The 121,068-nt window shown below is 43.8% G+C and overlaps 2 protein-coding genes and 1 non-coding gene across 9 annotated transcripts in view; all 3 read left to right on the forward strand.

The window, feature by feature from the left end:
- Positions 1–29,570: 29,570 nt before the first annotated feature.
- RP2 (RP2 activator of ARL3 GTPase) lies at positions 29,571–83,316 on the forward strand. The gene is made up of 5 exons (XM_039216793.1): positions 29,571–29,865; positions 51,198–51,863; positions 57,239–57,353; positions 81,107–81,192; positions 83,114–83,316. Exons 1-5 carry the CDS (start codon positions 29,764–29,766, stop codon positions 83,195–83,197), a joined length of 1,053 nt encoding a protein of 350 aa, XP_039072724.1. The 5' UTR covers positions 29,571–29,763; the 3' UTR covers positions 83,198–83,316.
- A 1,753-nt stretch (positions 83,317–85,069) lies between these two features.
- On the forward strand, positions 85,070–85,171 carry LOC120219893. The gene has a single exon (XR_005525418.1). It is a non-coding gene; the product is annotated as a small nucleolar RNA U13 (small nucleolar RNA).
- Positions 85,172–115,172: 30,001 nt separating this feature from the next.
- The window catches only part of LOC120219876 (regucalcin), a 175,570-nt gene continuing 169,674 nt past the window's right edge, over positions 115,173–121,068 (forward strand). For 2 of the 7 annotated variants that reach the window (XM_039216771.1, XM_039216767.1), the window contains exons 1-2: positions 115,522–115,631; positions 118,063–118,120. The gene's annotated coding sequence lies outside the window, so the exon portion shown is untranslated. Of the gene's footprint in view, positions 115,192–115,521; positions 115,632–118,062; positions 118,121–121,068 lie in introns of those variants that run through there. The other 5 variants (XM_039216763.1, XM_039216764.1, XM_039216770.1 and 2 more) reach the window with 4 other exon arrangements.

Raw genomic sequence — 121,068 nt, forward strand, 5'->3', positions numbered from 1 at the left:
GAGGGTGTTATGCTGAGTGAAATAAGGCAGGCAGAGAAGGACAGCTACCATATGCTTTCACTCATATGTGAAACAGGAGAAACTTAACAGAGGACCATGGGGGAGGGGAAAGGGAAAAATGGTTAAGGAGAGGGAGGGAGGCAAACCATGAGAGACTCTTGAATGCTGAGAGCAAACTGAGGGCTGATAGGGGTGGGGGGGAGGGGAAGGGGGATGATGGGCATGGGGGAGGGCACTTGTGGGGATGAGCACTGGGTGTTATATGCAAACCAACTTGATAATGAACTATAAAAGAAAAAAATGCCATCATAGCTCTGATACTTCCAGGTGGAGGGGCCACACATTGTCAGGTAAGCTTGCTCTTGTTGCAGAAGGGAATGGTTGAATGTTTCCATTGACAGGGGTCGCTGCTACCTGAGGAAAACATCTGCTAGCAGGCTGAGTCAGTGGGAAATATCTCAGGAAATACTGTCAGATCCGAACACAATGGAAACGATTATTAATTAAATTTGATATCACCAAAAATCCAATCCCTGGTCCAATGATTTACCAGTGATTTTGAGCCCTTCTTATGTACTGTGCTTTAGCATACAGGGTTTCTTGGAATGTTCACAAGAATCCTATGAAACCTGTTGCATCCTATCCCGTCTGTACCATCGTCATCATTGTCGCTGTCATCCTTTCACACGATAGGAAAGTGAAGTTCGAGAACACTTAACTTGCTTCTGGTCACAAGGCTCCTGGGATTCAAACTCTGGCTGTGGGACCTCAGAGCTCAAGCCCTTAAACACAGTGCTATTTTGCCTTCTGAGGTCCCTACATTTACTTATAAAACTTATAAAATACTCACATACTTATATAATACTTATATACTTATAAAAGAATGTGGGGCGCCTGGGTAGCTCAGTCGGTTGAGCGTCCGACTTCGGCTCAGGTCATGATCTCATGGTTTGTGGGTTCAAGCCCTGCATGGGGCTCTGTGCTGACAGCTCAGAGCCTGGAGCCTGCTTCGGATTCTGTGTCTCCCTCTCTCTTTGCCCCTCCCTTGCTTGTGCATTGTGCATGCTCTCTCTCTGTCTCTCAAAAATAAAGAAACATTAAAAGAATAAATTAAAAAAAAACTGTAAGAACTCTTTAAAAGTCCGCTACAATAAAATGTCTTCATGTGCACCTCACTCTGGAAGAAGCACATGCGGTGACACGGTTGGTTGCCTACCCAGCGTCCGTCCATCATCCAGCTTCTGGAATTGTGTTTAGGTATCTGCCTGTTGCTATTCAACCCATGTAATTTGGGCAAAGGTGATTCGACTGGAAGGGTGGGTCCCGAGAAGCCGTGGCCAGTTGCGCAGCCCCCTTTGCCCTTTGCAGGGCTGCAAAGTCCCAGGCTTTAATCCATCAATCTGGAATTTTCCCTGGGAGCTGGTAGTGCTCCAGAGGGGACATGACCCAAACTGGCCCCAGACGTGTCCATGTGTCAAATAGAGGGCATTTGTTCCTTGGTTTGATTAAAGATAACTCTCTCTCTCTTTCTCTCTCTCAGTCCCTACCTATCTATCTCACTCTCTCTGTCCCTGTCTATCTTACCCATGTGCGCGTGCACACACACACACACACACACACACACAAACACAGCTGTCATAATGAGATTGCCCATTGCATCCACCATCCCAAGAAAGAGCTGAAAAGCTGGACATACCCGACCATCCCAACAAAAAGTTTTGCAAACACTTCCACAGAAAGAAAGTTGCGACGTGAGACAAGACCAAAGTCACGTGCACTTCTCTTCCCCTTGCCCTCGGACCACGCCAATCCTGCTTGGCCCCAGCGGTTACCTGATATTGAAGTGTTCTCCGATGCACGAGAGCTGAATAAAGCCTTTACCCTCTATTTGACAGTGTCTTTGTTTCTCTGCGACACTATCCAATTGTCGCACCATAATGTATTAGACTCCATTCAGTATTTCACAGAAGGCGCAGGTGGGGACGGTCCGCCCAGCTGCCAGAGTGAAGGGAGAATTTTGTTATTTTATCACCGACGAGGTTTACAATCGATGATGCCTGATAATGAGAGAGAGCTGGTCGATTCAGTCAATCTTATTATTGTTTTATAACAATGAACCCGCGAGGTGAGCCATTCCCAAGCATCACACCTCCCTTGGTACTCCACTAAGTCCATCTTTTTTCTTCTTTAAAAAAATTTTAAAATGTTTATTTATTTTTGAGAAACAGAGAGATACAGAACATGAGCAGGATAGGACCAGAGAGAGAGGGAGACACAGAATCTAAAGCAGGCTCCAGGCTCTGAGCTGTCAGCACAGAGCCCGACGCGGGGCTCGAACCCACAAACCGTGAGATCATGACCTGAGCCGAAGTCAGACGCTCAACCGACTGAGCCACCCAGGCGCCCCTTGCTAATTTCACTCTTATCGCTTTATGTTTTAATATCTTATGGTTCTGGTCCCATTTCATTGCTCTCCTTTGTTTTTTGGCTTTGTTTTTGTCTTTTCGGATTTTTCTGGTTGCTTTTTTCCATATGAATGTCAGGATCAGCTTGTTTAATTCCAACCCTCAACGTCTTTATTTATAGTTTTTCTTCTCAGGGTTTTCTCTTTAGCTGATAATTGAGACATGTGGCTTCTGCTTTTAAGTCTAATTTTTAATCAAGTTTAATTAGAATATTTGAAGCTTATATTCTTTCATTTGACGTTACAGTCTTTCCTCTGCCAAGTTTGGGGGCAATTCCTCAATCATTGTATTTATTATAATTTAAAACTTTTACATTTTAGTTGTCCTTTGAATAGGTGATAAATTCCCCAGGTACAAAATTCAAAAGGAACAAAAGGATTTCTAGTGAAAAGTCTCCTTCTCCCTCCTGTTTTCCAGACACTCAGTTCTTTTCCCATGAAGCAACCTAACTTACCAGTGTTTTTCAGAGATTTTTTTTCGCATACGAGCAAACATGTGGATATACTTTCTTTATTCTCTTTATATGAATGGTAGCACACTTCTACACCATGCCTTTCCCACCTACCAATAGCTTTAGAAAATCACTCCAAATTAGTTCATAAAAAGCTTACTCCCCATTCCCATGGCTACATAGTATTTCACTGAATAAAGGTACCATGAAGTACCACTATCGCTGCCCATTCAAGTTCTTTAAAGATCTATTGTTTAAAGATCTTCCTTTAAAGAGCAAGCAGGGGAGGGACAGAGAGAGAGGGAGAGAGAGAGATTCCCAAGCAGGCTCTAAGCGGTCAGCCCAGAGCCCGATGTGGGCTCAATCGTCAGATCAAGGGTCAGATGCATAACCGACTGAGCCACTCAGGCGCCCCTCATTTGTGTAGAATTCTAAATATTACAAGACAATCTTAGTGAAGTGTTAGAACGCGGATTGGCGGTCGCTTGGGAATGGGAGATGGATAAAGGGGGACATGATGCCTGCTGAAATTCACTGAATGGTATACTTTAGGCAAGTATAGTTTATTGTAAATGACACCGCAGTGAAGCTGCGCTTAACAGACCTATTGCTACTATGAGTAATGCTGTAATAAAGGACCTATATAACTGTGTCCATCCTATTGCCACCTGTTTTCTCGATTACTCACTATGATCTCACAGTATTGAATTGTTCTTTTGGAACGAATGATCTGGGTGCAAAATCCGGAAACGACGCTCGTTTTTTTATTTAGTTGTCCATTTGGTTTTTGTCTGTCTCCCTCACCTCACTCCCTGCCCCGAGGAGAGGACATGACCCTTGTCTGTTTCATTCACGACCTTATCCTCGGAGCACTGAATGGCTTCTAGCACAAAGCAGGCGTTCAATAAAATATCTCTTGAAAGAAAGAGCTTTACAGTGTGTATTTTCAGGCTTCGCTCCTAGGGATTCTCTCTTTTAAATTTTTTTTTTTTAGTGTTTATTTTTGAGAGAGAGAGACAGAGACAGAGACAGAATGCAAGAAGGGGAGGGGCAGAGAGAGAGGGAGACACAGAATCCGAAGCAGGCTCCAGGCTCCAAGCTGTCCGCACAGAGCCCAACGTGGGGCTCGAACTTGCAAGCTGTGAGATCATGACCTGAGCCGAAGTCAGACACTTAACCGACTAAATCCAGGTGCCCCTAGGGATTCTGACTCCATATGTCTGCGATACGTTCTGGGAATCTATATTTTCAATAAACCCTTCTAGGCAATTCTGGTCGTCAATCAGGTGGAGGACGATGCTTTAATTCTGGCCACCCAACTTGTCACCCAGGTCACTGGGGGACCCTTCTTCCCCCTTCCTGTGAGCAGCACCCCTACTTGAAACATTGCGGTGCTATGTTAGATTGCTTTCCAAGATGGCCCCAGCAATCCCTTCCATCCTGAATGCCTTTTTTCAATGCGGTCATTCAGCTCCTCCTGTCAAGAGGTGGAACTCACTTCTCTGCCCTTGAATCGTGTCGGGTTTTGTAACCGGCTTTGACCACTACAATGGGAAACACATGATGCTGTGAGAGTTCGTGGCCTAGGCCTTAAGAGGTCTTGCAGTCTCCAGTTTTGCTCTTTTCGAAGTGGCGTGGTCGAGAACAGAGGCATCCAGCCACAGCCTGCACCAAGTTCCCCGACACAGGAGTGAGTGAGGCCATCTGGGATCTCTTCGCCTCCATGGGGCCATCTCAGCTGATACCACGCAGAGAGGAGGCCAGCTGCCTTTGCTAAGCCTTGCCCAAATTCCTAACCAACAGAATCATAAGCAATTAAGTGGTCTTTGTATTAAGCCCCTAAATTTTGGAGTGGATTGCTATAGGTACCAATACCTAAAACACACGTTATTAAACTGATTTCCCAACAAAGTCCTAAATCCTTAAAGGGCTTGAAAGGCCATCTCTCTAGACTCACCACCTGCTAACACTCCCCAGTCCAGCAAAGCTCACCGAAGCCCCTAGGCTTCAGATGCTGTTTCACTGTGCTCTTGACTTTGGAGTAGGTTAGCCCTAGGGTTATACAAATTGTCGGACTTTGGTTAAGTGACCAAAACTCTCTTGGTTTTAGTATTCTCTTTGAAACAAGAACAGCAATAGCACTTGCCTCATAAGGCACATGGCTGGTATGAATTCATCAAGCATTTAAAACAGCACCTACCACATAGCGCACAATAAATACTAGTAGTAGTAGAAAACTAATAATGATAATAATAATTACATTGTCTTGTGGTTGTCTGTTTATGTTTTCCCTATAGACTGTAAACACTGTGAGAGCAGTAGAGGCCATACTTTGTCCATTATTGTGCCCCCACTGTCAATGAATAAATTGTTGGATACATGAATGAATAAGTAAATGGATGAGTGAATGAATGAATGAATCAGCAGGAGAATAAATCAACAAACTTGTTTGTGATATGATCTAAATGAACAGAACTGCTAAACATATATGGATTGGTGTTCCTTAGGAACAGAACTTCAGGTGTTAATGAACCCTACAGTGGTAATCACTTTGCAATATACATGTGTATCAAATCCACATCTTATACACCTTACACTTTCTTTTTAATTTTTTTAATGTTTATTTATTTTTGAGAGAGAGACAGAGCGTGAATGGGAGAGGAGCAGAGAGAGAGGGAGACACAAAATCTAAAGCAGGCTCCAGGCCCTGAGCTGTCAGCATAGAGCCCGATGCGGGGCTCCAAATGACGGACCCTGAGATTATGACCCGAGCCAAAGGCGGACGCTTAACGGACTGAGCCACCCAGGCGCCCCTTATACACCTTAAACTCTAACAATATGTCAATTACATCTCAATAAAGCTGGAAAAAAGAAAAGAAAAAAAGAACAGTGCTCCACGCATTCATTAGCTCCACTTATTATGAAAATGTAATGAAGTTGTCTCAATATCCTGATTAGAGAGAATCATGGAGCGTATTGAACCTGATTCTTTGATTATGGGGGTCTTTTGTTTGTTTTGACTTTTTTCTTCCAATATGAATGCTATCGTTGGGATCTCAGCTAATTGTTTTTTTGAAAGGGCCACATAAATCTCTTCCTTTTGTTATTTCTAAGGGCGTTGTCTTCAACGTGTATCATGTATTTGTTCATAACAAATTGTACTGTTGTGACTGCAAGGGAAGCGCTTCAGTGGGGGTTTTTTGTTTGTTTTTCTGCCAAGCAAAGACAACTTTCTGTTACCGTTTCCAGTTAAGCTTCTGCATGGCTCTTCATTTCTGTTTTTGACAACAGACATGAACAACCGCCGGTCGTCAAGGAGACAGGCTCATTACTGCAGTCTGAGAGCTGAAAACATTCGGATGTGTCACATTATTAATTAATCCGCCACATTATTTTTCCATCTTCTCTTCATACACAGTCCCTCGCTACCCCGGTTATTAACAAGGAGTATAATTTATCCCTCAGAGGCCCTCAGAGTGACATAATTATATTTTTAAAAACAGAGCCACAACACAAGGCAGGAAAACATCATGTATTTTATAACACCAGAGCCTACTTCTAAAGTTCAATAATCAGGTGTTTTATGAAAATTTAACGGTGACTTACAATATATTATATAACAGGAAACCAAGCGGGTGAGATGGAAATTATCGAGTTTGGGTGTTTTATTTTTGTTTGTCTGTTTGTTTTGCAGAAAGAATCTTAACTTTCTCCGCCCTGTACTCATTTTCCACTTCCTTTCCTGCCAATCCCTCTGTCATACACTCCAGTGTGGCTTTTGTCCCTTCTTCTGTCCTGAAACTATTCTTGTCTAAGTCTTCGGTGGCCTCCATGGAACCAAATCCCATGGTCATCTCGTTCTACCTGAAAGACTTTCTTCCTTTGGCCTCTGGATTCTTCTCCCACCTTGCTTGCTATTCGTTATTAGTCTCTTCTGAATTTTTAAATTCTGGAATAATTTAGAATTCACAAGTAGTTACAAAAATACTATAGAGGGTCCTGCGTACCCTTCATCCAGCTTTCTCTAAAGATAGCTTCTGAAAGGGGCGCCTGTGTGGCTCAGTCGGTTAAGCCTCCGACTTTGGCTCAGGTCATGCTCTCGAGGTTCGTGGGCTCTGTGCTGACAGCTCAGAGCCTGGAGCCTGCTTGAGATTCTGTGTCTCCCTCTCTCTCTCTACCCCTCCTCCGCTCGTGTTTGTTCTCTTTCTCTCTATCTCTCTCAAATAAATAAAAAACTCAAAGAAAATTTTAAAGAGTATGATATACATGGGATCTTTTGAGACTGACTTATTCTCACTCAGCATAGTACCCTTGTGACATGAGGGGAAAAAAACCAATTCAAGTCGTTGGGTATATCTAGAGCACATTCCTTCTTCTGGCTGAGTAGTATTCCTTGAATGGATGTACCAGAGTTTATTTGCCAATCAAAGGACATTTGGCTCCTTTAGAGTTCTTGGCCATTACAAATAAAGCTTCTGTGAACATGACCTATTGGTAATGCATTGTTTCCCTCTGGCTGCTCTCAAAACTGTTCTGCCTTTGGTTTTCAGAAATTTGACTTATGATGTGTCTGATTGCGGATTTCTTTGGGTTGATCCTGTTAAGATTTGCTCAACTTCTTGATTTCTTAGGTTTATGACGTTTATTAAATGTTGTCATTGCCCTACAGGTCCCTGAGGCTCTGTTCATTATTTTTCAATCTATTTTCTCTCTCTTGTTCACTCATGGTCTCGGTCTCTCTTCTTGCTCTGCTCAGGGCTTCATAATTTAACATATCCTTTCCGTTAGCTTCCTTCTCTCTGTGATCTTCCTTCTAATCTCTAGGTTGGGGAGGGGGAAAGGGTGTGGCCTTATTTGTGATGTTCACCTGGAAATGAGCACGATGTATAAGCAAAATGTTTCTGTCCTGCTGAGCCATGCTTTTCCTGGGCCTTCAGCAAGAGAGAGTGGACTTTCTTTTGGGTTTTTTTTTGTTTTGTTTTTTTTTTTTGAGAGAGAGAGAGTGCATGCAAGTCGGGGAGGGGCAGAGGGAGAAGGAGAGAGAGAATCTCCAGGAGGCTCTACAACCAGACTCGGGGCTCCATCTCATGACTCTGAGATCATGACTTGAGCTGAAATCATGCTTAGCTGACGGAGCCTGCCAGGTGCCCCTCTTTGGGATTCTTTTTGTCTGTGCCCATTGACATGTCTGGACTGTGGGCCTCTGCAGTGCCCAGGCCATGATATATAACAGATCAAAACACACAGGAGACTCACCACTGGGTTATTCATTAAATTCTGAGGTTCCCAATCAGTTTGCCTTTCCTCCATCTTCCAGAGTCTTCTGACCGTTGTTTTATCAACACTGTCCGGGATTTTCTTTTTCTTTTTTTTTTTCTTTTGTAATGACTGGGTTGACTAAGGTGGACAGTGCTTACTCCATCCATTATCAGCTTTTTTAACGTTTATTTATTTTTGAGAGAGAGCGAGTGAGAGAGCATGAGTGGGGGAGGGGCAGAAAAAGAGAGGGAGACACAGAATCTGAAGCGGGCTCCAGGCTCCGAGCTGTCAGCACAGAGCCTGACGCAGGGCTTTAACTCTCGAACCGTGAGATCATGACCCAACCTGTAGTTGGATGCTTAACTGACTGAGCCACCCAGGCGCCCCTCTTTCTCTCTAGCTTAATTCAATTCATCAGTACATCTTGTTGGCTCCACCTTCAAAATAAAACCAAAAACCTGCTCATGTCCATGGCTACCTTCCTGGTCCAAGCCAATATCTCTCACCTGGGGTATCAGAATAGCCTTCTGGGGCACCTGATTGGCTCAGTCGGTTGAGTGTCCGACTTTGGCTCAGGTCATGATCTCACGGTTAATGGGTTCGAGCCCTGCGTCAGGCTCTGTGCTGACAGCTCGGAGCCTGGAGCCTGCTTCGGATTCTGTGCCTCCCTCTCTGCCCCTCCCCTGCTTGTGCTCTGTCTCTCTTTCTGCCTCTCAAAAATAAATAAACATTAAGAAAAATTAAAAATAGCCTTCTAGCTGGCTGCCCTGCTTCCATTCTTGCCTTCCCTACATTCCATTCTTCACTCTAAAGTAACTCTTCTTAAGCATAAATCCGATCATGTCTCAACTCTGCTCCAGACTTCCGGAGTCAAACTCGGAGCCCGTGTTGTGTCCCTACCTGGTCTTGTCCCGCCTCCCTCCTTGCCTAGATTTTCTGCCAACCTCCTTCCTGCTCACTGTGCTCACCTGCACCGCCTCTGTGCTGATCTTAGAACATTCCAAACATTTTCTGCCCTTTAGCGCCAGCATGCGCCGCTGCTCTCCCTGGGATGCGCTTGCTCCAGGAAGCCAAATGGTCTGGTCCCTCATCTACCCTCAGGTTTCTGCTTAAATATTTCCTTATGAGAGGGGCCCTCCCCGACGACTCTTTCTAACATAGTACCCCTGTCTCTCCCCCATCTCTTTATCCTGAGCTAGCCTTCTCCTGGTCCCGGCTATCCATTGTTATGTAACAAACCACCCCCAAAACTTAGCGGCTTAACATAACAACCGTTTTATTTACTCAGAGTTTTGTGGGATGGAAAGCTGGGCATTTTGGAGCCTCAGCTGGGATGGATGTAATGGCCGGGGGAGCTGACCTCCTGTGTATAGGACCTCACTTCTTGCTGCTATCTCAGTTCCTCATTTCTCCTTCATGATGGACTCACGGAGAGGTGGCCTCGGGGGTGGCTGAACTTCTTACAAGGGGGCCGGCTTTTACCTTAGACGAAGTGAAAATCACCAGGCTTTTCCTTTTGGGGGGCTTAATGTTTATTTTTGAGAGAGACAGAGCTCAAGTGCGGGAGGAGCAGAGAGAGAGGGAGACACAGAATCCAAAGGAGGCTGCAGGCTCTGGGCTGTCAGCACAGAGCCCGATGCAAGGATCACGGTCGTGATCTCGGACCGTGAGATCACGATCTGAGCTGAAGTTGGACGCTCAACCGACTGAGCCACCCAGGGACCCCAGCCAGGCTTTTCAAAAGGTAGACTCAGTATTAAAATGGCATCGCTTGTGCAACACACTCATGCTCAAGGAAAGAAACAAAGCCAGCCCTGGTAGAAGGAGGGAGAAATTAGACCCCACCACGTGGTGGGAAGAGCCGGTGCAGGGAGGGAAGGAGCTGATGATGACAAGGACGATCTTCGAAGATCATTTGCCACAGCACTTATCCTCCCGCGACATAATTCATATTTGTTTACAGTATTAGTATGAGGGCTCCATGAGAGCAAGAGGTTGTCTGTTTCACTTGCTAATATGTCTCGAGGGCTTAGAACAGTACCCGGCGTATAGTAGACACTCAATAATTATTTTGTTAATAAATTCTGTCCGAGAGCTGAAGCGTGATGACTCCTGACTCCAAATAAAAGCTGAATTACTCTCCCTATAATCATCAAGCGCTTTTGACACCTGGTTGGACATCGTAGTACATGCCTTTAATTCTTAACTAGCAACACGGAAGAGGGTCGACGGGTTTTACCTGTGGTGAAAATAGATGTCTTGGAAGAACAGAGGTGGAGTCCCCGGAGGCCCGTGGACCTGGAAAGAGGTGCTCCGCTGGTCCATGCCAAAGCCTTAGGATAGTACATGGTCGTTATGTAAGCCTCCTCTTCAACACAGTCACAGGCAGAGCCGATGAGAACTTTTCCTAGTGCAGCAGATAAGCCAGTTAGAGTCCCTACTCATTCTTAACCTTTCAAGAGGTTTCCAATTTTTTGGAATTTCTTTCAATGTTATTTTTCTTTCAATGTTTATTTATTTTTGAGACAGAGACAGAGACAGAGAGAAGGGGAGGGGCAGAGAGAGAAGGAGACACGGAATCCGAAGCAGGCTCCAGGCTCTGAGCTGTCAGCACAGAGCCCGATGCGGGGCTTGAACTCATGAACCATGAGATCGTGACCTGAGCCAAAGTTGGATGCTTAAATGACTGAGCCACCCAGGCACTGCCCCCGCTTTTTTTCCCCAAAAATTCTAAGATACTTAAAGTCAAGGAAAAAAGATATATAAGATATTTGAGCGACAGTAGGCAAACAGTAACTGAGCCACTCAGTTAATCAATTGTCAGGTGCATGGGATTTTCATGCAGGTGGATCCCACCTACATCTTCCACTCAAGAGGTAGCCCTTATACACGCACTATTAGGCTCTATGATGACCCACTAGCCACATATATTTAGACTGAAGGTCAGGGACTCATCTGACCCAAAAGCAACAAAGCAGTAGTCAGGCCAGCAATCGAGAATCTTGTCAACCAAGAGATTACCTGGGTCCTATTCCACTCTGAGGAGTCTAACTGGGAAATATCAAAATAATTGGACAGTAGGTGGCCCCGATGAGAGAACAGAAACTATGAATAAAGTAAGCTATGTGGGGATTTCCTGCAGCAGTTAAAAATAATGTGATGCGGGGCGCCTGGGTGGCCCAGTCAGTCAAGCATCCGACTTTGGATGCTTCAGGTCATGATCTCATAGTTCGTGAGTTCGAGTCCCACATCAGGCTCTGTACTGACAGCTCAGAGCCTGGAGCCTGCTTAGGATTCTGCATCTCTCTCTCTCTATGTCCCTCCCCTGCTCATGCTTTGTCTGTCTGTCTGTCTGTCTCTCTCTCTCTCAAAAGTAAATAAACTTTATTTTTTAATGTTTTTTTTATTTATTTATTTCTGAGAGAGAGAAAGACAGCATGAGCAGGGGAGGGTCAGAGAGAGAAGGAGACACAGAATCCGAAGCAGGCTCCAGGCTCTGAGCTAGCTGTCAGCACAGAGCCTGACACGGGGCTCAAACCCACAAACTGTGAGATCATGACCTGAGTCGAAGTCGGACACTCAAACGACTGAGCCACCCAGGCGCCCCTGGAATTTAATCATCTTATATGGACATCTTTTCATTGCATTATTTAAGAAACAATTTTTTTTTAAGTTTATTTAAAACTGACGGCTACCTCAAAGCCTGGAGCCTGCTTCACATTCTGTCTCTCCCTCTCTCTCTCTCTCTGCCCCTCCCCTGCTCACGCTCTCGCGTTCTCTCTCTCTCTCTCTCAGAAATAAATGTAAAAAAACATTAAAAAAATGTTTTAAAGATGATTAAGTTCTGGGGATCTCACGTATGGCATGGTGACTATAGTTAACAATACAGTATTATACAGTTGACACTTGCTATGAAAGCGGAGCTTTAATGGTCTCGGCGTAACAACAAAATGGTAAGTCATTATGTTAGGTGAGGGATATGTTAACTAACCGTATTGCGGTAACATTTTGCAATACACGCACACATCTAGTCATAAACTTACACAATGTTAATGTGTCAAATATATCTCAATAAAGCTGGAAAAATAGAAACTCCATGTACTGGAAAGACATCGATTGGGGAGGCAAACTGGCAGTCAGATAGAAATGAGCAGACTTACGGAAAGTAGCTTAAACCTAACAGAGTGGAGCACTTATGAAAGGCCATAAGCTCGCGCCGTGCCTCCTGCTGTCTTAGATTCCTTCCACCCTGAGCCCCGAAAGAAGTCTGAGCCTCATGCTTCAAGACTGTGTTTGGAAATGAGGGGCGCCTGGGTAGCTCAGTGGCTTAAGGGTCCGACTCTTGATTTCAGCTCAGGTCGTGATCTCACGGTTCGTGGGATCGAGCCCCGCATCTGGCTCTGCGCTGATGGTGAGGAGCCTGCTTGGGATTCTCTCTCTCCCTCTCTCTCTGCCCCTACCCGACTCGTGCTCTCTTTCTCTCTCTCAAAATACATAAATACACAAACTTAAAAAAGTTTTTTTCAAAAAGACCGTGCTTGAGAGGAGCTTTTCCTGCATTCATAAACACTGCTTGAAGGAACTTTGTGAATTATAACTGCAATATCTAAACCGGTGATTTCTTCTGCTTATTTTCAAAACGTGCTAAGCACCAGAAGAGCAGAGAAAAAGCATATCCTCTTGGGACAGTTCCCAAGAGTAAGAAAAGGAAGGGCAAGTCAAATTGTGTCCCTTAAACCTCCAGCCAACCAAGAGAAATCGGCATGAAAATGAAGTTGCGATGATTTTGAAGAGAGGCGATTGTATTTCCTTGACTCGGTTCTTCCCTTCTACTGCCCCTGGGGGTGACGATACCCCAACAGTGCTACAAAGAAAGGAAATACACTCCCTTCCAAGATTTTACGAGGGTTTTCCTGGACGCCACAGGACAGGACTCTGGCTACGGTCATAACAGCATGCGTGGAATACCGATTCACAGAACGGCTGGTTCTGGACCGGGCTACACTGCTGACTTGGCTTCTCTTCCCTCAGGGAGGCTGGGATGGGTGTGGCTATTAGTCGGTAAGGAACCCAAGTCTTCTGGGTCCCGCCACTCTGAATACTAACCTATTCTGCCTTTTGTTGCCGTTCAGAATCAATCTACCGAGATTCAGAAGTTCAAGCTCACTTTCAGACCTTGGCATCGACATCTGAGCAGGATGAAATTCTCCGCTTTCGGTCTGGCAGGGAACGCTGCAATCGTACGAAAGAGAAATCACTAATTGGTCAATATACACCGGGAATCTAGGATTCTCTAAACTTGCAAAGGCAGAGGTGGGGGTAAGATGGTCCTGTTGAAGAGTATAGACACACACACGCACGCGCGCACACACACACACACATACACACACATGCACGTACACACACCTCATAACCACTGTGAGAGAAAAGCACCTTTGGGGTAACTCAAGTTGAGGCAGTCGCCACATGCCTCCGATTGCCTCCTTCCACTTCTGAGATTCGGGACAGGAAGGCAGGAAGCTGGACAAAAGGAAGCTTCTGAGGCAACACAACCATGGGCTGCCCAGTTCCAGTGCCTTCTCCCCACTTCTCCCCACACTGCCCCTCGGGATCGCATGCCCTCTGCTTGTTCTCATCATCCATTCTCTTCCCCTGGGCGTTAGTAGGCTCAGGCTACCATAAAAGAATACCACAGACTGGGTGGCTTACACAACAGAAATGTATTTGCTCACAGTTCTGGGGGCTGGTGGTCCAAGATCGGGGTGTTGGGTTTCTTCTGAGGCCTCCTTCCCAGACTTGCAAATTGCTGCCTTCTCGCTTTGCCCTCACATCGTCTTTCCTCTGTGTAGGAGGATGTCTGTGTCCTAATCTCTTCTCCCTCCTTTGTTTTTTTTAACATTTATTTATTTATTTATTTCAAGAGCGGGAGGGAGAGAGAGAGAGAGAGAGAGAGTGTGTGTGTGTGTGTGTGTGTGAGTAGGGGAGGGGCAGAGAGCAAGGGAGACAGAGAGAGAATCCCAAGTAGGCTCCTCCCTGTTAGCACAGAGGGCGATGCGGGGCTCGAACTCACAAACCGTGAGATCATGACTTGAGGCGAAATCAAGAGCCAGATGCTTAACCGACGGAGCCACCCAGGCACCCCCCCCCCCATTGTGGGCACTGGTCGTATTGGACTATAGTGCTTATGTGACCTCGTTTTACTTAATTACCTCTCTAAAGGCCTTATCTCCAAACATAGTCACATTCTGAGGTCCTAGAGGTGAGGACTTCAGCACGTGTTTTAGGAGGACATAAGTCAGCCCAGAACACCTTGCAAGAATGCTTATTTTATGCAAAAGAATGTCAGGAACCTCCTCTGACCCACTTCTTGCCTCAAGATCAGCAACTCCCAAACATATGTCGATCTTGGAGCAAGTCACAGAAGCTGCCCATTCCAGTGAGGCAAGGATGTGAGGGATCATTTTGTGGTTTGTCAAAGTTAGGACCCTCTTAATATTCCTTGGTGTGTGGTTCAAATTCAGTCTTGGATTCCTGAGGCAGATGGTTATGGAAGCTTGTTTCTCGGGCCCTGGGTGACTCCAATTAAGACTAACTTGTGCGAAAGGCCACCAATGATCCCAGGAAGGAACTCCTTGGGAAGAAAGGAGAAATTAGGATGAAACCCAAGCCCAGGGGCACCTCGGTGCCTCAGTTGGTTAAGCGTCCAACTTTTGATATCGGCTCAGATCATGATCTCACTGTTGTGAAATCGAGCCCCACATTGGATTCTGAGCTCAGCATGGAGCTGCTTCCGATTCTCTCTCCCTCTCTCTCTGACTCCTCCCCCACTCGCTGACTCGATCTCTCTCTCTCTCTTTTTTAATGTTTATTTATTTTTGAGAAAGAGAGAAACAGAACATGAGCAGGGGAGAAGCAGAGAGAAAGAGAGAGACACAGAATCGGAAGCAGGCTCCAGGCTCTGAGCTGTCAGCACAGAGCCCAACATAGTGCTCAAACTCATGAACCGTGAGACCATGACCTGAGCTGAAGTGAGATGCTTAACTGTCTGAGCCACCCAGGTGCCCCCCTCTCTCTCTCTCTTTCAAAATAAATAAATAAACTTTAAAAAAGATGTGATTTTTGACATAATTTGGTGAGGCAGGTTATACTTATAATATATACCCATTCTTATTTGGAACATACAAATAATAAAATAATAATTACTACATCCCCACCGTCCATAGGCAGTTAATATTTTAATATGGTTCCTTGCACATTTTTTAATGCCTATTTTACTTTTTCATTAATTTTTTTCATATCACTATGCAAGTTGTGTTCCATTTTTCACATCGTATATGAATGTTTTCCCACATACACTTTCAAAAATTTTGCCAACTTAATTCTAAATACTTGCATTATATAGGTATGTCCTGATTTCCCATAATCACAAGTTAATGAGTATTTTGTGAATCCATTTTTAATTATTGTTAAAAAAAATATCCAATAGGAATGCCTATTGGATAGGGTGACTCAATCAATTGAGCATCTGACACTTGATTTCGGCTCAGGCTATGATCCCCAGGGTCATGGGATTGAGTCCCACCTTGGGCTCCACACTGAACACAGAGCCTGCTTAAGATTCTCTCTCCTCTCCCTCCACCTCTCTCCCCCACTCTCTCTCTCTCAAATTAAAAAAAAAAATTTAACCACAATAAAACTTTTTGTTCATATATCTTTATCCCCATTTCTGGCTATTTCTTCACATCAGATTCCCATCAGTGAAGTTACTGGATCAAAGGAAAAAGACATTTTTTTTTTAATTGAGAGAGCAAGCGAGAGCGCGAGCAGGGGAGGGGTAGAGGGAGGGAGAAAGAGAGACTCTTAACGTAGGCTCAGTCTCACAACTGCGAGACCATGACCTGAGCCGAAATCAAGAGTCCAACGCTTGACCAACTGAGCCATCCAGGCATCCTGGAAAAAGACAATTTTTTAAGGATACAACTGTATCCTCCTTTTTCCCTTTTTAAAAAATATTTTATTTCTTTTTGAGAGAGAGAAAGAGAAAGCACAAATGAGGGAGGGGAACAGAGGTTAAGAAACAGCTTCTGTGCTGAGGGCAATGCGGGGCTGGAACTCACAAACCATGAGATCGTGACCTGAGCCGAACTCGGGCACTCAACTGACTGAGCCACTCAGGCGCCCTGGAATAGACGTTTCTAAAGCTTTTTTTTAATATATATATTAACAATTTGCTTTCCAGAAAGGTAATACTTAATTTGGTTTTGCTTAATTTCCATATTTTCATTACTAGTGAGATAGGAATATTTTAAATATTTAATGGTTCTCTGCACTTTTGTGATGGTGAATTGTTTATTCATGTGCTTTGCCCATTTATTTGCTCTTCATTTTAATCAAATACCACGTATATGAAAATATTAAAGGAATGTGAGTAGGGTTAAGTTTTGGGAAAGAAAATGAAGGAGCTGTGATTTGGGAGCTGGAAGACATACTCAGATCTGCCCCAGGTAAACCTTTTCCACATTCTCTCTTCCCCCAAAGCCGCAGCCTTTGTCTCTGGCTGGTAAGCAGGTGAAGCTATGTGTCAGGCACAAAGCAAAACCAGAGCTGACCGATTCTGTCGGTCAAGAAATAACAAGCCCTTTTCATTTTCATTTTTTTAATATTTATCCATTTTTGAGAGAGAATGTGAGCCGGGGAGGCACAGAGAGAGGTGGGGACAGAGGATCCAAAGTGGGCTCCATGCTGACAGCGGTGAGCCGGTCGCGGGGCTCGAACTCAAGAACCGCGAGATCGCGACCTGAGCTAAAGTCGGAAGCTCAACTGACCACGCCCCCCAGGTACCGCTAACAAGCCTTTTTTAGATTCAGTTACTTACTCACGAAGACGGTGTAAGGAAGTGGGTAGTCAAAGGTGCTGGCTCCCCTCTCCGTGGCCAGGGAGCCGGCAGCACTGAAACAAAAGAGCCCGAGTGGCTGCAACACAAGTGCTTTTATAGCCTGCAGCTCTGCCCGAAGGGGACAAGGCAGAAAATCTCCTACCTATCACACCCAGGATATGATAAGGCAGGTCCTTTCTCATGGTTGAATGATATTCCTGTGTGTGTGTGTGTGTGTGTGTGTGTGTGTGTGTGTGTGTACCATATCTTCTTTATCCATTCATTCATTGATGGGCGCTTGGGTTATTTCCACAACATGGACGGGCCTGGAGGACATTATGCTAAGTGAGATAAATCAGACGGGGAAAGACAGATACTGTACAGTCTCGCTTATATGTGGATTCTAAAAAAAAACAAACTCTTAAAAACAAAAAGTAGGGGCGCCTGGGTGGCTTAGTCGGTTAAGTGTCCGACTTTCGCTTAGGTCATGATCTCGCGGTTCGTGGGTTCGAGCCCCGCGTCGGCCTCTGTGCTGACTGCCGGCTCAGAGCCTGGAGCCTGTTTCAATCTGGGACTCCCTCTCTCTCTGACCCTCCTCTGCTCACGCTGTCTCTCTCTCTCTCCTAGAAATAAATAAAAAAAAAAAAATTTAAAAAAATTTAAAAAATTAGAAAAAAAAAAAAGTAAAATGGTGGGTACCAGAGGATGGGGGGGAGATGGGGGAAGGGATAGGAGACGTGTAGTTTAAAGGTACACACTTAGCTTGTAAAAAAAAAAAAAAGGAGAAGAATTAAAGCTTGTTAAAAATAAATAAAGGTACAAATCTGCAGGGCGCCTGTGTGACTCAGTCAGTTAAGGGCCCAACTATTGATTTTGGCTCAGGTCATGATCGCAGGGTTATGGGATCGAGTTCTGAGTCGGGCTCTGTGCTGGGCATGGAGCCTGCTTGAAATTCTCTCTCTCTCTCTCTCTCTCTCTCTCTCCCCATCTGCCCCTTCCCAACTTGCTCACATGCACATGTGCTCTCTCTCTCAGTAAATAAATAAAGGTACCGACTTGCAATGAGTAGGAAATAAGTCGTAGGGATCTAATGCACAGAATAGTGAATATTCACAATATTATAATTATCAAATTGACTAAGAAACTAGAATTAAACTATTCCAACCACTAAAAAGAAATCTTAATTGTGCTACTTGACAGAGGTGCTAATTATTGCTACAATGGCAATCATATTACAATACACAAATCAATCAAATTAACACTGTGTACATCTTAAATTTACACGATGTTATATGTCAAATATATTTCCCATGGGGGAAAAAAAAAGCTGTTGTATGAGAGTCTCCCAGGCTGATATCTCCTAGGGGAGGAGGGGCAGGGAGGTGAGTGGCAAGATGGCTTCCAAGCAGCTTCTCACAAGCCTCTTATGCGCTCATGTTCCAGAAGGATCAGAGGCATCAAGCCAAAACTTAGATCCAGAGGGATACAAGCCTTGTCTATGTAACCTATGCGGATATGTGCAAGGTTACCAGGGTACCATACAGTATGCAGATAAAGGGTCTTGGAATTCTAGACCTTTGTACAACTTGCAGAGTTAAGGGAAAACTTCACAAGTTTTATTTAATTAATTAATTTATTTATTTTACAAATAGTTTATTCTCAAGTTGGTTTCCATATAACACCCAGTGCTCATCCGCACAAGTGCCCTCCTCCATGCCCATCTCCCCCCTCCCCCCCACACCCATGAGTCCTCAGTTTGTTCTCAGCATTCAAGAGTCTCTCATGGTTTGCCTCTCTCCCTTTCCCCCACCATTTCCGCCCTTCTTCTCCCCCATGGTCCTCAGTTAAGTTCCTCCTAACCCTCCTGTATGTGCAAACATATGGTATCTGTCCTTCTCTGCCTGACTTATTTCGCTCAGCATAACACCCTCAAGGTCCATCCATGTTGCTACACATGGCCAGATTTCATTCTTTCTCATTGCCATGATCAAGAAGATGTGTTTTATCTAAACTTCACTAGTTTTAAATAAGCCGCTGGTCTTCACTACACACAAGATCAATGAAAAATTTGCACCTACAGCAATTATTCTGTTGCCAGAGAGATCCTAACTGTTGTGGGTCAGCACCCATTTGAGCCTCCTGAGCACTATACCCTCCTCAGATCTTCCTGTGGCTTTGAGAGCGAGTGCGTGGGGTCACGGTCACAAGTACCCTCTCATCTCTACTGGCCTCACAAAGGCCTCTGACTTCTCAGTAATACTCCTGGGGCTTGGTGTGCGCTGAGGATGTTAGGACTTATCCTCAAGGAGGAGGGGACACATAAACCCCTAATGTGCTAAGAGAAATATGTTTCGCTGCAAATAGAATAAAACAGGACTTCAGAACTTGAGAGTGTAATCCCACGACTACTATTGATAACTGTACCAAACCTCTCATACAGAGGAGAGATGTTGCGTCTTGATCGCAAGCCTGAACAAAATCAGATCATCATTCCACATGGTCCCAGAAGGGAAACTCTCACAATCAGCCTGGGGCCACCATAATAAACTGCCACAGACTGGGCAGTGAGGGGCTTAGACAACAGAAATGTATTGTCTCTAACTGACTGGGTGGCTCAGTCAGTTAGGTGGCCGACTTCAGCTCAAGTCAGGATCTTGTGGTTCGTGGGTTCGAGCCCCGCATTGGGCTCTGTGCTGACAGCTAGCTCAGAGCCTGGAGCCTGCTTCAGATTCAGTGTCTCCCTCTCTCTCTCTCTCTGGCCCTCCCCCACGCATGCTCTGTTTCTGTCTCAATAATAAATAAACATAAAAAAAGGAAGTGTATTGTCTCACAGTACCAGTACCTGAGGCTGGAAGTCTCAGATCAAGGTATTGGCAGGGATTGGTGACTTCTGAGGGCTGTGAGGGAAGGATCTGTCCAGCCCTCTGTTTTTGGCTGGTTGGTGGCTGTGTCCTCCCTGTGTTTCTTCACATTGCTTCCCCTCTATGAGTGTCTGTGTCCAAGTTCCCGTTCTTCTGAGGACAGTAGCCATATTGAATTAGGGCTCACCCTACTAACCTCGTGTTAGCTCGATTACCTCTGTAAAGGCTCTACCTCCACATTAGGATCCCATTCTGAGGTACTAGAGGTTAAGACTTCAACATACGAGTTTTCAGGAGACACAATTCAACCCATACATGACGCAACCTAAGATTTTCCTGACTTTTCTGCCACCAGTTTTGCTCGCTTTGGCTAATTTGGTCCAAGTACACCTTGGACCAAGAGGTTAGAAAAACAGCTCATGAGGAAACATTCTTTTGCAACCCTACAACCCAGAGAAGAGTTAACCAACAAGGCTTCAAATTCCAGACCAAAATTCTTGAGGGACACACTCATACCAATCTTCAAATCTTGTGATTTAGCTGTTGAGTCCTGGAAAATAGCAGCAATCACACTGCCCTGGAGTAATGCTAAGAGAAATGAGATACAACGTGGAAATAAGCAAGATGATTTCGTGGCCTTTAAACACCATTCTGGAGCACTGTCCTAGGAGCCTGACTAAGGTTCAGCTGACTGTCTAAGGCAATGTGGTTTATTTGGCATCTGGTGTGCTGCTGATTAGTACTCAGATATTTGAGAAGTCTGCGAAGTTAGAAGTCAACTTACAGAAAACTGGTAAAGTGTGATGATTTTCCTTTCTGCTCGGCTGAAAAGATCCTGAAGCTTATGTGTCTTTTTCTTTTTTTAAGTTTATTTATTTACTTTGAGAGACAGAGTGAGCAAGCGGAGGGGGGCAGAGAGAGGGGGGGAGAGAGAGAGAGAATGCCAAGCAGGCTCCGTGCCGTCAGCGTGGAACCTGATGTGGGGCTTGAACTCATGAACCGTGAGATCATGACCTGAGCCAAAACCAAGTGTCAGATGCTTAACCGACTGAGCCACCCAGGGGCCCTTATGTGTCTTTTTCTGCTTAGGACATTAACCAGATTTGTATCCATGGTAGCAATGTTATTTCAATAGTTCTTTTTCTTCCCTAACTATATAAAGCCCTACTTCCCATATCTTCTTTCAACCAGCTGGTTGACCTTTTGGTTTCCTCATTAATGATTTAAATAAATATTGGACACTGGGTCACTGCTGGTCGGTATAGGAATTATGTTTTTAAGAATGTGAAAGTTACACTTTGTTAGTACCCTCTTCAAGCAAGAGTTTTCTCATCAACTAGGAGGCGATGGGTAAGTCCCTATAAAATTGAATGTTACCATTGTTAAAATAAAAGGCTGGACAAGTGTCGTAGGTATTGAATTTATTTCCGCTCGAAAGAAAGAACAATACAGGTTCGATAACAGCTTACACGGTCTCAACAGGAAGTCTAAGTATCAGTCTTATGAACAGTTTGAGAAAAGAAAAACTTGTAGTCACTCCAACTTAGAATTGAAATGCCAGGCCTGCATATAAATGTCAAGATCCTAATTCATCTTTCTCATTGGGAAATTTTTAAGGGTTTGACCAAATCGGTACCTCTGGGCGTCTGAACGTCTGGTTATGCAGTTGTCTCTGCAGACAGTTAACAGAGCAGTATAGTTTGCATTAGGAATTGCTCTTTGCTTGTCTGACTCCAGTAGCTGATTTTTTTTTAAGTTTATTTATTTATTTGAGAGAGACGGAGACAGCGTGAATAGGGGAGGGACAGAGAGAGAGGGAGAGAGAGAACCCCAAGCAACATCCGCGCTGGCAGCTCAGAGCCCGATGCTGGGGCTCGAACTCACAAAACCAAGAGATCATGACCTGAGCCGAAACCAAGAGTCCAACACTCAGCTGACTGAGCCACCCAGGTGCCCCTCTAGCAGCTGATTTTCGATTGGCTTTCATCAGCCTGTGCCAGGTGACTTCTGTTCCCATTGACATTTTTCAGAAGTTGTTGACAGATCTAACAACATTGCCAGTAGAATATGGTCTTCTGAGTCCTTTGTATACTGTGCTGCCATATATATTCTGAAGCCAACGAGTATATGAAAGCTATATTGTATGTGCAAATTTAGATTCTTTTTTTAATGTTTTTATTTATTTCTGATAGAGAGAGAGAGAGAGAGAGAGAAACAGCGTGAGCAGGGAAAGGTCAGAGAGAGAGGGAGATACAGAATCCGAAGCAGGCTCCAGGCTCTGAGCCATCAGCACAGAGCCCGACGTGGGGCTCGAACCCATGAAGCATGAGATCATGACCTGAGCAGAAGTCGGATGCTTAACTGACTGAGCCACCCAGGGGCCCCAGATTCGGACTCACCTGAAAATAATATCCCTAATACCAGGGAGCTCACAGTATAGCTAATGATACTTAAGCTGTAGGGCCTTCAGTTGTATGGGTCCTGTACATAGCCTAGAAGGGACCTTAGCAATTTGCTCTTCATAATTTTGTATTATTTTTCTTAAAAAGGACCTCACCCAATGTGAATTGGTGCAGCCACTTTGGAAAACAGTATGGAGGTTCCTCAAAAAATTAAAAATTGAACTACCATGCGATCCAGCAATTGCCCTTCTGAGTATTTATCTGAAGACAATGAAAACATTAACTTGAAAAGATATATGCACCCCCTTGTTCATTGCAGCGCTATGTACAATAGCCAACACACGGAAGCAACCTAAGGGTTCTCAGTGGATGAATGGAAAAAGAAGATGTGGTGTACACACGTGCGCACACATGCACACACGCACAAACACACACACTGGACTACTACTCAGCCATCAAAAAGAATGAAATGTTGACCTTTGTGACAATATTGGACGGATCTTGAGGGCATTATGCTAAGTGAACTAAGGCAGATAGAGAAAGACAAATACCACATGATCTCACTTATATGTGGAATCTAAACGAACAAGCAAAAAAACAAAAATCAAACTCATAGATACAAAGAATAGATTGATGGTTGCCAGAGGTGGGGGAGGAGGTTGGGGGTGGGCAAAATGGGTGAAGGTGGTCTAAAGGTACACACTTCCGGTTATAAAATAAGTAAGCTCTGGGGGATGTAATGTACACCATGGTGACTACAGTTAGCAATACCGTGTCGCATATTTGAAAGTTGCTAAGGAAGTAGATCTTAAAAGTCCTTATCGCCAGAATTAAACAACTCTGTAACTAAATAGGGCAAGATTTCCTAGATTTACTGTGATGATCGTTTCCGAATATACTCACATATTGAATCACTACATTGTATGCTTGAAACTAATATAATGCTATAGGCCAGTTATGTCTCAATTTTAAAAAGGACCCAACCCCAATTCTATAAACTTCAAACATTACTAATCCTGAATTTCTCCCTGTCATAGAGTGAATAGTTGTTTATTAGACGCCATCCTTAGCACCACGAGAATTAGTGAATACGTGAAACAGTGTCCCAGAGATGATTTCCTGCCTGGTTCATTTTCTTTTTACATTTATTTATTTTTGAGAGGCAGAGAGAAACAGAGCACAAGTGGGGAAGGGGCAGAGAGAGAATGAGACACAGAATCCGAAGCAGGCTCCAGGCTCTGAGCCGTCAGCACAAAGCCCGTTGTGGGGCTCGAACTCACGACCTGTGAGATCATGACCTGAGCCAAAGTTGGATGCCCAGCCGAGTGAGCCACCCAGGGGCCCCTGGTTCACTTTCTTACCCTGGTCGTAGAAAGTACCATGCAGCTGGGTGTTGGTGGTAGGGAAGTGAGGAGGTGGGCATCATATTAAACCAACAGAGCGGCTCTTAGGGAAGATTTTGTCCAGAATGAACCCCGACTTCTCTCTACTTTTGTCAGAACTAGAAGAGGAAGAGGAGGGGGAGGAGGAGGAGGAAGAGGAGGAGGGAAGAAATCCTGCCTAGCTGTCGGCCATCTATGTGATAACCATTTTCTTGTGTAAGATTTAGGAAATGTTTTCAAATATCCTGTCACTAAAACTTTCATCTTGTGGCATCGGTTATTTTGCCCAAATCTTTCTTTGTCACTATTTTGGAATTGTTTTTATACTATACAAATGTTGAAGAGTAGCAATGATGTGGGTTGAGATCTTCTAGATGTCAGATTAAGACTTTTTTTTTTTTACTCCAAGAGTAGAGAAAACCAGAAAATATGATCTCTCATTTACCTCGTGTGAAAGGGGAAGTCGATCTCTTTTGTTAATAAAATCGCAAGGATAAAAACAAACTATAAGAACTTACGCACTCTGATTGGCTCTGTGGATTTGGGGGGGTGTTAATTGAATTATTATTTTTACTTTTATTTATTTATTTAAAGAATATAATTTATTGTGGGGGGGAGGGGGAGATGGACATGAAGGAGGGCACTTTGGGGATGAGCACTGAGTGTTATGTAGAAACTAATTTGACAATAAACTATTTGTAAAAAAAAAAAAAAAAAAAGGATTAGAGGGATAAAGATTGGGAAAAGGAAGCCTTAGATTCCTTGTAAAGTTCTTGTGCGCTTTAAAACTTCACCAGCATTGGGGCACCCGGGTGGCTCAGTTGGTTAAGCGTCGACTCTTGATTTCAGCTCAGGTCATGATCTCACGGTTCGTGGGTTCCAGCCCCATGTCGGGCTCTGCGCTGATGTTACGGAACCTGCTTGGGATTTTCTTTCTCTCTGCCCCTCCCCCGTTCATGTGTGCACATGTGCTCTCCCTCTCTCTCTTTCAAAATAAATAAATAAACTTTTAATTAAAAAAAAAGTAAAAAAAAAAAAATAAAGAATATAATTTATTGTCAAATTGACTTCCATACAACACCCAGTGCTCAGCCCCACAAGTGCCCTCCTCCATGCCCATCACCCGCCTTCCCCTCTCCCACCTCCCATCCCCCCTCGGTTTGTTCTCTGTATTTAAGAGTCTTCTTGGGGCGCCTGGGTGGCTTAGTCGGTTGGGCGTCCGACTTTCGCTTAGGTCATGATCTCGCGGTTCGTGGGTTCGAGCCCCGCGTCGGGCTCTGTGCTGACTGCCAGCTCGGAGCCTGGAGCCTGTTTCAGAGTCTGTAACTCCCTCTCTCTCTGACCCTCCCCTGCTCATGCTGTCTCTCTCTCTCTCTCTCTCCTAGAAAAAAAAAAAAAAGAGTCTTCTTGTGGTTTGCCTCCCTCCCTCTCTGTAACTATTTTTCTGTGGGTTTAGTTTTGTCCTAGCTTGTCCCTTTCCTGAAAAGTATGGAAATAAATATTTAGAAGATGGAAATTCTACTAGAAAAAAATTTTTTTTAGTCCAGAAGCGATTTTTAAAAATAGTTTCCATTGGAACTGCTTTGCTTGTAAAAAAGTTACTGTAATTATTTTTATTTTATGCTGCTAAATCCATTTACTTCTGAGATGTCTTTCTAGATTCTTCCATCCGCCCCACCCTAATATGAGTTAGAAGTCTGTTTCCCCTGCTATTCCTCTTCTGTACTAACTTCCAAATATTTTTTTTTTTTGGCTTACGGTAAGAATTTTAGCGACGACAGTGAATAAGATATGCTAAGAGCAGTCAGAAAAGCGTAGTGTTTGTCACCTGATTAAACACTACTTTTGATGCTTTTTTAAATAGTTTATTTACTTTTGAGACAGAGAGAGACAGAATATGAGCGTGGGAGGGGCAGAGAGAGAGAGAGGGAAACACAGAATCCGAAACAGGCTCCAGGCTCGGAGCTGCCAGCACAGACCCAATGCGGGGCTCGAACCCACGAACCAGGCTGACCTGAGCCAAAGTCGGACGCTGAATCAACTGAGCCACCCAGGTGCCCCGTGATGCTTTTAAAAATAATTAGACTTGGGTCGCCTGGGTGGCTTAGTTGGTTCAGCGTCCGACTTCGGCTCAGGTCATGATCTCACAGTCTGTGGGTTTGAGACCCGCTTCGGGCTCTGTGCTGACAGCTCAGAGCCTGGAGCCTGCTTTGGATTCTGTGTCTCCCTCTCTGCCCCTCCCCTACTCACGCTCTGTCTTATTGTCTCTCAAAAATGAATAAACGCTAAAAATTTTTTTAAAATGTCCCCCATTCAGCCCTGCTTAAATCCCAGATCTGTGTCCAAAATAAATAATTGTTTTTTAAGCCATTAAGTGTCAGGTAATTTGTTACACAGCAATAAATAATGGAAGCCCGCCTCCTTTCCCTTCTCCTTCATTTGTGAAGTGTTTCCTTAGGTGAGTGCAGAGTAAGCAAGCATGTGTCAGGTCAACTCAAGAGTAGGGACTTTTCAGGGCACCTGGGTGGCTCAGTCCGCTAAGCATCTTAACTCTTTGATTTCGGCTCCAATCATGATCTCATTGTTCATGAGTTCGAGCCCCGCGTGGGTCTCTGTGCTGACAGTGCAGAGCCCACTTGAGATTTTCAGTGTCCCTCTCTCTCTATCCCTCCCCCATTTGCTCTCTATCTCTCTCTCAAAATAAATAAATGAACATTAAAAAATGGAAAAAATAGAATAGGGATTTTTTTTTCCAGCTGCTGTTGCTGCAGTCATTAACTTATTCATGCTACGGAGATATACCTCTTCAGGTCTGTCTTCTGAGAAGCCACTATGTCACTTCTGTGGTCTGACACACGGGGAACCCATACTCTCTCTGGAGCCTGTGGCTAGGTACAAAACCACAACCCAACTTTAAACAAAACTTTTTTTTTAATGTTTATTTATTTTTGAGAAAGAAAGAGTGAGAGAGAGTGTGTGAACAGGGGAGGGGCAGATTGAGAGAGGGGGAGAGAGAGAGAGAGAGAGAGAGAGAGAGAGAGAATCGGAAGCAGGCTCCAGGCTCCCAGCTGTCAACACAGAGCCCAACTCAAGGCTCAAACTCACAAACCATGAGATCATGACCTGAGCTGAAGTCGGATGCTTAACCTACTTAGCCACCTTGGCCCCCTGGGATGAGATTTTAAAATTAAAAAAAATAATTTTTAGAGAGAAAGCGGGAGAGGGACAGAGGGAGAGAGACTCTTTTTTTTTTTTTAAGATTTATTTATTTCTGAGAGACAGAGCATGAGCATAAGCAGGGAAGGGGCAGAGAGAGAGAGGGAGACACAGAATCTGAAGCAGGCTCCAGGCTCTGAGCTAGCTGTCGGCACAGAACCTGACGCGGGGCTCGAACCCACGAACCGTGGGTTCAGATCATGAACTGAGCTGAAATTGGACGCTCAACTGATTGAGCCACCCAGGCGCCCCAGAGGGAGAGAGACTCTTAAGCAGGCTCCACGTTCAGCCCAGAGCCCAATGTGGGGCTCAATCCCATGACCCTGAGATCACGACCTGAACTGAAATCAAGAGTTGGATGCTCAACCAACTGAGTCACCCAGGCATCCCAGTGGGATGGAATTTAACAGAAAGGGGACTTTATCTTCCCTTTTGCTTCGGGTCCCTGAAAAGATCACTGTTGGATATAGATTTTTTTTTTTTAGGTTTGAGTTTCTTGTTAATGAATACTGCAAAACTGTGAGAGTTTTAGGGATCGTTTCTCTAAAATTAGTTTTGCTGGGCACCTTGGTGTCTCAGTCAGTTAAGCATCCAACTCCAGCCCAGGTCATGATCTCACAGTGCATAAGTCTGAGCCCCCACCATTGGGATCTGCACTGACAGTAAACAGCCTGCTTGGGATTCTCTCTCTCTCTCTCTCTCTCTCTCTGTCTCTCCCCGCCTTGTACTCTCTCTTTTTCAAAATAAATAAATAAATAAATAAATAAAAACGAAATGAGTTTTGTTGTTTGTTCATTAAGAAGAACAGCATCACTGTGGGACAGAGCTTGCATAGGCATCAGATGGCCTAAATAGATACTTCTTTATTTCAGATCAATCAGAAAGGAACACGTTCAGGGTCAGAGGGAGCACTGGACGGCACAGGCTCTGGGTTTTTCCAGTCCCTGCTCAACCATTCTCATCGTGGCCCCAGATTACTCCCTTCCCCTCTGTGTACCTCTGCTTCCTCCACTGTACTACATGGTGGTCGCAATTTTGACATTCTATGACCATAAAATATCTGGGGGTCTTATCCAAAACACCCTCACACAGACCTTTCATCTCAGTCTGAAGGAGAAGAAGTATGTGCTCGATAAAGACTCTCTTGCCTAAGATCTGGAACTTAAATGTGCAGTAATTTCTAATACTTGAGCACATGAACTTTTCTTCCTGATTGTGCAATAAAAGGCAGGAAGTGAAAAAGGGAACATTCTGAATGCTCAGGTTAAGTCAGAGACCCAGTTAGGATATATATTCTAGATTTAAGTAAGTGTGGAAAAGTAAAAAGACAACCAAATTTGAACCTGATCTACATTTGATATCCTACCAAGATGTCAAAATACCGTGGTCAGAGAATTAAAACAGCCTTTTTCTATTACATAAGCAATACATGTGTATTGTAGTAAATTTGGTCCAAGGGTAACAAATGTTAATATTCAGTGTGTGTCTGTGTATACATGTATTTAATACCTTCAGACAAGCCCTATACCATTTGCTCAGAGCTGTTTACATGGCAATCCTTATGTCCTTCCCTAGGCTATAAATTCCAGAGGAGAACCCCTTTACCATAACATTCTAGCTCTCCCTCATCAAACACACACTTCAGTCACTTTCTTCCATAAGGAATATAGAAAAGGTTATAAATGCTTCCTTCACTAGCATGCATTCATTCATGCATTCATTTGGCAAACGTCTTATTGAGCACCTAGCATGGAGCTGAGCCAGGTCTAGGGAATTCAAAGATACATGCTCTTTGAGATGGCTTTTGGTCTCAGGAAATTCACATTTCTTTGTGTGTGTGTGTGTGTGTGTGTGTGTTTATTTTTGAGAGAGACAAAGTGCAAGCAGGAGAGGGGCAGAAGAGAGAGGGAGACACAGAATCCTTAGTAGGCTCTAGGCCCTGAGCTGTCAGCACAGGGTCCCACGCGGGGCTTGAACTCACAAACGGTGAGATCATGACTTGCGCCGAGGTCGGCGCTCAACCGACTGAGCCGCCCAGGCGCCCCAAGAAATTCACATTTCTAAGAGAGAATACACAAACAATTAATTTACTGCGTCCTCGTGCAACTTTAGAGTGATATGTATAAAGTATTAAGTATTCAGAAAGTATTAAGTATTCAGAAAGCACAGAAGAGAGGGCGAAGGGGGGTGTGGCTGGGGGAAGCTTCCGGAGGGGGCGATGCTGGCCAGAAGGTGTGGCGCGGGGGTGATGAGGGGAAAATTACGAGTTTCAGGGCCCCTTCCTGTGTCAGCCGCAATTCCTGCTCCCTCGCCACTTGCATCATAAAACTGAAGCTTAATGTTCAACTAGGGATCCCTCCCGCGCCTAGAACTTGGAAACTGAGAACCAAGGGCAGAAAGACTGAGGAGCCAGCACTCCCAGCGGCGAGAGCGCCCCAGGGAGTCCTCGCGGGGGCGGGGCCGGGCTGGGGGCGGGGTCGGCCGTGCGTGCGCCCGAGCCGGCAGGGCCCGCCACTGGGGGCCGGCGCAGGAGCCGGGCGCGGATTGGCTGGGTGCGTCCGTCGACCTCTCTTCATAGGCCGCGCAGGGCCGCTCGCGGGGCTTTGATTGGCTCACCGGGCGCCGAGTGGTCATTGGCTGCCATGGGTCGTCTGGGCGACTGAGAGGAAAAAGGGAAGGGGTGTTGGGCCTGGCGGGCTAACCCGGACTGTGGACAGCTGGCGGTTCCGCGGGGCGGTGTCCGGAGAGCTACGGGGCCCGGGAGCGCGGGGTCCACGCCACACCCCCCGGGAGGCGCCCGAACCAGCGGGCCGGCGAGGAGGAGCGGCCGGCGACACCCGCAAGCCGGGACCATGGGCTGCTTCTTCTCGAAGAGGCGGAAGACTGAGAAGGAGTCGGAGCCCGAGGGCGAGGAGGAGCGGCCGAAGCAGTACAGCTGGGACCAGCGCGAGAAGGTAACCGAAGTCCCAAAGTCATTGGTCTCAGCAGTCCCGAGCCGCCCCGCCGGGGTCCCTCGCGGCCCGGGAGGGGCGGAGGGGGGCCGACCCAGTGGCTGCGGCTCGCGCGCGCACGCGTTCTCGGTCTCACGCGAGTAGCTCAAGTCGGGAGGGGGGGAATGACTTTGGGGGGGGAGCGGTCAAATCCAGCGCGGCGGCGGACCGTGAAAGCGCTGCAAGGCGCCCTCGAGCTCATTGTCGGGGTCCCGGGTTGGGGGGGGGGCTTTCCCTCCGGTCCGAAGGTGGACTCTGGGGAAGGAAGGAGAGCCATGAATGCCGCGAATCGCAGATCTGCTCATTTCACCCGCTGCGCGGAGCGGGGTTTTGTCCAGTCGTCGAGTTACACGTGGGACCGAGTCTCCTCTCTTTCGCCGCTCACGTTCGTTCGGGGGCCTGGTCCCTTTGTGTCTGCCCCGCGGGTAAAGCTCTCTAGTGCCTAGTGGTATATTCTACTGCTGAATTGCCTCGGTTACCAAGCGGACTGTTAAGTTTGCTTTCCCTCCTCCCCCTTCCAGTTCCCCGAAAGGAATAATGAAAAGCGGACCAGTCTTGGAATGGGTGTTAAGACTGTAGGGTGAAAATAACCAGGCAGGATTCTAACTATTGTTTTCAATGAATGAAAACGCCCTTCTTTTTACTTCTGTCTATAAGCCAGAAACGAGAAAGCTTTGAAATGTCCACCGGTGTTGCACAAAACACAACTTAGTCATAAATTTCATCATGTTTCCTCTTTCTACATAGTTCTGCATTTGTGCTTAGTAAAATACTTTGATAGACTTCTCAATTATTTTTCTTGTCCAGAAGAAGATTTTTTAATAAGCGTTATGAACTTAACTCCTTGCTTAATGCCACTTAGGTTTGCCCGTGAATACTTGAAAGTTTGGCATTCGTGTTATGATTTCATAGAACTTCCCGCGTGATTTTCAGCCGCCAGAATAATTTCTTCATGTAAACTCCGTTTTCCAGTTGTGAGCCTTCAGAAACTGGAAGCTTTTTGCAGAATTTTGAGCCGTAGCTTTCTCCTGTTTCTCAGATCCTTCTTGGGTTGCATGGTGTATTTATCAATTCTCTTATCGGTACTTGATAGCATAATTTTATTGCCTAGGAGTGGAAAGTACTGTGATATCATACAAGAATATTGCACCTGTCATTTATTTTTTTAAATATTTTATTTATTTTTGAGAGAGAGATAGAGACAGCATGAGCAGGGGAGGATCAGAGAGAGAGGGAGGCACAGAATCTGAAACAGGCTCCAGGCTCTGAGCTGGCAGTCAGCACAGAGCCCGACGCGGGGCTCGAACCTACGAACCGCGAGATCATGACCTGAGCCGAAGTCGGACGCTCAACCGACTGAGCCACCCAGGCGCCCCTGCACCTGTCATTTAAAGTTATTTGGTGGACAGTTTTTAAAAGATTCATCTCCTGAGTCTTACTATCTCTAACAATGTTCTTTAACCTTAAACTGCCATAGAGAAGCTGGTGTATTTGATTTTTATTTAAGCTTTTTGTTCTGAAATCATAGGCTAAAACTAAAGTCCTTTTATTTTTTTATTTAGAGTGGTCTTGATTGCCCTTTTGACTCCTTCATTACTTCATAATAGATTGTCTTACAGTTAACCTTTATTTTATTTTTTTTAAATGTCACTTTTACCTAACTTCATTTTTTTTAAATTTATTTCTAGAGAGAGAGACACAGCGTGAGAAGGGGAGGGTCAGAGAGAGAGGGAGTCACAGACTGAAACAGGCTTCAAGCTCTGAGCCGGCAGCCAGCACAGAGCCCGACGCGGGGCTCGAACCCATGAACCCCGAGATCATGACCTAAGCGAAAGTCGGACGCTCAACTGACTAAGCCACCCAGGCGCCCCATACAGTTAACCTTATTAACATAATGTTCAGGTTCATTAGAATCTCATATGCTAATTATTCTCCTTTCAGATACGTGGACGTGTTCTGTGATTTTTTTTTCTTTTTCTTTTTGGTGAAGTAAATGCATCGAAAAATACAGCAGTGGACCCCCAACACCTAAGCTTTCTGCCCTATAGGAGCATGTAATAAACTTTCTATTGTAGACACTGTTTTGAGCTTACAGGGAACATTTTGGGACAACAGTACTAGGTACTGTATTTGTAGAGGTGTAAGACATATTACCAGATATGTAAAATAAGTTCATGCTTCTGGGCATGTGCATGATAAATGTTAAAATCCTGATCGAGTCACCTAATCAGAATTTTCTAAGAAAATGCGCATTATGTTAGAAAACCAATCCAGTTTTAAAATCTTTTAGGGGGAGCGCCTGGATGACTCAGTCCATTAAGCTTCTGACTCTTGGTTTCAGCTCAGGGCATGATCTCATGGTTTGTGGGTTCGAGCCCCGTATCAGGCTCTGCGCTGATAGCACAGAGCCTGCTTGGGATTCTCTCTGCCCCTTCCCTCCTCGCTCGCTCACACACACACACTCTCTCTCTCTCTCTCTCTCAGAATAAATAAATAAACATTAAAAAATCTGTTGGACTTGGACGCCTGAGTGGCTCAGTTGTTTGACCGTGACCATCCAGCTTCGGCTTAGGTCATGACCTCACCTTCAAGCCCGGTGTCCGGTTCTCTGCTGTCAGGAGGAGCCCACTTCAGATTCCCCTCTCTCTCTGCCCCTGCTCATGCGCTCGCTCTCTCTATCTCTCGCTCTTGCTCGCTCTCTCTCTCGCTCTCTCTCAAAAATAAACATTAACAAAATCTGTTGGGCTTTTAGAGAAAGAGAATTACCAACTTTGAGATAATGGAGGTACATTTCCCAACATTACTTTTTTCTTTTTGAGATTTTTTTTTTCTTTTGGAATTATTAGACGTTCACTCTAGGGAGCCTCATTTATGGTAGCCTCCTAAAATTTACATGATTTTAAAGATTTTTTTTTTCTAGTTCCTTATCTCTCATGAGGCCAGTTCGGGCTAGTGTACAAGTGTTCTGGATTTGTCCAGTGATACTTTTACTGAGTTTAGCATGGTCTCCCTTGCTCCTCGAAGACTTTAGTTGTACCTTATAAGGAACAGGATGCAAATCGTCCCAGAAAACATAAATAAGATATCTTTTTAAAGTTACATCAGACAGGAGTGCCTGGGTGGCTCAGGCGGTTGAGCGCCCGACTTCGGCTCAGGTCATGATCTCCCCACTCGTGGGTTCGAGCCCCGCATCAGGCTCTGTGCTGACAGCTCAGAGCCTGGAGCCTGCTTTGGATTCTGTGTCTCCCTCTCCCCCACTCGTGCTCTGTCTCTGTTTCGCAATAATAAATAAATGTTAAAAAAATTTTTTAAAAAGTTACATCAGACAATTACCATTCAACTTTAGATGTAAAAACAAAATGCATTGCCTGAAAAATTTCCTTGCAACTTGGAAAAGTGATGTTTAAATTTTTCCTTAGGTTGTGTAATAAGAGTATTGTTAAATTGAGAGGCTCCCTCTGGGTTTTGGGTTTTGAGTTGTGTAATTGGGTCAGTCTTCGGGGACTGAAGCTGGGAGAAATTGTCTCAATTAGAATGTTTGGAGACTAGGTGTTGTCATGGCAACCGATATACTGTAATCAACAGTGTATGAAGCTTATTATCTATTGCTGCTAACTTTGAAAAAGTAAAAAAGTTACTGTACAATTACTACATTGGCATGAGAAATATTTTCGGATTGCGAGATCCATTTTTGAAATCATTTGGAAAGAAATGCTTTTACCCTTGTTACCTGTATGCCGCCTCTCAGGCAAATTATTCAATATATTATATAAATAAACACTCAAGCACCAAGGAAGACTCAAAATTCTAAGAATTATCCCTGCTCTCAATGAGCCGGCTGGCTTTATTGAGTTAAAATAGGAAATGATTTAAGTACAAACAAAGAAAAGAGGAGTGGTACAGAAAAGAAGTTTTCATTTTCTGGTTATTCATACCAATACTCTCCCTAGATAATAGAAATGAGGATTAGCCCTCTAAACAATGCTGGCCTAAGTATGAAATTTGTGAATTTGAGGATGGGCAGCACATCTTGTATCCATTACATTTGTCTCATATTCAGTAGAAATAAAACTAAACCAAAACCTCCTACCAGAGTTTCAAGTAACTGCATTTTATTTGGTGTCTGTTTCGTGACTTATGCAATAAAGCAGTCAATTTGTGCATTTCAAGTACCTTGGCTATAAAATGGGACAGTGATAAAGAATTCTTTGCTATTTAACAAGGTAAAGCCCCGGCCTGAGGGTTTAGACAACAGTGGTCACCTCTGAGGATAGATATTGGGGGGGTGGGGAATAGAACCGATCTTATTATAAAGCTGATCATAATTCCTGGGGTTGTTCTCAGCGGAAGAAATGGCTTCGTGAGGAACTGATGTCCATATTAATCCAAAGATTGAGACAGTGGATGGCCACCTACTAGAAAGAAGCGTCTGCATTGGGGAGGAGACTAGGTGCTGTTTTTAGCGTTTTAAGTATGCACAAGTGCATATTCTAGGTATCCATTGCTGTACACCAAAACCACTCTAAAACTTAATGGCTTAGAATAATGGCAAGTACTGACTTTGTTCACGGCTCTGCAGTGTGCGCAGCGCTTAGCAAGGTTGGCTCTGCCCTCTGTGTGGCATCACACGCAGCAGCTTGACTGAAGTCAGAGCATCTGCTTGGAGTATACAGCTTTACTAAAAGCTGGCCGGCAGGTTGGTCTGGCTTTCGGCCAGGAGCTCCGCTGGGGCTGAGGGCCAGGGGCCCCGTCCTGTCTGTCCTGTTGGCTGGGCTTCCTCACAGCATGGGGGCTGCATTCTAAGGGCGAGTGTCCTAAGAGAGGCCGGCAGAGCTGCATGACTTTTTCTTTTCTTTTTTGGTTTTTTGAATCTGTTCTCCCTATTTTTTTTTAATTTGTATTTTCTTTTTTTATATATATATATATATATATTTTTATTTATTTCTAGGAGAGAGAGAGAGAGAGACAGCGTGAGCAGGGGAGGGTCAGAGAGAGAGGGAGTCACAGACTGAAACAGGCTCCAGGCTCTGAGCTGGCAGTCAGCACAGAGCCCGACGCGGGGCTCGAACCCACGAACCGCGAGATCATGACCTAAGCGACAGTCGGACGCTTAACCGACTAAGCCACCCAGGCGCCCCTGTATTTTCTTTTTTTAAAAAAATATGATTTATTGTCAAGTTGGCTAACATACAGTGTATCCTGCTCTTGGTTTCGGGGGTAGATTCCCACAATTCATCGCTTACGTACAACACCCAGCGCTCATCCTAACAGGTGCCCTCCTCCGTGCCCATCACCCACTGTCCCCTCTCCCCCGCATCAACCCTCAGTCTGTTCTCTGTATTTAAGAATCTCTTATGGTTTGCCTCCCTCTCTGTCTGAGACTATTTTTCCCCTTCCTTTCCCCCTGCATGGCTTTTTCTAACTAGCCTCTTAAGTGAGGTAGCATTACTTCTGCCACATTCTGTTGGTCATGGTAGTCACAAATGCCTACCCATGTTCAAGGGGAGGGGACCTCTTGATGGGAGAAGGGTTAAAGAATTTGTCTACATGCTTTCAATCTTTTTTTTTAATGTTTGTTTATTTTTGAGAGAAAGAGAATGCGCCCATGAGCAGGGGAGGGGCAGAAAGAGAGAGAGACAAGATCCAAGTGAGCTCTACCTTCACAGCAGAGAGCTGGATTTGGGGCTCAAACTCATGAACTGGGAGATCGTGACCTGAGCCATGGTCAGATGCTTAACCAATTGAACCACCCAGGCGCCCCTCCATGTTATAAATCTTTTACGTAAAGCTGCTGTTAGTGCTTTTAAGCGATAACTAGCTTTTTGTTTATTCATTTTAAAAATAGTTTTATCACTAATCAGGAAAATGCAAATTAAAATCACAGTGAGATATCACCTTACACCTGTCAGAATGGCTAAAATAAAAAACTCAAGAAACAACAAGTGTTGGCGAGGATGTGGAGAAAGGGAAGCCCTCTTGCACTTTTGGTGGGAATGCAAGCTGGTGTGGAATACAGGATGCAGGTTCCTCAAAAAAATAAAAAATAGAACTACCCTACGACCCGGTAAGCACACTACTGGGTAGTTACCCAAAGTATACGAAAACACTAATTTGAAGAGATGTATGTACCCCTGTGTTTACTGCAGCATTATTTACGAAAGCCAAATTAGAGAAGCAGCCCAAGTGTCCATCAGTAGATAAATAGACAAAGAAGACATGGTGTACCTATATATTAGCATATTATTCAGCCATAAAAAGAATGAAATCTTGCCATTTGCAACAACATGGATGGAGCTAGAAAGTAATCACGCTAAGCGAAATAAGCCAGTCAAAGAAAGATGAATACCGTACGATTTCACCCATATGTGGAGTTTAAGAAACAAAATGAATGAACAAAGGAAGAAAAGAGAGAGAGACCAAACCAAAAAACAGACTCTTAACTATAAAGAACAAACCCATGGTTATCAGAGGGGAGGTGAGTTGGGGGATAGATGAAGTAGGTAAAGGGGAACAGGCGTATACTTACATCTGACTTTGGCTCAGGTCACGCTCATGGTTAGGGAGTTCGAGCCCTGCATCGGGCTTTGTGCTGACCGCTCTGAGCCTGGAGCCTGCTTTGGATTCTGTGTCTCCCTCTCTGCCCCTTCCCTGCCCATGCTCTGTCTCTGTGTCTCTCTCTCAAAAACAAATAAACATTAAACAGAATTTTAAAAAGAGTACACATCTTTATAAGCACTGAGTAATACACAGAAGTGCTGAATCACTATACTGTACACCTGAAATTAATATAACGCTGTATGTTAACTACACTGGAATTAAAATTAAAAAAAAGAAAAAATGTGTTTAGTCCTAAAAAGGACTAGAAATAAATGTCTAAATTTTCTAAAGTTTTTATAATAAGCCCACCTTATTTTGGGGGGGGGAGGGGGAGAGCGAGCGAGCGTGTGTGAGAGAGCACCCGTGGGAGAGGGGCAGAGAGAAAGGGCGAGAGAGAATCCTAAGCAGCTTCCACACGCAGCGTAAGCCCTACATAGGGCTCAATCACAAGACTGTGATTGTGACCTGAGCCAAGATTAAGAATTGGTCGCTTAGCCGACTGAGCCACACAGCTGCCCCAGGCACACCTTATTTTTATAATCATATATATATGCAGTATATATAAATAGGAATATTAATAAAAATGTGATCTCTAGGAAAAATATATAATTAGCGGGTACCTTAAAAGACTACACTCTAGATTTCTACTTAACTATTATTTGATTATAATTCTATTCAAATCTGTGCAAACATAAAACCAGGCATAAATCCCTTATGATTGCACTGTCCTCAATTGATTAAAGAAAAAGAAAAATTTCAAGCACATATAAATATAAAGCTAATAACATTTTAAAAACCTTAATATTAAAATATGGGTTTATTGAGCTAGAATTCATCTACCATACAACTTACTCATTTGAATTGTACAGTTCAATAATTAAAAAAATTTTTTTTTTTATATTTGTTTATTTTTGAGGGACAGAGAGAGACAGAGTACGAGCAGGGGAGGGACAGAGAGAGAGGGAGACCCAGAATCCAGAGCAGGGTCCAGGCTCTGAGCTATCAGCACAAACCCCGACGCGGAGCTCGAACTCACGAACTGCGAGGTCATGACCTGAGCTGAAGTCAGACACTTAACCGACTGCGCCACCCAGGTGCCCCCAGTTCAATAGTTTTAATAACTTCACAGGGTTATGGTACCATCGCTATGATCTAATTTTAGAACACGTTTATCTCCCGCAAAAGATACCCATCCTTGTTAGTAGTAATTCCCACTTCTTCCTCCCCGCCCCCTGCCCTGGGAAACTACATTTTTACTCTATAGATTTGCCTATTTTGCACATTTCATATCAAAAGAATCATGCAGTATTTGGTCTTTTGTTATTGGCTTCTTGCACTTAGCATGTTTTTGAGATTCATCCGTCTTGTAGCAGGTACTGGTACTTTATTCTTTTTTGTTGGTGAATAATATTCCCCAGAATAGATATTTACTTATAAATTTTATTTGTCCAGTTTATCCATTCATCAGCTGATGGACATTTTGGTTGTTTTCACTTTTTGACCATTACACATAATGCTGCCGTGAATATTCATGTACAAGTTTTGATGTGGACATAAATTTTTATTTCTCTTGGGGTCATACCTAGGAGTGGAATTCCTGGGTCATATAGTAACTCTGTGTTTAACTTTTTGAAGATCTGCCAAGCTTTTTAAAAGTGTGTACACCATTTTATACTTCTACCGGGAGTATATGAGGGTTCTAATTTCTTCACTCACATAAAGTTTTGATAAAGAGGAAAAACACAGATGAAAAATGTATGGGACTGGGTTTTTAATTTGCATTCTACACAACAGTATACCTCCTTGGTAAAGGCATTTAGCTTTTCCAGCTCTCAATTTTGTAAGATCCTTTCCAGTTCTTTAATCCTTTGAGCATCTCAGGAGAGGAGAGGTAAGCATTGTTAGAAGCATCAGGCAGTCTGAGTAAACAAAGGCAACGTGATAGGCTGTAACATTAGATTAAGATTAGCTTAGGTGATATGTGAAATTCTTTTCTTCTTTTTTAAATTTTTTAAATTTTTCACTTATTTTGAGAGAGAACGCGTGAGAGCATCAACGGGCGAGGGGCAGAGAGAGAGAGAGGGAGAGAGAGAAACCCAAACCGGCTCTGCACTGTTAGCACAGAGCCTGATGCAGGGCTTGATCTCACGACTGTGAGATCATGACCTGAGCCGAAATCAAGAGTCAGACACTCAACCAACTGAGCCATCCAGGTGCCCCTTCTTTTTTTTCCTTAAAGTTTTTATTTATTTATTTGATAATCTCTTTACCCTGTGTGGGACTCAAACTTGTGACCCCAAGATCAAGAGTCACACGCTCTTCCGACTGAGCCAGCCAAGCACCCCGGAAAATCCTTTCAATTCCAAAATTTCATAATTCGATCTTGTGGTTATATGTTTATCAACATGGTGAGCTAATGTAACCATAACGCGCCACCTTTTGTCTTCATTGTATTTAAGATCAAGGTTCTGGTATTTATTATTTTTATAATTACGTGGCCCTGCCATTTTCATTTAGGAAATAACCTTTCAGCTGTATAGCTATGTAGTCCTGAAACTGATTTAACAATGTTTAAATTTTAAGTAATTTTAGTTTAGTTGAAGTGTAATTTACATACAGCAAAATTTTCCCCTTTTAAAGTGTACAGTTCTGAGTTTCAGCAAATGAATACAGTCACGTAGCTGATTACCACAATGGAGATATAGAACAGTTCTGTCAACCCCCCAAATTTCCTCGTGCTCCTTTGTGGTCAGCTCTGCCCCAGCCTCTGATTGGCTTTTTTATCCCTATAGTTTGGTCTTTTTGAGAATGTCATATAAATAGAATCCTACAGTAACCTTTTGAGTCTGCCTTCTTTCACTTAGCATGATCCATTTAAAATTCATCCACGTTATTGCATGTATCAGGAGTTCCTTTTTATTGTTGAGTAGGATTCCATTATAGGGGTGTACTGTGATTGTTTATCCGATATTCCCTAGTCGAGGAACATTTAAGTTGTTTTCAGTTTGGGTAATTATGAATAAAGCTATCGTAAACATTTGGAGACAGGGTTTTGAGTGAACGTAATTTTTCATTTCCTTTGGGTGAATATTTAGGAGTGGGATTACTGACTCATATGGAAATTGTATATTAAAACTTTATAAGAAACTGCCCAACTATTTTCCAAAGTGGCTATGCCAGTTCTCACTCTTACCAGCAACGTAGGAGAGATCCAGTTGCTGTGTCACCAGCCCATGTTATGTTCAGTTTTTCTTTTTTTAATCTAATTGTAGCCATTCTAATAGGCACATAGTAGTATTTCATTGTGGTTTAATTTGCATATCCCTGATGACTAAGGACGTTGAGCCTTTTTCCATGTCCTTGTTTGCCATCCATGTATTTTCTTTGCTGAAGTGTTTATTAAAATCTTTTGCCCGTTCTTAAAAATGTGTGTTTATTTATTTATTTAGAGGCAGCAAGCACGAGTGGGGGAGGGGCAGAGAGAGAGGAGACGGAGAATGCCAACTAGTCTCCTGGCTGTCAGCACGGAGCCCAACTAGGGGCTCTGTCTCACGAACCGTGAGATCATGGCCTGAGCCGAAATCAGAAGTCAGACGACCAACTGACTGAGCCACTCAGGTGCCCCTTTGACCCATTTTTTACAGGATTATTTTCTTAATTGTGTTTCAAGACTTTTTAAAATATATATATTACATATTAATTTATATATTATATATTAATAATATATATTATATATTAATTTATGTTATATATTAATTTATATATTATATATAATATATATATAACCTGAATACAAGTCCCTTGTCATCTGGTGTGTTTTACAGATTTTTTCTGCAGTTAACGATTTGTCTTCTCTTTTTAAATTTTTAAAAATTTTTTTAATGTTTTTTATTTATTTCTGAGAGAGAGAGAGAGAGAGAGCGCATGAGCAGGGGAGGGTCAGAGAGAGAGGGAGACACAGAATCTGAAACAGGCTCCAGGCTCTGAGCTAGCTGTCAGCACAGAGTCCGACGCGGAGCCTGAACCCACAAACCGTGAGATCATGACCTGAGCAGAAGTCAGATGCTTAACCGACCGAGCCACCCAGGAGCCCCAACGATTTGTCTTCTCTTAACGGTGTCTTTTGAAGAACAGAAATGTTCTACTTTGATAAAAGTCCAATTTTTAATTTTTTCTTTTATGGATTGTGTTTTCAGTTTCACACCTAGAAAATGTTTGCCTCACCAAGATTACAAAGATTTTTTTCCCTCTGTTTTATTATAGAAGTTGTAGAGGTTTTTTTTGGTTTTATACTTAGGTTCCATGATCTGTTTTGAGTTGCTTTATATGGTGCAGGATAAGGGAATTCCTTTCTTTATTTTACATTTAGATTTCCAATTGTTCTGGCACCATTTGTTGAAAAGGCTATCCTTTCTCTATCGAATTGCCTTTGCACCTTTGTCAATGTATACACAAGTCTATTTTTGAACTCTCTATTCTGTTCCATTGGTTTATGTGCCTAGTAAACATTGGTCTCTGTTTGAATATGGTTAAATATGAAGAAGCAGCCAAGAGAATGTTCTTAGGAGCCAGATTGCCTGGGTCTCAGACTCAGCACAAGCACTTACTAACTGTGTGAATTTGGGCAAGTTATTTGGCCTCTCGGTGCCTAAATTTTCTCATCTGTAAAAGAGATAATAGCACACAACCCTTAGAGGGGTTTTTATGAGTATTGAGTGAATGATTATAAAGCACTGGGCGTGGTGTCTTATACCTGTATATAGCTTCTTATACTCCTGAGCATTATTTTGGACATCTGTGCAGATCGGCTTTCCATTAAAATTAACAAGGTCCGGGGAGCCTGGATGGCGGAGTTGGTTGAACCACTGACTCGGTGTTGGCTCAGGTTCATGGGTTGGAGCCCCGCGTCAGACTCTGCATCGACAGCAGGGGGCCCTCTTGGGATTCTCTTTCCTTCTCTCTGCCCCTCCCCTGCCTCATGCTCACTCACTTGCATGCTCTCTCTCTAAATAAATAAACAAATAAAAATTAAACTAACACATTGCATTATTTCATCCCACATTATCATTATTTAGGTTTAACTGTGGAGATTAATTTTAACGGAAAATTTCATTGCTGCTCAGTAAATAAAGTAAGATGTTCACTGTTGTTTTCTGTTGGGAAAATAATGCTTAACTTAGTGTAGTAGCTGTATCAGGTGAAGTAGTTTCTTTGATTTCAAAAGTATATCCACTACCTTTTATGGATTGTAGTAAGAAACACAGCTCAAACTAAATTCACTTCATAAGTGGCTCTTGTGACGAGGTAGCCTGAAATATGATGTTTCCATGTTTGTTACTTTGGGCACTTTATTTGAGAACCAGTAACTTGCAGAATTACTGTGGTACTAAGCTTCAGGTTATTTATGATTACTTTTTGTTTTGAAGAACTTTCAAAACAAAGGTTTGTTGAGAAAGTATCCTAAGTTTCTCCTTCGTGGACCATATTGACAATCTGAATAATTTTATCCTGTAGAACTCTTCAGCTAGAGGATCTTTAGCTGGAGGCTTCGTTTCTCCCCATAACTATGAGAACTGGGGTATCCAGATAAAGTCCTTAGACAAATAGCAAATTACATTAACTGCTCAGCTGTGACGTTTATCATGGACTGAATATTCTGTGCGCCTCCAAGATGCATATGTTGAAGCCCTGACTCCCAGTGTGGCCGTGTTTGGAGATGGGGCTTCAAAGGAAGTAAGTAAAGGTTAACCGGGATCATAAAGGTAGGGCCCTCATCTGATCTTATAAGGGTCCTTATAAGAGAGCTTGCCGCGCACTCACCCGGGAAGGCCATGTGAGGATATAGTGAGAAGGCGGACGCTGTCTGCAAGCCAGGGGGAGAGGGCTCACCAGGAACCAGCCAACTGCGATGGCACCTTAATCTTGGACTTAGCTGCCAGAACCGTGAGACATAAGTCCCTGTTGTTTAAGCCACCTGGTCTGCTACTTCGTGATGGCAGCCAGCCTCAGTCTGCTCAAGCTGCTGACAAAATAGCGTCGGCTAGGTAGCTTTAAACAAGAGGGATTTATGTCATAGATCGTTCTGGAGACGGGGAGGTCCAAGATCAAGGTGCCAGCAGCTCAAGTGTCTGGTGTCAAAGGTAAATATTGCCGGACATTAGTTAAAAGCATCGAAAGCACATTTTATTCAGTGACTGCTGCCAGTAGGGGACAGAGTCGAGCTCCTTTCTGACTTGTGCAGTGGTGAGTTCAGCGTTTTTATCAAGAAAATGAGGAAGCAGGGAGAGCAGGGGCCGCGTAGACTCAGAGAAGTGAAAACTGCCAAGTTGGTCAGTGTGGATGTGATTAGACCAGCTGCGTCCATGAACTCAAAGCTCTCGGTTTGGGTTCTGTCCTCCCACAGAGACTGTCAGACAGGCCCCAGCCTTCCTGGTAATTACACTGCAAAGGAGTGGCTCGCAGGTCCTTGAGAAAGAGAAAGAGATTTCTGCGTTTTTAAGACTGACATATTCACAATGGCAAGTTCTTTGTAGTACATGCCGTAAGCAAGGGAGGTCAGGAGGGGCGCCTGGGTGGCTTAGTCGGTTAAGCGTCCGACTTTCGCTTAGGTCATGATCTTGCGGTTCGTGGGTTCGAGCCCCGCGTCGGCTCTGTGCTGACTGCCAGCTCGGAGCCTGGAGCCTATTTCAGAGTCTGTATCTCCCTCTCTCTCTGACCCTCCCCTGCTCACGCTGTCTCTCTCTCTCTCTCTCCTAGAAATAAATAAAAATATTAAAATAATTAAAATAAATAAAATTAAAAAAAAAAAAAAGGAAGGGAGGTCAGGGGCCCATTATCAGGTATTGGCTAGAACAAACAGTAAATTTCCCTGGCAGGAAGGTTTTCCAGGCAGGAATTATAATGGAAGGTGGGGGGGGCTAAGGGTCCTTCTAGAGCATTGGCTTTGTGCTGCTAGAAGCCACGCTCGAGCTTCTCTTCCTACCGGGATCGGGCCTGAGCGGTAGCGTTCCGGGAGCTCCCCAGTTCTCACTGGTGCAGGCCTGTGTCCTGGCTCCTGCCCAGTCACCCCTTTGCTGTGCACTCGGGCCTTGCCTCCAGTATGTCCACAAGGAGAGAGCGCGAGGGAGGGAAGATCTTCTCCTTCCCCTTCTTCCTTCTCTCTTTCCTTCTGAGAGCACTAATCCGTCATGCTGCCCTCACGACCTCTTCTAAACCTAAAGGGCCCAACTCCAAATACCATCACACCGGGGGTTAGGGCTTCAACACATGGATTTTGAGAGAGTATTCAGTCCGTAGGGCTTCCTGCGCAGCTCGATCGTATCAAAGTCCAGAGTGGATGTGATTTGTGCATTTGCAGCAAGTCTTAACTACAGCTACAACTACTGAGACCGTACTAATTAGATTATAATTAATGTCGTTGAAATTTCTCCATTAAATACCGTGCATCCTTAGGGGCACATGGACCCCAGTGTTCACAGCAGCACCCTCAACAATAGCCAAATCATGGAAAGAGCCTAAGTGTCCATCAACTGACGAACAATCAAGAAGATGTGGTTTATCTATACGATGGAATACTACATGGCAATGAGAAAGAATGAAATCTGGCCATGTGTAGCAACGTGGATGGAACTTGAGGGTGTTATGCTCAGTGAAATAAGTCAGGCAGGGAAGGACAGATACCATATGTTTTCACTCATATGTGGAACAGGAGAAACTTAATGGAGGACCATGGGGGAGGGGAAGGGGGACAAATAGTTAAGGAGAGGGAGGGAGGCAAACCATAAGAGACTCTTAAATACTGAGAACAAACTGAGGGTGGATAGGGGAGAGGGGAAGGGGGTGATGGGCATGGAGGAGGGCTCTTGTGGGGATGAGCACTGGGTGTTATGTGGAAACCAACTTGACAATAAGCTATAAAAAAAATACTGTGCATCTTACGTATCATTTGCATCCAAAAAAATTAGCTAAATTCCTTTAAGTCATAGGTATTAACTGTTTTATTTCATTTTTATCCAAACACTGGTTTGTTACCTACTTAATTCTTAGATAAACGTGCTTGCAAATGTTTGAACTTGTTATCTATAACTGAGGCAAAGATAATTTGGCCAGAACCTTGAACCCCAAGTTAATTCCCCAGGAAAATACACAGAGTGTCACATCAAAGTTCTAAGGAGTTTCTGGTATAGTGAGATAAACCATACACAAACTGATAAACTGAAGCTTGAAGATTCTACTTGCCCATTGAGTTTGAGGCCTTGGTAGAGCCAGGCCAACTCCTGAGTTCCTTTTCCCTATTCATGACTTTCTTGTTCTTCTCACTGCCCCCCCCCCCCCTGTGGGAGGTGGGTCGGTGCCAAGGTGACAGGCTGAAGAAGACCAGAGAATGTTTTTTACCCTCCTTAAAGCCTAACGCAGAACTGGCTGAAACCACTCTTGCATCTTCCTTTTCTTCCACTTTGAGGCCTGGACCAGATCCACGTCCCAGTAGCCTGCTCCGTAACCACGTTCCCGTCCCCACAAGTGGCAGGTCGCCTCACCTTCCTTCTACCCCAGGGGTGGGAGGGAAGAGAAAGGAAAAAGGAGAAACCCAGGACTGCTATTAGCAGTGCCTCTGCCTGGCTTTGTGTATAATTATCTTCCTACTCAGAAGCTGGCCAACTTGAACAGTGACCTGACTGAATGTCCCTCAGAACGTCTTTTTTGTTCTTGATCCTTATCAGAGCCTCTCTTCTTTGGGGATGGGGTGGAGAATGGGGGTGTGGAGAAGTGTATGATTATCAAACTTAGTTACCCTTCACGTTTGTTTATTAGAGAGGAACCTAGGGACTGGCTGCCTCAGGTTACACTCCGAGGTAACCATGATTAAGTAGTGACAATGGATGCATCAGGGAAGTGTGGAGTACCTTTGTGGTGCCAGGCGCTGTTCGGGGTACCGGGGAAAACCACGGCAAGCAAGACAGATAAGCCCTTCTCTCATGGAGCTTATGTCGTAATGGAGGACGAGCAGAATACAGCTAATAAATATAATTCATATATAGTGCTTTTAAAGAAGGGTAAAGAGGTAGTATTGGAGGTGGTGTTTCAGTTTTAAACAGATTGGTTGTGGGATTCCAGCCCAAAGATCATTGTACAGGAAGGGACATAGACTGGTATTTAATGTAATGTAGATACTCCAAAAAGGGAAAGTAGGCTTCCGGTTGAGGAAAGTGGAAGGCTTCACAGAAAGGTCCCATAGGAGATCAATAAGAATTAAGTAGGAGCGCCTGTGTGGCTCAGTCGGTTAAGCATCTGACTTTGGTTCAGGTCATGATCTCACAGTTTGTGAGTTCAAGCCCCGCGTCGGGCTCTGTGCTGACAGCCTGGAGCCTGCTTCTGCTTCTGTGTCTCCCTCTCTCTCTCTCCCCTGCTCCACTGCTCACGCTCTGTCTCTCTCTCTGTCTCTCTCTCTCAAAAATAAACAAACATTAAAACAGTTTTTAAGTAAGAATTAGGAGTCAAATGTAAGTTGTTATCACATAGTAATGACTTACATTCTATTGACCCATTTTCACACAACTCGGGATAAATCCTACTTGGTTGTGGTGCTTCCTCTTTCTATGAGGTTGATTTAATTTGCAGGGTTTGTTTTTCCCCCCATCTATAGGCATGAGTGAAATGAACCCACTTTCTTCTTTTGCTGTGTCTTTGTTTTTTCTTATTAGGCTCTTGCTGGGCAGGCCAGTAGCACGAGTTAGGACTATCCCTTTGTTTTCTATTGCCTTTAAGGTTTGTATAAACCTGGGATAAATGAAATCAGAATCTGCTTATAAAACCATCAAGGGCCTGGTGTTTTCTTTGTGGGAATACTTAGCCCACTGCTTCTGTTTGTGTAGCAATAATAGCATTTTACTTAAGCCCTTAACTTCTTCTGGAGTCAGTTGTGATAAATTATTTTTCAAGAGATTTGTTCATTTCATAGACAAACTCTGATAAAGCTTGTTGGTATATAGTTGTTGATGCTATTCTCTCTTTAACTTCTACTTTATTTAGGAAGATTTCCTCCTTTTCACTCATACTGTTTGTGTTTTGTTCTTCTTTCCTTAATCATTCTTTCCAGAAGTTTGCCTGGTTTTTTTTTTTGTTTTTTGTTTTTTTTACTTTTTTTATCCCCGCAGCCCCAGAAAAACCTAGTTTTGGCTTTGCTGATGTTTCCTATTACATATTTAATACCTAAATCATTAACCTCTGCTATTATTTTTATCTTTTATCTCTTACTTTCTGTAGGTTTATTGTGTATTGTCTAATTTCTTAAGATGAACATTTAACTTCTTAATTTTGAGTGGTTTTTATTATAGCTATTTAAGGTTATAGCTTTCTGTCAAAGCACCATATTTTGCTACATCCCAAATGTAGTATGTTAACATTTAATTCTAAGTATTTTTAGATTTGATTATGATTTCTTCTATTTTTTAATGTTTTATTTATTTCTGAGAGAGAGAGACAGCATGATCAGGGGAGGGTCAGAGAGAGAGGGAGATACAGAATCTGAAACAGGCTCCAGGCTCTGAGCTGGCTGTCAGCACAGAGAGAGACAGCATGAGCAGGGAAGGGTCAGAGAGAGAGGGAGACACAGAATGTGAAGCAGGCTCCAGGCTCTGAGCTAGCTGTCAGCACAGAGCCCAACGCGGGGCTCAAACCCACAAACCTTGAGATCATGACCTGAGCCGAAGTCAGACGCTCAACCAACTGAGCCACCCAGGTGCCCCTGTTATTAACTTTTTAAAAGTTTATTTATTTATTTTGAGAGAGAGAGAGAGAGAGCAGGGGAGAGACAGGGGGGAGAGAGAGAATCCCAAGCAGGCTCCTCCCTGTAAGTGCTGAGCCCAGTGTGGGGCTTGAACCCAGGACTGTGAGATCATGACCTGAATTGAAGTCAAGAGTCAGATTCTCAACCAACTAAGCCACTCAGGCGCTCCTTGTTATTAACTTTTAACTTAATTCCATGTTGGTCCCATGTCATAGTCTGTAAGTTATCAATTATTTAAAATTAGGCTTTTTGATATAGTACATGATTTATTTAAAAAGCTCTCATATGTCCATAAGAAAACTGTGAGTGTACTATACTTACTGGATGTAGAACTCGGGCTTCTTCTCATGGTATGGTTCAGATCTTATATATTATTGTTGATTTAATTTTTTTGGTCTGCTTGACCAATCAGTAGTTGAGAGAAGCAGCATTATTGAGGAGGGCACTTGTTGGGATGAGCACTGGGTGTTGTGTGTAAGCAATGAATCATGGGAATCAACTCCCGGAGCCAAGAGCACACTGTATACACTGTATGTTAGCTAACTTGACAATAAGTTATACTTTAAAAAATAATAATAAATAAAGCCAGGAAACTGAAGGAAAAAAAAGAAGACCCTCCTTAGAAATTAATCTGCCAGTTATGAGGGTTTAGAGAAGTCCTGGACAACTGTCATAGTTAGTCCCTACCTACTTTTTTAATTATTTATTTTGAGAGAGAGAGAGCGAGCAAGCGCACGCGCATGTATGCAAGAGCCAGGGAGGGGCAGAGAGAGAGAGAGGGAGAGGGAGGATCCCAAGCAGGCTCCACACTGTCAGCGCAGAGCCTGACGCGGGGTTCAAACCCATAAACTGTGAGATCACGACCTGAGCCAAAATCAAGAGACAGCTTAACTGACTGAGCCACCCAGGCGCCCTCTCCCCCACGTATTTTTTCCCAGCTCTTCAGCAACACAGGGTTTCTGCCCTGCCCTGGATTTACTCCAGGGAAGTCTGAACCAGAGATCTGAGCCCCAGCAAGCGTGGCAGAAACACTGTTGTCTCAAGATTTAGGACGGGTTTGGGGCGCCTGGGTGGCTCAGCTATTTGAGCATCCGACTTCAGCTCAGGTCATGATCTCACAGTTCGTGAGTTCGAGCCCCGCATTGGGCTCTGTGCTGACAGCTCGGAGCCTGGAGCCTGCTTCGGAGTCTGTGGCTCCCTCTCTCTCTGCCCCTCCCCTGCTCACGGTCTGTCTCCCTGTCTCTCAAAAATAAACATTAAAAAAAATTTTTTTAGGTTAAGAAAAAAAAAAAAATATTTCGGAGGGGGAGAAGCAAGAGCAGAAACCCCGGAGGCTCCTTTGCTGCTTCACCCTCCCACACTGCACCACAGGGATTTCTCATAGTTTCCCCTCTTCTTGGTGTTTTCCTTACTCGGTCCCTTTAGGGTTGATCTTGGGCAATAGGGAGCCAGCTGCTATGCTGATTGAGTTTCTTGCTAGAGACCAAACTGGGATATGGCACCTTTACATACGTGCATCACCTGTAAAATCCTCGAAACAGAATTACTCGAACACTTCTTTCTGCATTAAACCTGTGCCGCCTCCTGCTGCCAACATCCAGGCACATAAACCAGAGCAGTGTTCTTTCAAACCTTTAGGCGGGATAATAAGAAATATTCGGGGCTTACCACAAAATTAGGGTAAATATTATTCGTGAAGCTTTCATTTCTTCGGTATGTGTACATGCACAAATACTCGCAAGTATGTGTGCTGGGCTGTGCTGAAGAATCTACGAACGTGGATTATAGTCAGAAAAGTCGAAACCCACTGACTAGAGAACTAGGAATCATTTTGGACCCGTCCTTCTGCCTCACCTCCTACAGCCATTGAATTACCAAATCCGCCGATTCTGCTTCCTCAACAGTTCTCAAATTTATCCCATCTCCCTCTTCCCTCCTAACCACTGCTCTACTTCAAGCCCTTTCTGGATGATGGCAATAATCTTCAGATCCATGCGCCACCCCCTTACTCTGATCGGAGTCCTCTTCCGGAAATGTACATTACATTTGACTTACGTGACTCCTCCCGCGGCACCCTGTTGCCCACGGATAACCTCCGAGCTCTATAACACGGCCCCTGCCTACCTCTCTAGCTTCATCTGCTCGCGTTCCAGTATCACCGATAAACGCCAGACCGCTTTTGGTTTTCCTCACGGTCTCTAACGGGTTTTATTGTGTTCATTCTTTCACTTTCGCCTGGTGCGGGAAGCGAGGTGCCTTCACTCCCACCCCTTTTGCGTGGTGAACTCCAGCTCGCGCACTCTCACTTTGTATGTGAGGTCTTACACCCCTGCCTCCCCCACCCCTGGAGCCCCTCCTCTATGTTTCCAGAATATTCTAGGCATCGTGCATTGCACAGCCAAGTTGTTTTTAAATCATCTGTTTAAGTTAGTGTTTACTTTTTATGGGAAGTTAACTAACATCATACTCATGTCAGTGCCTAAAAGAATATCTAGCTCCTATTGGGTGTTCGGACGTTGGCTGAATGACTGAAGATCTGGAAAGTTCAAGCACCTTTTCCAAGATCATATTGCTTATAGGTGACAAAATTAAGACTGGGAAACAAAGGGCCTCTTTTATTGTCTCGTGCTACCGACCAGGACTCCTAGTACATAATGTAAAACTGAAGAAGCACATTTATTGTGCAATACCAAATAGGTCACTTGAAGCCCGTTTGGTAACAATTGAGATGATTAAATTATCCTTTGTGACTAATCCAAATTTTACCTACTGTCAGGGGATCTATTTCTGGTTACGTGAATAGTTTGACGTGAAATCTAATATTTGCAAAGAGGTGAAACAGTGCAAGTAGACTCAAAAGTAACTTGGAAAAAATCAAAGTGGCCTTTTTGTAACTCTATTTTGAGCAGTCGGTTAGCATTTTTTAAATACATTATGACGGATTCCAGGCATTCTGTTCATTTAAAACGTGACGTGAGCTTTAGTTTAGAATATGTAAAGATGGGAACGGTGGCATTTGAAGAATTACACCGTAGGAACAGGTCAAGGTACGTTTGAATCACATTTGCAGACACAGATTATGACATAGAATGATTCTTGTGCCTTCGGTTCTTCCAGCTTCTGTAGCAGATTGCAGAAATCAGTCAGGGCTTAGAAACTGAGACTCATCCATCAGTTTATTGAAGGATAGAGAAATAGATTTCAATCTGGTGTATTTCCAATTTCCGAAGTTTTTAAAGAAGCAGAAGTTGTTTCAGACTCCCACTTGAGGAATTTAAGAAGCAAAACAAATGAACACAGAAAAAAAAAAAGAGAGAGACCTACAAAAAACCAGACTCTTAAATATAAGGAACAGAGCTGGAAGCTGCCAGAGGGGAGGTGGGTGGGGGGAAGGGTGAAGCAGATAAAGGAGACTAAGAGTACACTTATCTTGATGTGATGTATAGAATTGTTGAATCATATTGTACACCTGAAACCAATACGACACTGTGTGTTAATTATACTTGAGTTAAAGAAATAAAACCAAACAAGTGAAGCATCAGAAAAAGGGTCAGAGCTGAACTATTCCTTAGGAACATCCAAAGTGCTGTGTGTATGAGAATTTCGCCAATCGTTTCCAAAAAGTATCGTTACAGTTGGTATGTTGAAACAGGATCCAGTGTCCACACACATTGTTTGGCTGACATGTCCTTGAATCTTTCTTTATCACGGTCTCCTCTCCCTTCCTCCCCCCCATTCCTTTTATCGGAAAAAATAATTTGTGTTCTTCATTTTCTTACTGCGTTGCAAAGTCAGGGAGAGCAGGAGCTTAAGATATTAGCACTAACAATTGTGCCTGGCACCCAGCAGACACTTGACTGTTATTTGCCCGATGCTGTTGCTAATACTTAAGGCCTGTGTCTTGTCCCGGCAGGTTGATCCAAAAGACTACATGTTCAGCGGACTGAAGGACGAAACCGTAGGGCGCTTACCCGGCCAAGTGGCGGGACAGCAGTTCCTCATTCAGGACTGTGAGAACTGTAACATCTATATTTTTGATCACTCCGCCACCATCACTATCGACGACTGTACTAACTGCGTGATTTTCTTGGGACCTGTGAAAGGCAGCGTGTTCTTCCGGAATTGCAGAGACTGCAGATGCACACTAGCATGCCAGCAGTTCCGTGTGAGGGACTGCCGGAAGCTGGAGGTCTTTCTGTGCTGCGCCACTCAGCCCATCATTGAGTCTTCCACGAACATCAGGTTCGGCTGCTTCCAGTGGTACTACCCCGAGTTAGCCTTGCAGTTCAAAGATGCGGGGCTGAGCATCTTCAACAACACCTGGAGCAGCGTTCACGACTTCACACCTGTGGCAGGAGAGCTCAACTGGAGCCTTCTTCCCGAAGATGCCGTAGTTCAAGACCATGTCCCTCTACCTACCGCTGAAGAGCTCAGAGCCGTCCGCATTTCCACAGAAGCCAACAGAAGTATCGTTCCGGTATCTCGGGGTCAGAGGCCGAAGAGCAGTGATGAATCCTGCTTAGTGGTGTTATTTGCTGGTGATTATACAATCGCAAATGCCAGAAAACTGATTGATGAGGTAAGGAGAGACAGAAGAGAAACAGACACACACGCAGAAACACATCACTTTCCGGAGAACTTCTTTCCAGATTGGCTAGTAGAAATGCAGGCAGTCCTTGGGGCACCCGAGTGGCCCGCCAGGTAAGTTGGGTGTCCCACTTCGGCTCAGGTCACGATCTCGCGGTTCGTGAGTTCGAGCCCCACGTTGGGCTCACCGCTGTCAGTGCAGAGCCCGCTTCGGACCCTCTGTCTCCCTCTCTGTGCCCCGCCCCCACTTGCTGTCTCTCAAAAATCGATAAAACATTTAAAAAAAAGAGAAATACAGGCAGTTCTTAATTTATAGAACTCTGTCCCCCCCCAAAGATTTATCTGGGCCTCAAAATAACTTTCCCAAAGAAACTTTTAAAAGCATAATTCAATTCAGTAAGCATTTATTAAGCACTTATTATGTGAAGAGTTACTCTGCTACCATAGTCCATTGATTATAGGATGCACATCCGTTTTCCACGGTTTTGCTTGTCTGGAATGCATCTTGCAGCCAACGGCAACTCTAAGCTGACAAAACCCGGTACTTGCCAGAGACGGAGATGCATGGGGGAAATTCTCTGCCCGCGGAGAGCTTCCGTCCTTCATACTCCGTGGCTGCCGTGGGGCTTACAGAGGCGGTGCTGCGGCCTAAAGCAGGGCCTCGTGCATCAGGAATTTGGGGAGGGTGGGAAAGACATTTCGGAGTACAGCTTTTGGCTCTTGCCGTGACTGTGACGTCACGTCACTTGCCTTTTCCTTGTCGCTGTGTGAAGGGGCAGCTGGTGTGGGCTCAGGAGCAGGAACTTGGTGAATCCGGGGCTAGAGAAGAGTTCTGAGGGCAGCGGCTCCCGCTTGCAGGGTACCTGGGGACGGCGAGACTAGGGGCCCCCGGAGGCAGCAGTGTCTGTGCTGGCCGGTGCGCCAGTGGGCAGGCCACAGACAGCTGTATTAATTATCCTTTAATCAGATGTCTGTCAGAGGGAGTCTTCGCATTTAAAAATCAAACTTCCAGAAATGAAGCAGCGAGTAGAAAACTTACCAAGCCTCTTTTCGAATGCATTTCTTAAAATACTTATTTCTGAAAGAATGCAAGTTGGGGAGGAGCACAGAGAGGGAGACAGGGAGTCCAAAGCGGGGTCTGCACTGTCAGGCTGACAGCAGTGAGCCTGATGCGGGGCTTGAACCCACGAACTGTGAGAACATGATCTGAGCCGAAGTCAGACGCTCAGCCACTTGAACCATCCAGGCACCCCATGGATTTTTTTAGATATTGTAACAGTTCTGTCGAAAGGAAGATTATAGGGGGGAAAACCCACTAACGATGACCTCTTCTCTGTAGCTACGCATCCTATAGTGTAGAAAACCCATGTCTGAAGTCTAGTTTTCAAAACAACAGGAGCCAAAGTACACATTTAAGACTGTGGTATTTTCTTTTTTGTTCATGCCAATCTGATAAAAAACATGCTGCAAATCTGGTAAGATGTAGAAAAGTACATCTGGCCTTCGAGCTATCTAATCACGTATGTTAATCCAACATCTGAGAAGTCAGTATTTGCTTTTTTTAAAAAAAAATCTACATACAGTTTTCAGAAGATGTCATTCTTCAGGTTAAACTCCTTTTTGGTGGGTAAGAAGGAGTGGACGTAAAGAATATATAGCACTTTTATTTAAACAAAGCCAATCGGGGGCACCTGGGTGGCTCAGTCCGTTAAGCTTCCAACTTCGGTTTAGGCCATGATCTCACAGTTTGTGAGTTCAAGCCCCATGTCGGGCTCTGTGCTGACAGCTAGCTCAGAGCCTGGAGCCTGCTTCAGATTCTGTATCTCCCTCTCTCTCTGACCCTCCCCTGCTCACGCTCTCTCTCTCCCAGAAATAAATAAAAAACATTAAAAAAAATTTAAAAACCCATCACAACACTCTTTCTTCATGAGTCATCAGATGTTCTTCACCTTTTTACTTTTGGTATCTGATGTGCAAAATGAGTGTTGTGTGCACTTGAAAACAACGCGACCAGGAAGAATGATGTTCTTCAGATGCCCTTCTGGAATACAAGAGAGTTTAAAACAAAACAAAAAAAAAAATGCAACAACAGCAATAATAATAGCTAAGTCTTAGGTCGTGTTTACCATATGCCAGGCTTTGTTATAAGGGCTAAAATGAAATAACTCATTAAATTTAGAATAACCTATGAAATAGGTGCCGTTCATTCCCCTTTTACAGATAAGGAAAATGAGCCACAGAGAGGGTAAGTAACTGGCAAAAGGTCACTCATCTGGTAAACGGCAGAGCCATGATTTAAATTCTGGCAGCCTCGCCTGGTGGACCACAGTCTCAGCCCTCAAGCCTGATGCTACTCTGCTGGCTCAGTGGTCAAGGAAGGTTGATGAGCGCCTGGTGGAGCAGGAATGGGGGGAAAGAGCCAGGGGGTCAAGGCAGATACCAGCTTTCGGCTCAGAAGGAAAATCCCAGGGACTTCTGGATTAGACTTATCCTCTATAATTCTGAAAGCACAGAATTAAGGAACGAAAAGAACAAAGCAAAGAAAACACGAAGTGCATGTGAAGTCGGTATCAAAACACGCAAAAAGATCACCAATTTACATGTTAGGAGATTGTGTATTTAATTAATTAATTTTAATGTTTACTTATTTTTGAAGGAGAGAGAGAGAGACAGTGCGTGAGCAGGGGAGGGGCAGAGAGAGAGGGAGACACAGACTCCAAAGCAGGCTCCAGGCTCTGAGCTGTCAGCACAGAGCCCGACGTGGGGCTCGAACCCCCAAGCAGCGAGATCATGACCCGAGCTGAAGTCGGACACTTAACCGACTGAGCTGCCCAGGCGTCCCGAGAGATTAAAAAAAAAAAGAAGCAGCAGCTCGAGTTCCCAGGAAAATATGTGTAGGAGGTACTTAATTCTGAGATGGAGAAAAACAAACAAAGCAACTTGAGTCTTCCTCGTACCATAACCCAGAGGCCTAAAGACAGCCTCAACTGGACCCATGATTGCTAGCTCTGGTTTTGTTCAACCCTAGGACTATCACAGGATTCTATTTCACATTGTTTTTTATAAATTAAATGTATCCTAAGAGTTTTTTAATCTAGGAAGTCCAGAAAAGCTGGATAAAGTAGAAAGCACATTCCCGAGGAAATCAAGAGAAGTTACCGGGTCTTAATTTTCTCACCTAAAAAGTCAGATTTCTTGCTTCCTCTTAGCTACATCACAGATACGCACAGGATAAACTAGAGTAAAAGTGGTGTGAATTGTTCGGAAGTAACGCATTCCTTAATTTTAAGTTGGGTAGTTCACCAGTTTTCCAGCCTTGAAAAGTGGAAGAGTTTCCACGAGAAAGGAATCTCCAGATATCTGCAGTGAGATACCAAAATAGATCAAGTTTCAAACTCCATTATTTGTTTTAGGTCACAGTATTTTGAGTTAATCATCTTGTGTCGGTTTATGTGTCTGACTACAAAATGAGAGGTAGTGAGCTGTCTGGAAAATTAGAAACAGATGTAGGATTATTCCTGTTATTTTAAGTAACTTTGCAGTCATCACCTGGCAGTGATGTCCAGGCACTTTTCTGCTCCTTTTTTATGTATGTTTCTTTTTTCTGAGGCAGCATTAAGGGCTCTGAAATAGGATTGGAGTTTGAACCCAATTTGATGGAATAGTACGGAATAATGTAGCCATGGGATGAAATAGTATCAGCCATTAAAACTGATTTTATAGTGGAATCACTGGGAAGTATTAGTCAAGTAAGCGAAGATTTGTAGAATGTCCTATAAGTATCTGCATTTCTTTTTTTTTTAGAGATCTAAGTCTGGAAAGTTATATCTACTAAAATGTTAACCATGGTGGTTATTCTTAGGAAGTAGATTAAGAGCAGGACTTTCTTCTTTTTTTTTTTTTTTTACAGTTATGTGGGTTTTGCAATGAACAGGTGTTATTTCTGTAATGGGGGGAAAACGAAAACGGGGGAGATAAAAGAAAGTGTACCTTCCTGTATGGCAAGTATCTTTGAGTGATAGCACCTTGGTTCATATCTGTTTCTGTTTATTTTTCAAGTGTTCTGTATTGAGCATACATGCTATGTTTGTTTTTTAATTTTTTAATGTTTTTAATTTATTTTTGAGAGAGACACACACAGAGTGCGAGTGGGGACGGAGCAGAGAGAGAGGGAGACACAGAATCCGAAGCAGGCTCCAGGCCCCGAGCCGTCAGCACAGATCCCAACGCGGGGCTCGAACTCACAAACTGCACGCTCATGACCTGGGCCGAAGTTGGTCACTTAACCAACTGAGCCACCCAGGTGCCCCCTACATGCTGCTTTTATACTTAAAATTCCAATAGGCTTTGCTAAAAAAAATTAAGTGGTTGAATTCTGTGCATTTTTAAAAACTACTTTCATAGTTATTTTAAAAATTAATGTGTACTCATTGCACAGTCTTGTAGAAATAAAGAAGAGTAGAAAGAAGCTTAAAAATCATCCATACTATAACTTGCATAGTCTTTTTAGGAATAATCTTTATTTTGTCTATAATCAGATTAACTGGGTTCGAATCACAGTTCTGTTACTTTATAGTTGTGTGACCTTGGATAGATTTCTTTGCCACTCCATGCCTTAGTTTCCTCACCCGTAGAATGAGGTTCCTAATAGCACCTACCGCATGAGAGGATTAAATGTGTTATACATATAAAGTGCATAAAATCGCCTGGCATGCAGTAAGTGCTCCATAAATGTAGTCAATCGTTATTGTGCTATACTATATACGTTTGTATCATGCTTTTCAAAATCGTTAGATAAGCTCTTCCCCATTTTATTGTACGTTATATTTAATGAACTATGCTATTTCATCCTGTGACGAGTGCATCCTAGTTTACCTACTTAACCATGCTCATTGGACATTTGTGCGTATCACCAAACTAATTACACACTACACACTAATTCTTTTTTTTTTTTTTTTATTTCTAGGAGAGAGAGAGAGACAGCGTTAGCAGGGGAGGGTCAGAGAGAGAGGGAGACACAGACTCTGAAACAGGCTCCAGGCTCTGAGCTGGCAGTCAGCACAGAGCCCGACGCGGGGCCTGAACCCACGAACTGCGAGATCATGACCTAAGCGAAAGTCGGATGCTCAACCGACTAAGCCACCTAGGCGCCCCACTACACACTAATTCTTAACCAGAAGCACCCATCTGGAAAAATCCTGCGTATATGAAAACTTGTTAGAGCAAATGCCCTGAATCAGAGTGATGATTCAAACAGACATCAGCATGCTGTGTCACATTTTATATTGTAAAATGCTAGAATCAGAAAATATTGTCTTAATCTCAGAAGTTCATTTTAAAATCTAAATGAAATTTTATCTTCCACAGATGGTTGGTAAAGGATTCTTCCTAGTTCAAACAAAGGAAGTGTCAATGAAAGCTGAAGATGCTCAGAGAGTTTTTGGGGACAAAGCACCGGACTTCCTTCCTCTGCTGAGTAAAGGTACCTTCTGGATGATTGGTGTACATGTGTGGTCATCTTCTTGACACGTGATTAGAACTATTCTTGCCTTTAGCACTTCTCTTACATTGCCTTCTCTTTCTTGTTTATGTTTTTTTTTCCTATTACTATTCAAAAATGTCAAAATTTTGGGGCACCTAGGTGGCTCAGTCAGTTAAGCATCCGACTTCGGCTCAGGTCATGATTTTGAGGTTCATGAGCTCAAGCCCTGCATCAGGCTCTGTGCTGACAGCTCCGAGCCTGGAGCCTGCTTCAAATTCTGTGTCTCCTTCTCTCTCTCTGCCCTTCCCCCACTAACACACTCTGTCTCTGTCTCTGTCTCTCTCTCACAGATAAACAAACATTTTTAAAAATGTCAAAATCTCAGATCATTCAAAAATCCCTGTATAACTAACTAGAAATTAGGCATTAGGTTTTTCCCCCATTCTGTCATGTTAGTACTTGAATGTCACACTTCATTATTATAGTTTCTTTTTCTTTTTTCAAAATTTTTAATGTTTATTTATTTTTGAGAGAGAGAGAGAGAGAGACAGAGCATGAGCAGGGGAGGGGCAGAGACAGAGAGAACAAGACACAGAATCCGAAGCAGGCTCCAGGCTCCTAGATTTCAGTATAGAGCCTGACACAGGGCTCTAACTCGGGAACAGCCAGTTCATGACCTAGGCTAAAGGCGGACTCGTAACCAACTTAGCCACCCAGAGGCCCCTATTTTGTTATTTCTGATTAGTATTTTATTGTGTTATCGTGCTACAGTGAGTGACTGTTTTGTTTTCCCTGTCCAGAGCTACAAAGCACTTTATAAGAATTCTTTCTGCCTTCAGTGTGCTTTGACCCTACTGAAGGAAATAAGAAACATATAAATAAAACGGTATACCATTTTATGTATTTAATATGGTGGATTAACTTTCCATGCATGATTAGAATTGTTTTCCCCAGTGGACAAATGCCCCCCAATAAATTTCAGATACTGGAAACATGTCTGCCAACGGAGGACCTGAATTCGTGTGCCCTCCTGAAGGGTTATTACCTGACTGTGTCTATTTGAAGGTATACCGATTCTAAAGGACAGAGTTCTCTTTAACTGTCAGAGCAGGGAACATTGTTTGCTTGAGGTTCATCAGGCTTTTTCTTGACTGGCCGGAGCAAATACATGTAGGAATATGCAGTGCTGATGGAATATACCCCAAAAAGAGAGCATGTCTGCATTTACATGCTTTTTATATATACATCGTAATAACCGTGAAACCTATATGAAAGTGTTGGAGGATTGTTGGGAGAATGTTAATAACTAAGCTGGGTATGACTCAGCCATTCATACAGTACTTCATATACCTTTTTTTTATTTATTTTTTTTAATTTTTTATTTATTTCTAGGAGAGAGAGGGAGACAGCGTGAGCAGGGGAGGGTCAGAGAGAGAGGGAGACACAGACTCCGAAACAGGCTCCAGGCTCTGAGCTGGCAGTCAGCACAGAGCCCGATGCGGGGCTTGAACCCACGAACCGCGAGATCATGACCTAAGCGAAAGTCGGACGCTTAACCGACTAAGCCACCCAGGCGCCCCATACTTCATATACCTTTGTGGGTATTGTAGCAGTATGAAGGACTTGCTCCGACCCAGTGCTGGAATCTGCTTTAGAATCTATATCAGAAATTACAGCCTGGCTCTTTTTTTTTTTTTTGAGTATAATTAACATACAGTGTTATATTAGTTTCAAGTGTACAACATAATAATTCAGCAATTCAGCAATTCTGTATATTTCTCAGTGCTTATCAAGATAAGTGTACTCTTAATCTCCTTTATTTCACTCCTCTTCCCACCCACCTCCCTTCTGGCTGCCACCAGTTTTCTGTATTTAACAGTCCATCTTTTTTTTTTGGGGGGGGGGTCTTTTTTTTTCTCTTTGCTTGTTTTGTTCTTAAATGCCACATAGGAGTAAAATCATATGGTAGTTGTCTTTCTCTGGCTGACGTATTCCACTTAGTATCATACCCTTTAGGTCCATCCATGTCACAAATGGTAAGATTTCATTCTTTCTGATGGCTGAGAGATATTCTTTTGGGTATACATACCACATCTTTATCCATTCATCTGTGGATGGACACGGCTTGCTTTCATATCTTAGCTATTGTAAATAATGCTACAATATGCATAGGGGTGCATACATCTTTTCAAATCAGTATTTTCACTATGGTATTCTTTTTTACTTATTTCGCTTAGCATTATACTCTTTGGCTCCATCCATGTCATTGCAAATGGCAAGATTTCATTCTTCTTATGGTTGAATAATATTCCATTTTATATGTGTATATATACGTGTATGTATACGTATACAGACACACACACACACGCCACATCTTCTTTATTCATGCCTCTATTGATGGACACTTGGGCTGCTTCCATAATTTGGCTATTATAAATAATGCTGCTATAAACATAGAAGTATGTGTATCCCTTTGAATTACAGGGTTTTGTATTTTTCAGGTGAATACCTGGTATTGCAATTACTGGATCATAGGGTAGGTTCTATTTTTAACTTTTTGAGGAACCTCCATATGGTTTTCCACAGTGGCTGCTCCAGTTGGCTTTCCCACTACCAGTGCACGAGGGTTCGTTTTCCTCACATCCTCACCAACATTTGTTCTTTCTTGTGTTTTCGAGTTTAGTCATTCTGACAGATATAAGGTGATATCTTGTTGTGGTTTTAATTTGCATTTTCCTGATGATTAGTGATACTGAGCATCTTTTCATGTGGCTGTTGGCCATCTGTATATCTTCTTTGGAAAAATGTCCTTTCAGGTCCTCTGCCCGTTTTTAATTGGATTATTTCGCTTTTTGGTGTTGAGTTGCCTGGGAGCTTTATATATTTTGGATATTAGCCCCTTATCAGATATGCATCTGCAAATATCTTCTCCCATTCAGTAGGCTGCCTTTTTATTTTGTTGCTTTTGTTTTTCTTGCCCGAAGAAACACACCTAGAAAGATGTTTCTATGGCCGATGTCAAAGAAGTGACTGCCTATGTCTTCTACTAGTTTTATGGTTTCAGGTCTCACATTTAGGTCTTTAGTCCATTTTGAGTTTATTTTTCTGTATGGTGTAAGAAAGTGGTCCAGTTTCATTCTTTTGCACATAGCTGACCAATTTTCCCAACACTATTTGTTGAAGAGACCGTCTTTTCTCCATTGTATATACTTGCTTCCTTTGTCATAGATTGACTATATAAGCATGGGTTTATTTCTGGACTCTATTCTGTTCCATTGATCTACGTGTCTATTTTTGTGCCAGTACCATACTGTTTTGATTATCTATAGCTCTGTAGTATATCTTGAAATCTGAGATTGAGATACCCCAGTTTTATTCACCTTTTTCTTTCTTTTTTTTTTTAAGTTTTATTTATTTAAGTGATTTATACACCTCATGTGGGGCTTGAACTAAAACGACCCGAGATCAGGACTCCCATGCTTCTCTGACTGAGCCAGCCAGGTGCCCCTCTTCTTCTTTTACAGGATTGCTTTGGCCATTTGAGGTCTTTTGTGGTTTCATACAAATTTTAAGATTAATCTAGTTCTGTGGAAAATGTTGTTAGTATTTTGATAGGGATTGCATTAAATCTGTAGATTTCATTGAGTACTATGGACATTCTAACAATATGATATTGGTTCTTCCAATTCAGGAGCATGGCATATTTTTCCATTCCTTTGTTTCAACTTCAATTTCTTTACACAGTGTTTTATAGCTTTCAGAGTACCGATGTTCTCGCTCCTTTGGTGTAACTGTTTTGACATGGGAACATTCTGATGGAATCTTGAAAATAAGCCTTTAAACTCTCAGCGGGTTTCAGAAATTGAATCAACAGGGGCACCTGGGTGGCTTAGTCAGCTGAGCATCTGACTTTGGCTTCGGTCATGATCTCATGGTTCAGGAGTTTGAGCCCCACATCGGGCTTGCTGCTGTCAGTGCAGAGCCTGCTTCGGATAATCTGTCTCCTCTCTCTGCCCCTCCCCTGCTCATGCTCACTCACTCCCTGTCAAAAAAATAAATAAACATTTAAAAAAGAAAATGAATCAACAATAATTGTAATGGACATCCTAAAATGTGAGATTAGGGATGAAGTGAGTATATGGGCAGGTCTACGTTAATGATTTATGTGCTCATGCAGTGTTCGTGGAGTGATTTCATAGAAACGCTCCAACCCTGAATATATTATTTGTGCATAAGTAACACAGCATTCCACATGGAAGGAATAAAAGTAGAACTAAGCAAAAGAACGAAGACCAATGGGCAGGTGTTACAGGAATTGCAGCAAATGAACATCACACAAATAGCTTTTTAAAACCAGAGGTACCCGTAGGAAGTACTCACAGACTAACGAGGTCATGCCGGGTCCCAGGAGCCAACTCACATCCCCTTCCACTGGCCAAACTGGGTATACTTTGGGCATCACAAAGACTAATGAACGGAATTGATTTAACAACAGAAATCCATGCATCCATAGTGATAATAAAAAAGGGAGGAGGAGAGAATAAAAGGAAACTTCTTCTGCCCTTTACAGAATACTGTGAGCTTGGGGCGCCCGGGTGGCTTAGTCAGTTGAGCGTCCGACTTTCGCTTAGGTCATGATCTCGCGGTTCGTGGGTTCGAGCCCCGCGTCGGGCTCTGTGCTGACTGCCAGCTCAGAGCCTGGAGCCTGTTTCAGTCTGTGACTCCCTCTCTCTCTGACCCTCCCCTGCTCACGCTGTCTCTCTCTCTCTCTGTCTCCTAGAAATAAATAAAACGTTAAAAAAAAAAACAGAATACTGTGAGCTAATAAATGTAGAAGGAATGATAGACTTTAGAAATCACCATCCTCCAACCCCCAAGGTAGTAATTAATTCAGACAAAGGTGATCAGTGGATGCTAAAACTGTTGGGGTAAAAGTTGCTAAGAAATAGGATATTTCTGCATTCTCATTCAAAGGGGAGATGTACCATTACAGCCGAGATTTGGTGATCACTGCCATCTAACGTAGCCTCACTGAGGCCAGGGCGGCCTGACATTGTGCTTCTCCCGATGCGACTCAATAAGAAGTACACGGCATCACCTGTGATGAGCTCGTCCCAAAAATAACTTGAATCTAATCAAGACTCAGCTGCTAGTTTATCAGAAAGAAAGGAAATCTAGGGACGTGTTAAATGACACTATGAGGAAATGATTTACATCTTAAAAAGAAGAGATTCTACAGGATGACTGGTCAGCACTCCTCAGACAATGTCCTGAAAAACAAAAATGATGGGGGACCATTGGGAATTTAAAGAAACAACAACTAAATACAATGAATGAAACCTAATTGGAACTTAGATTGGGATAGGGTGAACCGTAAAGCTGTAAAGACAGCTTGGGGGAGGGGTGCCTGGGTGGCTTAGTCGGTTAAGTGTCCGACTCTCGACTTTCGCTTAGGTCATGATCTCGCGGTTCGTGGGTTCAAGCCCCGAGTCGGGCTCTGTGCTGACTGCCAGCTCGGAGCCTGGAGCCTGTTTCAGAGTGCGTCTCCCTCTCTCTCTGACCCTCCCCTGCTCACACTGTCTCTCTCTCTCTCTCCTAGAAATAAATAAAAAAAAAAACATTAAAAAAAAGACAGCTTGGGGAAAACTCAGAAGTTTGGAGATAATATTATGGAATTGCTGTTCATATCCTTAGGTATGCTAATGGTATTGTGGTCATGGAGGACATTCGTGCTGAAGGGTCACGACGTCCTCTACTCTCAAATGGCTGCAAAACAAAAAATAAAGTCTGTGTAGCGTGCGAGAAAGCAAATGGGGCCAAACGTTAACATTTGATGGGTGTTAACATTGGAAGAGCAAATGGATGCTTTATATTATTCTTTCAGTTTTTTATATTGTTTGGAATTTTCCAAACTAAGATATTGGGGGAGAATTTTTAGCTGCCCGATATTGCATTGACTGGTGCGGAACAGTGAGCAGGCTGTCAGTGACACTATTCCAGCAGAACGTGGGTGGATTGGCTCCTTATCTAAATTTTTTTTTTTTTATGTTTTATTTATTTCTAGGAGAGAGAGAGAGAGACAGCATGAGCAGGGGAGGGTCAGAGAGAGAGGGAGTCACAGACTGAAACAGGCTCCAGGCTCTGAGCTGGCAGTCAGCACAGAGCCCGACGCGCGGCTCGAACCCACGAACCGCGAGATCATGACCTAAGCGAAAGTCGGACGCTTAACAGACTAAGCCACCCAGGCGCCCCGATTGGCTCCTTATCTAAAAGTGGCCGTCGGTCACCCTGAGGAGGGTTTCTCAACCTCCACATTACTGACGTTTTAGGGCAGATAACTGGCTGGGGGGAGGGGGCCCTGTGTGTATTATATGTATGATGTTTAGCAGTGCCCCTCTTCTGAACCAAGGGTGAACTTTTTTTTTCTGAAAATTCACTTTTATTTCAAATATCTTGCACCTCAGAGTCTCTAAATTTTCCTTTTCAGCTAAAGCAGTCACAGTTACTTTCTCTTTTGTTAATGCTTATTTATTTATTTTGAGAGAGACAGTGAGCAAGCAAGCGGAGGAGGGGCAGGCAGAGAGAGAGAGAGAGAGAGAGAGAGAGAGAGAGAGAGAATCCCAAGCAGGGTCCGCACTGTCAGCGCAGAGCCCCAACATGGGTCTCAAACACATGAACCATGAGATCATGACCTGAGCCAAAATCAAGAGTTGGATGCTTAACTGAGTGAGCCACCCAGGTGCCCCACAATTATTTACTTTCAATCAATAAAGCTTTTTGACTGCTTAATGATAGAAATCATTGTGTTTTCCATCTTGAAGATCTTCTAAACCTGACGAATCCTCAGACCTTCTAAGGCACTTTTAAAAACATAAGAAAGACTGATTCAAAAACTTCTGAGATACGCTCTTAGAATCTGCATTTTAAAAAGTTACCCAGATGGCTCTAATGACTAGTCAGACCTGGGTTCCTGTTTTAGAGGGTCATTCATTCATTCATTTATTCAATAAACACAGATGAAGTCTAAGTCCGAGGATAGAGGGACTTGCAGGCCATTGTAGAGACTGTGCTTCTAGTCTGAGGTAAGAAAGTACTAGATGTGTTTTTGAAGTATAGTTCACATATAACGTATTAGTTTCAGGTGTACAACAATGATTCGGTATTTGTGTATATTGTGAAAATATCATCGCAGTAAGTCTAGTTAACATCTGTCACCATAGGAAGTTCCAGAATCTTTCTTCTCATAACAAGGACTTTGATGGTCTACTCTCTTAGCAACTTTCCAGTATGCAATACAGTATTATTAACTCTAGTCACCATGCTGTGCATTATATCCCCATGACTTACGGATTTTATAAATGGAAGTTTGTGCCTTTTGATCCCCTTCACCCATTTTGCCCTTCCCTTACCCTACATCTCCCTGGCAACCACCACTCTGTTCTCTGCATCTGTAAGTTCAGGGCTTTTTGTTATTGTTTTTTTCAGTTTCCATATATCCATGAGATCGTAGGGCGTTTGTCTTTCTCTTATTTCACGTGGCATCATGCTCTCAAGGTCCATCCATGTTGTTGCAAATGGCAAGGTTTCCTTTTTTATGATTGAGTAATATTCCATTGTGTGTATGTGTGTGTGTCTGTGTCTGTGTGTCTGTGTGTGTAAATATGCCACATTTTATCTCTCCATTCATGGACACGAATGGTTATTTCCCTATCTTGGCTATTGTAAATAATGCTGCAGTGGTCATGAGAGCGCTTGTATCTTTTCAGGTCAGCATTCCCATTCTCTTCAGGTAAATACCCAGAAGTAGAATTGCTGAATCACATGGTAGTTCTAGTTTTAATTTTTGGAAGAACCCTCCATAGTGTTTTACATAGTGGATGCACCAATTCGCATTCCCATCAAGAATGTCCAAGGGTTCCCTTTCCCCCACATCCTCACTAACATTTGTTGTTTCTCTTTGATGATAGCCGTTCAAACAGGTGTGAGATGATAAATCTCATCACGGTTTTGGTGTTCATTTTCCTAATAATGATGAGTGATGTGGAGCACCTTTTCATGTACTTGTTAGCCATCTGGAGGCCTTCTGTGGAAAAATGTCTACTCAAATCCTCTGCCCATTTTTTAATGATTGTTTTTTTTTCCTATAGAGTTATATGAGTTCTTTATATACTTTGAATATTAACTCCATATCAGATATTAGATTTACAAATATGTTCTCCCATTCAGTTTTTTAAAGTAAGCTCTAGGCCCAACATGGGGCTTGATCTCACAACCCTGAGATCAAGACTTGAATGCTCTAAAAAAAAAAAAAAAAAAAAAAAGACTTGAATGCTCTACCAGCTAAGCCACCAAGTGCCCCTCAGGTGTTTTAATAAACTTTTTATATTGGAATAATTTAGTTTTACCGAAAAATTGCAAAGGCAGTACAGAGAGCTTCTGTATACCCTTTATCCAGCCAGCGTCCCCTAATGTTAGCAAAACCCTGGTAGCTTTATCAAAACTAAGTAATTTACATTGGTAAAATACTGTTAACTTAAACTGTAGTCTTCATTCAGATTTTACCAGTTTTTCCGATCATGTCCTTTTTCTGTTCCAGAATCCAATCTAAGATCCCACGTTGCATTTAGTTGGCAGGCCTCCTTAGTTTCCTCTAATCTGTGACAGTTCCTTTTAGTCTTCTTTGTTTTTCATGACCTTGAAGCACTGGTAAGTTGTTTTATAGAATGTCCCTCAATTTGGGTTTGTCTGATGTTTCCTCTGGTTAGATTGAGGTTTGGGGGGAAGAGGTGAAGTGCCCTTCTCAACACGTCACATCGGGGGTACAGGATATCAATGTGACTTATCCCTGGGGGGTTGGCTGACCTTAGTGACTTGGTTCAGGCGGTATCTGCCAGGTTTCTCAAACACGGTAAAGTTCCTGCTTTGTCCTTTTCATACTTTGTTCTTTGGAAAGTTGAGTCGCTAAGACCAGTTTACACTTAAGGTGAGAATACCACTCCTGGAGTGGTAGTATCTACCTACATTATTTGGAATTCTTCTGTAAGAAATATTTATCCCTTCTCCCCCATTCGTTTATTCATTTATTTCTGTCACTAAGGACACATGAATATTTATTTTATTCTTTGGGTTATAATCCAGTACTATCAAATTGTTCCAGTTTTAGCCATTGAAAGTTCTTTTAGGTTGGTTCCTCTGTCCTTTTGACATGCCTGCTTGCTTGCTTGCTTGCTTTCTTCTTCTTCTTCTTTTTTTTTTTTTTCATTATTATGCTGGATGAGACTTCCACTATCATGTTGTATTAAATAGGGAAGGGAGGACATTCTTGCTCTGTTACTGATCTCAGAGTGAAAGTGTTCAGTGTCACCATTAATAATCATGTTGGTTATCGGGGCGCCTGCGTAGCTCAGTCAGTTGAGCGTCCAACTTTGGCTCAGGTCACGTTCCCATGGTTCATGGCTCAAGCCCCATGTCGGGCTCTGTGCTGACAGCTCAGAGCCTGCAGCCTGCTTACAATTCTGTGTCTCCCTCTCTCTCTCTGCCCCTTCCCTGCTCATGCTGTCTCTCTCTCTTTCTCTCCCTCTCTCTCTCTCTCAAAAATACATAAAATTTTTAACAAAAGAATGATGTTGGCTATAGGTTTCTCATATATTCCTTTTATTAGGCTAAGGGAGTTTCATTCTATCCCCAGTTTCTTGAATTTTTGTCAGGCATGGACGTTGAATTTAATTGAATGTTTTTTTCTGTATTTATTGAGATAATACGGTTTTTTATTATTTAGTCATTTAACCTGGTGAATGACTTTTGTTGATTTTGAATGTTGAGCCAGCCTTGTATTCCTGAGATGAACTCCCTTGATCATGATAGACTGTCTCTTTAATACACTGCCAAATTCAATTTGCTAAATTTTATTGAAGATATTTCCATCTTTGTTCATGAGAGACATTGGTCTGTAGTTTTCTTGTAATACCTTTGTCTAACTTTGATATTAGGGTAATGCTTGCCTCATAAAATCAGTTGGGATATGTCCCTTCTCTTCTATGATTTTGAATAAATTTTGGAGAATTGGTATCATTTCTTCTTTACATGTGTGATAGAATTCACCAGTGAAGCTATCTGGGCCTGGAGACTTGGGGAGAAAGAGTTTTAGAAAGTTTAATTTACTTACTGAATCATTTACTTATTAATTTACTTATAGGGCACTTAAAACTATATTTTTCTTTTTGAATGAATTTTGATAGTTTTTGTCTTTCAGGGAACTGTTTCATTTCAGAAATCTAAGTTATCAAATTTATGGACATAGAGTTGTCTTCTTCTTTGTTTTTCTCTCATAATTTATTATCAAGTTGGTTTCCATATAACACCCAGTGCTCATCCCCACAAGTGCCCTCCTCCATGCCCATCTCCCCCCTTCCCCTCCCCCCCACCCCCATCAGCCCTCAGTTTGTTCTCAGTATTTAAGAGTCTCTCATGGTTTGTCTCCCTCCCTCTCCCCCACTATTTTTCTCCTTCCCCTCCCCCATGGCCCTCTGTTAAGTTCCTCCTAATCCTCCTATAAGTGAAAACACATGGTATCTGTCCTCCTCTGCCTGACTTACTTCGCTCAGCATAACACCCTCAAGTTCCATCCATGTTGCTACACATGGCCAGGTTTCATTCTTTCTCATTGCCATGATTCCATCATATAGACGAACCACATCTTCTTGATCCATTTGTCCGTTGATGGACACTTAGGCTCTTTACATGATTTGGCTATTGTTGAGAGTGCTGCTCTGAACATTGGGGTGCATGTGCCCCTTTGCATCAGCACTCCTGTATCCCTTGGGTAAATTCCTAGCAGTGCTACTGCTGGGTCATAGGGGAGTTCTATTATTAATTTTTTGACAAATCGCCACACTGTTTTCCAGAGGGGCTGCACCAGTTTACATTCCCACCAGCAGTGCAAGAGGGTGCCCATTTCTCCACATCCTCGCCAGCATCTAGAGTTCTCTGACTTGCTCATTTTAGCCACTCTGACTGGCGTGAGGTGGTATCTCAGCGTGGTTTTGATTTGTATTTCCCTGATGAGGAGGGACGTTGAGCATCGTTTCATGTGTCTGTTGGCCATCTGGATGTCCTCTTTGGAGAAGTGTCTGTTCATATCTTCTGCCCATTTCTTCACTGGGTTGTTTGTTTTTCGGGTGTGGATATGGTGAGTTCCTTACAGATTTTGGATACTAGCCCTTTATCTGATATGTTATTTGAACCTATCTTTTCCCATTATGTCAGTTGCCTTTTAGTTTTATTGATTGTTTCCTTTGCTGTGCAAAAGCTTTTAGTCTTGATGAGGTCCCAATAGTTCGATTTTGCTCTTGATTCCCTTGCCTTTGGGGATGTGTCAAGTAAGAAATTGCTGCGGTGGAGGTCAAGAAGGTTGTTTCCTGCTTTCTCCTCTAGGGTTTTGATGGTTTCCTGTCTCACATTCAGGTCCTTTATCCATTTTGAGTTTATTTTTGTGTATGGTGTGAGAAAGTGATCTAGTTTCATTCTTCTGCATGTTGCTGTCCAGTTCTCCCAGCACCATCTGTTAAAGAGGGTGTCTTTTTTCCATTGGATACTCTTTCCCGCTTTGTCAAGGATCAGTTGGCCGTACATTTGTGGGTCCAATTCTGAGTTCTCTATTCTATTCCATTGGTCTATGTATCTGTTTTTGTACCAATACCATACTGTCTTGATGATGACAGTTTTGTAGTAGAGGCTAAAGTCTGGGATGGTGATGCCTCCTGTTTTGGTTTTCTTCTTCAATATTACTTTGGCTATTCGGGGTCTTTTGTGGTTCCATACAAATTTTAGGATAGTTTGTTCTAGCTTTGAGAAGAAGGCTGGTGCAGTTTTGATTGGGATTGCATTGAATGTGTAGATTGCTTTGGGTAGTAATGACATTTTAACAGTATTCTTCCGATCCATGAGCATGGAATGTTTTTCCATTTCTTTGTGTCTTCTTCAATTTCCTTCATAAGTTTTCTATAGTTTTCATCATACAGATCTCCTATATTTTTGGTTAGGTTTATTCCTAGGTATTTTATGGGTTTTTTTTGTGGAATTGTGAATGGGATCAGTTTCTTGATATCTCTTTCTGTTGCTTCATTATTGGTGTATAAAAACACAACCGATTTCTGCACGTTGATTTTGAACCCTGCAACTTTGCTGAATTCATGAATCAGTTCTAGTAGGGTTCTGGTGGAGTCTGTTGGGTTTTCTATGTAGAGTATCATGTCATCTGTGAAATTTTGACTTCCTCTTTGCCAAGTCTGATGCCTTTGATTTCCTTTTGTTGTCTAATTGCTGATGCTAGGGCTTCTAGCACTGTGGTAAACAACAGTGGTGAGAGTGGACATCCCTGTCATGTTCCTGATCTCAGGGGGAAAGCGCTCAGATTTTCCCCATTGAGGATGAGATTAGCTGTGAGCTTCTCATAAATGGCTTTTATGATGTTTAAGTAAGTTCCTTCTATCCTGACTTTCTCAAGGGTCTTTATTAAGAAGGGGTGCTCGGGGCACCTGGGCGGCTCAGTCAGTCGAGCATCTGACTTCAGCTCAGGTCATGATCTCGTGGTTCATGGGTTCGAGCCCCACATCAGGCTCTGTGCTGACAGCTAGCTCAGAGCCTGGAGCCTGTTTCAGATTCTGTGTCTTCCTCTCTCTCTGACCCTCCCCTGCTCATGCTGTGTCTCTCTCAGAAATAAATAAAACATCAAAAAAAAAAAAAAAGGATGCTGTATTTTGTCAAATGCTTTTTCTGCATCTATCGACGGGATCATATGGTTTTTATCTTTTCTTTTGTTAATGTGATGTATCACATTGATTGATTTGCGAATGTTGAACCAGCCCTGTAACCCAGGAATGAATCCTGCTTGGTCTTGGTGGATAATTCTTTTTATGTGCTGTTGCATTCGATTTGCAAGTATCTTGTTGAGGATTTTTGCATCCGTATTCATCAAGGATATTGGCCTGTAGTTCTCTTTTTTTACTGGGTCTCTGGCTTGGGAATCAAAGTGATGCTGGCTTCATAGAATGAATCCGGAAGTTTTCTTTCGGTTTCTATTTTTGGAATAGCTTGAGAAGAATGGTTATTAACTCTGATTTAAATGTCTGGTAGAATTCCCCAGGGAAGCCATCTGGCCCAGGGCTCTTATTTGTTGGGAGATTTTGGATAACTGATTCAATTTCTTCACTAGTTATGGGTCTGTTCGGATTTTCTTTTTCTTCCCATGTGAATTTTGGTAGTGCATGTGTGTTTAGGAATTTGTCCATTTTTTCTAAGTTGTCCAGTTTGTTGGCATATAATTTTTCATAGTATTCCCTGATAATTGCTTGTGTTTCTGAGGGATTGGTTGTAATAAATCCATTTGCATTCGTGATTTTCTCTATTTGGGTGCTCTCTCTTTTCTTTTGGAGAAGCCTGGCTAGGTTTATCAATTTTGTTTATTTTTTCAAAAAACCAACTCTTGATTTCATTGATCTGTTCAACTGTTTGGTTTTTTTTTTTGGGGGGGGGGATTCCATATTGTTTATTTCTGCCCTGATTTTTATCATTTCTCTTCTCCTACTGGGTTTGGGGTGCTTTTGTTGCTGTCCCTCTAGTTCCTTTAGGTGTGCTATTAGATTTTGTATTTGTGCTTTTTCTAATTTCTTGAAATAGGCCTGGAGTGCAATATACTTTCCTCTTAGGACTGCCTTTGCTGCACCCCATAGAGTTTGGATTGTTGTATTTTTATTTTCATTTGTTTTCATATATTTTTTAATTTCTTCTCTAACTGCCTGATTGGCCCATTCGTCCTTTAGTAGGGTGTTCTTTAACCTCCATGTTTTTGGAGGTTTTCCAGACTTCTTCCTGTGATTGATTTTGAGTTTCATAGCATTGTGATCTGAAAGTATGCATGGTATGATCTCAATTCTTTTATATTTATTGAAGGCTGCTTTATGTCCCAGTATGTGATCTATCTTGGAGAATGTGCCATGCGCACTTGAGAAGAAAGTGAATTCCATGGCCTCAGGATGTAGAGTTCTAAATATATCTGTGAAATCCGTCTGGTCCAATGTGTCATTTAAGTCCATTGTTTCTTTAGTGATTTTCTGTCTAGTTGATCTATCTTAGTATTTCTTTATTCTTATTAGCATCTGTGGGATTAGTAGTGATGTCCCACTTTTATTCCTGCTATTGGTAATTTGAGTCCTCTCTCAGATAAAGATTTTATCATTATATTGATAATTTCAAAGAAACAGTTCTTTCATTGATTTTTTTTTCTATTGCTCTTCTCTTATCAATTCTATTGCTCTCTGCTCCATTAAGTATTCCTTCCTTCCTTCTCTTCTTTTACATTTGATTTGCTCTTCGTTCTCTAGTTTCCTAAGGTTTAAGCTTTAGATTATTGATTTTAGATAATTTCTTCTTTTTAATACAGTTGATTCTCATTATTCACATAGTTGTGTTAAGTCACTGTGCACACTGAGTACTGCTTCTAGGAGAAATATGGGTTTAAGTTCCTACAGATCTCTGGTCACAACATTTTTGTCAGTCAACCCATACGTATTCTTGTCATTTGTTTGTTTCTGTCCAAAGACATCTTAGTATATATTATTGATTCATTTACATTGAACCAACAGCACTATATAACTCTTACTTAACTGAAGCTAATCCAACAAGTAATTTCTCTGAAAGGCACATCACAGCCTTCCTAAGCTTAGGGACATTAGACAGCACTTTCACACTATGTCCGGGGACCATTTTAAACAGGAAGATCACCAACAAAACCCACAAAACATGGGGTGCCTAGGTAGTTCAGTTGGTTAAGCGTCCACTCTTGATTTCAGCTCAGGTCATGATCTCGTGGTTCATGGAATGGAGCCCTGCATTGGGCTCTGCACTGACAGTATGGAGCCTGCTTGGGATTCTCTCTCCCCCTCTCCCTCTGCTCCTCCCCCACTCGCATGCTCTCTCTCTCTCTCTCTCTCTCTCTCCCCCCCTCTCCCTCTCCCTCTTTCTCTCTCTCAAAAATATATTTTAAAAACTTGTAAAAATATTATAACACCCCCCCTACACACACACACACAGTGTAGAGGACGCGGCACTAAACTGTGAGCAGCATAAGAGCCAAAACAAGGCACAGGGTTGCTTTGCTCAGCTTCACCTGGGAATGTGGGTATGGGGCAGCTCAGAGCTTTTGCAGCTCTGTGTTTGTCTGTGAATGACCATGACCATGAGAAGAGTGCAAGTACTCACTTGGGAGTTACAGATAAATTTTACCAAGTTGGCAAATGTGCACATAAGGAAACTGAATAATGAGGATCAATTGTATACGTATTCAGTGTTAAAAAGTTTCCTTTAGGGGTACCTGGGTGGCTCAGTCAGTTAAGCATCCGACTTCAGCTCAGATCATGATCTCACGGTTCGTGGGTTTGAGCCCCGCGTCGGGCTCTGTGTGGACAGCTCAGAGCCTGGAGCCCGCTTCGATTTCTCTGTCTCCTTCTCTCTCTGTCCCTCCCCCACTCACACTCTCTCTGATTCTCAAAAATAAATTTAAAAAAACATTTTAAAAAAGTTTTCTTTAAGCACTGCTTTAACTACATCCTGTGAATTTTGACATGTAGTTTTATTGAAGTCAGGCCACTGCTCACTATGTTTTATAAACCTGACAATCTCTGTCTTTTTTAAGTTTTTTAATTTATTTTGAGAGAGAGAGAGAAAGCAGGGAAGAGGCAGAGAGAGAATCCCAAGTAGGCTCTGCACTGTCAGCGCGATGCCCGATGCGGGGCTTGAACTCACAAACAGTGGGCTTGCTGCTATCAGCCTGAAACTGTTAAGTGCAGAGCCCACTTTGGATCCTCTGTCCTCCTCTCTCTCTGACCCTCCCCTGCTTATGCTTTCTTTTTCTCTCTCAAAAAAATAAATAAACTTAAAGAAAACACTGCATTATACACTTTAAATTCTTTTATCTCATTCTTTTATCTCTTGTGTTTTGCTGCTTTGTGCTATAACGACAAAGTTGATTAGTTGTGATGGACACGGTATGGCCCACAAAGCCGAAAATATTTCCTGTCTGGTCCTTTCCAGAAACAGTGTGTTGACTCCTGTTGTGGTTCAGACTAGTTTTTAGTTTCCCTTGAGCCTTTTTACTTGATCCCTTGATTTAGACGTATATTGTTTAATTTCCAAACATTTGGATATTGGCCAGATGTGTCTGTTATTCCTAGATTAAAGCTGTTATGGTCCAAAACACACATTATATGATTTCTGTTTTCTTTAATTAGACGTAGCCTGTCTTGGTGACTATTCTGTGTGCATGCAAGAATATATAATCTGCTTTCATTTGGTGGGATATTCTTTCTTTTTAAATATAGTTTATTGTCAAGTTGGTTTCCATATAACACCCAGTGCTTATCCCCACAAGTGCCCTCCTCCATGCCCATCACCCCTTTTCTCCTCTCCCCCTCCCCCATCAATCCTCAATTTGTTCTCAGTATTCAAGAGTCTCTTATGGTTTGCCTCCCTCCCTCTCTGTAACTCTTTTTTCCCCTTCCCCTTCCCCATGGTCCTCCATTAAGTTTCTCCTGTTCCACATATGAGTGAAAACATATGGTGTCTGTCCTTCCCTGCCTGACTTATTTCACTCAGCATAACACCCTCTAGTTCCATCCATGTTGCTACAAATGGCCAGATTTCTTTCTTTCTCATTGCCATGTAGTATTCCATGGTATAGATAAACCACATCTTCTTGATCCATTCGTCCGTTGATGGACACTTCGGCTCTTTCCATGTTTTGCCTACTGTGGAGAGTGCTGCTGTGAACATTGGGGTCCTTGTGCCCCTATGCATCAGCACTCCTGTGTCCCTTGGGTCAACTCCTAGCAGTGCTATTGCTGGGTCATAGGGGAGTTCTAGTGTTAATTTTTTGAGGAACCTCCCCACTGTTTTCCAGAAAGGCTGTACCTGTTTACATTCCTGTTTGGTGGAATATTCTATAAGTGTCCACTAAGTCAATTTGGTTGCTGGTGCTATTCAGTTCATCTATATCCTTCCTGATTTTCTGCCTACTTGTTCTGTGAATTACTGAAGGAGGGAATGTTGAATTTTCCAACAATAACTGGATTTGTCTATTTCTCTTGTCAGTTCCTATCAGATTTTGTCTCATGAATTTTGAAACTGTTGTTAGATGCATATATATTTAAGATTGTTATGTCTTCTTGGAGAATCCTTTATTATTATGCAATGCCCCTTCTTGTCTCTGATAATCTTCCTTGTTCTGACATCTACTTTGTCTTAGATATAACTACTCCAGCTTTCATTTGGTTCTTTAGTGTCTCATCATGTATCTTTACTCCCTTTCTTTTAATTTATTGAAGTCTATAGATCTAGAGTTTTTATAGACAGCATATACTTGGTTCTTGCTTTTCAATCCCATCTGACAACCTCTGTCTTTTTTTTTTAAGTTTATTTATTTATTTTGAGAGAGAGAGAGCAGGGGAGGGGCAGAAAGTAGGGAGAGAGAATACCAAGCAGGCTCTGCACTGTCTGCACAATGCTCGATGCAGGGCTTGAACTCATGAACGGCAAGATCATGATCTGAACTGAAACCAAGAGTTGGTCACTCGACTTACTGAGCCACCCAGGTGCCCCATGACCATCTCTGTCTTTTAACTGCTGTGTTTAGACCATTCACAATAAAAGAGATGGATATAGTTGAATCGACATCTATCACCTTGCTAACTGCTTTTTGTTCCATTTGTTCTTTGTTTCTTATTACCTTACCTCTTTTTCTGTTTAGTTGAGCATTTTGTATGATTCCATTTAATCTCTTCTATTGACTTATTATTTATACCTCTTTTGCAAACCTTATTTACTGGCTTATTATAGTATATATGTTTAAATAATTTTAATACACCTTCTAATAATATTATAACACTTTACCTTTCACATATAAGGACTTAATGATATCATATTCTTAAGTTTTCCCTCCCATTCCTGTACCATCGTTATATATTTTACTATTACATTGTTAATGTGTTATGGCATTGTTAATACTGTAAACAGTCTGTTATTCTTAAGGGAATGAAGAGGTACAAACTTCCAGTTATAAAATAAATAAGTGTCAGGGATGAAAAGCAGTGCAGCATTGGGAACAGAGTCAATAATATTGTAATAACTTAGTAAGGTGACCAATGGTGACTGCATGTACTGTGGTGAGCATTTCATAATGTATATTAATTGTCAAATCGCTGTTTTGTATACCTGAAACTAATAAAATATTGTATGTCAACTGTACTTCAGTGAAAACTAAAATTTTTAAACCTCCGTTGTTTTTATAACAATTAAAAATTGTTAGACAAATGTAGATCATATTTTACTGGGGGGTTTAGAGTAGAGGAATGTCACAATTCCTTGCAAAAATAACTTTTACCACTGTGGTTGCTCTGAGGGGGAAGCAGAGAGGCCACCTAGGAGGCCATTGCTGTAATCTGAGACATGATAGTGACTTACTCCAAGGTCATGTGACATAACATAGAAGATGGTGGTAGATGGGACATCCGGGAATCTTTTTTGCTTACTTCAAAGTCTCAGTTTTTCATGACAGCTCAAATATTTAAATTAAAAGCTACTACCAACTGGGACGCCTGGGTGACTCAGTTGAGTGTCCTACTTCAGCTCAGGTCATGGTCTCACAGGTCGTGGGTTCGAGCCCCGCGTCGGGCTCTGTGCTGACAGCTTGGAACCTAGAGCCTGCCTCTGATTCTGTGTCTCCCTCTGTCTCTGCCCCTCCCCTGCTCTTTCTCTCTAAAAATAAAATAAGATAAAATAAAATAAAGCTACTGCCAACTATTTGATAATATGTTCATATTTAAAAAGTTTTAAAAAAGCTAACCAGTGATCTTTATTGACCTAGTTCAGTTTGAAATAATCACAGTAAGTGTAGTCACCATCCTTAGACAAGTAGGACTGCTTAAAAAGTGCATTGTCAGGGCCGGAGGGTGGGGGGATGGACTGGGTGGGGGGTGGGCATTAAGGAGGGCATCTGTTGGGGTGAGCGCTGGGTGTCATATGTGAGATATGAACCACTGGGTTCTAGTCCTGAAACCAGTACTTCACTGTATGTTACCTTGAATTAGAATAAAACAATTTTTTAAAGTACACGGTCATTATTGTACGTTTCTTTTTTAATTTAGGATTATCCACACATGTTAATCAAAACTAATGCACCCCTCATCTTTATGGTTGGTGTTTCTTTGTTGGCAAATTATTCGGTCACTTATTGGAAGTTCATTATAATCTATTTAAAGAATATCAACTGGGGGCACCTGGGTGGCTCAGTTGGTTGAACGTCCGACTTCAGCTCAGGTCATCATCTTGCAGTTAGTGGGTTTGAGCCCCACATCAGGCTCACTGCTATCAGCCTGAGACTGTCAGCTCAGAGCCCGCTTTGGATCCTCTGTCCTCCTCTCTCTGCCCCTCCCCTGCTTGTGCTCACTTGCTCTCTCGCTCTCGCTCGCTCTCTCTCTGTCTCAAATATAAATAAAACTTAAAAAAAAATTGTACACTTTAAATGCATCGACTTTCAAAAAATAAAAATAAAGAATATCAACCAAGTTGGGGCACCTGGCTGGCTCAGTCAGTAGAACATGTGACTCTTTATCTCAGGGTCCTGAGTTCAAGCCCCACATTCAGTGCAGAGCTTACTTAAAAAAAAAAAAAAATTCAACCAAGTTTCCTGCCTGGGAAACTCCACCAAAATTGTGTTCCTGAATTCTAGATTATATTCTCTTTATAGAATACAGCAACTTTCAGTAATAAATGTTTGACTTTAAAAAATTGTACCTGCTGTAGGTCCTCACGGTGATCCCAAGTAAAAGCATAATCTGTTCTTCCTTAACTCAGACTTTCCACTCTCGGAGAAACTGGAAATCCTACTTTTATTATCAACTTTTTCTTTGTGGTCCAATATTTGTTTGGATTAAAATGCTTTTTAGGGGCGCCTGGGTGACTCTGGATTTTGGCTCAGGTCATGATCTCACAGTTTGTGGGTTTGAGCACCGTGTCGGCCGGGGATTCTCTGTCTCACAATCTCTCTGCCCCTCACTTAGTGTCTCGCTCTCGCTCTCTCAAAAATAAATAAACTTGAAAATTTTTTTAAAAAATAAAATGCTTTTGGGGCGCCTGGGTGGCTCAGTTGGTTGAGCATCCGACTTGGGCTCAGGTCATGATCTCACAGTTCATGTGTTCGAGCTCCACATCAGGCTCTGTGCCGACAGCTCAGAGCCTGGAGCCTGTTTTGGATTCTGTGTCTCCCTCCCTCTCTCTGACCCTCCCCTGCTCATGCTGTCTTCTATCTCTCTCACAGAAATAAATAAAACATTAAAAAATAAAATAAAATGGGGCGCCTGGGTGGCTTAGTTGGTTAAGCGTCCGACTTTCACTTAGGTCATGATCTCTCAGTTCATGGGTTCGAGCCCCGCGTCGGGCTCTGTGCTGCCTGCCAGCTCAGAGCCTGGAGCCTATTTCGGAGTCTCTATCTCCCTCTCTCTCTGACCCTCCCCTGTTCACACTGTCTCTCTCTCTCTCTCCTAGAAATAAATAAAAATATTTAAAAATAAAATAAAATACCTTTTAAAACTCTTTTTTTACATTTCTAAATGTATTATCTCTAATCAAAAGTAGAGACTACATTGACCCCATGTGTACTCACCCCCCAGTTTTATCAACTTTTCGCCATACTGTAAAACGAAATCTATAATCTTTTTGCCGAAATACTTTAATCAAATTTTGATATGTGCTGTTATTTCATCCCTAAATATTTCAGTGTGTATCTTAAAACCAAATTAAAAACGGATGTTTTCTTAGTAACCACAATATAATATCACATCTATCATGATTAACAATAATTCCTTAATATCATCTAATACTCAGTCCATATTCAAATTTCCTTAGTTGTCTGAAAACATTCTTTCTGTATTTTCAGAGTTAATTTGATCCAGATCGAAAATTGGCCCACTCACCGTATGTGGTTGTTTTGTTATCTTATATCGCTCTTAACCAGAAACAGGTGTGCCCCCCTTTTTTTTGTTGCATGCCTTTGACTTGTTAAAAAACAAAACCAAACCTGGTCAGTTGTCCTGCAGTATGCATGGGTTTGTTGGAGTCGTTCGTTCCTCTAGAGTTCTTACAGACCAGAAGTCAGAGCAAAGCCTTCTTAAACCCAGGTTTAGTTCCAGTTGCGGTAAGAATATTTCACAGGTGGTACTATTTCCTATAGCATTAAGTGAGAAGGCATATGACGTCTGGTTGTTGAACTTGTAGTCGATTGATCAACAGGTTCAGGTGGTGATGGCCTTAGCTTTTCATCGTAGGGTTTCCCATCTGTCTTCCCTGTGGGATGCTAAACCACTGATACTTTTTGCCTGGAGCCAATTGATTTATTAGGAGTTGCGAAGTGATCACTTTCTAGCCATGTTCACTACCTCTGCACATATTAATGGATGTTACCAGAACTTCTCGCACACCGTGGCTGTTTGGTTAACTTGAAATGCGCTTCAGATCAGAAAAGCAAAATAAATAAAGGGAGAATAATTAAGCATCCATTTTCGGAGCAATGAATTGGTGTCCTAGCAACCTACAGTGATGCCCGGTGAACTTTGTTTCTCTCTTTTCTAAATATCCTTTTGAGCTCACGACTGTTCCTGTATTCAGTATGTTTTAATATAAATTGCAGGCACTATGCCTTCTGTGGCCGTGTCCCATCCTTGGCAACTGGGAGCCGCTTCAGGCTGGCTCCTGTGTCCTTTTGGTACAACCGTATTTACCTTTGATGGCTTCCTTGCTTTTCGGCTCAACAAGATATTTCAGGTTAATCTTCTCCATTTCATGCCCCTGGCAGAGGATCATGGATTTTTCTGAGCAACCTTGTTTTCCGTATGTAGCACCTATCTTGATCTCTACACTGTGAGGCGGAAAAAGTCACACTCTGCCCTCCATAGCTGATCATACAGTTTACACATAGACATTGTGCCGTTTCTGTATTTGTTGTTTGTATTCAGTGTTTGTATTCAGTCCCCAGCCCAGGGTAGTGTGATCTTTCCCCTTGTTCTTGTGTCTTATCTACAGTACAAGCCTACGTTCAGCTTAGTATTTCCTCTTCCTTCGCCTCAGCCTTTCATTGGCTTAGTACTCCGTTAGTCTCCCTTGTGCCATATTTGTTTAATGGGTTTACGTCCTCTTTCAAGAAATTTATAATTTTCTGGAGGTTAGCACGTATCCAGCACTTAGGAGTTGAAAAGTAACTCTGCAAGGGAACATGGTGATAAGTGAATAAATATTAATTGAATCAAAAGACATATTTTGCTCGGCCAAGTTATGGCCACGTTTGCCACCAATTTGACACCAGTAGTGCCAGTGCTACATTTAAATTTTTTTTAAGGTTTTATTTATTTCTGAAAGAGAGAGAGAGAGCGTGAGCAGGGGAGGGTCAGAGAGAGAGGGAGACACACCATCCGAAGCACGCTCCAGGCTCCGAGCTAGCTGTCAGCACAGAGCCCAACGCGGGGCTCGAACCCACAAACCGTGAGATCATAACCTGAGCCCAAGTCGGACGCTTAACTGACTGAGCCACCCAGGCGCCCCCTATGTTTAAATCCAAGCCAAACTAAATCATAAATCTTCACGCTGGCCCTTCAAGTACAGGTGATTTCAAAGTATCCCAATTAATGCATGGGAAAGGAGGGACAGATACTCTATTCAGAGAATTAAAAACTGTTGAGTCTTTGGTTCTAGAATGGAGTTTTAAGGCACACTCAAGAAAAGTGCTTTCCGATGGTCATTCCTTTTGGTGCCTGGCCTCTAGCCCTACTTGGCCTCACTTCATCATCAGTGGCCCCGAACTGGGCCGATAAGTAAGTTTCAGAAGCAAGGCCAGCTGCCTGGCAAAGCCTACTTGTGGTGATTTGAATTGCCTTGGATTTTATTTGTCATCTTATGAACCATTTCGTGTACTGCTAAATGAGCAGGCTTGTTAATGGTTTTCATGGAAGAATGGAAACCAGAAAAGCCAGACTACCTGCAACACTTAAAAATGGGACCCTGCACCTGGGTGGTTCAGTAGGTTAAGCATCCGACTTTGGCTCAGGTCATGATCTCACGGTTCGTGGGTTCGAGCCCCATGTCGGGCTCTGTGCTGACAGCTAGCTCAGAGCCCGGAGCCTGTTTCAGATTCTGTGTCTCCCTCTCTCTCTGTCCCTCCCCTGCTCACGCTGTCTCTCTCTCTCTCTCTCTCAGAAAAAAAAAAAAAAAAAAAAAATTAAAAAAAAATGGGACCCTGGCCCTGTAAGAGCACTGAAGCCACCCATCATATGATGAGACTGGGCCAGTTTTCTTTATGATTACAGTTGGAAGAAGTGGCTGAAGTGATACGCCCCACCTGTGTGCTTCCTTCGTCCTCTTCTCTTACCCCCCAGGAAGAGGCTGGGGAGTCTTGGGAATATAAAGAATAAAAAGATTCATTTTAGGGGCGCCTGGCTGGCTCAGTCGGTTAAACATGCGACTCTTGGTTTCAGCTCAGGTCATGATCTCCCAGTTCGTCTGCCCCTCCCCCATTTGCAGGTGTGTGTGTGTGTGTGTGTGTGTATGCGCACGCGCGTTCTCTCTCTCCCTCAAATAAATAAACTTAGAAAAAGATTGATTTTACAATGGATTTGTATTCCTGTTCCGACAACACTTCTTGGGTGTTCTTATAGGCCCTGTGATAGCCTTGGAGTTCAGTGGAGATGGGGCTGTAGAAGGGTGCCACTTCATCGTCAATGAGATATTCAACGGAACCAAGGTACAAGATTTTATTGACTGTTTCTATTTCAATCACGCCTTTCATTTCATTTCCTTTTCCTTATGGTCAAACAGTGCTTTCATCCCTGCCGTTGCTTGGAGTTAAAGAAACCCAGCAGATCATGACTTTTTAGAATCTATGGTAAATAATCGGGAGCTAAGCTTTGGTTTTTCCTTGCCAAATTAAAATTTTAACAGCTTAAAAATTTACGAAATAAGAATCTACTAATTTCAAAACCTTCAATAAATAACATGAGTTTCTAATGTAAAAAGTCTCAGTAAATGTCTCTTTAAGTCCTTCCTTTTTGAAAACTAATGATATGCTGGAAAATGTTGTATTTCTAAGATTTTATACTTTGGGCAGATGAACCTCGCCCACTGTTCTTTTTTATTTGCTTCAGTAATTCATCAAATATTGAATTTCAGCTACATCTAGAAATCATTACATGTAGGCATGTAATGAGGTTGCTGTATCTAAGGATTTCAGACTTAGTAACTTAATATAACTGAGAAACCAAACATATAAGAGTATTAAATGAGTACTAACATTACTTTCTGATAAATATCTGAGATGAAATGTTCAGTTTTGCTCTCTGATTTGGCTTATAGTTTCTTTTTTCTTTTAATATTTTTTAAATGTTTATTTTTGAGAGAGAGGAAGTGGGGGAAGATGCAGAGAGAAAGGGAGACAGAGAATCCTAAGCAGGCTTCAGCTGTCAGCGTGGAGCCCGATGTGAGGCCCGAACCCATGAACTGAGACCCCCGAACCCAGCCAAAATCAAGAGTTGGACGCTTAACCAACTGAGGTGGCCAGGTGCCCCTGGGGCTTATAGTTTCTTGAATTTGCCATAATTTAAAGAACATTGTCTTTGGTCTCATTTTATCACCACAACAGTACTGAGGGGAAGGGTAGACGTCATTAGGTTGAATAGAAAAGGAAGCAAGGAGAAAATGGGTGTATGATTTGGAAGTTTCAGATCCGAGTGAGTCAGAGATCATCTAATCGAGCGTTCCCATTTTACAGGTGTAGCAAGTGAGTCCAGAGAGGTTTATTGAATTATCAGCCTCATACAGCTAGTCTATGAGAAAGCTCGACTAGAACCCACGTCCCCTCCAACTCCTGGCTGCCATCTGTAAGAACAGTCCTCAAAGGGTTCTACTGAGTACTACTTTACTGATGTTTAGAAAATATTTTATTTAAAATTAGTAATATATGTAGAGCAGCTTTCCTAAAGATAATCTCAGGTTTTGCTACTCAGCATATTGAGATTGTTCTTAGGAGATAGAAGAAACTGAGAGTTCTTTAAATAGGGGCTGCCTGGGTGGCTCAGTTGGTTGACCCACCAGCTCTTGATTTTGGCTCAGGTCATGATCTCACAGTTGGGGGGGGGGGGTCAAGCCCTGCATCGGGCTCTGAGCAGACAGCACAGGGCCTGCTTGGGATTCTCTCCCCCCTCTCTCTGCCCCCTCCCTTGCCCATGCACACGAGGGCGTGTGCGCTCTCTCTCTCTCTCTCTCTCTCTCTGTCTTTCCCGATGCTCCTCCCCCACTCCCGCTCTCAAAATAAATAAACATTTTTAAAGAAGAAGTCTTTAAATAAACCTCTTTATTCAGAGGCTTTCATAATATTGACTGTTGGATATTTACAAAACAGTAAAATCCCAAGTGTGATAAAGTACGACCGAAGTATTATGAAAGCAAAGACCGTAATTATACCGTAAGTGCTTTTAAAAGAGTTCAGTGTACATTACAGCTACTGAAACTATAGTGCATGCATTCTACAGAATACCGATTAAATATCACAAACGATGTACTTGAATTTCTTTTTAATAGCAAGCTTGTGACCGTTCTGCCGACGATGTGGGCTTTGGAATTGGGGGATTACGGTATTCATTTTCTTGCCTCTTTTACATTTAAAATAGATGTTTGTATCAGAAAGCAAGGACACAGCAGCCGGAGACGTGGACAGCTTCTACAACTTCGCTGACATACAGATGGGAATATGACGTGCAGCGTGGAGCCAAGGACTTGGGATCGAGCCCTTTTTAAGTTGTGTGTTAGCAGCGGGTTTTACTGATGTTAAAACTGTCAAAGCGTAGTTTTAAATAAACTGTTGAATCCTGCAGCGTTTACTTCAGGTTTGAAAACGGTTCGTTTTGGGGGGCGCCTGGCTGGCTCAGTCGGTAAGAGCGTGTGGCTCTTGATCTCAGGGTCGTGAGTTCAAACCCTGCACTGGGCGCCGAGCCTACCAAAAGTAACAAAACAAAATTTCACTTTAAATTAAAGTAGTTTTCATCAGCTTAAAAACTAGCCCACTTAAGTAAGCTTGCGGTTTTGTTTCCCTGCTTACGATGCTGTTATTAGGACATGGAAGTGGCTAGCAGTTCATACTTTTAATCCCAATTAAATATTCTTTCAAATCCCCAAGAATTTAAACTTGCCTCGCGGCTCCAGAATAGTGTTTGAGAATACATTCCATCGTTTCTTTTCTTTTTTAATTTAAGAGATCCGTTACTAGTTGATCAGTTAAAACATTTTTTTCACGGATACATATTTAGTTAAGTAATTGCTTCCTAGTTGCGTACCACGGCAAGTGAGATTTTGTACGTGGAACGGACATGATGCTTTGTAAATTGAATTTCTTTTAACTAATAGTTATTCGCTGGCCAGTTTTGCAATGAACCCTACTAACTGACGTTGGTATAGCTGTTTAAAGACTACTTTGTGAGTAGTAATAATTATTTGAATAAAGCCCACACGGTGTAGTTTTTTTCTAGTACAACCACCAGATGCCTCTTCTGCTTCTCGGTGAGAAAAGGGACGCACAACACAAAGTCCAGGAGCCCCATGACTGGCGCTTTTCAGAAAGGCGACATCACCTGCTCGTGTGGGCCATCAGAAGAACAGGCTTGTGGCTTTTGGGTGTGCGATGACAAGCTACGCAGATGACTGAAAAGCTAGAGAAAAGTGATGGTCATTCGGTGCCCCGCCCGCCGAGCTCTGCTCACGTGTGATGAAATTGCTCACACTGCGTTCCAGCATGAGTGTCCAAACCAGCCCGGCCGAAACCACCCCAGGAGGCAGGGGAGAGCTGCTGGCTAAAAACCCACATTCCTGGACCCAGTCCCCAGATGACTCCGATCCAGTCTCCTGGGGAGTCCCGGCGGTGACGAGTTTGCCGTAATCTAAAGTAATCAGCTCAGAAGATGTGGACGGGGCAGGCTGGCGAGAAGGGGCTGAGCACGTCATGCCCACCATAGTCAGCAGCGAACAGGAACTTAGCTTTCATAGGTCTATTTTTAAAAGGAACCTTAAATTTAAATCTATTTTGGTAAGCCAGAACTGCAAATAGCCACTGATTAAAAATCCCTCTTACGACTGTTAACAAAAACTGTATTTTCGTATGGTAACTGCTTTTGGATACCTATTCAGATTCATTTGCAACTCCTACCCTGGACTGTGCGTTGCCGTTCAGAAATAACACAAAGACTTTTCACGTTAAATTAATGATAGTGCCCACCTTCCCTCCGTCCGGCCTCGTGCTTGCCATAGCATAGCATCATTTTGGTCTTTTCTAAGAGCGTTCTGCGCTATCTGATCAACCTCTCCTCAAATCAAAATGATTTCATAAGACACAAAAAAATCGGCGATGGGCTTAGCATCATTTCGCTCATAACTTACAAATAAGCCTGGCAATGAACGGTCGTAGGGCATCCACTCTTCCCACAGTTCAGCTAAATGGATTCTGTTCCTTCTGATCATTAATGAAACAATACGATCAGTGTGAAACCCTATGAGGAAACCCCTTCTGATCATTATTAAACCCTGTTAGTCACGCTTTAAAATTATTGCAGTACTTTTCGTTTTTAAAAAATATAATCCAAAAAGATTCTTTTTGATGATTGGGTATTCCTGCCACTATGTGACACGCGCCTCCCTCAAATCCTGCTATGGCCTCGGCACGTTACCCACACGTGAAAAAAAAAAAAATAACACAATGTCACGCAACGCTGTAAACTGAGTTCTTTATTTTAGCTACAGTATTTTGGCAAAAAACTCAGGAATACAACATATAAGGGAGAAGTTAATTTTTTTTAAATATCCACTAAATTTACAATCTACTAACCAAAGCCTAAAATTTTATATTCGTCAGGTGGATGAGAACTTTTACCTAAGCTTAATTTGTCTTTAAGGACAGTCATTTGGCTTCTGAATGTTTGAAAAACTTTTTAAAAATAAATAGCGCTGTGGTCCTTCTTTCGATAATTCTAAACGCTGATAGTAATTATATTACATTTAATTTTTGAATAGCTTTTGAATTCATGAACATTTATTAGCAATAAAAAATCAGCAATTTCATTAAGTTATACATGTTTAAATGTTATATTAGCTTATTTCTCTTGTGTTATTAGTACTGCTGTTTTTGCTTCTGTATATTTCTGTCTAGCTTTGTATGTAATTTATATCTAGTGTTTATAAAATGTGATTTGTAATAAACGTTGTTAAAATGAAAATGGCTGGGGCTCTGGCTGGCTCAGTGGGTAGAGTGTACGACTCTTGATCTCAGGGTCGTGAGTTCAAGCCCCACATTCGAGGGTAGCATTTACTTTTCAAAAATTAGAAAAAATAAAATGAAAATGGCTTAATGCTAATTTTAAAGTGCATTTCTATAACACACATTTACTTGTACGTGTGCCAAGATTTGATCATGGCACACATTTTTTTAATGAAAAAAGTAAAATAGAATGTTCTGATCTCTGTCTTGTGCTAATGAGAAATGAGCTGTGTGTTCTGTGTGTGTGTACAAAGCACTCTAGAGAAATCCACAGGAAGCAGAAAACTTGTTTTAATCTCAGGAATCTCCAATATAATTCTTTCGTTGTGAAAGATACATTTTCTTATGATTGAATATTTACTAAGATTAGGCATTTCTCTCTTCCATATTTAATAAAATAATGAATTGTTTGTGATATAGTTTCTTTCAGGATTATACAAATGGACCTTATTTTCAAATTACTACCAGATTTCCTGGGCTTTTTGTACCCAACCTCTCCCTCCGCTAGCCCGTAAGGTACTGAAACTGCAGATTGGTTAGCTTTTTTAAATAAGATCAGAAATACTGAAACTATAGATTGGTTAGTTTTTAAAATAACATTCATTATTTTTTTTCTATGTATGAAGCTTCTCCATGTACATTTAGAACATGAGGGGGAACTAGAAATGCACAAAGCAATAGAAAAATTCCTTCCTATCTATTGGATAAGGCTCACTGTGTGGAGTTTAAATTTTATTTTTCTCACTTAAAAGGGACATATTTAGGGGCACCTGGGTGGCTCAGTCAGTTAAGCGTCTGACTTCAGCCTGGATCATGATGTCACTGTTCGTGAGTTCTAGCCCCACATCCGGCTCCGTGCTGACAGCTCAGAGCCTGGAGCCTGCTTCGGATTCTGTGTCTCCCTCTCTCTCTTCCCCTCCCCCTCTAATGCTCTATCTCTCTCTCTCAAAAATAAATAGCATTAAAAAAAATTTTTTTAAAGGGACATACTTTGTTCCCTGTAGGAAGAAACGATACTGTCATTAGAGTATGATTACTCCTTCAAAATCCATTCTAGAAGATAATTTATCCTTTAAAAGCATAACACTAAAAAATTTGAATTTTAGTGATGAAAACCTTTTTGTCTGAAAATGGAGTCATTCACCATTGACTTAGGTTTTCTTCTCCAGTAGGTAGTGTTGGAGGGGTCGGCAATCAGTCTTCCACAGTAAGCCTTTAAACTACATATTTCTCTTTTGACATTTTGGCTTTTAGTGGGCAACTCCAGCAAGACGATCAGAAAAACAGTCTCTTCCTTTTCTGGTGTTTGGGGGCTTTCCTGGTGAGGACAGGCTCTCACCTAGATGGTGAGGGGCAGGAGCACAGGTAGGCCGAGCCCCGGCATTGTCACTTGGGCTCGGATCTTCCTCCCCCTCCCCTTCCTGCCTTCCCCATTTTAATTTAATGTGGTGCGCTTGTAATCGTACTACTGAGAAGTAACTGGCGAGCGGTATGACAAGTAATTAAATGATGTTCATAAAGTGTCCTGGAAGAGAAAACATTTGAGTGTTAAGTATTCACAAAGCGAGGATGGTGTTCTTCTCAAGCAGTTCAGCTGGGTAGCCAGACACCCACCCACAAATAAGCAACTGAACAAGACAAAAACATGCATAAGAGGCTGTTAAGACTTAAGTGTTGTTCTTTTTTTCTTTTTTTTTTTTTAACATTTATTTATTTCTTGAGAGAGAGACACAGGGTGCGAGCAGGGGAGGGGCAGAGAGACAGGGAGACACAGAATCAGAAGCAGGCTCCAGGCTCCGAGCTGTCAGCACAGAGCCCAGCATGGGGTTCGAACCCACAAACCGCAAGATCACGCTCTGAGCTGAAGTCAGATGCTTTTTACATTTGTCAACTGTAGGTCAGTTTTTTAGGTTCGTTAATAAAACCTATTGGGGCACCTGGGTGGCTCAGTTGGTTAAGCGGCCAACTCTTGATTTTGGCTCAGGTCATGATCTCATAGTTGCAAGATTGAGTCCCGTGTCAGCTCCTCACTGACAGCATGGAGCCTGCTTAGGATTCTCTCCCTCTCTCTCTACCCCTCCCCTGCTCATGCTCTCTCTTAAGATAAATAAAGTAAAAAAAAAACAAAACTTTTTTTTTTTAATTTTTTTTTTTAATGTTTTATTTCTAAGAGAGAGAGAGACAGCGTGAGCAGGGGAAGGTCAGAGAGAGAGGGAGTCACAGATTGAAACAGGCTCCAGGCTCTGAGCCGGCAGTCAGCACAGAGCCTGACGCGGGGCTCGAACCCACGAACCGCGAGATCATGACCTAAGAGAAAGTCGGACGCTCAACCGACTAAGCCACCCAGGCGCCCCACAAAAAAACTTTTATACGTGTCCCCGTTTATGTGCACCTAACCCCAGCTTGTCCACCCCAGACCCCCTGAAGGCCAACCCTAGTCCCCTTCGCAGCCCTCATTCCGCTCGAGCCGGATGAAAGAAACTATCCCGAACCAGGAGGAGCCCGCCTAACAGCCGGCACAAGTGCACATCGGTAGGGAGGCAACTGCTCGCCAAAAGAAGATCGCTCCTATAACAGCTAGCGCTGGAGCGCCTGGGTGGCTTGGTCGGTTAAGCGGTCCGCTAAGCGTCTGCCTCTTGATTTCTTGCTCAGCTCATGATCTCGTGGTTGTGAGATCGAGCCCAGCCTCGGGCACCATGCTGGTCATGGAGGCTGCCTGAGATTCTCTGTTTCTCCCTCTGTCCCTCTCCACCACTCAAGCTCTCGGTCTGTCTGTCTGTCTCTAATAGGAAAAAAAAAAAAGAACAGCTAAAGCAGATGATGAAAAAACGTTCAGGTCTCCTGAGAGGAGTTAGTGGTAAACAATACCGTATTGAAGAGGTGCATATGTTCACAACCCAAGCAAAAGTGAGTGATCCACTTTCCCAGTGCTAAAGTGCAGGCATCCCCGGCCGTGAACACTTTCACCACTACAAGCTGTGCTGGGACCAAGCAGCTGATGGAGATGGTACCCAGCATCTTTTTTTTTTTTTTAACGTTTTATTTATTTCTAGGAGAGAGAGAGAGAGACAGCGTGAGCAGGGGAGGGTCAGAGAGAGAGGGAGTCACAGACTGAAACAGGCTCCAGGCTCCGAGCTGGCAGTCAGCACAGGGCCCGATGCGGGGCTCGAACCCACGAACTGCGAGATCATGACCTAAGCGAAAGTCGGACGCTTAACCGACTAAGCCACCCAGGCGCCCCACCCAGCATCTTTTTAAAAAAATTTTTTAAACATATATTTGTTATTGAGAAACAGAGAGAGACAGTATGAGCAGGGGAGAGGCAGAGAGGGGGAGACACAGACTCCGAAGCAGGCTCCAGGCTGAGCCCAACGTGGGGCTCAAACTCACAAATCGCAAGATCATGACCTAAGCCAAAGTCAGATGCTTAACCGACTGAGCCGCCCAGGGGCCTCTGTACTCAGCATCTTAAACCAGCTTGGTGCTGACAGTCTGACCAGTTAAGGGAGACGGGCTGAAACTGCCCACGTAATCTGTGGGTGGAAAAGCACCACTTGCCACCAGAGAGGAGGAGGAGAATAAAGTTCCAGATCTTGTGGAGAATTTCGATGAGGCTTCTGAGAACGAAGCACACTGAATGGAGTCAATTGCTGAAGATACAACTTGAGGAAGTTACTGGGAGCTGCTGTTTTATATGAAGACTGCTTATTAAAATTGTGTTCAGGGATCCGATAAAACCTAGATCTCTCATATTTTTAAGCCCAAGACCCTTGAAGACTTCTGCTCTTTTCAGTTTCTGCTTATATTCCATTCATTCTTTGCAGCCGTTAGGCTGAAGAAGCCTGGAAATAAAGTTTGAAATGAGGTTAATAAAGTTCCCTGCCTTGGGGCGCCTGGTGACTCAGTCGGTTAGGCATTCGACTCTTGGTTTGGGCTCAGGGCCTGATCTCATGGTTCATGGGTTCGGGCCCCGCATCGGGCTATGTGCTGACGGCATGGAGCCTGCTTGGGGTTCTGTCTCCCTCTCTCTCTGCCCCTTCCTTGCTCACTTGCTCACTCTCTCTTGCACCCTCTCTCTCAAAAATAAACATTTAAAAAAGAATATTAAAAAAATAAAATAATAAAGTTCTTTGCCTTTATTAAATAAAGAAGTAAATAATCAAACCTTTTCTACTGTTTCACCCTAACTTCCAAACAGATCCTATGTTAAATAATTTTAAAGTTTATCTCATTAGAGTCATCTAGTTTTAGTCCTTTGAAGGGTCTGGACATTTTCAGTCCCTCATCTTACAGATGAGAAAATCGAGGGTCAGAAAGTTGAATCACTGGGGGCCCCTGGGTGGTTCAGTCGGTTAACCGTCCGACTTCGACTCAGGGCATGAACTTGTGGTTCGTGAGTTCGAGCCCTGCATCAGGTTCTGTGCTGACAGCTCCGAGCCTGGAGCCTGCTTCCGATTCTGTGTCTCCCTCTCCCTCTGCTCCTCCCCTGCTCACACTCTGTCTCTCAACAATGAATAAATGTTAAAAAAAAAATTGTAGAAAGTTTAATTGCTGAACTACAGCGTAGGCCCCTTGACTTTCCCCTCAGGTCATCAGGAGAACAAAACTAACTCACCCATCTTCTCCTATATGAAACCTCCCCAAGCTCATGTCCTCCTCAGTGCCCACACAGTGCTCCATATAGATTTCCAAGGACCTGTAACACTTCATTTCTTTGCCCATGCTTCCCTCGGCATTCAAAGTGCGATCTGGGGACTGGCAGCATCACCTAGAGCTGGTCAGAATCTCAGGCTCTGCTCCAGATCTGCGGAATAAGCTTCTGCATTTTAACAAGGTGTTCCGGAGCTTCAAACTCACATTAAGGTTTCGAGAAGCTCTTAGTTCATCAAGAGCTACAATCAAAGCTTAAAAATCTTTGTGTTCCTGGAGAGTAGTTTCGGGGCCAGTAATATGATCTATATTTAATAAATGGTTTTAATTGGATGACACAATCCGGTGGTTTACTCTCCTTGATTGCCTTTGGAACAAACACCATTCTACAACATTTACTGTCCCCTCCCCCCGCTGCACCTCTCTGTGTTGTAATAGTAAACCATGGTCTCTGACCACTTGAGGCTGGGGGGTGGGTTGGGGAGTAGTAGCTTCCAGAGCTTCAGGGGAATACGCTGGAAACAGAGATAAGAGCACAGCAGTTTCTGGCTGAAATTTTTCTTCTGATGTGTTTTCATACATTCCTGTTTGTTCTGTTCAATTAGGAAACACGTTGCAAAAAAAAAAAAAAAAAAAGCCACAGTGGTGATTTGTAGATTTCGGGGCTGAGCTGAAATAAACAAGGAGGCAGCTGCTTGCTTTGTGTTGATGGGGGAAAGGTAGTTAAGTTAGTGTTTCTCAGATCTGTTACCCTCCCTCTTTATCTCTTGACATCTTCCCACTTCTAGTGTTCAAGGATGAGCTTGCCGCCATCATCAATAAAACACGGGCAGGGCTGTCCAGGGAAGTATTCAGTGTCGCTCCAAATCTGGCGGGGTGGGTTGGAGGGTGCGCGAAACATGGTGGTGACCATGACTTTTATTCATTTCTTGGAACAAAGTCTTAATTATACATGTAAAATTTGAAAGAAATGTAAAACCCTACGTGCACACGCCACCCTTTATTTAAGTGGTTTTTCTTTCTGTTTCCTCAGTAGAAAATAATGTCTTCATATGAGACTTCATTGTCATTTCCTAGGTAGCAGGTGTTTCTCTGCACTTAGTCGGTGTAGACCAGGATTCAGGGGGCATATGATCACTGTTTTCTTTTTTCTTAATGTTTTTTTTTTTATTTCTGAGAGAGAGAGAGAGAGTGAGGAGGGGAGGGTCAGAGAGAGAGGGAGACACAGAATCTGAAACAGGCTCCAGGCTCTGAGCTGTCAGCACAGAGCCCGACGCGGGGCTCGAACCCACGAACCGCGGGATCATGACCTGAGCCGAAGTCAGATGCTCAACCAACTGAGCCACCCAGGCGCCCCTGATCACTGTTTTCAGGGTAATAAAACAGAAAAAAGAAACACATGCATAAATGGGAGGCTCAGGTTGGAAAAGTCAGAGGTTTTGTAACTTGAACCAGGGCTCAGCTTGAAATGAAAAAATATACATGTGCTGGCCGCCTTTATACATCTTTGCTCAAGTGTATTTTATTATAAATCTTTCGGTGTTGACATGTCCTTGTAAAGCGAAATAAATGATTGAAGGCTATGGCAACAGGGCAGCATTTTTGAGGCATATATGGTGTTCATCCTGAGCCTGACAGTGCTACATACAGGTGCTGGTTATTGTTATCGTGACCTTAAATACAATTGACCCTTCAACGACATGGCTTTGAATCATGCAGGCCCACTTCTCTGCGGATTATTTTTATAAATACAGTACAGAACTGTACATGTATTTCCTCTCCCTTAAAATGTTTTCTCTAGTTTACTTTGTTGTGAGAATATAGTATATAGTATATAATACATAAAACATATAAAATGTGCTGGTCGACTATTACCAGTAAGGCTCCCAGTCGACAGTAAAGCCATTGGTAGTTAAGTTTGGGGGCCGGGGGAGTCAAAGGTTCTACTGGGTGGGGGGGGTCAGCACCCTTAACCCCTACATTGTTCAAGGGTCAGCTGTATAAGGAAAATTGTAAACCATGAGATAGATAGTAAATAGATGCTCAGAATGTTACAGTGCCCTTCCTGCACGCTTACAAAACTAATTTCTAGGAGTGAAGTTTTAAAAATTGTGGTGAAAAAGGACGTAACAGGAGAGCTACCCTCTTAAATTTGAAATGAGTCCATTTTTATGGGAAAATGTTGCATTTCCCCTGCTCCCTCCCCTCTGCCTCGATTGTACCGAAGGGTTACCTCCCACCTTATCTGAAGGGGCAGAAATATTTTTTAAATTATTAATGTTTATTTATATTTGAGAGAGAGAGAGAGAGTGATAAGGGGAGGGGCAGAGCGAGAGGGAGACACAGAATCCGAAGCAGGCTCCAGGCTCCGAGCTGTCAGCCCACAGCCTGGTGCGGGGCTCAAAATCACAAGCCGCGAGATCATGACCTAAGCCGAAGTCGGACGCTTAACCGACTGAGCCACCCAGACACCCTTGAAGAGGCAGAAATCTTTTAAGTGTGGTTGGCTTGGGGTTTTTAAATGCTTATGGCATGTCAGGCTCTGTGTTAACCACTTTACATATAAAATCACTTGATCTCAGCCACCCTAAGAGTGAGCTACTACTACAGTCCCTATTTTTATGATCGGGGACACTGAAGCTCACAGAGGTTAAGTTGACTGTGGTCAAATAGGTGCTAAGTGCTGAGTCTGGATCCAAGGCCAGAGAGAGCAGATTAACTCCAAAACCCATGCTCTTCACCACTGCACGGTACTGCTCAGCAATAATAATAACAATCGTAAAAATAATTGCAGCTGTTTATTGAGCACCTGCTATAATGGCCACACGCTGGGTTCCGTACTTTGCGTACTTTAAGCCATGTGGCCTTCACGTCAAAAAGACTGTATTATTGGTCCTGTTTTGCCAGACAAAGAAATCAGGAGTTAGGTCTAGTCCCTCCTTTGTTGAGGGTGGCACGTTTGTCGTTGGTAAGCGGGGGTGCACTAAGGATGAGCTCAGTATGGTTCAGGATGTGTTTGGCCAGATACAACAAAACCTGAGTCCCGCCCCGATGACCCGTTTCTAGGGGGTCTCCCGAGGGAGATCCATGCCCAGAGGATAAAACAAAGCGTAGTGTCCCTTTATTATTTAGCGGGGGCCTTGACCCCAGACTCCAGCGTACCCCACCATAAGGAGTGAGGCTATGAGCCACCATAGCAATTTTCCTATGCTGGATAGGCCTGAGGCCTCCAAAGGCCACGTTCTAGGCTTGGTTCTTCTTCCACTGATGTGACAAGACCCTGGCCAGGGGGGCTGGGGGAAAGAAAGGCCATTCGTCTTGATGCCTGGGAGCCTCTGCCCCTAGAATAGGGCTGCTGCAAAGGAAGGGCGAGCAAAGCGGCCCTTCCAGACAGAAGATGGAGACAGACCTATACGAGCCACTTAGCTCCTTACTCCTCTGTAATTGCCACCTATTGTGACTGTGGCTCAACCCAGTGTTCTAGAACCTTCCCAGTCCAGATCAGCACTCCTTTTGGGGGTGGTGGGGAATGGGAGTGAGAGAGGAGAAGAGTAACCCTGAGCTTCCTTCCCCCTCAAGACCAGCTATTATTACCAGCAAGTGGTAGAAGTGAGGTGAAAACCAACGTCTGTCTCTTCACCACTATTCCAGAGGGAGAGGCATAGCCAAAGTGCTTGTGGGTATGTTTCAAAATACATATGACCGGGGCGCCTGGGGGGCTCAGTCGGCTAAGCGTCTGACTTCGGCTCACGGCATGATCTCCCGCTTCAGGAGTTCGAGCCCCGCATCGGACTCTGGCCTGTCAGCACAGAGCCTGCTTCGGATCCTCTGTCTCCCTCTCTCTCTGCCCCTCCCTCTCAAAAATAAATAAAACATTTAAAAACTACATATGACTGTCCAGGCAGCTAGAAAGCCTGCAAAGCATTAAAGGTGGGGGGACAGATCAAAGATGAACAGACAGCATTTAAATACCAAGGAGTTTAAAACAACAGCAAAATGCAAAGATTTATATATATGCTGAAAATGAGAAGTGTGACTTTTAGGTAACCACAGTCTAGAACCAAGGTCTAAAACACTGTTCCCACTATGTTACCTGAGAACAGGTGTGAGTGTGTAGATGTGCTTCATTTTGCATAAATGACCACTGAAAGCACGAATAAGAAACCAATAAGAGGCGCCTGGGGGGCTCAGTCAGTTAAGTGTCCGACTCTTGATTTCGGCTCAGGTCATGATCCCAGGGTTCGTGAGTTCGTGCCCCGTGTTGGGCTCCATGCTCGGTGCAGAGCCTACTTGGTATTCTCTCTCTCTTCCCCTCCCCGGCTCATGCTCGCTTGCTCTCTCCAAATAAATAAATAAACATAAATAAAAAAAGAAACCAACAAAAGTTACCCATCGGAGGCAAGAGGAGACGACAGGCCTGGCGTCAGAAATGGGAATGAGGCTTCCTACAGCTTCGATTTCTGAACTTGGTGAATGTATAGTGTTGTGGACGAAATGACACAAAGGACAAGACACCCACAAAAGACAGACACAGACACAACTCCGGCCGGAGGAACAATTCTACGCAAGCCCCTCTTGCGGTTTATTTTATACCCTGGTAACTGGATACAAACTGAAATCTACAAGATGCATTCCTTTACCAATTAAGGGCAAGTAGCCAAACACATTTCAAGGACGGGGGGAGCAAAGGGAGGAAGCGACCACAACATGTTTACTAAGAGGCCTGCCCACAACTCCAGCCTTCTCCTTACTTCTAAGGAGGGCATGTTCCCTCGTGTGCGAGCGGACCATTAAACTTGGATATTGTGCGGGCCTCCTGGCAGAGCATCCTGTTTGCAGGCATGATCTGCCCAGGCAGGGAGCCCCGTGTGCAGGCACATCCCCGCGTCCCTAACCACGCTTTCTTGGGGTCACTGTCGGGCTCCCACATATAGAACCTGTTTTGAAATAGAAGTTAGGGGTAAAGAAGCAGAAAGAAGGTGGTAGAGAAGCAAAGAGAAAAAGAACAAGAAGGAACCGGGGGTGGGGGGGGTGGGGGGGGCGGAATCCTGGGAATAGTTTTCCGAAGACTAGCTGGGCGGGTTTTGGTTTGGTTTGGTTTGGTTTGGTTTCACGTGGGATGGAAACAGTGACCTTTGACTTGATCTCATAGACAGGACCTGGCGCCCAGATAGAAAGACATTCCCTGAGGGCCTGAGGGGCTGAGGAAGAACCCCGACTTGATGAAGGGCTAGGAACAGAGGACCTGTCAAGTCAGGAACACCTCTTTCATGGCCTTCATGCATAGGACTCCTTTTTCACCTCGGAAGAACGCTATCACTGTCAGTACCGTTCAGACTACAGAAAAGCACCTTGAAAACTTGTCAAAATCCATAGGTTGCATTTTGTCCATTTTTAAATCACACTTTGGGGGCGCCTGGGTGGCTCAGTTGGTGGAGCGTCCAGCTTCGGCTCGGGTCATGATCTCCCGGTTCCTGCGTTCGAGTCCTGCGTCGGGCTCTGTGCTGACAGCAGGGAGCCTGCTTTGGATTCTGTGTCTCCTTCTCTCTCTGTCCCAACCCCCATGCTCTCTCTCAAAATTAAACATTTAAAAAATAATAAAAATACAGGTGTTATATGGAAACCAACTTGAAAATAAACTATGAAAGAAAAAAATAATAAAAATACTAAAAAAATAAAACCAAATAAAAAATAAATCGCACTTTCCACTAATGATTATCATTCTTACGTTCTTTCAAACGTCTCCCACCTTGGCCCCTGTGATGACAAATGCTCTTGTCCACCATCCGTGAACTCGATAAGCGTGGCTTCTGGGGCCAGGCACTGTGCGAGACTCACTCTGTCCTACTTGTGCTGAGACTTGGTCCCCTTTGGCCAGCTCATTTCTTTTCTCTGCCCTTCCTCTCCTCGCTTCCCACTCAGCTGTCATCGCGGGACAGAGCTCAGTCTGGAGTCCGCTGCTTTTATTCTCGGGGGGGTTTCCTTCAGGCACACGGACCTTTCTCACACCCTCAACCGGCACCGCTAAGCACAGCTGTTCATCGGACTCTGTTCCTCCATCTTCAACCCTACGTGGTATGTCCGTAGAAGAGCCTAACAGTCGCTCTCTGAGCCTTACCACCTACTAAACTGAACTCACATTCCTCCTTCCCAGATGGTCTCCCTGCCTGGACATCCTCATTTCCACTGATGACAAGCAATTATCTGAGTCATACCATTTACATTTTGGGGCCATCTTAGCATGCAGGTTTTTTTTTCACCCCCCACTAGATGTTTCTTTCTTTTTTTAAAAATTTGCTTAACATTTATTCATTTTTTGAGAGACAGAGACAGAGCGTGAGCAGGGGAGGGACAGAGGGAAAGAGAGACACGGAATCGGAAGCAGGCTCCAGGCTCGGAGCTGTCAGCACAGAGCCCAACACGGGACTCGAACTCACGATCTGCGAGATCATGACCGGAGCGGAAATTGGATGCTTAACCGACAGAGCCACCCAGATGCCCCTCCGCTAGGCATTTCTTAACCAGCCTTGTTGCTGAAATATTCTTTTCTCCATCGTCTCCTTTTCATGTTCATCCTCGCCCACCTAAGGTGTGCTGGTGGCTCAGGTTTACTACACCAGCCTCTTTGTTGGGGCGCCTACTGAAAGATCTCTGATTGCTTCTCGCCGCCATCACATACACAGCAGGACAAAAGAGCTTAATCACTAGGAGCATAGCCTTTGGAGGCGCTTTTGTTATCGTTAATTTTGTCTCATCTTGTGACACTTTCTCTTCTGGTACTCTTAAATCATCTCATTTTCTCCCGAATTAGATTGTGGCTTTTTTTTTTTTTTAATGTTTTATTTATTTCTAGGAGAGAGAGAGAGACAGCGCGAGCTGGGGAGGGTCAGAGAGAGAGGGAGTCACAGATNAATAGTATTATGACAATTCACTTGTGCTTATTCTAACTCGTAATAGCACTTAAATATGATTAGTAGAATGGCTTCTGTATATTAAGATCCCTAAAGTTTTTAACTGGAAAATAGTTTAGTGTCCAGATCTGTTACTCAGCTACATTTTAAATTTTTTTTTTTTTATGTTTTATTTATTTCTAGGAGAGAGAGAGAGAGAGAGACAGCATGAGCAGGGGAGGGTCAGAGAGAGAGGGAGCCACAGACCGAAACAGGCTCCAGGCTCTGAGCTGGCAGTCAGCACAGAGCCCGACGCGGGGCTCGAACCCACGAACTGCGAGATCATGACCCAAGCGAAAGTCGGACGCTCAACCGACTAAGCCACCCAGGCGCCCCAGATTGTGGCTTTTTAAAATTAAAAATTTTTAATGTTCGTTTATCTTTGGCGGGGGGGGGGGAGTGGAAGAGAGAGGGAGACACAGAATGTGAAGCAGGCTCCAGGCCCTGAGCTGTCAGCACAGAGCTCGATGCAGGGCTCGAACTCATGAACCGCGAGATCGTGACCTGAGCCAAAGTCGGACGCTTAACCGACTGAGCCCCCCAGGCATCCCTAGATTGTCAGTTTTTTGAGTAAGCTGAATAACGTGTGTTGAAGTCTGGGACCACGTTCTTAACAAAAACAACATCAAAAACGGACATGCCAGGTACTTTCATAAAATCAGCCTTGGCATGTCCCACAGTGACTATGCGGAGACAAGCCAACAGATACTTACCTGGCTGAAGAACTCAATCGTCCACTTTAGCCATTCCATCTCCTGACTCAAATAGGGCATGATCAGTGGAAACTGGTCTTTGCTGAAGTTCCTCTCTCCCTGCCCAGAATCCCTCGAGCGCTCTCCCCCTCCCCCACCCTACCCCAGAGCTTCAAAGTCTGCCTTTCCTTCAGGACTGGCCCCGAGCTCTGTATCCTCCGGTAAGCCCCTGACCCCTGGACATTTGAACCGGTCATGTCAGAGTTGCAAACAACAACAGCGTGGATGGGAGAATCCTCAGACCTCGGTTTGATTTAGAATTCTGCTACCTATTTCCAGGGGAGCTCTCCGCAAGCTACGTTAGGTCTTTGGTTTTCTCATCTATCAAATGAGAGTTACGACGGCTTTGCAGTGATTTTGAGTATTCAGGGAAACAAAAGTAACTTACCCAGAAGCCTTACTCAGTAGACTTCTACTTCTTTTTTTTTTTTTTAATGTTTTTATTTATTTCTGAGAGAGAGACAGCATGAGCAGGGGAGGGTCAGAGAGAGAGGGAGACACAGAATCTGAAACAGGCTCCAGGCTCTGAGCTAGCTGTCAGCACAGAGCCCAACATGGGGCTCGAACCCACGAACTGTGAGATCATGACCTGAGCTGACGTCGGACACTTAACCAACTGAGCCACCCAGGTGCCCCAGTAGACTTCTACTTCTATCTCGTTTGCCAGGGCATGGGTCACATGGGCACCCTAACTGTCAGGGGAGGCTGGCGGAGGTGAGTATTCTTCCTGGGCACATCATCTCCTTGGAAAACGGAGATTCCTTGGAAAATGGTGACGGTGAAAAGGTGGGACACTGGGTAAGCGACACCCAGAATTTCCCCCAGGAAGCTTACCATCTGTTTCGTTAGGATGCACCAGGAACAGAGGGGAGAAGAAAGCTGAAGAACATTTCTAGAAGTAACCCAAAGGTTTCCGCAGAGGGAGAAAGAATGGGATGAAACCATTTGGGAAAGGTGTCCCAGGGAAGCAAGTTCCCAAGAAACTTCTGAAGAACTTCAGGAACAAGAGTATTGCCATTGTGATTAAAACGAATACTGGCTCGTGTAGCCCATCAGACATGTAGGATTTACGGATGGACTTGGACGGAGCATAGAAAGGCTGGAACCATTTTCACGGGCTTCTGTCCTATAAGGTCGTGGCGTTTCTATCTTCAGAAAGCTGAATACAGACTCTGAGAACTCATTTAGACGATGGTTCCCAAGAGGAACCACTCCTGGGCCACACATGGTGTGGTTTACTTTCAACATGGAAAACGATGTTTAGTCTCTAAAGCTGGGAATTCTCTGGAATCAGACACTTCCTAATCCCTTTTTTGCATTTCTGATTCAGGAAATCCAATCTAAAGACAGCATACAAAGTTCTGGGGAAATTGAAACAAATTTTTTTCTCAAGTGGATATAGATGTGGGTTTATACATAAAAGTGAAAACAGTGGTTGTACCATCCAGAATCCCACCAGAGAAACAGAATCCTTAGGGATATATATATATTAAGAATTTTATGGGCGCCTGGGTGGCTCAGTTGGTTGGGCGTCCGACTTTGGCTCAGGTCATGATCTCGTGGTTCATGAGTTTGAGCCCCGCGTCGGGCTCTGTGCTGACAGCTCCAGAGTCCAGAGCCTGCTTCGGATTCTGCGTCTCCATCTCTCTCTCTCTCTCTCTCTCTCTCTCTCTCTCTGCCCCTCCCCCACTCATGCTCTGTCTCTCAAAAATAAATAAATGTTTTAAAAACACTGAAAAAAAATTATTGGAAAGAATGGGCTTGGGTGATTGTGGGGACTGGCTAGGTCAAGTCCGAAATCTTAAATCAAGAAGGGCAGGATGGACTCAGGCACAAGCAGCCACTGTCCTCCACAGGTGGAATTTCTATTTCAGCAAAGCCTCAATTCTGCTCTTAAGGCCTTCAACTGATTGAGTCAAGCCCACTCAAATGACCTAGGATAATCTTCCTTACTGCCAGTCAACCGATTAGGGCCGTGAATCACATCTACAAAACACCCCTAACATAGGTTAGCATTTGATTAAAAAACTAGGGACTGCGGCCTAGCCACGCTGACGCATAAAGCCGACCGTTATAGTGATGGTCGGTGTCTCATTTTGTTTTCAATTTTCCATCAGCGGACACATCCTTCTTTGTGAAAATAAATCACAAGCCCAGACAGGCTTCCAAGAAGAGAGAGAGGAGAGAGAGAGTCAATATCATCAATCTGCGGGATTGGCATCAATACATATTTGGTCTATGAAGGTCATTAACCATCTGGTAAAAAGGAAGCTTCATTGATTACAACTCCCCCTTTGGGTGTCTGCTCTTGCCCGATTCCACTGAACTGCTTCCCGTTTATTGGTAGGAAAATTTGCTCTCCAGTTCAGTCGAAGTTTAACACCTAAAAAAGGAAGTAGTTCAAGGAACAGGTGTGTATTTCTTCATGTATAAATAATTTCCTCGTGCCGCAAATGTTCAATGAGTACTGGGCTAGGTCACTTGGCTATTTCCGCTCTCCCTTGAGATCAGAACGGTGGATTACACTTGTAGAAAAATATTGCTTACCCAAACTGACTTAAGGATACATTGTTTTGAAACCAAAATAAACCAACAGCCATTAAAAAATGGTGGATGCTGTAAATACGGAAACCTACCCAAGAGCAGAAAGCATTTTGTTTTGAAATGTACCTACTATCTACTACTGATTTGGGGAAAGTTCTTTTCTTTCGGAGCCTCAGTTTGCCTACCTGTAAAATGGAAATAATGCTTGCTATCTTGGGGGTTTGGGGGAGAAGTAGATGAGAAAATATGTTCAACACCTGGAGCACAGCCAATGCTCTACAGATACTGATTTTTGGCTTCTGTCCATGAATATCATCTCAATTTGATAGCATTATTTTGGATATCAATATGTAGCAAAGATTCAAGTGAGGCTGCCAGTGTCCATGAACTTGCCACACTAACTACACTCGCTCACTGTAGTTTCCCTCATTATTTACTTCTGTGCATATAAGGACCCTTTTTACACGTTATCATTTCAACCAAGGGTGTAGATAAAGTTGCCAGGTATTTACGATTGCTTTTTTGTCCAAAACATCAGCATTTTTCCCCAATTTTATCTGGAAATGTCCCCATGAACCATCGCGGTGAAGTTCTGAGCAAATATTAGATGCCACCAGATTTCGCAAGTTTGAAATCGTTTCTGACTCAGGAACAAGGGAGCGTTCTTAAATTCTTTTCCATATCAGACTTTGTCATTCTGATGCGCTGATTGGCGGACATACAGGTCGTTTTGTTTTATTATTAACTGTTAATTATACAAATATTTTATTTCCCACCCCAAAATGTAAATGAGTCTAAAATCCCCTTTGATCCCTACTACTCAGTGGTAACTACAATGATCAATTTGGTCTGTCTGTATTCTTCCAGGCCATTTGTCTGTGGATTTACACATATATTACTGGGTACAGACAGATGAACTTACATGGAAAATAGCTGTTTTACTCATCTAAGGACAAAGGGGCCCATTACTGATTTTATCATGTAAACCTTGGTGTGATAGGTAGAAGAGATTGGAAGAGAGGACTTGCGGAAAGTGATCGTTTACTTCTCTATAGTCTGTTTCACTTTGGTCTTCTGAGCCTGTTTCTGGCAAGTTACACCACCAGAGCGTCTGCTGTGCACATGCAGAAGCAGCTTGTGACTCCTGCGTCCAGGGGCGCCTGGGGGGCTCAGTCAGTTGAGCGTCCAACTTCAGCTCAGGTCGTGATATCGTGGTTCATGAGTTTAAGCCCCACAGCAGGCTCTGTGCTGACAGCTCAGGGCCTGCAGCCTGCTTTAGATTCTGTGTCTCCCTCTCCCTGGGCCCCTCCCCTGCTCATGCTCTGTCTCAGTCTCAAAAATAAATATTTTTAAAAAAGGATCCTGCATCCAGTTTCATCAAGGGGTCAGCTCAACAAAGACAAATGCGTAGCCCCCTGTGCCTTCTGAAAGTATCTCTCCACTGAAACCCATCATCAGTTCCATTTTACAAATTAAAAAAAAGGAAAAGGAAAAGAGTTTGGGCTTTAAAGTGTGAACGGGGGGCACCTGGCTGCCTGAGTCAGTAGAGCATGCCATGCTTGATCTCTGGGTCACGAGTTCGAGCCCCACATTGGGTGTCTCGATTACTTAAAAAAAAAAAAAGCAAACTGAAGTCCCCAAAGGCCAATTCTGTTTTCCAACTGAAACAAATCTCTTCGTTACGCATTTCATTAATTTCTTTTAAAACAGGAGGGGAAGGGAGCCTGGTTGGCTCAGTCAGTTGAGCGTTGGACTCGATTCCAGTTCAGGTCATGATCCCGGCCAGGGTTGTGGGATGGAGCCCCAAGGGGGGGGGCTGCACTGAGAGAGGAGCCTGCTCGGGATTCTGTGTGTGTGCATGTGTGTGTGTGTGTGTGTGTGTAAAATAAATAAGATTTAAAAAAATAAAATGGGAGGGGATTTCAAGTTCCAGGCAAGGTGGCGTAGACTCCTTCCTCGGCGCTCCTCCCTGCGGAGCACAGCTAGAACCCCGGGAAAGAACACAAAAGCCCATCGCAGAGAGACTCTGGCAGTGGCGGGGGGGGGGGGGGGGGGGGGGGGGGGGGGGGGGGGGGGGGGGGGGGGGGGGGGACAGTGGGCTGGCTGGAGACCACGCGATTTGAGGAAACATGGGAGTGTGTTCCCTGGTTTTTGATATCCCAGGCTGGGTTCTGTAAAAGTCTGCCACCTGCAATCCCCAGAGCAGACAAAAAGAAAACAAAGACCCAACAAAACCGAAAGAAAGCTTTTTGCTTTCTGGCCAAAGGACCAGGAAAGGAGAGAAACCTCTGAGAGCCCCTGCCCTAACCCAGCCAGAGGTGTCCTCGGAGACCAGGAGGGACTGTAGACTTCGGTACCCGGTACCCGGTCCAGCAACGTTGGGGAGGGGTGGGGGGTTGGGGGGGTGCTTTCCTCTCCCTCCCCGAACACCAGCCAAGACAGTAGGGGCGTGAGCGGCACCAGGCAGCCTGGGGAAGCACTCTCCTCCCCTGCTGCTGGCACTGGTCCAGAGCTAGCCAGAGCCCCGACTGCATCAGGCAGCCCCTGGGGGAGAGGGGGGCGCGTGGAGCACGCTCTGAGTCCACACTGCCCGTGCCCTTCCCCCGGCAGCAGCAGGTAGCCGGGGTGAGCGCTTTCAGCCCCTGCGGGCCTGGCATTGCCAGTCCCCCATCTGGTGATCTCCTGACCCCCACCAAGTGGCAGGTGGCTAGGAAGGCACTTTCCTCTCCTGCCAGTGGTGTGGGACCAGAGAGCGTGGAGGGGTGGGGATGTGGACATCTGCCGCTCCCCTCCCACCTGGCGTCGGCGGAGGATCCAGAGAGATGCTTCCCCAGCCGTGTCAGTGGAGGCAGAGCGAGGAATCTGGACTTTCACCCTTGTCTGCCGGTGGCAGCTGGTGCCCCTCAGGCTTCTAATTATAGAGTGCAGGAAGGATCTCAGGGGGGAGCTGGAGAAAGGGATTCTGGAAATCTGCGTGGGAAGTAATGAAAGACACCTGACTGGCCCAAAGGTAAAAGGAAATCAACAGGCCTAAAAATCCGAGGACAGAACCACGGTCTACGTGTTCAAGGTGGCTTCAAGTGGCACGCAAGCAGAGCAGACCAGAATAGCGCTGCAGGGGTTCTAAACACTAAAGTGTCCTTGCCCTTGGAGCCGGAGTCCACAAAAGTAGGCCAAGACCGGTGCTAAACCTAAACAGAGTAACTGCCTGTTAACATAGATTTATGTAGGATCTTAAATCCAGAGTCTCCTAACATCCAAAATGTCCAGGAGAGGGGTGCCTGGGTGGCTCAGTCAGTTAAGCCTCCGACTTCAGCTCAGGCCATGATCTCATGGTTCGTGGGTTCCAGCCCCGCGACCGGCTCTGTGCTGACAGCTAGCTCAGAGCCTGGAGCCTGTTTCAGATTCTGTGTCTCCCTCTCTCTCTCTGACCCTCCCCTGCTCACACTGTCTCTCTCTCTCTCTCAGAAATAAATTTAAAAAAATTTAAAAAATTTTTAAAAAATGTCCAGGAGAGGATGGAAAAGCACTGAGCATACCCAGATCTAGTAAAATCACCACTTGAATGGGAAAAGAAAATTAACACACATATCACTGAGATGAATAGATGTTGAAATTACCTTATAAGGGCTTTAGAGCGACCAGCATTAAAAAAAAATGCTTTAGCCCCCCTCCCCACTCCCGCACCCCAGAGTGGCTCAGTTGGTCAAGTGCCCAACGCTTGATTTTGGCTCAGGTCATGATCTCACGCATTGTGGGTTCAAGCCCTGCATTGGGCTCTGAGCTGAAGGCTGGGAGCCTGCTTGGGATTGAGTCTCTCTCCGCCCCTCCCCCGCTCGTGTACATTCTCTTTCTCCCCCCCAATAAATTAATATGTATTTTTAAAAATGCTATAAACATTAAAAAAACATTTAATAAACGCTTTTTAAAAATAAACAGTTACAAATTGTCTTGAAACAGAGAAAAACCATAAAATTTCAGCGAGGAAAAAGGAGTTACAAAAAACCACCAAACAGAAATTACTGAAGTGAAATCTTCATGCTCCTAGTAGCATGAAGGTGACAGGATAGAACCAGTGAACTTGAGGACAGAACAGTAGAATTTCTCCAATCTGAACAAAAGAGAGAAAACAGATGCGGGCAAAATACCCCAGAGTCTCAGAGGCCGGCTGGACAACAGCAAAAAGCACTAATATTCGTATCACTGAAGTCCTTGAAGGAGAAAAGAGAGTGGGACTGAAAACGAATTCAAAGAAATAAAGGCTCTTTGGGGCGCCTGGGTGGCTTAGTCGGTTAAGCGTCCGACTTTCGCTTAGGTCATGATCTCGTGGTTCGTGGGTTCGAGCCCCGCGTCGGCTCTGTGCTGACTGTCAGCTCAGAGCCTGGAGCCTGTTTCGGAGTCTGTGACTCCTTCTCTCTCTGACCCTCTCCTGCTCACGCTGTCTCTCTCTCTCTCTCCTAGAAATAAATAAAACATTAAAAAATTTTTAAAAAAAGAAAGGCTCTTTAATTTTTTTAATGTTAATTTTTTTTGAGAGAGAGAGAGAGAGTCGGGGAGGGGCGGGGAGAGGGAGACACAATCTGAAGCAGGCTCCAGGCTCTGAGCTGTCAGCACAGAGCCTACACGGGCTCGAATTTGTGAACCTCGAGATCATGACCTGAGGTGGTTGGGTGCTAAACTGACTGAGCCACCCAGGTGCCCCAAAAAATAATGGCTCTTAACTATTGAGAACAAACTGACAGTTACAAGAAGGGAGGTGGGTGGAGGATGGGTTACATAAGGATGAGGATTGAGGAGTAAACAAGTCCTGATTAGCCCTGGGGGCTGTATGCAATTGTTTCTTTTTAAATTTCTTTTCTGGCATTCAAGAGTCTCTCATGGTTTGCCTCCCTCCCTCTCCGAGAACAAACTGAGGACTGATGAATGTGGGGGGGGAAGGGGGTGATGGGCACGGAGGAGGGCACTTGGGCTGAGCACTGGGTGTTATATGGAAAGCAACTTGACAATAAACTATTTAAAATTTTTTTAATGTTTATTTATTTTTGAGAGAGAGGGAGAGAGAGACACACAGAGAGACAACATGAGCAAGGGGAGGGCAGAGAGAGAGGGAGACACAGAATCTGAAGCAGGCTCCAGGCTCCGAGCTGGCTGTCAGCACAGAGCCCGACATGGGGCTCGTACTCATGAATCATGAGATCATGACCTGAGCCGAAGTCGGACTCGTAACCAACTGAACCACCCAGGCGCCCTAATATAAACCGACAGTTTTAAGAAGCTCAGTGAAACCCAAACAGGAAAACCCAAAAATGCAACACCAAGACACGTCATAAATAACTTCTGAAAACTAAAGAAAAAGAAAAATTCTTGAACACAGCCAGAGAGGAAAAAAGTATTACTTGTAGAGGAACACTAATTCAGTTGATAGCAAATTTCTCATCTGAAATCATAAAGGCTGGAAGGAAGCAGTACAGTTTTCAAATGATGACAGAAAAGAATTGCCAACTCTGAATTCCATGTTGAGCAAAAATATCCTTCAGGAATGAGAGGGAAATAAAGACATTCTCAGATGACATAAAACTTATTAAATTTTCACTAGCAGATTTACCATTAATGAATGGCAAAGGGACGTGCTCCAAACAGAATGGAAATGACAGCAGAAGGAGGCTTAAAACGTCAGAAAAGAAGGAAAACAATGAAATGTGTATGAATAAAGATAAATATCACAGACTATCCTTTCTTTGTTAATTTTCTTAATCACGATGGATTGTTGAAGCAAAAACTATAACACCATCTGATTTTGGGTTCAATGTATATAGAAGAAATAGGTAAGAAAATTCTATTTAAAAAATTGGAGAGTAAGGGGACCAAAGTGAAAATAAGGTTTCTATGCCCAGTAGACTGGGATTAAGTTACATATGTGGTTTTTTTTTTCTTTTCTAAAGTTCATTTATTTTGAAAGAGATGAGAGTGGGAGAGGGGGAGAGAGAGAGAGAGAGAGAGAGAGAGAGAGAGAGAGAATCTGAAGCAGGCTCTGCGCTGAGCCCTGATGGTGGAGCTCAAATTCTCAAACCGTGAGATCACGGCCTGAGCTGAAGTTGGACGCTTACCAGACAGAGCCACCCAGCCACCTCACGTATGTGTATTTTAATGCCCAGGGCAAACATTAAGAAAACGGTATAAAGTAAAATACTCAAAACCACTATGTAAGTCAAAATGGCATTCTAAAAAATAAATTAAGTAGCCCACTGTAAGGCAAGAAAAGGAAAACAGAGGAATGAGAAATAGGACAATAAAATGTTAGACTTCAGCCATAAGATATCAATAACTATGTTAAAGGTAAATAGTGTAGGGGCACCTGGGTGGCTCAGTCGGTCAAGCATCTGACTTCGGCTCAAGTCATGATCTCATGATTCATGAGTTCTAGCCCCACGTCGAGCTGTGTGCTGACAGATTCTGTTTCCCTCTCTCTGCCCCTCCCCTACTTGGGCTCTGTCTCTCTGTCTCAAATATAAAAAATAAAACATAAAAAAATTTTAATAGTAAATCATCTACATACATGAGTTAAAATACAGAGATTCACAGAATGGTTTTAAAAAACAACCTAACTGTATGCTGTCTACTAGAAACTCACTTCTTTTTTTTTTTTTTTGAAATGTTTTATTTATTTCTAGGAGAGAGAGAGAGACAGCGTGAGCAGGGGAGGGCCAGAGAGAGAGGGAGTCACAGACTTTAACAGGCTCCAGGCTCTGAGCTGGCAGTCAGCACAGAGCCCGACGCGGGGCTCGAACCCACGAACCGCGAGATCATGACCCAAGCGAAAGTCGGACGCTTAACCGACTAAGCCACCACCTAGGCGCCCCTAGAAACTCACTTCTAATATAACAACCTAGGTAGGTAGAAAGTAAAAGGATGGAAAAAGATATAGTACTCAAATGTTCATTTATAAAAGGAGTGGTTTTATTAATATCAGAGAAAGTAGACTTCAGAGCAAACAAAATTACCAGGCACAAAGAGGGATGATGATAAAAGAGTCAATCTGCCAAGAAGACGCAGAAATCCAAACTGTGTACGCACTGAACAACAGGACTTCAAAGTACATGAAGCAAAATCTGATTGAAGAGAAAAGAGAAACAAATCCACAGTTATCACTTAAAGCTTCAATATCCCCTCTTAGCAGAGCTACTAAACATGAAATCAGCAAGATTATACAACTCAAAACCATAAAGCAACAGGATCTAATTTATAGGACACTCCACCCAATCATAGCATAATTCACATTCTTTTCAAATACCCGTGGAACAGCCACCGAGAAGGAGAGCTCATAATCTGGGTCATAAAACAAACTTCAACAAACGCAAAAGAACTGAAATCACACAGACTGTTGTCTGACCATCATGGAATCAAACTCAAAACTACTAACAAGTCAACAGGAAAATCGCCTAACAGTTGGAAACAAAACAACACATTTCTCATGAATCTATAGGTCCAAAAGGCAATCTCCAGAGAAAAATTTTCAAAATACAATGAACGGAACAAAGATGAAAATATATCGAAATCTGTGGAGTGTAGCTTTAGCTAAAGCAGCGCTGACCTGAGAATTTAGAACACTAAATGCTTACTTACATCAGAAAAGGGCAAAGGTCTCAAATCAATCATGTAAGCCCCCACCTCAAGACACCAGAAAAAGAGGAGCAAAATAAAACGAACACACAAGCCGAAGGAGAAAAATTATAAAGAGCAGGAAAATCAATCAAACTGAAGAAAGGAAATCAACAGAGAACATCAATTAAAGAAAAAGCTGTTGCTCTCAAAAGATCAATCAAATTGATAAACCTATAGCAAGAGAGAAAGATGCAAATCACTAATAGCACAGAAGAGATAGGGGAATCTTACGAAAGATCCTATAGCCATTGAAAGGAAAATAAAGTCCTCAGCCCGGTACCCATATTCTTTGGAAGAAAGATGCTATGTGAACGTCTGCCCTTAACACGTAGGGAGTCAATCCATGAACAGAATGTTCATAAAATCTGTCAGTATTTGGTAAAGAAACTTGCAAACTATGACATTGCTTTGACACCAACCGCCCTCCCTCCACCCAAAAAGAACTACTGTATGAGCCAGCCATCTCACTTCTGGGTATATACCCAAGAGAAACAAGACCATTATCTCAAAGAGGTATTTGCGCTCCCGTATGCGGTGCAGCTTACTCGCAATAGCCCAGGTATGGAAACAATCTAAGTGCCTGTTGACAAATGAACGGATGGGGTAAATGTGGCATATATGTATATACGTATATATATATATATACACACATATATATGTATATATATTATATATATTACACAATGGACTATGATTCGGCCTCACAAAAGAAGAAGATCCTGTCATCTGTGACAACACGATGAACCCAGAAGGCCTTATGCTAGTGCAATTAGCCAGACAGAGAAAGACAAATATTGCACGGTGTCACTTATACGTGGAATCTTAAAAAAATTTTTTTTAATAGGAAATAAAGGGGCGCCTGGGGGGCTCAGTCAGTTGAGCATCCAACTTCGGCTCATGTCACATTTTCACTGTTCCTGATTTCAAGCCCGGCGTCGGGCTCTGTGCTGACAGCTCGGAGCCTGGAGCCTGCTTCGGATTCTGTGTCTCCCTCGCTTTCTGCCCCTCCCCGGCTCAGGCTCTCTCTCTCTCAAAAAATAAACAAACATTAAAATATATATGTATATAGTTCTTTTTATTTTGCTCCTCTTTTTCTAGTGTCTTGAGGTGGGGGCTTACATTATTGATTTGAGACCTTTGCCCTTTTCTGATGTAAGTAAGCATTTAGTGTTCTAAATTCCCAGGTCAGCGCTGCTTTAGCTAAAGCTACATTCCACAGAGTTCAATATATTTTCATTTTTGTTCCATTCATTGTATCTTATATTATATATGTAATATATAATAGGAATATATATGTGCATATATATATACATACATGTATACATATGTAAAATAGGAAATAAAAAGTCAGTGTCACAGAACCAGAGAGTGGAATAGTGGTTACCAGAGGCTGAGAGGGTGGGGAAAATAGAAGTTGGTAAAAAGGTATGAACATTCAGCTATAAGATGAATAAGGTCTGAGTATCTAATGTATACCATAGTGACTATAGTTGACAACACTCTATCATATAATTAAAATTTGCTAAGAGAGTAGAACTTAAATGTTCTTGCCAACAAAAAGAGTAAATATGTGAGATGATGGATGTGTTATAAAAAAAAGGAATATTATGGGGGCGCCAGGGTGGCTCAGTCAGTTAAGTGTCTGACTTTTGTTTTGGCTCTGGTCATGATTTCATAGTTTTGTTGGAGTTTGAGGCCCATGTCAGGCTCTGTGCCGACAGAGCAGAGCCTGCTTAGGATTCTCTCTCTCTCCCTCTCTCTGCCCCTCCTCTGTTTACTCTCTCTCTCTCTCTCTCTCTCCCCCTCTCAAAATAAATAAATAAACTTAAAAGTTAAAAAGAAAAATAAAAAAGGAATACTATGAAAAACCCTAGGCATTTACATCTGACAACTTCGATAAAATGGGCCAATTCCTTGAAAACCACAAACTACCAAAAACTCAACCAATATGGGACTTACAGTCTGAATAGTCCAATAACTATTAAAGAAATTAGAAATCAGATTAGTAATTTAAAAGGTCTTGGGGCGCCTGGGTGGCTCAGTCAGTTAAGAATCTGGCTCTTGGCTTTGGCTTAGGTCATGATCTCACAGCTTCATGAGTTCGAGCCCCGCATCGGGCTCTGCGCTGTGCAGGGCCTACTTGCGATTCTCCCTCTTTCTCTGCCCCTCCCCTGCTCAGACTCTCTCTGTCTCTCTCAAAATAAATACATAAACTTAAATAAAAATACAAAAATAAAAGGTCTTGAAAGCGCCAGGTCCATATGGTTTCACTAAACAATTCTACCAATCATTTAAAGAAATAATACCCAATTTACACAGTCTTTTCCAGAATACTGAAGAGGAGGGACCCCATTGGTGTTAGCAGTCTCCAAGACCATTCCCGGGCCCAATGATTCACTAGAAACTCAGCATATAGTCAGGCTCATGGCTATGTTTTATTACAGTCAGAGACCGGAGAGCAAAATTAGCCAAGGCACAGGGGGTGACGTCCAGAGACAACCAGAACAAGCTTCCAAGAGTCCTCTCCCAGTGGAGTCATACGCAACATACCTTAGTCCTCCAGCAAACAGTGTGACAACACATATGAAACGCTGTCTATCAGGGAAGCTCCTCAGAAACTCAGTTCCCAAGGCATTTATTGGGGGTTGGTCATATAGGCACCGTCTGCCTAGCATTTACCACAATTCCAGACTCCCAGAAGGAAAGCAGATGTCCCACACCGACCATATTGTTTGTACAAACAGCTTAGGCACAGGGAGCCGCTCTTATCAGTCCTAGTAATGACGGGAACCCTCCTCAAATCCAAGTTTCCAGATGCTAACTGAGGACCAACCTTGCAAGCAGGCCCTTCAAAGATAGCAGTTGGGCCTGTTACTCTGCACAGCCTGGATATCAGGAGACTTGAAATGTGGTCGCGGCACAAATCACACATGCTCACACAGTTCAGGCGTGGCGAACCGCTCTTATCAATTCTGGGAATGGTGGGAACCCTCCAGAAATCCAGGTTCTCAGTAGCCTACGAAGGGCCTGCTGTGTTAACTCTTTTCTGCACAACTTCCCAATTCATTTTAGGAGGCCAGTATTGTCCTCGTTCCAAAACCAGACAAAGTATGGGGGGAGGGGGAACCCTCAAAACTTCTCTCATGAACTTGGACGCAAAAATCTGCCACCCCATAGTAGCGATATAGAATCCAGGAATGTAGAAAAAGAATTAGACCACGTGGGGCCTATTCCAGGTATGCAGGGTTAGTTCAAAACTCAATATTCGATCAATGCAATCTACCATATCCACAGGGCAAAGGAGAAAAAGCATATGATGGTATCAATTGATACACAAGAGGCATTTGACAAAATTCGGCATTCGTTCGTGATAAAAACTCTAGGCAAACTAGGAATAGAAGGGAACTTTTTTCAGCTTGATAAAGGGCAGCTAATAATTTTCTTTATGGTGACAGACGGCACGTTTCCCCCTAGGACAGGGAACAAGGGAAGTATGTCCACTTGTATGACTCTTACTTAACATAGGACTGAAAGGTCTCGCCTGCACAATAAGGTAAGAAAAGGAAATAAAAAGCAGACAGATTGGAAGGGAAGAAATAAAATGTCTTCACAGACAACATGAGTGGCTGTTCAGAAAAACCCAACGAATCTGCCAGAAAACTTCTAGAACTAATAAATGGGTTCAGCAAAGTTAAAGGATATAAGATCAACACACAAAAATTAATTGCATTTCTGTATACACACTGATAATGAGCAACGAATGAGAAAGCGGAAAAAAACCCACAATACGATTTCTAATCACTCCAAAAAAAAAGAAATACAGTGTACACTTAACAAAACATGTATGGGATCTGTATGCTGAAAATTCCAAAACGCTGAGGAAAGAAGTCAAAGATCAAAATAAATGGAGAGGCACACAAATCATCTTCATGGATTGCAAGATGCAGTAAAGACGTTAATTCTCCCCCAAATTGATCCATATGTTTAACACAGTTCCTTTAAAAGTCCCAGCAAAGTTTCTGCAGATATAAACAAACTCATTCCAAAATTTACATAGAAAGGCAAATGACCTTGAATGGCTAAAGCAATTTTGAAGAATAAAATGGGAAGAATCACTCGACCCAATGTTAAATCTTGCTACACAGCTATAGTAATTTGGACTTTGGTACTCACAGGGGGTTAGAAACATTAAGAACAACAGGACAGGAGAGGGAGCCAAAAATAGCCCCACGCAATTAGCCCAAACACCGCACCCAACTGATTTTGACAAAAGCAATTCAATGGAGGAAAGAGAGTCATTTTAACAAGTTGTGTTTGAGCCATCAGATATCTATAGACAAAAATATGAATCTCGACCTCATTAAGTTCACATTTTATACCAAAATTCAAAATGAATCATAGATTTAAATGTAAAGTATGCAACTATAACACTTTTAGAAGGAAACAGAAGAGAAAATTTGTGGAACCTGGCGCTAGGCAAAAAATTCTTTAGACACGACATGAAAACGACGGTTCATAAATGCAGATATTGAGGGGTGCCTGGTGGCTCAGTCAGCTAAGCGTTCAACTTTGGCTCAGGTCATGATCTCGTGGTTCTGGGTTCGAGTTCCGCCTGAGGCTCTGTGCTGACAGCTCAGAGCCCGGAGCCTGCTTTGGATTCGGTCTCCCCCTCTCTCTCTGCCCCTCCCCCACTTGCACTCTGTCTCTCTCTCTCTCTCAAAAATAAATAAACATTAAAAAAAATAAAAAATAAATGCAGACATTGAGAAGTTGGACTTCATCAAAATGAAAAATTTGGGGCTGCAAAATCTCTTAAGGAGATGAAAAGACCAGCTACAGACTGGGGGGAAATTGCAGACCATGTATCTGACAGAGAACTCGTATCCAGAATATATAAAGAATTCTCAAAATTTAACCGTAAGAAGTAAACAGTACAATCAGAAAATGGAAAAAAGACATAAACGAACATTTCACCAAAAAGGATATACAGATGGCCCATAAGCACATAAAAAAATGTCAATATCATTAGGGAAGTGCAATTGAAAACAAAGAGAGATCACGAGACACCTATTAGAACGGCTAAAATTATAGTGACAATACCAAATGCTAGCAAAGATGTGAAGAAACTGGATCTCACACATTGCTGGTAGGGATGTAAAATTGTACACTCTGGAAAATTCTGGCGGTTTCTTAAAACACTAACCTTACTTACACTTCCCACCCGACCCAGCGATTGCATTCTGGGACATTTGTCACAGAAAAAGGAAAACTTATGTTTACACACAAAAAACTACATGACTGTTCATAGCAGTTTTAATCTTAATAGACAAAAATTGGAAACAACCCAAATGTTCGACGGGTGAATAAATGCACTGTAAACACACTGTAGAACACCAAAGCATAACAATATCGCTAGTTAGCAGGAAAAAGGAATGAACTATTGATACAGGCAGCAACTTGGGTGGATCTCAAGGCAATTATGCTGAATTGGAAAGCCAATTTCAAAAGGCGTGATTCCATCTCATAATCTTCTTGAAATAACAAAATTATAGAGATGGAGAACATGTTAGAGGCCGCCAGGGGTTTAAAGGAGGTGAAGGAGGTGGCTCGGACTATATTTTGTAGCTGGAAGAATTTGTGTTGCGGAGAACAGTTGATTGGGGTGGTCACACAAATCGACGCATGATAAAATTGTGCAGTGCTATACACACAGACACAGAAATGAGTGCAGGTAAAACTGGTGAAATCTGAATAAGGTCTGTGGATTGTACCAGTGTCAATATCTTGGTTATGTAAGATATTAGCATTGGGGGAAACTAGGTGAAGAGTGCATGGGTCTGTTCTGTAATATTTTTACAGCTCCTGTGGATCTATGATTATTTCAAAATAAGTTAATCAAACAAGGTAAGCCTGAAGGACATTGAATGTTTTGGAACTCACGCATTTGCGTATCATGAAACGGAATCACATCTTTACTATGTAAATCGGACAAAATACAGAAGAGCCTACATTTTTGTACAGCCAAGAAATGTAAATGAAAATGACAATATGAGTTCATGGTAATTGCACATGGTCCATTTCCAAACCCAGATAAGTAAACCAAAAAAGGGTTTGTTGCTTAAACATCTGTATGAGTTAGGATTCCACCAGAGAAGCCAACCAATAGGACGTTTTACACACACACACACACACACACACACACACAGTTTATTTATTCATTCATTAAAAGATATTGGCTTACACGACTGTGGGGCTGGCTAAGCAAATCCAAAATCTGTAGGGCATGCAGTCAGAAAGGAATGATTGGGCCCACCCAGATTATCCAGGATAATCTCCCTTTACTTTAAATCAACCCATCAGGGGCTTTAGTCACAACAGCAAAATATCTTCACAGCAACACGTAGATTAATGTTTGATTGAATAACTGGGGCGGTAGCCTAACCGAGTTGACACCTCAAAAAGCCACACAACATCACACAGACCATTTGTGCTGGCAATTGAATAAATTTATTCCGTTAATAGCCACCCTGGCTTCATTATCATAGGTAATTCAAGCGCAAACAACTTAAATCAATAGTGGCCCACAATGAGTTTTATACACGAGGGTCCACTTAACAGAACTTTAGAGTTGAAAGGGGCCATGCAAGGCTTAGTTTGTATTTCACTACAGCCAAGGCACCTCCCCATCGTCCTCTCGGGCACTTATCCGGGCTGAGGCTCCCCCCCGCAGCAGCGCGCCCAGCAGGAGCACGGCGGAACCCACCTGGAGCACGACGCCGCGGGTGCGGGAGCACTCAGGGGGCGGAGCCTCGAGGCGCGCGGCGGTGGCGACGGCGCCCAGCCCGCCAGAAGAGCGCGCGGCTGGCGGACGGCGGGGAGCCACTCGGGTAGGGCGAGCGCGGCCGGCGGTTGGGGTGGGGGGGGGGCGGTTGGGAGGGGGCTGGAAGGAAGGGGAAGAGGCGGAGCGTGGGAGCGCACAGTGTCAGGAATACAATAGTGCTCCGCGCCGCTTCAGCCGCCGCCGCCGCCGCTGCCGCCGCCGCCGCTGCCGCCGCCGCCCAACCGCCGGCCCAGCGCTGAGGCCTGACGGGCCGGGCGGGCGAGGGCCGAGGGCGGGAGCTGAGGCGCAGGGGGCGGCCCGGGCGGATCGGGCGGCGGGGCGGAGGGGCGGGGGTGGGGAGGAGATTAGGGGGCAGGTGCGAGGGAGGGGAGAGAAGAAAGCGAGCGGTTAGGGGGGCGGTTACCACCCCTACCGGACTCGCCCGGCACATTGCCGGGCCCGAGCGTGGAGCCGGGGAGGAAGGAGCCGCGACCTCGCTGCGCGAAGGTAGGCGCCGCTGAAGCTGGACGCGGCGCGAGCGGGGCCGGGGGCGTCGCGCCGGGCGGGCAGCGGGAGTGGCGGCCTCGGGGAGTGGAAGCGGACGCCGCGGAGCGTGGCGTCCCGGCCCAACCTCGCAGCGTTCCGGGGCGCCCCGGCCCCGCATCGCGGTCGCTCCGGCGTCCCCGGCGTCCCCGGCCCGAGAGCGTGTGTGGGCTGAGGTGAAGTGGCCGCCGGCCCCTCAGCCGGCTCGGGGAGCGCCGGGCGGCCGACGCGGGGGGCGGGGGCGGACGCCGGAGCTCGGGCTCGGCTAAGGCTCCGCTTGGGCAGGAATTGAGCGCCATAACTGTTGCGGCCGGCCCCCTCCGGTGCCCCCTCCCGGCGCCCCCTCCGTCTCCGTGCTCTGCCGGCTCCCGGGGCCCCCGGGGTCAGCCCCGCGGCGGGAGGACCTGCTCCGCGGGCCGCCCCGTGGCCGGATGCTCTGGGGAGCGGGCGGCGCGCCCCTGGCTGTTTCGGCGTTTGGGGGGCGTGGGGCACCGGGTGCGTGGCGCGGGGGGCCGGGCGGCTCGGGTGAGTCCGGGTGCCCCCGGAGCTGGAGCGTGAGCGCCCCGCGGGCTAGCGAACTTTCCCTCCCCCTCCCGTCATTGTTCGGGCGCTGCCGGTCCGGGGCCGCCGCGACCGCCGAGCGCCGGGCGGTCCGGGGGGGGGCTAGGGGGAGGGTGGGAAAAGCGGTAGGGCTTTGCGAATCTTGCGGGGGAAAATTTTTCCCACCGCCGGGCACGGCGAAGTTAACTTTTCTCCAGCGGTCGGGTTGGTTTTATTCCCTCGGCCGTGGGGCGATCGATTTAAAAAGAGAGCGAGCGAGCCTCCCTCCAATCTTTTTCTCTCGCTTTTCAGAGCCACTGGCTTCGGCGAAGTCTGGCTTTAAATTGCGCTGGGCAACCTGCGTTTATTACTTGTGAGGAGGAGAGGGGGGGGGGGCGGGATCTCGAGCGAGTGACCGAAATGGTGGTATGTGAAGGCATGTTTAAAAGTTGGTATCATTGTGTAGCCCTGGGACATATGTAGTTCCCAGGCATTTGGCAAGAAACTTGTTTGGCCACTTCTCTGACTTTTCTGAGTTGCTAGGAAATCATGGCCTCAGATGTGCGCAAGGGTGTTTTTTTTTGTTTGTTTTTGGTTTTTTTGATTTGAGAACCGTTTATCTGTGAAACTGAGGATGGGATCCCCACCCCTCGTCCCCCCCACTCCGGACGCCGTCTGATTGTATAAGAAATCAAAACCGTGTTGGTGGTGATTTCAGTGGCCTGGAGGGAAAGGCGACCTCATTCTGTGTATTCAGTCCGGTAAAGATAACTGTCTGCTTCTCTCTAAACTCGGAAAGTAATGGAAAATAATTTAGGTAAAGACTGGTTGCACAACATCTTGGCTCAGTTTAAGCAACTCAGAATCCACTTTCCCAGAGTAGTTCTCTTAAATACCTTCCCTGAAGCCACTTTTTGCCAGCCTGAGGGTGGGGGTGAGGGTGAGAAAGGAGTCGGTCTGAACAAAGCATTGTGTTTTATTTAATTTAATATTTTCATAACCTCTGTAAACAATGGGAATGTCGACCCCCGCCTCTGTACCCTTTGAATACCTAGTTTTCATGCTTTTATAGCATCGTGTGATTACTCTCCGGCTAAGTGAAAATAGGTGTTTTTTTTCTTTTTTGTTTAGCCTCGGAGTATTTTACCTCTAGCATACCGTTCTGTTTTCGTTTAAAGTGACCTCTGAGGTGAAATACTTGAATTGTAAAAGATAATACCTCTCTTCAAGGGGGTGAAGGGATCACGTGAGATTTTTGGGATGCGCTTCTCAGCATTAGCTACCATCCTTGCCACCTTTCCTTTATCTGTGCTCTTCTCTGCAGTTTTGTTTGCTAGTGCAGAGTTCGTAACTCCGTATCGTTCCCTTAAAAAAAAAAAAAAAAGCTCCTTGTATTTTTCATCCAATCACCTCCGGAAAACTCGGGGATGCAGGTCTGGTTCTAGAACCCACGTGTTCTGTTTCCCTCCTTTCTGAGTCCTGTTGCTATGCCTTGGCAGTGTGGTGCGTGCCTTCTCACTTTGAGGAGCCTGTAAATCTTGGTAACAGGTAAGAGAAAGTGGAGAAGGCTCTTCCACTCCTTCCTGAGGTGTTTGTGATCGGCTGCAAGCCAGGGGTAGCTTGGAAGCAGCCTTAGGGGCTCCTGTGTCCCACCGCCTGGCCTGTACACGAGGTTTCCAGAAGTAGGAGGAGTTCTGGCCCGGGGCTCATCGCGGTTGAGGCGGATAGGTTAGTGAACGCAAAAATTAAGAACGAACGGGTGTGAGGCTGGTGGGTTGGGTATGATCCTTTGATAATGCTTGTCTTTTCCCTCCCTTGTGTTCCATCAGCCATAACAATCCATTTCTCTCCTCAGCTACTCCAGTCTATATCGTCTTTTTGCCCACTACTTTGAGGCCTGACTGCAAAACTAGGCAAGTATTTGGGGGGGCAGTGGGGGAGGCAGGAGGCATTGGGTGTTTGTGAAGGCGCAGCGCTACAGAGGGCTCTTAAAAGCCTTGATCACTGGTACAGAGGCTATTATCATAGGACATAATGCACCTATCTCCTCATGGAGGTTATACAAAACAGGCTCTGTCTGGGGAAGGTAGAGGTCATATGCTGGCTTACATTTAAAAAAAAAAAAATCTCTTGGGGCGCCTGGGTGGCTCAGTGGGTTGAGTATCCGACTCTGATTTCGGCTCAGGTCATGATCTCAGGGTTGTGGGATCAAGCCCTGCATTGGGCTTCATGCTGGGAGTGGAACCTAGGTTAGATTCTCTCTCCCCTCCCCCCCCCTCGCCCCCCCTCTCGCCCCCCCCCGTCTCGCCCCTCCTCTCGCCCCTCCCCCTCCTCTCACCCCTCCCCCCTCCTCTCGCCCCTCCCCATCTTCTCTCTCCCCTCCCCCCTCCTCTTGCCCCTCCCCCACCTCACCCCTCCCCTCTCTCCACTCCCTCCCCCTCCTCGCTCCCCTCCCCCTCCTCTTTTTCCTCCCTCCTCTCTCCCTCTTTCCCTCTCCTTCTGCCCCCCCCAATAAAAGTTAAAAAACTTAAAAAAAAAAAAAATCTCTCATCAAGGAATAAGTTACATATCACACCTTATAGGTGAGGGGTGAGTGTTTGGTGGTTTAGAACTTTCTCCCTATTGTTGGGTTTCAGTGGCTGGGAAAGCTGAGGCCTTTTGGCTAGTGGGGAAGAGTCTAGGATGAATGGGTAAAAATAATTAGTGAATGAAAAGGTGATAGCAAATGCTCCTTGCAGACCAAGTAACTACTACATTCGGTTTTCTGTTTTCTGAAATACTTGTGACTCCCCCATGGTTATTTTTGCCTCTTCCCCCAGGTCTCTCCGTAGACAATAGCAGTAACGCTCTTACCATCAGAACTACCTGTTTGGTTCTCTTGGGAGACAGAAAGAAGGGTCCTGGGGAGAATTTGCCTGACCCCATGGCTATATTTGGGGAAAAGTAACTCAGAAGGCACTCTGCTGAAGAAAGTATGTAGGGTGCCGAGCGTGGGGAAATGGTACCAGGGTTTTGACCCATAGGAGACACCCATGTGTTCATTAGTATTCTTTAGCAGCAAATAATTTAATCTCCGTCACAACCCAGAGGCCATAGCTGAGCTCTGCTACCCAAGGAGTTCCTCGTCCGTTGATGTTGGCTGACAGGCAAGGAAATCCAAGCCTGGAATGTGCTTTCTGGAATAGCTGACAAGAGAATATGCTATCAGCATGGCCAGTACACCAGGCCTTGTGTGTCGGAATCTCCTGGGACAGCTCTTCTCTATTAGATTTTAAAAGCTTCTTATTTTGATTATAATTACAGAAACGTTGCAAGAAGAGTACAAAGAACTCCTGTGTTCCCTTTACCCAAGGTCACGGATTACTGATAGTTTGCTCCCGCTTGCTTTATCATTTGCTCTTTCTGTTTCTTTTTCTAAACCATTTGAAAGTAACCATTGAGAGATTGGCACTTGTCAAGGGCATCGTGTTCTGAAGGGCAGCTCACGTGTAGCTGTGGAGGATAGCAGGACTTTGGTGGTGATGCAGCGCCCCAGAGGGAGAGGCGAGTCTCCCTGTGGCTGTAAAGGGCATATGCGTAAGTCATGTGAAGTCAGTCTCTGGTGTTCCATATAGAAGTCGTTATCAAGTGTAAAGGTGGTTACGACAAACTCCATTTTTGTCATCATTCATGTCAAGTTTGTTCCCGACTGTGCCAAACTTCAGAATTGTTAGGAAAATCCACCCCACCGCTCCTCAACTTTGCAGCTGTAATGTATTCTCAAACATTGTCATTTATTGTTTAATTTGTTTAGCACACATGTACTAAGTGCCTCCTATTTGCTAGGGGTATAAGAGGTGATAGGTAACCCATCCCACTAAGTGTTCACCATCCAACGTAAAGGAAGAAGGAAATCTATCACGGTGAGAGGGGGGAGAGAATTCTGTTGAAGGAGTTCACAGGAAGTGCTTAAACGCCAGACTGGTTAAGGATCTGAAGAGTAGATACGTGGGAGAAGAATGTGAAGATCCGTCTTCTCTGAGGCTTGCTGCTCTGAGATAACAAGGTCCGTGAGTTAGGAAAGCCTTTGGTGTTGTCTATACGCAGCCTGTATATACAGGCTATGGGGTCAGGCCAACTTGGATTCGAATCTACCGCTTGATCTTGGCCAGTACTCCTCTGTGCCTCAGTTTCTTCATCTGCCTAACCACATCTCCAAGGTAATAATTAATTGAGGGCAAAATCGCTCTGTAAACATTCATTTTATCTTCGCCCCGCAAAAAACACAGCATGTGGAGAAATAGCATGAGCAGTATTAGGTATTAAGACGGGATACAAAGGAGCATTTCCCTTTTTCCTACAAATGTATATGTAATTGCTGATTGTGCTGAGAGCTGTGATGGAGATCGCTATAAGGGGCAATAGCAATAGCAGCTGTGATTTGTTAGTTATCTCCTGTGTACTGAGCACTGTCCTAAGGTACTTGGTATAGGATATCTCTGTGAGGTACGAGGCCAAGGTACGTTGCCCGTGGTCACACAGCCTGTAAGGGGTAGAATGCTTTTGTAAGGGAGACTAGCAGTGTACCCCGGACCCTGGATAATGAGCAGGAATAAGGAAGGTAAGAGGGAGAAGGGGTCGTCAGGCCGAGGGAACACCAGGTGTTGTGAGGACATTGAGGTAGGAGAGAGATGCGGAAAGGATCCACAGAGGTTTGGCCAGGACCTGGGGAAGGAGAGGTGAAGTGGGCAGGGGCAGGTTGACAGGGCCTTATGGGACCTCATTAAGGAGCCTGTGTTTTATTCCAAGGGCAATGGGAGGCTGCTGGAAGGTGTTTTTCCCCTTAAACCATACGGGGTGCGTTGGCGGGGGGGGGGGGGGG

The sequence above is a fragment of the Hyaena hyaena genome, unplaced genomic scaffold, assembly GCF_003009895.1.
Source record: "Hyaena hyaena isolate Hyena2069 unplaced genomic scaffold, ASM300989v1 scaffold_658, whole genome shotgun sequence".
NCBI classification, from domain to species: Eukaryota; Metazoa; Chordata; class Mammalia; order Carnivora; family Hyaenidae; genus Hyaena; species Hyaena hyaena.

What these genes read in the sequence shown, in the direction of transcription:
- RP2 (XM_039216793.1), top strand. Translation starts at nt 29,764, where the DNA reads ATGGGCTGCTTCTTCTCGAAGAGGCGGAAGACTGAGAAGGAGTCGGAG. An exon ending in GCTGGGACCAGCGCGAGAAG is followed by an intron (nt 29,866 to 51,197) that starts GTAACCGAAGTC and finishes TTGTCCCGGCAG; the next exon opens with GTTGATCCAAAAGACTACAT. An exon ending in CCTTCCTCTGCTGAGTAAAG is followed by an intron (nt 57,354 to 81,106) that starts GTACCTTCTGGA and finishes GTGTTCTTATAG; the next exon opens with GCCCTGTGATAGCCTTGGAG.